Source organism: Mangifera indica, chromosome 1 (assembly GCF_011075055.1).
Source record: "Mangifera indica cultivar Alphonso chromosome 1, CATAS_Mindica_2.1, whole genome shotgun sequence".
Lineage (NCBI taxonomy): Eukaryota > Viridiplantae > Streptophyta > Magnoliopsida > Sapindales > Anacardiaceae > Mangifera > Mangifera indica.
This window is the reverse complement of record NC_058137.1, coordinates 10346576-10490754: the sequence shown is the minus strand read 5'-3', so window position 1 is coordinate 10490754 and position 144179 is coordinate 10346576. Positions and strand designations below refer to the sequence as shown.

The window sequence follows — 144179 nt, the reverse complement described above, 5'->3', positions numbered from 1 at the left end:
ATGTCCTCTTGTGAAACATAGGGCTTCGACAAATTTAAAACAAATTTGCTAAAAAAAAAAAAGAAAAAAGCTCTTGACTTTTAAGAAACCCTTTTAACTAATGGATAAACTCAACTAAATGGGCATTAACACACTTTGATATCTTGATCAATGATTAAAGTATAAATTTGAGATTATAATGGATCGTAATGTTCTTAGTTGAAATTAAATGTTGAATTTTATTTTGATTCTTTATTGGTCACTCAAAATACTGACTTGGTCATATTGTACAAAGACTATTCCTTGGGACTCATTCCCTTTTTCTATTGGCCAAAGGCCTTATTCCCACACAAAGTATATTGTTTTCCTAAGTTTTTGCCTCTTAATTTTAAAAATCTCATTGACCCATCTATGACTAGTTAAAGTTAACAAAACTCTAACCCCTTAAATTTATCTTCATTTTCTCCCATAAATCCTAAAAACTAATCATTTCACCCCTAGGCTAAATTTAAAAAAAAAACATTTCCCCCCATAGGGTTTAGTTTTGAAACTTTGGCATCATCGTCGACAACCTCTCCCTTCCAACTCTTCTTCTCCTTTTGACGATTTCTCTCCTCTCACCAAACATTCGGCTGACGTCGATTGAAGCAAAGAAGATGAAACTCTTCGTCTTCTTAGACAAAGATGAGATCTTTGTCTTCATCTAAGAAAATGAAGAACTTCATTTTTGTTTATGAAGATGAAGAGCTTTATCTTCTCAACTTCAATCAAAGCCGGTAGGACGTCCAAATGAGAGAAGAGAGATCGCCAAAGGAAGAGGAAGTTTCAGGAGGGAGAAGCCACCGGTAATGGCATCGAAATTTGAAAACTAAACCATAGGGGGGAATGTCTCTTTTTTTTTAAACTTGGTCTAAAGATAAATGGTTAGTTTTTAGGATTTAGGGGAGAAAGAAAATAAAATTTAAGTTTATTTTTAATATTACATATGAAATGATGATTTTACTCTTAAAACTAACAGACTTAACTGCTAATGGGTAGGTAAATAAGATTTTCAAAATTAAGGGATAAAAACTTGGAAAAACAACATAATTTGGGTGTGAATTAGTCCTTCGGCCTTTTCTACTTGTTAATCTTTTGTTTACTTGTTGGCCTTACTCCTTGTCAAATTTGAAGAATTATCACATGTTTAAAATAGGGTTTGGAAAGTAAAATAGGGAGATATTTGATATTTCAAAGCATAAAATAAATTGGAAAAAATTATTGTCAAAAAACTTATTCCCACCAAAGGTTTAATTCATTTTCAAACTCACATCCGTTGAGTTTTGAAAATTCAAATACTCACCTGTTAACTATTAAAGTTAACCAAATTTGTTAAATCTAAAGGTAAAAACATCATTTAATAATAATATTAAAAAAATAAAATTTTATCTCATTTCCTCTCTTATTTTAAAAAACTAATAATTTCTCCCCACCTAAAAGTTTGAAAAGTTACATTTTCCCTTACTAGGGTTTGCAATTTTTTCCCTTACTATCCTCTCTAAATCCAGTCGAATCGTGAGATGAAGGAGAAGATAATTCAATCATGATTTAGTCTGATTCAAAGATGGAAGTGTTGATTCGTCTTCTCATCATGCTTCCATCCCTCAATCCTATTGAATTGTAGCCAATCCGTTTGTCATTGGCCTTCATTGAAAAAGTTTTGCAATTCATCTGTGGATATCTTTTTGCGCTTCATTCATTGATTTGTGGATGTGTTCGGTTGTCCATCGATTCATCACCTTTTCGTTTATCTTTGATTAGGGTTATTGGTGGCAAATAAAGAAGATGGGTCGAAAAGAGTCTCGCTAGAAAAAGAAGAAAAAGATTAAAACCTTAAAGGGGGAAATTAACTTTTCAAACTTTTGGGTGAGAGAAAATTATTATCTTTATAAACTAATGAGAAAAATATTAAAAAAATTTATTTTTTAATATTATTGGTTAAATAACCTTTTTATCTTTAAATTTAATAGATTTTATTAATTTTAACAATTAATGAGTTGATATTTAGGTTTTTTAAATTTAGTGAGTAAGAGTAGAAATAAACTAAACCTTAGGTGGGAAAAAGTCCCTTGGCCAAAATTATAATAGGAAAAAAAAACTCAAATTATAATACAAATTACTTGATCAGCTATAAAGTCTTTTTAAACTATAATCACACAATAACTTAAAATCATAATAATAATAAAATAAAAACATTACAATTTCTCTTTAATTTCACAAAAGTCAAAAAAAAAAGTTTTGTTATTTATGTAATTTTCATTAGATAGACCTAAATATTATCTTTTATATAGAAACATCTTTTTCTTTAGATAATATGATGTTTCTTAGCACATTCAACAATTTGACAATTGAGCATGTTATGTTAGAGGTCATCAAATGTGACTCCTACTTGCATACTTTTCTAATAAACACTTCAAGAAAATTTCAAAAAGATTCATCATGTTAAATACATTTGATGTTTAAATTCATCGAAAGTTTATCTTTTTTAAACTAATATTAATAAATAAATAAATTCTTAAAATCGTAAAGGTTATACACTTATAAAATTCACTCCACTTAATTTTATTTTCTAATTTTTTATTTTATTTTGCATATTAACATTAAATTTACCGAATCCAATGAAACACAAGAAGTCCGTTAGTTATAGGTTTAAAGAAGGGACACGTGACAGGTTGTGGGACAAGACAAATCATGTTTGAAGAAGAACTCTAATTAAAGGCTTCCACAAGGTACATGTGGAAATTGTACACATTTTTAACAAATTGTCGACAGCTGGCACCTATTATGACATAACTTGTTTGGGATGCCAGCATACAAATAAATTGCATAATTTTGGATTAAATTTGAATATTAAATATCCAACTAATAACATTATGTATATATTATTATATTGAAATACGAATCAAATATATTGTTGGACCGAGAGATACCAATTTTTTCAAATTGCCTTTTTCTTTTTTCCTTTAAATGTGAATAATTGGATCTTGAATTTAAAAATTATATTAAACAATAGTATTATATGTCTAATATTATATCGAAATATGTTATAATATAATTAAATATTATTGTATCTCTATCAATTATATAATATTATATTTATATATGTTCATATATCTAAATATCACCAATTTATTTTATATTTTAATGGCGATGTAATAAGTATGACAATTTTTTATTAGACCCATTTCAGCCACATTCACTCAAGGTCAATTTAGAGTCCTTGTGCAATACTATTCTTATCTACTAAATAAAGCAACAAAAAATATCAAAAATTAATTATGTAACATATTCACATCAATAATTTAAGCATGCATTAGATTCAAAATAAGTGGTGAACATATAAGTGGAGCTTCATTATATTATTTAGGCTGAAAAAACTTTTTCCTACCCGAGTTTTTTTAAAATGACAGCTTCTTACTTTCTGAATTTTAAAAAACTAGATTTAAATTTAAACTAGTTTGAATTATATAAAAAAATAGGGAAATTAATTAAAATAGACACCAAATTTTCTGCCTAAACCTTTTTTGACAAGATTTCTCAAGTTTTACCTTTTTAAGCAAATGATATTTTTCATTCAAAAAATACCCTTTATCCTATTTCTTTTCGTTTATAGTAATTTTCACAGATTAAACTCTTATATTTCAAAGTATACAGATTAAGTTTAATTTTTCTGTAATAAATAAGATTTACAGATAAAAAATAGATTAATTTTCGATGTCATAATTGATATTTATATACCTTTATACCTTTACAAAATGATGAATATAACTAAAATAGTGCGAAAATAAGTGAAAGGAGGGGTGTTTTCTCGAAACGGTGCGTTTTTCTGAAACAGATGCGAAAATGTGCGAAATGTGGCAAGGGTGTGTGAAAGTTTAAAAGGGTGTGCGAAAATGTGAAGGGGTATGTCAAACTGAAAAGAGGTGTATGAAATCGTAAAAGGGTGCGTCAACTTTGAAGGGATGCGTAAAATTGTAAAAAGGTGCGTGAAATCTTAAAAGGGTGTGCCAACCTCTAAAGGGCCAATTCAATTGTTAAAACATTGACCTTGACACATAATTGATAAAATTCTATCATATTATTAGGATTACGCCATTGAATAATGATACAATCAACTCCTGGATCTTTATCAAAAAGTTCATAATTAAGGATACAACCAATAAATTGTGAGTTGACCATAATATTCCACGTGCCATGCATATCAAAGTTTTCAAAGTTAAAAAGAATAATGTAGCCAAACTTATGGCTGAAAAATAAATCAAATTAGAAAGCCAACAAGATAAGGTTACGCCGCACCCTTTCAAGCACGCCACACCTTTTCACTCACCCTTTAGCGTTGACGCACCCCTTCAAAAGTTGACGCACTTTTTAAGATTTCATGCACCCCTTCAGAGGTTGACGCACCCTTTTACAATTTCATGCACCCCTACACAGTTTGATGCACCTTCTCATAGTTTGACACACCCATTCATATTTTCATGTACCCCTTCAGACTTTCACACACCTTTTCACATTTTCATACACCCCTTCAGACTTTTACACTTCCTTTCACATTTTCACGCACCTCTTCATACTTTCATGCACCTTTTTACACTTTGACATACTCATTTGCACACTTTCACATATTTTCGTATTCGTTTGAAAAAATGCTCACCCTTTCACTCATTTTTGCATCGTTTCGAAAAGATGTGCACCCTTTCTCACCCGGCACAACCCACACATATGTCTCAGTTATGTTCATCATTTTGTAAAAGTATAAAGGTATATAAATATCAATTATTATATTAAAAATTAATCTATTTTTAATCTATAAATCTTATCCATTACAAAAAAATTAAGCTTAATTTGCAGTGAATAGAAAGAAATAGGATGAATGGGTATTTTTGGAATGAAAAATACTATTTGCTTAAAAAAGGTAAAACTTGATAAATTTTGCCAAAAAAGGTTTAGGTAGCAAATTCAGTGTCTATTTTAATTATTTTCCCAAAAAAATAAATTGAACTTATTATTTGATAATCAATAGAGATATTAAAAAAATCCTTGAAACAAACCTACAAGCTTGAATTGTGTGATTTGGTTCAAGTAAACTAAACCCAAATTAAACTGAAATGTGTAATATTATTCATGCTAGAAAGACTTAAATTAGTTGAGTTATTAAAATATGAATTCAATAATTAGTTCTAACGAATGAATATAAATGATTAAAAATAAACAAACAAATAAACAAAAAATTCAACATTTGAGTATTGCCACCACGCTAAAAAATCTTGCAAAAAAAAAAGTTAAAAATCTTTTCTTCATTCTCAATGAATTTAAGTGAACAATTGTAGCTCTTCTTCATTTGCTTGCAAGATCTACATTCTCATTTTTCCTTTCAGTTGTTGTTACTTGGTGAGCCGAATAAAAAGGGTTTATACTTCAATATTTGGCTACTCCCTCAAGCACCATTGCCAGCGATCTCTCTCTCCCGATAGTTTCTTTTCTTCCAATTATTTCCCTTAGAGGAAAGATGATCATCTTCTTAGAGAAAGACGATTATCTTTTTAGACAAAGACGAGATCAACGAAATCATCTTCTTAGAAGAAGACAAGTCATCTTCTTAGAAGAAGACAAGTCATCTTCTTCTTCCTAGATGACTCATCTTCTTCTGGGAAGACGATTGTCTTCCCAGACAAGCATTGCACGCTATCAGAGAGAGAAATGACACTAAAGGAGACCATAAGAGGAAGAGAAACTATTGGAAGAGAGAGATCATTAGGATGATGTTGGAAGGAGTGGTCAAATATTGAAGTATAGAACCTAAGGGAAAACATAATTTTTTAAAACTTGGCCTATAGGGAAATTATTTTTTCTTTAGGGTTTAGGAAGGAATAATATAAAATTTTAAAACTAAAGAATTTGGTTAATTTTAACTGTCTATGGGTGGATAAAAGAGTATTTTAAAGTTAATTAATAAAAACTTGAGAAAACAACAATTTTGGGGTAGGAATAAGTCCTTTGGCCTTTAATATGAAGTGTTGGTCTTTTGAGCCCATCCTGCCATCACTTCTTTCAATTTAAGTTGTTTACGTTGGGTTGGGTTTCCTTCCATGTGGAAGATGATCCAAAGTTCACTTATTAAAAGTGAAGCCCAAGCAAGGATTTTGTTTTTGTTTGCTCACTTGGAGGAAGGTTAAATTGGTAATCTTGACAACCAATTAATGAGATTAAAAACCCAAAAGTTTAGGGCAACAAACGGGTGGCAAAATTGGTTTTTACAATAACAAATAAAGAAAAAAAAAATGTAGATTTTTCTGGGTAAGAGTAATCTGCCTAGGTTTAATCAACAACCTTGATCAAGGTCAATTCATGGTCGGATTGTGCTAAAATTTTAAGAGTATATTCAAGACTCATTTATCTTTATTCTAAATGGTGGAGATCAGAATTGGAGTTCTGAAAAATTACCTTTTAGCCCATGAACGCACTTCTATTTTTGGTGAGAATTTTATGTATTTGTTGTGGAAACTTGTTTCATTTGCCAAGAAGATTTGTTTTGAAAAGTCATGGATTTTTGCCTTTAGTTTGAACTATGTAATATAAAAAACAATTTCCCACCCAAGTTTTGTTTTGAAAAAACTAGATTTAAATTTAAACTAATTTAAACTATGTAAAAAAATAAATTGAACTTATTAATTAGGATAGCAATGTCAAAAAATCCTTGAAACAAACCCACAAACTTTGAATTGTGCAATTTGGTTCAAGTAATCTGAACCCGAATAAAATTGAAATGCGTAGTAGTATTCATGCTATAAAGATTTAATTTAGCTGAGTTACTGAAGTGTAGATTCAATAATCAATTCTAACGATTAAAGCTGACTGGATTCTAGTTTTGAATTTAAATTATTAAAAACAAACAAACAAACAAGTGATTTAACATTTGACTATTGCCACTAGGCTGTAAAATACTCCAAAAAAAAAATATTTTCTTATTCTCAAAAAATTTAAGTGAACAGTTATAGCTCTTCTTCAATTGCTTGCAAGATCTACATTCTCATTTTTCCTTTCAATTGTTGTTACCTGTTGAGTTGAGTATTATCAGTTATTTAGTTTTAAGTTATTTATGTTTAGGTTATTTTTGTTTTATAATTTTGATGCAGGTTTAACTCATTTATTTAGTGTTATATGATTTTCATTACCTATTAATTTACACAATTCAAAGTCTTATGTAAAATATACTATAATACCAACAATTAAAATATGAGAAAACTTACTGTATATGAGAGGGTAAATTAAAATAAGTAAAAGAACAAATAAGACACAAGATATTTATGTGGTTTGACCCAATGATCAAACTACTTATATTCATAGTGTTGCCACTAATTTAAGGGTTAGGGATGGCAACGGGGAGGGTTAGGGAGCGGGTATCAATCTCAATCCCTATTCACGAGCCATCCCCATTACAAAGATAACAAATAATCTTTGTCCCCTCTCTGTGAAGGAAAATCCTCTATCCATCCCCTCCTTGTCTCTCCAGGGAAAAATTTCCTCCTCATCCTCTCCCCGTCCCCACTAAGAAAAATCCCTTCCCTCTCCCAATTCCCATATTTGCGGGGAAAAATCTCCTTTTTGTACTCACAAATATAAATTTCAATTCTTTCTTGTTTTTTAATAGATAAAATAAATCATATTTTTTCAAAATATTACTTACTATAACAGCTACAAAATATTCACTTGTTACCTAGTTCAAATACAAAGTTTTCTTTTAAAAAAAAAATCAATAGCATTCACAAAATCTAACAATATACAATAATCAATCCCTTCATTACTAGCTTGTCATGTTGATATCTTCATTAAATCTTCATGTTGATACAAAACAATATTTTAAAACTAATATGCAATAATCAGTTTCAAAAGCAAAATTAATTTATAAGCAGCATATATAAGAAATATCAGCGAATTTGTAATTAAAAATATAAAACTAATTGAAATATACTAAAAAATCAAAATCTACTTACATGCCAGACATTAAGGTTGGACAATAAAACTCAAGTTTGTATCATCAATTATCAACTACAACACATACAAAAATAGATAATGAATTTTTACAATATTTTAGAAACCAATGCTCTATATTCCATTTGAAAATAAAATTAATTATTTGATTTGATTAGAGAGATTAATGAAAATATTTATTGTTTTCTGAATCATTATCATCTTAGATTGTCGAACGAGATTCTTCATCTTTCAAAAAAATAAAAATATATAAAGACTAATAAAATTTAATAATTATTAACTTTATATTAAAGTAAATAAAAATTCATTTTATTATCTTTTAGGTTAGCCTATAACTAAATTTGAGAACACATCAATGCCTTCAATATACCTAAATAAAGTATATTGCAATGTGGACTTACTACCTTCTTAACAATGCTAAAAACATACTCAAAAGCAATAGTAGAGACTGGAATGACAAGAATATCTTGAGCAATCTTCTGCAAGGTTGGGTACCAATCTATATATCAAAGTCTAGACTCTTAGGTAAAAGTTGCTCATTTAAATAACATTCTAATTCTGACTTTCTCAGGATATTACTTGATTCTTGTTCAATAAACATATCAAAATTAGTTAGGTACTCCTTATCACGACAAAAATTTGATTGGGAAGAAGTTAAAGCAAACAAAGTTTAATTTGTACTACTTATATACTCAATTTGATATTCATAAAACAAATCAGGACAATACTATTGAATTTTGATTATTTTGCCTTTGTCATCATTTTCATATATTAAAGGAAAGAAATAATCTAACAATTTCATTTTGAATCTAGGGTCTAAAACAATAGCCACCCCTATAATATCATGAATCACATTCTAATACTTGTTAAATTTTTTAATAATTTGTCCAGCCTTATTCTTTATCATGACATTTTCACACATGAGCCATTTTGTCAAATGAATTTTGATTTGACAAATTTTCATTTGCAATTGAAAATTTAGTGCCAAAAAATAATAGAGTGGCATTGTAAAATATTTCCAATTCCGCATAAAAATCTTGTGCCAAGTCCCACTCTTTCTCCATTGACAGACATTTATGCTGTGGCTCACAAAGCTTTAACCGATAAAATTTTTTTTTGTAAATCAAAACAGTATTAAACATAAGATAAGTTGAGTTCTAACGAGTTTTATAATTAAGAGATAACTTCTTTGTACTTTGAATGCCCAATTGATTGACTATTTCATTAAAATTTTGCTCCCTTTTAGGTAATGCTTTCCAAAAAGCAACACTTTCTTGAATCTTTGCAATTTTATCACTAATTACTAATAAACCATCTTAAACAATTAAATTGAGAATGTAAGCACAACAACGCATATGAAACAATGAATCATAAAACATAAGTGATGAACGTGGTAATTCATCCAAGGTGTCATCAATAATTGTATCATTAGTGGAACAATTGTCCACAGTCAATATGAACAACTTTCTATCAATATTTCACTCATAAAAACAATCGACTAATACCTTATAAATTACATCTTTTATATGTGGGGTAAGAACATAAACAAACTTACAATTCAAATAGAAAATTGTTTATTACATAAATAAATAAATAAATAAATAAATAAATAAATAAATAATATATATATATATATATATATATATATATATATATATATATATATATATATATATATATATATATATATATTAACAATGATCACTTTCAAAAGATGATAATTTTTTAAAGGATTGAGAATTTTGAATGTTAACATCTTTAATGTTTTTTTTTTATTAACCAAAGAGGTTTTAGTAGACATTCCTATCAAATAGTCTAGAATTTAGAATACAAGTTAATATAAAACACAAATATTAAAATCCATAATACAAATCACAATCAATAAACTAATTTCATCATCCCAAAATAAAACATGAACCATTATAATCCGAAAATAATTATCTTTAATCAACTTTGATGATGTCAAAATAAAAAAAACCCAAAAGTGGTTGAAGAAGTCTACACAGTAAGAGCCCTCAAGAAGTTCACATTAACTGAAGAAAATTAAATAAAATTGTTCATCCTTGTAGCCATTTGTCTAGCATAACACATCTGAAATAGTTCCAAAATGACTATCTTTGCTAATCTTTTATGCAAATTACATCTTGTCTCTACTACTAGTATATATACTAACATTCATTCCTTATAATCAAGATTCAGTATCTTCTTTTCTCCATTATAACTCTATTTGCAATAATTCATCTTCAGATTTTTTTTCCTCATTGACAAAGACCTGTTTGAACTAACCAAAGATTTAGTATGCTAACATCCATTCTTTATAACCAAAGATTCAATATCTTTTTTGTTATTGGAGTTAGCCCTATAATTGGCCTTATTTTACCAGAGCTCAACAGTAGTAGGCAACATGGGAAGATCATGAGTTTTAGTTTCTCTGTTCATTGGGTATGTAGTGTTTAGTTTTAAGAATATGGTATATTGAAAGTTCTATATACATATTATCAGCTATGACTACCATTTTGTCAATTATTAACTTCTATTAAATTCTAATGAAAGTACAAAATATAGGTACATTACTACAACTAAAATATCTCACCCTAATATTTTCTCAAGTCTCTATGGTTAAACACATTCTTTATTTCATTATGTCTAAACAAGTAAAATATTAAAGTTACTTGAAGAAGAATGCTCTCTTGGAATGCACAATTGAAATCTTGAAGAAGAACCTATATTAGAAAAAATAAAATAATAATTTTTAGAAGGGAGAGAATTCATATTTTTATTATTAAAAACGTGTATACAATTCTAAAATTAAAAACTATTCTATTAAATTCAGGGGTGACATATATGCATAAATGGTTAATCAAGAAACTAAATTTTCAAGTTTTCTTCAAAAGCCTATCAGTTAATATGCTAATAATTAGAGCTAATCTAATACCACGCACTTTGTCAAATGGAAGTTGAAACAATTGTCAACACTCTTCACTTTTCAGTGTCACTGAAGACTGCAATAGACAAAAATATTAATACCATACTGAGCCCACAATTTTTATAGAAACATAACTTTTTTGCACAATTAATAAACAATACAACAACATCAATAACATGAACACAAAATCTTAAGTGTAAACATGTGAGGTGCAAGGTAATTGTATTGAGGTAGTCTTACGAAAGTAAGATCAACACTAGCCAACTCAAAATCAAGAAGACAGTGAAGCTACAATTGATTAGAGAGAATAGAAATAGATGATAGTTGGGTGTGCGACAGTAGAGTGAAATATGAAAGAAAAAAGAGATTTACATTTAGGGTTAAAATATAGGTGGCATTCTTGTAATAAAAATTATTAAAAGTATAGTTTTTAGTAAACATATATTTGATTTAGGGAAATTTTGATATAACCTTAAACTAATTATAATATATTAGATTTAGGGGGTGGGGAGGGGCAATGAGGTGGGGCTAGGCAAGGACATATGTATCCCCGTCATTGATTACAAGGTTTTTTTTTTTTTTTCCATATCCCTATATCTTTCTTCATTTTTATTGAAAAATCTCCTTTCTATTAGGGTTAGAGAGAATCAAAGTCTCTAAATTCGAATTGAAATTGTCATCTCTATCGAGGGTATTATAATAATAATATAAGAAGATATTGATTTCTCATATGTTGTCCCTTCTTTTTTTCTCATATGTTCTTTCTTAAAATTACTCTAATTTGATATCTCAATTCGTAATTTGATTTGAATGAAAGAGAGTTATGTCTATATCAACATCTTATTTATGGAAGAAGTTAACATCTTGCTTAATCTGTGGAATCCATATGACTAGCCATGTCTTTAAGAGAATCTTCCATTTTACAAGTTGAAGAGTTGGAATTATCTAGTTGTTAGTCATTTATCGGGATGTCTAAACTTTGGATCGAATTCACTCAATTGTGAGCTTTGGGGTGGAGAAGTGTTAAGTCATTGTATGTTGGTCATTGTAGGTGATGGCACTTTGAAAGTTAAAATCTGGGAGAATTTAGGCTCAAAATGAGTTCGAACCTAAGCCTGTCCTAAACAAACCCAAGCTTGGATTTCAAGTGAAAAACGATCATGAACCCAAACTTGAACATAGGCCTCGTAGGCCAAAACATGAGCTTACTTAAATGCAAAAGTTTTTTTAAGTTGGAAGAAACGACACTGTTTGTGGACTGCCTCTACTATTTATGTGTTTAACTTTTCCTCCATTCCATTTACATACAAAGAGTCAAAGATTTGAAACCTAAACTAAACTAAACCCTGTCGATTGAGAAAAATTGAAAAAATGAAAAACCTAAACTAAACCTAAAGAGAAAAGATTGAGAGTGTGTCTGTTCACTGAGAGCACAACTGAGAACATGCATAACCTTGTCGCCACACAATCCTTTTAAAAAATCATTAACCCTTCTCCATTTAGTTGCTGCAACTATGAAACCGTCTGTTGCTTTTCCATTTAGTATTTGACGACATTAACAAAGTATGCTATGATTGTTTCATGAACATTTAGACTTTGCTATTAAATTGTATTTTCTTAATGATTGTTCCCAATTCTTAGAAAAACTATAAACTTGTATGTCTTTCATGTTTTTTAATAACGTTGTTAAATTGTATTTTCTTATTTTATGCAGGGATTTGACTTGCAGCTACTGTTTAGAATCTAATCTTATGTTACCAATTCTACTAACGATATATATTTTGAGCATATCTATCATTTCCTCTTCACTTTTCACTTAAATGTCTGAGTAGCTAATTTTATCTGTCATTAATGAAGTCGGGTTCAAAGAATTTAGTATGCTCATAAGCTTTCCTAAAGCTCTCTGAGAGTCTAAGCATATAAGCATAGAAAAGTGTAAAATGGAAAGAATTTAGAAGAATTTTAGTTTTGTGACCTAGGATATGTTGGAACAATGAATTTTAGGGTTGTGAGTGCTAATTTTCAGAGTTATAGTTTAATTGGTTTGATGCAAGGTTTAAGCGAGCTTGAAGCTGAGCTATCTCATGAGAACCCGAGCAAGTACACACGAATTCGAGATAATGCAAGTTGATCCTGAACAATAAAATTATCAAATAAACCAAACACAAACACATGGTTGAGTGAGCTCGGTGATTCTAAATCCAAGCTCGAGCTTGAGCCTCAAACACCCTACAATAAGTCAGGCCTTGTTTAGGCTCAGCTCAACTCGTTTCCAACCCTATGCACAACATATAGAATTTAACTTTAAAATGAAATGTTTGGTCTTTTGAGCTTGTCCTACCACCACTTCTTTCAATTTAAGTCGTTCATATATGACAAAGAACAATTTAGTTTTTGTGTTACTCTTGTTTGTTCGATTTTGATGGAGGTTTAGTCCATTTATCTAAAAAATTAAGTTTAATGAGAAATTTTTTGCTATTCTATAGGTTGGTGTTCATGTTCCAATAGTTGAAAATCAAGGCCCTCTATATATGTTATTCAATTTTCAGAGTTCCTAACTATTTTTTGAGGAACTTTCTCAATTACAAGGTACATTTCTCTTTTAATTTATTTAATCTTATATTTGGCATTATTAGAATTTGAAGTTAAAAGGTTTGGGTATTTGGAGATACGATGCATGCTTGATTTTTATTTTGTAATTTTATCATGATGTCATTCATAGTTTAGTTTAATGTAATAGATTTCTAGTTTAAATAGTTTGACATGGAGAGTATAGGTGCACTTAATAGTGCTCCCTTTGTTTTTGACACTAGCAAAACCTTACCAAAAGCATTTTTTTCTGTTTATTTTTTAAGGATAGAAGTTGTTTTTAGGTCTTGAAAAAGTACTTTGAAGAAGTGCTTTTTTGGGAAGCCTTTTTAAAGGTGCTTAAGGTAGTTACATGATTGATTTGATTTTTTTCTTTTAGGATTTGAGATGTCACTTATTGTTTAATTTACTAGAATTCTATTTCAAATACTTTAGAACAGACAGAAGGTTGCTTTGGCGGGTTTCTTTTCTTTTTTGTTATTGAAGAAAGCTTGCCCAAAGCAGTTTTTGTAGTAGATAAAGGTAGTTCTTGGTTCTTGAAAAGTACATTTGAGGGTGCTTCTCTGGGAAGCACTATTAGATTCTTTCTCTTTTCTTTAAGTGCTTCTGATCAAAGCATTCTCAAACATTTTAGGGTGTTTTTGGAGGTATCAGAATTTACTTTTAGACTAGAATTAAATGAATGCTTTGGACATTACAATAGGATTGGAATTGAGCATGAACGAACTTGTGGGGCATGTTGGCATATATAATAAATCAAACTTACTAGTTAAGTTAGTTTAGAGAAGGAGATATAAAGAGTTGTGCTTGGTGAAGGGAAGCTTAAAGGCTAGAACATCTCGTAATTTCAAGGAATACTTTCACTATGTCGTGTGATTATGTAGCAAAATTGGGAATTATCCAAAGTGCAATTAAATTGTGTTTGATATGTTTTAGTGAACTAAAAATCTTCTAGACCCTAGTCCTCAAATTCTGTATAGTTGTTTATAATGTTCAACATTCGTTAAGCAATTCATTTACTTCCTTTCATCTGTTTTTGTAGAAGTCAACCTATTTTTTCTGAGCTCTTCTTTTGCCAAACAAAGTTTGGCATGCCATTAGTCTTTCTAGTGTTGTTCTTACCTTCATAGAAACCTTAAATTGAGTAAATTTATAAATTTTCCTATGTTTTGTACCATTTTGTATTTATATTTAATGTCAGTTGAATCTAAGGTAGATGAATCATTTAGCTTAAAAGTAGTGTCTATAATCTTGTTAGTAGTTGAAAAAGAAGAAACTAAGGTTGTTTTTAACCTTATTCTTGAAGAAACAAAGGTCTCAACAAGGCCATTGCTGCAAGAACCATTAATAAATCAAACCTCTTCATTGATTATCTTGTCTCAAGGCTCCATTCAATTCATAAATCTCAGTATCTAGTAAGTTTAATTACAACATTTTACTATTTCTTATGTTAGCTGTTTTATAGTATACCACTTCTTATAATGTTCCCAGTTTTAGTAAAATAACAACAATAGTAACATCAACATTTCAGCAGCAAACAACAGATAAGATATTCTTCATAAGCCACATATTAATCTTCTAGCATATTCTAAGACATAATTTTAGGATTTGCATTAATTATTGCCTCCCTAAAGAACTTGACTTAGACAAGTTTTGAGCAACATATGAAACAAAAAAATTTGGATGTAGACATTACAGTTGTGTTGCTTGCAACCATATAGAATTAAAGTTTAGACAATTCTTCAATTTTATTGAGAATTTACAATAGTTTTCTCGTTGTGTTATGGCAAATTGATGATCGAGAATTGATACAACTTTATCACAAGTGTTAGTGCTTTAAGGGACATGAATAATGGCATCATTGAAAGATCTTTTGGCAATATAGTTTCATCTATATTCCCAGTAAATTCTATCAAATCGAAAATATTAAAAATTGGATAAAACCATAATCTATAGGTGGGTCAATGACATAAGCATTCAAACCCAACTTTTTAAAAATTTTAAATGGACATGCTCTTCTGGCATACAATTTATTATAACTACTAGGAGCAAAACCCTTTGGTTGGAGACAAATAAATACATTATCCCCTTTTTCAAATTGCTTGTTAACCTATTGTGCATTGGCAGTGTTTACATAAGACTCTGTTCAAAGAACAATTTGATGTTGTACCTTATCGTGAATGTCTCACATGTAATTAACAAAATTTAATGTTACTTCACTTGGTCTATTAAGAATAGGTATGAGATTCAAGTCTAATAGAGTTCGAGGTCAAAAGCCTTAGACTACTTTAAAAAGAGTACGTCCTATTATATGATTGACAAAGTTGTTAAAGGCAAATTTTACTTGTGATAGCACTAAATCCCAGTTTGTTATATAATCCATAATAAGGTAACATAACAAATTTTAGAAACTCTAATTTGTCACCTTGATTTGGTCATTCATTTGAAGGTAGAAACCACTAGAAAATAAAAGATTTGTTCCTATTTTACCTTATAATATTTTTCAGAAATAACTTACGAATTTGACGTCTCTATAAAACACTATAGTAGTTGGTACACCATGTAACCAAACCACTTCTTGCATAAATAAACTAACAATTTTTGAAGCATCATAAACCTTGCGGCAAGGGATGAAGTGTGACATCTTGAAAAATCGATCCACAATAACCATAATAGAATCATGTTGTCTTTGAGTTTTAGGTAAATTCAAGAAAAAATTCATGCTTATATCTCGCCATTGTTTTTTTTTGGTATAGATAGTGGAGTATACAACCCTGTATTTTATTTTGTTCCTTTATTGACTTGACAAATTTTACAATGATCCGCCACTTTGTGAACATCTTTATACAACCTTAGCTAGTAAAATTGATCAATAATAAGGGCATGGGTTTGGTCATGTTTGATATGTCCTGCTAATCCACCACCATAGAGTTTTTCAATGACAAATTGATGAATAAAGCCTTGAGGGATACATATTCTTGTAGCATAGAATAAACAGCATCCCATAGTGAGTATTCACCAGTTGTTGCCACATGATTAGTAGATAAATTGGACCATGCAACACCAAAATCTTCATCTCTAGTATATTGTGATATATTATTATCAAATCTTATGAATTGGCCCAATGTAATTTGCAACAAATATCACCTTTTACTAAGTGCATCAACCACTTTATTTTTTGTTTCAAATTTGTGACATTACAAACTCAAATTGTTGTAAGAAATTTATCCGCTAGCTATGTTTTGCATTCAATTCATTATATGATTGTAACTGCTTCAATGAATCATGATCTTTATAAAGAATGAATTCATGATGAATTAAATAGGATTGCCAATATCGATTAAAAATTAAAATGTCATCAAAATAGACAACCACAAATTTACCTAAGAATGGTTTAAGTGTTTGTTTCATGACACACATAAAAGTGTTAGGTGTATTGGTTAAACCAACCATTTGTAGGGCCCATCTTTCATTTTAAATGTCATCTTCCACTCATTATTGGGATGGATGCAAATTTGGTGATAACCACTTTTAAGATCAATTTTTGTGAAGATACATGCTTCATTTAATAAATCCAACATTTCATCAAGGCAAATAATAGGAAAACGATAAATTGTTATCTTGTTAATTACCCTATGATCTACACACAAATGGAAACTACCATCTTTTCTTAGGTATATGCAGGGCTAAAACAATATAAGGACTAAGACTTTTGTGGATAAAACCTCGATCAAAAAATTGTTGAACCTATCAATTAATTCCTTTATGTTCAAAAGGACTCATACTGTAGTGTGATAAGTTAGGCAAAGCTGACTAAAAAATTAGATTGATTACATAGTGGATGTCATGCATTGGAAGAAGTTGCTTTGGTAATTCATCTGAAATAATATAAAAAAATTCTTATAAAATACTTGCAAGTTCTTGAGGAATATGTTTATCTTCTATTTTGGCTTTAGGACTTATTACTAAAATTACTATGCTCTCTTTATGTATGACACGATTAAATTGACACATAGTATGAGAAAGTCATTGTCTTGAATTCAAATTTAGATATCTGTAAAAGATTTAATATCAATTTTTTACAATTAAAAATAAAAGAATAAGTATTAGTGTATCCATTATAGGAAACTTGTTAATAATATAGCCAAAAACGTCCTAACAACATATGACAAATAGTCATAGGAATCATGTCATACCAAGCTTATTCACATACTTCTTTCTAATGAAAATTTCACTAGGCATTGCAACTTTATTGGAACTAAGTTCATCTTATTGAGCCAATTAATGTAATAAAAAGTGGGGTGCTTCTTAGTTTTCAATCTCAATCACTTAACCAAATATGCAGAGATAACATTCATGCCACTTCCATTGTCGATTATAGAATTAGGAGCTTGACCACCATGTTCCAATTGAGTGTGAAAAATACTAGTTTAATACCCCACTTATGACTTGAATCAATTTCTTTCTTTTGTCTTATCAACATTCGATGAATGACATGAATGGGTAAGTCTATGGCTTCTAAATGTTCCTTCTCCATATTTGTGTTTCTATATACTTCCTCCTCTTCAACATTTTCCATTGCTTCCAGCAACATTAAGTCCTTACAAATATATGCTAGCTTTTTATCTCGAGTTAGACATACCACTGCAAAATGCCTAAAACCTTTGCACTTGTAGCATTGTGGTTGTACATTTGTCACCTTCGTTTTTTCCTTTTGCTCGCTTGCTAAACTACTTTTTATTGGTTCATTCTTAATTAACGGTCTTTGAAATGATGAATTCGTAGAACCTTCTAATATAGGATTAGTAGACAATAACTTCCTTCCTTATACAATTTCAAATTACTTCTCATTTCGTAATGCTAATTGGTAAGCTTCTTTGACATTAATTAGTTGAGCAATTGTCATATACTTGTGAATGTCATTCTGTATGGTAGCATACTAAGGTTTATTGCTCTATCTCTAAAATTTTGCTACGAACGGTAAATTCATGAAATCGATTTGTATATTGGTCAATAGTCATTGAACCTTGCTTTATTTGTAGCATGTATTCGAACATTATTTCCTTACAATCAATTAGTAGGTATTTTTCTTTCATTTGCTCTTTCATTTCATATCAATACGTACGGTCAGTCATCAGGTATGTCATAATTGTTCCTCCATATTTTCCTACCAAGCTCATGTCTTTTAAGCCTTATGCTTACACATCAAACTTTTTGATCATCCAAGATAGTAAACCAATTAAAATAATCTTCAATGACAATAAGCCAATCTTCCAAGGCATTGAGATCTAGTTTGCCATAAAAGTCTAGAATATCCACCTTCATCCTTTTAATTAATTCATTAAGAGGTTGTTGATGTTATCCACCTGCTACCTCATCTTCTCCTTCATTTTCTTTAGGTACATTACGATTTGGGATGTGTTGTCCCCAATCACACGTTCTTGTCTTTTCTGATACACTTTGTTCGTCCACCATATCTAGTTGGCATGTAAGTTGCTTTAAGGATAAAGCTAGTTAAGTGATATGTTTTTGTAAGTTGGTTGATTCTTGGTTTGGATTTGATGACATGGTGTATAAATTTCCACTTCTAGTAATAGTCATAAGATGAGGCTTTAATACTAATATGATGTAAACACTTCACAACATACATTGAAAGACAATACAAAAAATTATAAAATATATATCTTCAAATGGAACCTCTTCATGTTGAATAATAAGAAAAAAAATTACAACTTTATTGTATTTAACATCACTTGATTATATATGGCCTTACAAACAATCAGACTTGAAACAAGCACAACTAAAGTTAGCTGATCAATCTAGGACTAAAATATGTGAAATGTTCAAAGCCAAAAACTAAGAAATAGACTTAAAACAATCAAATAGTGATGATGAGATAACTACAATTAAATAAGAAGTAACAACAACAACATTTTAGTAACAACAATAGCAAAATAACAACACTTCAACTGTAACAACAACAAAATAATAGTACCGTTTTAGTAGCAACATAAAAAAATAACAATAACATTTCAACAACAATATTATCAACATTTTAGTAGTAAAAAACAAGCAAGATATTCTTTATTAGCCACATATTAGTCTTCTAGCATATTCAAAGACATAATTTAAGAATCTAAATCATACCTAAATAAGATATTCCTATAATTCTCACAAAAAAACCTTAATTATATGAAGTTTATCTTTCTGAATATGGAGATAGAGATTCACCTTGTAGAGTCTGCGATTTCACATGAAGATAGAGATTTGTAGAGCAATTTTTTTTACTATCATCATGTACATAGAGTTATTTTATAGGAGTTGAGCAAATTCTTTCTTTCATATTGCTATTTTTTGAGTTTATTGCACGAATTAAGATGAGAAAAGGGTTTTGTCCATAATCATTTTTTCATAATCTCTGTTCTAGCATATAAAATAAAGGTAAAATCATATTTTCTTTACTGTGTATGGTCATGACTAAATTATGCATGCATGTAGTCTAAAAGACTATGCACAGGCTTACACTACTTGGAGTCGTCGTTATGCACCTCAGTTTCTGACTAATATCATCATAACCTTAACTAATGTCCACTAATCCTAAATTTAACCTTCACAATTGTATATCTCACCCCTTCATGATTGTGCATCCTTTTATAACATATATGGACATTCATACACGGGTTGATCATTGTCTTTCTATAACATGTACAATTATACATTCTTATATGTATGGTCATTCACCATTGTCTGATCCTACTATTTTAACAATTTTTGATGATAACAAATAGTCTTTTATGCCTTAAATGCTTTAGTAAGTCTTTACAATCCTACAAATCTTATTTCATGCATACAACATCATATATCAACAAATACTAATTCGATTCCCTTTCTAGTTCATCGCATGTTCTTTTAACCATTTTACCAACTTTTCACATATCATGAGCACATACTTATGTATAAGCAAACATATCAAAGGTTATATAACTCACTGAAATCATAACAAGTATTAAAATTCGTCTCTCACATCAAATTCGAACTCAATAGAAACAAATCACTGTACTTACTTGACTTCCAACAATAACACAAACTTCACATGACTGCTAGACATTCCGATGACACCAAAATCCTCTCTGACAATCTTTGGTCACTAAAATCTCTTTAGTGCTCTATTTACTTTGGAAATCATAAAGCAAATGTGCCTTAAACCAAAGAACATAACTCTTTTTATTTTATCCAATAGATAATGCCACGTACAATCATGCAATCACCATGCATGTCATATATGTCAAGGGCTTTGTGACAAAAACCACAATCCATAATAATTGAAAACGTCCTTATTTGAAACTCAAATGTGATGTACGACTGCATACTACCTTATGCACAAGCATACATCAGAACAACTGACACTATTCCTTATTTATAGAGTGTACAAGTGTGTACCTCCAACATGCACGACCATACATCTTTCTTTATTTAATTAATTCATGTGTCATGTGTGATATAACCTTTATGCCCTTCTTGATTCATGTATGGATTCTTGATGTGTATGATTGCGCATGGTCCGTTATACCTAATAAGAAAAATAATCAAAAAAGAAAAAAGACAAAAATACCTTTGAGCATATTTGTGGGTGTTACACCAATATAAATCTCATCCCCAAAATTTGACCTAAAGTCTGGGCCTTAACCTGTTTATGATATGACATTATTTGATCTCTCGAATATATGTGTTGGGTATCCATAGATATAGTTGGAAGTTGTCACGACCTTCCAAATTTATTACTTATGCATCGTTCATGGAGACATTTGATTGCCCATTTAGATTTTGTTGACTTATAAACTTCGTATTGGTATTTATTCTCTTTAGCGTGTCATTTGAATGCATCTTGCAAATAATCATTATCCATGAATATGTCATTTCCTTTAAAACACTATTCATCTTTGTTCACTACTTGAGCATTAGACATGGATAAATGGTCAAGGAAAAAAGGTAACCAATAAAATAAATCACCTAAAACATTCTCGACCTGAGGAGGAACATTAACATGCACTAGATTTGGACGCTAGAAACTACTCGTACATGTTGACTTATATCTAACATCGGTCTTCTCCTCAGACTCTTATTCCTCGATAAAAATATCATCCATTTCATCCTCATGATCAAAGGCACTGAAATTCAAAGCCTTTTCTTTATTGTCACATACCTATTCCTTTATAGTTTCCAATACATCAACATCATGTAAATATGCTAAGTCAATATCATTAGATTCTTGTTCGGGAAGTCAACATTTTGAACCCCTAGTAAACCATTATCTTCATCTTCTGCATAATTATGTGACTCCACCCATTGTAAATCATCATAGATTTATGAGTAATTTTCACAAAATCTAGAATGCATTCTCTCAAGTGAGAGAAATGCCACTAAGACAAATGACATTTTGATCACCTACGATGTTGATAGACATGTTGCTACTAATATTTTTTTGTTTCATGCTTAATAGAATACTTTTCGATTGATATGGAGAAATTTGTTTAACAATTAAATTAATCCTTTGAATGTCATGTTCACAGTGTTTTGAACCACTTCTTGTTGATTTCCAACATATTCCATTCTATGATCATCTCTTTATATCCATTCCCCGTCATATCAAACCAATGCATAACCTACGATTTCAATCATCCTACAATGAAAATATTCATAACTAAATTTACTAGAAAGTTTCAAAAAAATGTACAAATATAATGTTAAAAAATATCAATTTACCCTTTTCATGGCTAAAATATCAATTTAAGGGTTTAAGGTCTTATGGTTTAAAATGTTTTAGGGTTTTAGAGGTTTAAAGTTTAAGGTTTTTGAGATTTAGGGTTGTAGGGTTTCAAGGTTTTACATTTTAGGAATTTAGAGTTTTATAGTTTAAGGTTTTAAGATAAAGTTTTAGATGTTTAAGGTTTATAATATTGATTTGCACCTGATATAGTAATATATTAATTCATCCTAACATGGTAAATCATCAATTTACCCCGTGCATAGTCAATATCTATTGCCCCCATTTTGAAGATTTTTTATGTATTGTGACTTATAGTACAAAATATACACTTAAACAAATTCATTGCAAAATTTGAGAAATATCATTTTATCTCTCGTATGATAAAATATCAATTTTTCCCACTAGCAAACTTATTCTACTCCCTTTCTGAAGTTCTTCTATGTATTGTAACTAACAGTACAAAATATACTCATAAAAAATTTAATATGAAATTCAACAAATATTGTAAGGTAAAATATCAGTTTTACCTCTAACATGATAAAAATCCATTATTCCCATTTTGAAGTTCTCTTGTGTATTGTAACTAATAGCTAAAAAAACTTTATAACTAAAAGTATATAATAAACTCTAAAAAATTTCGATCCAACAAATGTCAATTTACCCTTATATAGTAAAATATCAATTTACCCTCATATGATAAATATAAGTTCACCCTTTGTGTAGTTAATTATCAAATAACCCACGCATGAATGGTAAACTATCAAATAATCCCCACATGTAAAATTAGTTTACCTTCATGTAAAATATCAAAAAACACCACAATTTTATAATTCTTTTTTTTGAAACACAATTAAAAATTAAATTCAACATACCACAAAATCAACAATTTTGAATTAATGTTTTTATAAATATCTTGACACAACAAACCTCTTTTTTTTTTAAATCGAAATCACGAAGTTGAAATTTGAGTAAGGGTGTAAAAATTTGAAATTTCATAGCTTGTAGGGTGTGATTGAGATGTTCGCTTGTTGATACAAGTTGTGGGTTTTTATAAAAGGGTTGAAGGGTAATTTTAATTGAATAAAGGGTTTGGGTTATTTCGGGTAAATACGCAAAAAGTTGTCCAGATAAATTGAATTAATTAATAATATAAAGTAGGAGAGGAAGGGGAAAAGAAAGAAAGAAGAAAAAAAAAAAAGTGACTGGGGAGAAGAGATATAGGAACTGGCTCCTAATCACATTGCAAATTTTCCTTAACTTGAGCCAAGAAAATTTGGGTTCTCGTTCATTTTGTCTTTATAACTCACACTTATCTATGAGTATTTTTCTGTGCTTTTTGTTTACAAGTTTTAATCTTGAATCTGAAACTAGGTTTTTGTTTTATGTTGTGGTTCAGGTTCCTGAAGATGGCAATGAAGACTCTTTCTGGAACCTGCTCTTCCGACCTCTTGTCTCTCTTCAGAGGAGTTTTCTGCATCATTAGGTATTTTTTAAGTTCTTTTTTTTTGCAAAAAAGCAATAGTATTTTCATTCTCGTCATGAAGGCCTTTTATTAAATTTTAGATTTGAAGTGGAAAGTTACAGCATATTAGCTTTCATTTTTAGGTGAAAAACATTCTCCTTGTTCTAAGTTGTGTGATTATCTGCTTAATTTGTGAATTTTCCTCGTTAAAATGTTAAGTTTCATTTTAGAAGACTAGTATAACAGAATGTCAAAATTTCGTATACATTTTCTGGTATAGATTTTATATTTTGTATTTTGTTGCTTATGTATTTGGGATAAGCATTGAATTGATTTCATTTTGTTCTTCCTCAGGCCTAGACTTGCTTCTCCTGGGAAAGTCTTCTTTTGCTGCAGAATCAGTTCATCTAGTTAAGTTTTGACCTTCTTATAAAAGCTAATTTACAGGCATTCTCATGTTTCTTTCCTCTTAGTAGTATTTACATGATGGTGTTTTTTTGTAATATAGCTGATGCTCCAGTGCATGAATTGTTCAACTTGAGTGTAGTACCTCCAACCCTGTTAGCATCTGAAAGAAAAGAAGCCAAGTCTGTGTTAACCTTGTTCTTGATGCAACAAGGTCTGAGCAAGGCAGTTGCTGCAAGAACCATTACTAAATCAAATCATTTTATTGAACACCTTGTCTCAAGGCTTTATTCTGCTCATAAATCTGGGTATCTTGTAGGTCCGGTTGCGGCATGTACTTTCTTTTTTAATCCTATTATCTTGGTGTCTTTAGTGCTGTGCTAATCAGTTTTACTTGTTATTGCAGGAAGAGAGCTCACAACTCCCGAGATTAGGGACACCCTTAATCCTTATCTTCAATCACTCGTTGAAGAGCATGGAAACTTTATGGTTGATTTTGTGAAGAACTTTCCTAGTGCACCTATCCAAAAAAAGCCAGCTTTGCCAGTTTGTCGATCCCATTCCAGCCTTTACTCCAAGAAGCCAGAAGCAGTTTCTTTTGTAAGTGCCCCAAGTCCAGCAGCGGATCTACGCCCTCAATTTCTCTACCTCTTAGAGCTTGGCATGGATCTTGAGAAGATCAAGTTATTAACACGCAGATATCCTAGTTTTTCCTACTACAGCTTAGAGGGGAAAATCAAACCACTAGTTGAGTTTCTTCTTGATCTTGGGGTACCTAAATCATGTATTCCTACTATTCTCAGTCGAAGACCTTCCTTGTGTGGACATAGTTTATCTAAAAAAATAATACCCAGCATGATATACTTGGAAGATTTGGGTGTGGACAAGAAACAGTGGGCAAAAGTTATATGCCGCAGCCCTGATCTCCTCTGTCACAGCAGGCAGAAGGTTCAGGCAATCGTTAATTTCCTACATGAGTCTGGCTTATCAGGTGATAGCATTGGTAACATCTTAACTAAGTTCCCAGCAATTGTAGGTTACAGTTTGGAAGATAATCTCCGGCCAACAGCCAAGTACTTCAAACAGTTGGGGGTTAATGCTGCCATCATTCTCTGCAGATCTCCAGTGACATTTGGTCATAGTATTGAGGGCCATCTCAAGCCAGTGACCAATTTTTTCTTGGAAAGGGAATTCAGTGTGGAAGAAGTTGGGACCATGGTTTCAAGATATACAGGTCTATATACATTGAGCCTGACAGAGAACTTGATTCCAAAATGGGAGTTCTTTCCGACCATGGGATATTCAAGACCTGAGCTGGTTAAGTTCCCTCAGTATTTTAGTTACAGTTTGGAACAAAGAATCAAACCACGTTTTGCACTAGTGAAGGGGTTAGGAATGAAAATGGTGCTTAGCAGCATGTTAGCACCATCCCAGTGTAACTTTGAGAAAGTTTTGATAAGGAACAGGAAGAACTTACTTGCTGACAAGGGTTCAAGTCATACAGAGGACAAGTAATGCTCTGTGGTCGGGAACTGGATTTTATGACTTCTGAGTGGAGTACCCATTTAAATGAAGCATCCCAATGGTACAATTGCCTAATCAAAACTGGGGATTTCTCTTCAATGTTTTGAAGAATAGTTAGCTGATTAAGAAACAGTTACATTTGAAGAACAAAAGCAAGCCAATTTTCAGGCTGACGTCAACAATTTTGTTAGGTATGATCAAATTAGTCTTCACAGAAGTTGTCATCAAAATTTTCTCTATAATCCCTATCTTTACAGAATTTTTCATCAAATTAGTATCCCGAAGATACATATGGAATTGTATTGTATCATTGTTGTTTAGAAAAGCTTCTCTTCCTTATGATGCAAATATGCAAATTTTTTGTTGCAATTGTTTTTGTACTTGAGCGTATGCCTTGAATGTAATGACTGTATCACTTGTTTCTTTTGAAGTTGGGGTTGGTAGTCTGAACATTTATCTGCCAAAATGGTGTTCTGGTACTTTTTATTAATCAAGTGAAATGTTTTATTTTTTAGTAATTAATTAAGTGAAAGCTTTTCTATTAAGTGTTGGACAATGGACAATGGACAATAGATAAAATAATGTTTATTTATTGATAAGTCTAACCAGACACACCTGAAAAGTTAGTTAAGTTTATAAAATCATGTCTGAAAAATTAGCCAAACTATATATATGGAATCATGTGTAATCAAGATAAGATCACTTAAATGTACAATGATAAATTTGATATCTTGTTAAATACTTGCTTTTAGTGATGAAAGGTTAAAAAAAATCATGTTACAAAGATTATGAATTACTAATTAGACAGTCTTGGCTTGGTACATTGATAGGAAGAGCCAAGAAACTGTCTTATTCAAGTGTTTTTTTTTTTTTTTTTTCTGAATAAGTGGGATGATTCAATTGTGTAACGATTACACAAATAGTGCATATTTGATATATGTTATTAAATAATTAAATGATTTTAAATTAAAAATAAAATAATATTTAATTATATAATGATATATTATGTATGTTATATGAGTATATAATAATACATCATCTATGTAATTAGTATTACTCTTTTTAATACAAAATGTCATCTCTCATGTGCACTTTTATGGTAAAATAGATATAATCTATAATTAAATTTTCTCATATGGAAGATAATAATTTTTGTCTTTTAGTATTAATTGTCTCTAAAATTTAAGTATAAAATAATAATAAAATTATGTGTATTTATTTTAGATATATAAATAAATATATATTTATATGTGTAATCATGTAATTGTATGATTTTAAATTAAAAATTAAAAAAAACCCAATCATGTGATAACATATATAACTATACATATTTGTGTACTCGAAATGAGTATATATAGTATTGCTCATAACATAAAGGCAATATAACTATATATACATACTTTTAATATACAGATGATATGTTATTATATGATTGAATGAGTTTGAATTAAAGATAAAACAATACTAATTATATGATGACCTATTATTTGTATATATAAATTTTGTATAAAAAATATATTCACATAATATTATTCAAATGGAAAAAAACAATACTTTAAGCTCTTTTTGAATTGGAATATGTCAATGACAAACAAGATATTCAAAATTGGTAATCAAACTGGTTTTTCAAATAATCACTTTCCTCAATTTCAATAATTATAACTAAATTTAAATCATGATAACGTTAATCAACCTACAAATTTTTACACTTCATTAGACAATTATATATGTAACAATGACCTCCACAAATATAAATTCCTAATAACGAAAAACTTAAAAAGAGACACTTTTAGTAGTATTCCCATCGGTTAGAAATTGTTGATTTTATTTTTAGTCATCAATTAGAAGTACACAAGTATGAAACCTACACAAAACAAACTATGATAATGACAATTAGAATTAAAAAATTAATTTTGTATCCATTATATGATTATAAAAGGTAATCATAGAAATAAGAAATATTTTTTAATATGACTTGATTCAGTTTTTGAGACTCTATATTTACAATTATATTATTTATCTTTGAAGAAATATTTCATCACAGTCATAAGAAAATATATCAAAGGACTGTTCACTCAGTTTTTTAGGGATTTCTAACGAGGATAGTTAGAACTTTATGGGGGAATTCTTGGCCTATCTTGGAATGATCTTCCCAATTTGCCCTGCATGATCAAGGTGAAGAGGATGTAATGTAATTTGATTGATTACAATTAAAACTGAAATCCAAAATTGATTTATTAATCTATTATTTTAGAGATATGCATGTGATAATGTTGAAATGTGATTTTAAAGATCGTCACCTTAGTAGGAGGAGTTTTACCTATATATTAGATTGTTGGCCATTATTCTTATAACTTGTCACTCCTTAAAAGTCATTCCATCAGTTTGATAAAAGGCCAAAGGACTATTTTCCACCCAAAGTATACTATTATCTCAAGTTTTCTTTCGTTAACTTTGAAAATTTTATTTACCCACATATAGACGATTAAACTTAACGGAATTCTAACCCTTTAAAACATTTTTTTTCCCCCTCAAACCCTGAAAGCTAACTATTTCCCCCCTAGGCCAAATTTTAAAAAATGGCATTCCCCCTTTAGGATTTAGTTTACAATCCTCGATGTCAAATCTAGCGTCATCACTGTCAACGAAACTTTCCCGACACATCACCATACTCTGACGGTCTCTCTTTCCTTCTCTAAAATGTCGATTGATAAGAATCTGATCTGGAAAGACGAAGAGCTTTATTGGGAGATGAAACTCTTCTTTTTTCCAAACGAAGACAAAGACCTCGTCTTCCTCTAGGAAGACAATGAAAAGATAATTGCCTTCCCAAACGAAGATGGAAAGCTTCAGAGATATTTGGGAAGATAAAGAGCTTTGTTGGACATTGATTGGACGTCCAATTGAGTAAAGAGAGACCGTTAGAGGGAGATGATGAAGGATCGAATGGCCTAAGGGGAGGTGAATTAGGCAATTTAATACAATTTTTACCAAATTAAAGAATTAAAACGAATTTATTCAAATAAATGAATGTTACCTATTTTTAATGCAATTTATGAGAATAATAAAAATATTTCAAATAATCAATACAATCAAAAGAGCATAACACAAAGTATAAGTTTAAGGGAAGAGAAAATCAAACACACGATATATAGTGGTTCGACACAACCTGACCTATGTCCACTCCTCCAAGCTATCTCCCTTGGAGTATTCCACTAATCCTTAGTTGACAAAAACTCATCCAAGCCTTTTATTCACAACAAAATAGCTTTCAAAGTGCTATTAACATTTACAAATGCTAGAACTCAATTTCTCTCACAAAAAATTTTCTAATCTCTCCAACAGTGAACCTCACTCTTTTATAGTATGAATTTTTTATATGACTTTGAAATATAATCTCTCTCAAAGAGTGTATATGAAAGTTTAAGCTTAGTACAACCTAATGCAAATGAAATTTCAAAGTGTATGAGCAAGGGTTTTGATTAGAGAAAAGAATTTGTAAGTGAATAACTTAAAACTAATTTGCTCTCAAATATATGAAAATTCTTAGTGGCAAAAGTCTTTTACAAATGAATTTGATTGAGTTTATATAGGGGAAAATGAGGAAAGTTACTATTGTACACAAAAATTGGTTGTTTTAATTTTTTAGAAAATGTAAAATTCAATCGATCAAATGTAATTCAGTCAATCGGATGTGACGTGGAACTCCTGTGGTGCCTACGTGGCATTAACCATTAGAAAATTCAAACCAAAATTCGGTCGATCGAATTTAATTCTATCAACCGAATTTTTGAAGACCAAAATGCATGGTTTTTGGATAATTCAGAAGCTGCCATCGAAGAATTTGACTGATCAAATTTGGTCAACCAAATTTTATTACTTTTAACCCTTGAATTTTTAAAAACTTGCCATTTTCCCCCTAAACCTTTGAAAAGTGATAATTTAACCCATATTTGAAAATTCTTTTAAAACCAACTTTGAGATATGAAAATATAGTTCAAAAAACTTCGTCATTTTAAAATAAGTTAATAAACTTTGGTGAAAAAATGTTTAACCCAATAAGTTTTAGAAAACAACATTTTAACCTAAAATGTGAAATATATGAGAATAAGTTTTCAAGTGAGCTCTCACATACAAATAAATATTCTAATCAAGATGAATGCTCCAAATTACAAACATATCTACCTAAACTAGAGTTTTTCTTTAAATTTTCAAGAATTCTTCACTTAAGTCTTGTCTTTCATTTCCATCTTGAAACTTCTTCAAGTGTATTAGATAAATTCTTGTAATCTAAACTTACACATAAGTAAAGTCATTAATCAATATGCTTAGGGACATATTAATTTGTTATCATTAAAATAAGAGCATAATGACTCCTTGAGTCAACAGAGAAAACTTCAGGAGAGAGAGGCCGCTGACAGTGACATCAGAGATGACTTTGGAGATCTGAAAACTAAACCCTAGGGAAAAACTGTCATTTTTTAAAACTTAGGTTAGAGAAAACTTTTAGTTTTTAAAATTTAGAGGAATAAAAGTAGATTATATTTTTGTTTATTTTTAATATTACATATAAAATAATGATTTTATCTCTAAAATGTTAACTTTAACCTATCATGAGTAGGTATTTCAAATTTTCAAAGTTAAAGGAGGAAAACTTCCAAAGAGAACATATTTGGGGGGGGGGGGGGGGGGGGGGGGGTGGGTGGTGGTGGTGGTTTGGGCCTTTGGCCTTTGATAAAAAATAACTCCTACGATACAATAAAAACATCGTTATCATCCAAACACATCTTAAAAGGAGGTCATAAATTTTTCATAATTATAGGGGGGTCACTAAAATTACTTCACTTCGACCATCTGTTTCAACCCTAAAAGTAAAAAACCATTATCGGCAAAAACATATGATGAAGTTCCGCACTCCTCACAAAGGGAGAGAAACTCAGAGAGTCAAGCGAAGAGCTACGCAGCTGAAGAATAACGCATTGCTCCATGCTAGTAAGATCTACATTCTTTATTTTTCCTTCAATTTTTTAATTTAAAATGTATATGCAAATTGGCTTGAAGTTGAGTTAAGCTAAATGTTTTCAGTCTTTTTTCGTTAATTTACATCGCTATTGCTGTTTGGTATCTAGGTTTGAGAATTGAGAATGGTAACATTTATGAGCAATGCAATGTATGTTACTGACATGATATTTGTGTAAAAAATTATTTGTTTTGTACATTTTAAAGCGGATTGATTCGGGTAACACTGTGATGATTTGTGTTGCGTGGTGAAGCTAATCTTGTTGTTAGATATGTTTGAGTGGTGGGAATTTTGGTGGATGCTATTGAATCTGGTTGATTAGTTATGAATGTTAGCGTTTACTTGAATATATGTTGAAATAGGAAATATAAGTTGTCATGTATTTGAACACCGGTCTTGTGATGATAAAAGTTTTCTGTTTACCTTGTTGAAGATGGAAATGAAAACTTGCTGTGCAAGCCGCCTGTCAGGTGTTTCATCTCTTCCTAGAGGAACATTTTGCATCACGAGGTAGAGGTTTTTTCTCTCTCTTGTTGTTTTAATTTCCAAATCTATCTGCAGTTTGAAGAAATTTTGCTAAATAAATGCAGAAATATCTATACTTCTTGTTGTTCTTTTGTTTATACGTTTTCTGGGTGAATAATAACATGTGCGCTGCTAAGTTAAAATTATATTTCAAGTCAGTTTCATTTACTTGCCAAGAGAAGGAGAAAGGAAAAAGGGACCACAATACTACTTAGCATATGTAGTGATAAATTAAACCACAAAGAAGCTTTCATTTAAGCCCTTGCTCAAGTTAGTTGGTCAAGAGGAAAATTGCTTATTCAGTACTATTGTAAGATGAAATGACCCATTTTTTTAATAGCCTGGTTTCTTAGCTTGAGCATTCATGCCATTTTATTTTTTTGTAGGACTCAACTAACTTTTCCTGTGAAACTCTTCTTTTGCCAAGCAACGCTTGGTAAGCATGTCATTCTTCTAGTAGTGTGACATTCATATGGAAGCAAAACTTATCCCTTTTTACAATCTTCTTGTACTCTTTAAAATATTAACACTGTGCTTTAATATAACAGCAGCCTTTTCTTCTGGAAATGGTTCATTTAACTCTACAGTAGTGCCTCCAATCTTGTTAGCAGCTGAGAAAGAAGAAGCGAAATCTGTGTTATCCTTATTCTTGAAGAAACAAGGTTTGAGCAAGGTAGTTGTTGCAAAAACCATTGCTAAATCAGATGTTTTCATCAACCACCTTGTCTCAAGGATCCACTCTGTTCATAAATCTCGGTATCTTGTAGGTTCGATGGCAGTGTGTACTGGTTGTAAGTGTTTTCATTTTCAGTTATGTTTTTTTCCTGCTAATCAAAATTTACTTGCCATTCAGGAAGAGAGCTCACAACTTTTGAGATCAGGGATACCCTTGTTCCATATATTGAATCTCTTCTCTTGGAGCACGGAAACAATCTTGTTAATGTAGTGGAGAGCTTTCCCAGTACACCTGTCAAAGAAAAGCCAGCTACGCCACTCTATCAACACCATTCCACACCCAACTCCAAGAAGCTAAAAAGGGTCTCTAATGCACCTGCCAAAGAAAAACCAGCTTTGTCTGTTTCTCGATCCCTTTCTGCTCCCCTCGACTCCAAAAAGCCAAAAGTGGTCTCTAGTGGACATGGTAAAGAAAAGCCTGCCATGTCAGTTTCTCAATCTGGTTCTGTCCTTGACTCCAAGAAACTAAAAACTATCTCTCAAATGATAGAGGATGGTGCAGTTGGAGATTTACCCCCTCAATTCCTCTACCTCTTAGAGCTTGGTATGGATCTTGAGCAGATCAAGGTAATTATACGCAGATATCCTGCTTTTGCTGCAGCTTGGAGAGGAAAATCAAACCACTAGTTGAGTTTCTTCTTGATCTTGGGGTAACTAAATCAAACATTCCCAAAATCCTCATCCAAAGGCCTTCATTGACCTCAGTTAGTCTAACCGAAAATCTAATACCCACCATGATGTTCTTAGAAGATTTGGGTGTGGACAAGGATCAGTGGGCAAAAGTTATCTACCGCTTCCCAGGACTCCTCGTTCATAGCAGGCAGAAGTTTCAGGCAATTGTTGATTTCCTCTATGAGTCAGGCCTATCATCTGAGAGTATTGGTAAAATCTTGACTCGATGGCCAAAGATCGTTGATTACAGTGTGGAGGAGAATCTACGACCAACAGTTGAGTACTTCCGTACATTAGGGGTTGATGTTGCCATGCTTCTCCGAAAATCCCCACTGACTCTTGGTCATAGTATTGAAGGCAATTTGAAGCCTGTGACTGAGTTCTTCTTGTCAAAGGGGTATAGCGTGGATGAAGTAAGAATCATGATTTCGAGATATGCGGCTTTATATACTTGTAGCTTGACAGAGAACTTGAAGCCGAAGTGGGAGTTCTTTTTGACCATGGGATATTCAAAATCTGAGCTGGTGAAGTTCCCTCAATATTTTAGTTACAGTTTGGAGCAGAGAATTAGGCCGAGAGATGTTCTTGTAAAGGAGTCAGGAGTTACAATGCTGCCCGCCCAGATGCTATCACTCTCAGATTGTGACTTTGACAAAGTTTTGAAGATGAAAGTGCTAAAAATGGTTAACAAAGCCTGATTACCTGGCACTGAAAAGTTTACATAAGACAATCTCACCATTTTATGGATGATCTCACCACATCACTAGACTGATGGGCAGAAACCAGAAAGTTAAAATTAGTCGCATAAATGCCCAATTGACTTGGAACATTCCAATGGTATAATGGTCATTGAACTAATGCCAAAAATATTAGAATATATGAAATTTGAAGGGTTGAGGGTTTGTGAAAGGACCCTTATTTCCTTTTGCTTTCAAATTCCAAGGATTTATTGTTGAATAACATTATCATATTAGTTGTTGTCAAATATATAACCCCATATCTTTTTCTTTTAAAACAATCCTTTTATTTTGTGTCACCACAAGTAATTATGAAATTAAAGAATATAAAGGAATTGAAAACATTCTGAAGTAGCAGCTAAATTTATCATTAACTTTTCTAAAGAAAATTTCATTGGAAAAACCCTAATTTCATTCTAACTATAAGAGAACTGAGAAACTGAAAGCTACGGAACGAGCAGTTAATCACTTTGCTAAAATTATCCTTACCTGAACCAACAAGAATTGGGTTTTGATTCTTTTTTCCTTTTATACTCATTCATCTATGAGTTCTTTTTGCGTGTGTGTGTGTGTTTTTTTTTTTGTTTACATGTTCTAATTTTGAATCTGAAACTAGGTTTTTGTTTTATGTTATGGTTTGGGTTCTTGAAGATGACAATGAAAACCCTTTCTGGAAGCTGCTTTTCCGACCTTCCATCTCTCTTAAGAGGAGCTTTCTGCATCATTTGGTATTTTTTTCTAATTTTGAAGCTGAAACTAGATTTTTGTTTTATGTATGGTTTGGGTTCTTCAAGATGACAATGAAAACCCTTTGTTATGATTACTTTTCATTAAATTTTTAGGAGATTCGGAGGGGAAAGTTACTGTACAATAGGTTTAATCTTCAGGAGAAAAAACATTCACCTGGTTCTAAGTTGTGTGACTATCTGATGAATTTGTGAATTCTCGTTAAAATTTTAAGTTTCGTCTCAAAAGATTAGTGGAGAAAATAAAAATATTTAAGGGGTGGAAAATTGTCTAAATGACAATTTGTTTATAGATAATGATGTTCAAATATATACATTTTACATAATATTAGGAAATAACAATTAATTACAAAATCAACACTAAAGAAATTATCCGAAGAACATATGTGCAATATACATAGTACCCTCATAACATAATCCCCGCCATGATTCCCTTTCACTGATTGAATCTCCCACAGCCACCGCCTATCTCTTACGTGCAAAAAATAGAAGAGGAAAAAATGAATTTTATGTCTTTACTCTTTCTCATTATACTTAGCTTTCTTTTTCTTTTGGCTCATATATCATTTCACATAACTCTTTTCATCTAGGATAATCACTAGTATCTCTAACTTTGATGACATGATATACAATACATGATAAAAATCATTTTAAAGCCTCCGAAAGGACTTATAAAACATTTTTTCACTGGCTATATTGATCAGATTATGTTGAGGCAATGATTTGACACTACAATCATATGTGTAACATAAGCTCTCATAGTCCCCCTTTCCATGCACCCAAAACATGAGTTGACTATTATGATACCCTGCCGTGGACATGTGCATCAAGAAGCTTATGAGTGTCTTCTCACAACAATCTTTATAAAAACGTATAATATACTCATAAGAAAAATGTATTTTCATGTATGTATAAAAGTTGTAAAACTCATGGGATCATGTCCCACACTCATGTCTACAGGAACAAATTCTTTTAAAAACTCAAACACTCTAAAAACTTTGGGACAACATGATAAAAAAACACAACCTACTCACCTCATTCTTCAAAACTAAATATGTTATCATGCACTATGTTGTTAAAGTGCCCTAAAATTAATTGTTAAATTTGTGTAATCATAATGAACAATTTTTTTATTAATAAAATTAACATTTTCTTCATTGTGATCCATTTTCTTTAAAAGTAGAAGAATGTGTTTAGGATGGTTGAATCATGACGAAAGGATCAGCGTATGTCAACTGATTGTGAAAATTTTATGTTTATATATAGTGACTATTCTAAAATCATTCATAGTCTTGATATTATCTTGACCAAAAACACATGTAATATGGTTAAAATTATCATAATGTCGAATGACTCATCAAGGGGCATTGGCAAATCTCATGTGTCAAAGTTATTTGTTGATAACTTGGTGTAACACATAAGTGTATATTGTCTAGATTTGTCCACCAGACTAAATATATCCTCTAACAAATTGTGGTATATATGATTATTTGACTTAAGGTCATTAGATTATCTTGTACAAAGAGGTGAAAGGTCATGCATATGTTAGGAAGACGATGATGTAGTCATGCATGGGGTCAACAATTATGACCCTGTATTATAAGAATGAATGAATGAATGAATGCGCATTATAGGGTGCACACTAGTACATAGAGAATTCAAATAGATGGTTGTGTGTGCAAGAGGTGCATGTAATAGGTATTATAAATTTAACGGATGTTAGGAAAAGGTTGGAAGACTGTTAGTTAACGTAATGATGCACAATCGTAACTTAAGAAGGTTAATCATCAAACTGTCTGTTGTATGTTGGAATAGGGAAAAAACTAAATAAGCCTTATTACAGATTAGAGAAGAAATAAGATGATTAGCGAATGAAATGTGTCTAACTATGCGGAAGATAATATAAACCCTGAACAAAGTAGACTCTGGTAGAATTAAGGAAAAATAATGAAATGCGAGAATAATTGAGTAAGAATTAATGGCCACTAACTATGTGCAATGTGGTGTATGATATGAGAAAACATTTAGGTTGTAGTTATGATATGCTTCATGCAAGCAACATCAAGACACATAACAACTCATTTTCATTTAGGGGTGCATGGAAAAGGAGAGCTGCATAATGGTTTTAATTAGCAGTTTCGTAGCTATGTGTGCATGAAAGTGAAGGGATTGCAATCATATTCTTTGTATGGCCAAGGTGTCAAAGCTTAGTCAACCATAAGGTCGGCCGACATTGTGCTATATGCACAATAGTAGTAGACAATTGGAAAGTCATTTCAGATATGCTTTTACAGGACATTCGATATGTTCAGAATCAGGATACATGTATCCGATTGATATCATAAGCGAAGTACTAGTCATCCAAGATGACAATATAATTTGAGGTAAGGCAATTGAAATGTTGTAGAATAGCTAGATAGACATTTGGGATGTTGAAAAATATTCATGAGTAAAATTCAGTTATATTAAAAACACAATATAGCCCTTAGACACTGTGATATAGGAAAATTTAGATAAACTCATTACAAGTATCATAAAATATTAGTTGTCTAGTAGATATTATTTAGCCGCCTCATTTTGCCGATGAAAAATATCATTTACCCATGTGGAATTTTGCCTAGTTTAATTTCATTATACCCTAAAAAATGCCTACAAAAAAATTTTCGCTTTATCCCTTTTATCAAAATCTCATTGATGGGCATATTGGGTATCTTTCTTAAATGACTTTTGTAATCAACATTTAACAAATTTTTAGACAAAAAAACATATCATTTATCAATTGAAATTCCTAAACCTAACCAACCATAAATGAAAGGCACAACCAAAAACCATATAAGAATAAAATTCTAATTAATGCTTTATACTAAATTTTGACCCATTTAAAGCAAGTTTAATTTTTCTGTGTTCATCCTATTCCCGCCTTGAGTATGCTTAAAACATGGGAAAAACTCTCAAATGTTAGGGCAATTTATCAAACCTATTCCTATTGGTGAGGAAACAAAAAAACAGTGAGCTACAGAACCAGCAGTTAATAACATTGGTAAAATTTATCCTTAACTTGAGCCAAAAAAATAAGGTTTTGATTCATTTTTTCTTTTTAACTCACATTCATCTATGAGTTCTATGTATGCCTTCTGTTTACAAGTTTTATTTTTTAAGCTGAAACAACTAGGTTTTTGCTTTATGTTATAGTTCGGCTTCTCGAAGATGGCAATGAAGACCCTTTCTGGAAGCTACTCTTCCGACCTGTCGTCTCTTTTTAGAAGAGCTTTCTGCATCACTAGGTATTTCTTTAATTAATTATTATTATTATTTTTTTGCTGGAAAGATGCCTTAATTTTTATTTTCATTCTATTTTAATGAAGGATTTTTATTAAAATTTCACTTTTTCTTGTATAGAATATAATTTTTTCTTTTTTTAGTTGTTTATGTGTTTGGGATAAAGGATTGATTAATTTTATTTTGTCCTTCCTCAGGGCTAGACTTGCTTCTCCTGGGGAGGTCTTCTCTTGCTGCGGAATCAGTTCTTCTGGTAGTGTTTGGACCTTCTTATGAAGACTAATTTACAGATATTCTCATGTTTCTTTCCTCTTTATGATGTTAACTTGATGGTGTTTTTATGTAAGAACAGCTGATTCTCCTGTGAATGATTCGTTCAACTCAAGAGTAGAACCTCCAACACTGTTAGCGGCTGAAAGAAAAGAAGCCATGTCTGTGTTAACCGTGTTCTTGATGCAACAAGGTCTGAGCAAGGCAGTTGCTGCAAGAACCATCAATAAATCAGATCATTTTATCAAACACCTTGTCTCAAGGCTTCATTCTACTCATAAAGGTCCGGCTGCAACATTTACCTTTTTTTTTTTTTTTTTTTGGTACTTCTATCTTGGTGTCTTTGTTGCTGTGCTGATCAGATTTACTTGTTATTGCAGGAAAAGAGTTCACAACTCCTGAGATTAGGGACACCCTTAATCCTTATCTTCAGTCACTCCTTGCAGAGCATGGAAACTTTATGGTTGATTTTGTGAAGAACTTTCCCGCTGCACCTGAAAAAAGCCATCTTTACCAGTTTGTTGATCCCATTCCAGACTTGACTCCAAGAAGCCAGAAGCAGTCTCTCATGTAAGCGCCTCAAGTCTAGCAGCAGATATATGCCCTCAACTTCGCTACCTCTTAGAGCTTAGCATGAATCTTGAGCAGACCAAGTTAGTTACATGCAAATGTCCTCATTTTTGCTCCTACGGCTTAGAGGGGAAAATTATACCATTAATTGTGTTTCTTCTTGTTATTGGGGCAGCTAAATCATGTATTCCTTCTATTCTCAGTTGAAGTCCTCTTTGTGTGGACAGTTTATCGAAACAAATAAAAATACCCAGCATGATATACTTTGAAAATTTGGGTGTGGACAAGAAACAGTGGGTTAAAATTATATGCCACAGCCCTGGTTTCTCTGTTATAACAGGCGAAAAGTTCAGGCATTCATAAATTTCCTACATGAGTTGGGCTTATCAGGTGATAGCATAGGTCTTGTCGTAACTCAGTGCCCTGAAATTGGAGTTTGCAGTGTTGAAGACAATCTAAGGCCTAAAGCCGAGTACTTCAAATGGTTAGGGGTTAATGTTGCCATCGTTCTCCAGAGATCTCCAACAATTCTTTCTGGTAGTATTGGGGGCCATCTCAAGCCGGTGACCAAGTTTTTCTTGGAAAGGGGATTCAGTGTTGAAGAAGTTGGGACCGTGATCTCGAGATATACAGCTCTATATTCATCGATTCTGACACAGAACTTGATTCCAAAATGGGAGTTCTTTTTTGACAGTGGGATATTCAAGATCTGAGCTGGTTAAGTTCCCTCAGTATTTTAGTTACAAGTTGGAACAGAGAATAAAAACCACGTTTTGCACGTAAAAAGGAGTTAGGAATGAAAATGGGGCTGAGCCGCATGTTGGCACTATCCCCTTGTAACTTTGAGAAAGCTTTGATAAGGAACAGGAAGAACATGCTTGCTGACAAGTGTTCAAGTCATACAGAGAACAAGTAATGTATCATCAGTCAGGTACTGGATTTTATGACTTCTGAGTGGAGTGCCCATTTAAATGGATTATCCCAATGGTACAATTGCCTGATCAAAATTTTATTTCTTCATTAGGACATTTCTCTGCACTGTTTTGAAGAACAAATGAAAACCAATTTTGAGGCTGAGTTTAACAAGTTTTTTAGGTATGATAATTACCGACCACCACATAATCAATCCTTTTCATCAATTTTTAATCCTTGTATCTAAGAAGTCTTCATCAAATTAATATCCCAAAGTTGCATATTGAATTGTATGCAGTTATTGTTGTTTAGAATAGTTCTTTTCCTCATCATGATTTTTTTTTTTTTTTGTTGCAAGTGTTTTTGTACTTCAATGGTGGCCTTGAATGTAATGGCTTTGTCCCTTGTTTCTTGTGAAGTTGGGGTTGGTAATCTTAACACTTATCTGCTAAAATGCTTCTCTGGCTGCTCAACAACCTAAATGACTAGCTCTCATTTTCAGGAGTTGTTTGAAGTTAAATAAGGGTATTGTCAGGAGACACTAGTTTCGTTCATATCAATAGACGATATCTTTTTATCAATAAAATGAAAACATATCTTGTTAAATGCTTACTTTTAGCAATGAAAAAAATAAAATAAATTATAATAAAATAGAATCACGTTACAAGAACACTAGTTGGATGGAATTGTCTTATTTAAGTTTTTCTGAATAGGTGGAATAAATCAATTGCACATCATGTTTATTTAGTATGTCATTTCTCATGCCAACTTTGATTGTATTAGGTGTCGACTCTGATCAAATTTTCTTGCAGCGAAGACAACAAGAATTTTATCATTTAGTAATTGTGGTCTCTCTTTTGACTTTGAGCATTTCAATGGCAAAGAGGTATAGAATATGTGAAATGTAAATCGTTTTATACTAAAAAATAATCACTTTTGCTCAAATTTGAAGGATTTTTTTTTTTTTGAATTAATTAGACATTACTCATGAAATTATTTAGTGCCTATTATTTACTCTTTTAACTGTTGGTGTATTATAAAACTTTCCTTTCTCTACACTATGTGAAGGAGTTATATTTGCCAACAATGATTCAAATAAGATTCAGTTTTTCAAAGAAACAATTCATCAAAATGCTTTTTATATATCCGACCAAACTTTAATATTATTCTATCGAAGGAATTGAACTTTCAAAATTTTTGATAAAAAGGATAAAATTTTCAATATATCCTATTAAAGGTCTTGAAAAACAATTAGGATTATTGTTTTTGGAAACAATGTAATTAGTTCAGTGCTTTCAATAAGTAGTGAAAATGTGATTAGTTAGATATATTCAATAAGTAGTAAAAATTTGATTGTTTTAATAGAAAAATTTAAGAGTGATAGTTTGAATTATTTAGGTGTTGTTGTCTCTATAGTGGTGTTAAAGCTTAAGTTTGAAATTGTTTAATAGATACTTTTTTTTTTTTCATTGAACGGACACATATAGTAAAAAGCATGAAAGTTGTAAGATAAATCTGAAAACATAAAGAGAGTCCATGACAACCTTCTATTTGCTCATAAGTGTATATTTGATTTAGGTAATATTTTATTATTAAAATTAAAAAATTATCTTAAAAATAAATTACTCAGAAAATTATTGCTCATAAGTGATCTTGCATGCTTTTAATGCATGACTGTTTATGACATTCCCTATTTATATGAACACGGTTCCAAAATTCAAAAGTGTTTTTTGCAAACCCTCGTTGTCATGCATGACTCCCAATTCACACACACTATTCACAAAGCTTTAGAAACCTCTAGTGAATAGTTCTAGCCTCGTGGGTTGAATAACAATCTCATAAAGCTATGTAAAGATTTAGAGGAGTTGTCCAACATAGGTATGGTATTCTTTAAACACCTTATGGATGTTTATTGCATGCTTATGAAATCATTCTCTAAAACCTGATTGTTGGTGGGATTTTCTTTGAATTTTTGTTATATATTCCGCTATCTTGCTAGTATCCAGTGACTCGAAAACCCAACACACAAGGCGTGACAATTACATACTTTAGAAGCTATGGCCACTATAATCTGGCACCATAAGAATAATAGGAAGGATTATTGTTTAAATTTTACTATGTTCCAAAAATTTTGCTTGTACTTCCTTGAGTTTCATCATTCCCAAACATCCTTGCCATGCCGAAATTTGTTGTCTTCGGTTACATGTCCTTGTCCAACAGGACATTACTAGTTTTGAGATCGCAATGTATAACTGTAAATCTAGAATCTTCATAGATATACAAAAGCCTAACTTGTGCAATTCCTCTTATAATTTTAAAACGCATGGACCAACCTGACTGTCCTTGTTTTTAAAGATTCGTTGTGAGGTGCGACATTGAAAATTGAAGTACTTATTTCATGAGGAAAAGAAAAATTTTCATATACCCAAAAGAAAGTAGTCAGGGCTTTTGTTGAGCACAAACTCATAAAGTATTTGTAAGACTTAAATGGACATGGGCTTAACAAAATTAATCAATTTGAACGATCATCACATATGACCTAAATTATTGAATTAAAAACTTTTAGGGTTATAGAATTATTTGTTATGTATGCATTTTGAATCCTCAATTTCTAGAAATTTTTCTATATTGAAGAGAAAAGTTTTCCTCCTTTAAAATATTTAATAGAAAAGTTGTTTTGTTAGAATTTCGGTTAGGGAAGTTAGCTAAATATATATTAGGGTATTGAACCACCTTATTAAAAGTTTAATAATTGTTAAACCAAATTACAATTTTAAGTATATTAAACTTATTAAATTATTTAATTATCTGATTTTATTACGATCAAAATTATAATTAATATAGAGCTCACATAAAATATATAACAGTATTTTGATCCTCTCCTTCTCCACAAACCCCAAATAATCTCACCAACTTTCTGTGTTGAAACATGGCTACCAACGCAATCTTATTCCTAAGTTCTTTTAGCCCTTGCCTGACAGTGATGCCTTGATGAGTTTTCGATGCAATAATTTCGCCAGTACTTTTGTTTGCCTAGAAGCGTTTTTAAAATTTCCCGGCGATGATCATTTTAATGTGGTGTAACTTCATCTGGTCAGATCCTCGGGATAAACTTGATTTGCGCATATCAATTTAAAGGGAAAAAAATAGGGAAAGTTAATTACCTTGAACACTCTGCCAAATTCTCTCTCATCCATCTTGTTTCCATCAGAGAAATCATGTGCTGCAACTTCAATTGTATGCAAATCTAATTGTAAAACATAACTGAAATTTATCATCAGCTGTAATATTACCGCCGAAATGATGAAATTTTTAGTTAATTCTAGTTAGAATATGGCAAAGCAAAAGCTTTTTAGTTGTATCCTTTATTTCCAACTTATGAGACAATAGCATGAACTGACTAAAAATATTATGAAGACAAGTGCTGTAGCAAGTTATCGTCGAGGGGACAATAAGTTAAAAACATAACACTTGGAGCCTCATTGGTCCGATGTACATGAACCCGATAACCCAAAAAATTCGCAAAATCCGATAATTTGGAAGGAGCCGTGTAGTGGCTGGTGGGGGCTACTAAACCCAATGGGAAAAACATTCCATTGATTAGTTTCCATGATTTAACAAAACAAGTAATTATTATTGATAACATTTAATTTAAAGTGAAAAGACAGAAATTTCTCGCATTAATTCATCGTCGGTGGTATAAATGATGCGATACCTTGACTGTAAGGGTGAATGGGTCCAGCTTTGAAAAAGTAGGAATTAAATCAAAATCAAAACTGAAATCAGTCAATTCTTAAGTTTTAAAAATATGCATCCGTACGAACAAATTCCTGCTCATACCCTCCTAAATCAATTTTAGTGTCGGATATCTGTAGCTGCAGAACATGTTTTGATAGCTCGGTAAGACTTTGTGGATGAACATATACAATGGACTAGGATAAGAGGATAATATTCGTACTCCTATGAGTAGTATGATGTGAGATTATTGTCTCATAAAAAATGAAAAAATTCCGTCAACCATATTCCTAAATATCATAATTTGGTAGGATTGATGAGATTTTTTTTATCATTAGTTAATATGCATGATTTAAAGTTTTATATAAAATAAATTTATTATAATAATAATGATTAGAGTATGAGAAACTCCGGATAAATTTCTTATAAGTATATGAAAATAAATATAAAGATTAATAAAAATGGATTAAAGCAAGAGATGGGATACTAAATTTATGTGTTTTGACCCAATAATAAGAATGTTTATATCTATAATATTTTCACTAATTTTTATATAATACAAAAACAATATAACAATCTTCAGTGTTTTGCCTATATTTTCACCTTTTTTACTCTTTGATTTCATTCTCTTTTTGGGCCTTAACGAATGATTTTGAATCAAAATTAATAGAGTTATGTCTATACGAAGAGCCCCCATGTGAATTTAAGCAAGTTTGAACATCACAAGGTTACGAGTATCCTAAGCTCTTATTATGAAATATGTAAGTCATCCCATAAAGAAAAGATCTGACTCAGGTGATAGAAACATAACAACCACAAAATAGCTAACATTTAAACCAAGAAATTTACCATATAAGAAGAAAATTAAGCAAACTATAATGCTTACTACTGTTTACTCTTAAATGTCAGTTTCTAACTTAAGCAGTGAACAACATTTTCAGTATTCTTAGCAAATAAGCGTATTATCTATATAATGTTGAAATGTAATGTCATCCTGATTCAGTATAACAGGTTTAGTTCTACATCAAGTTTTTCTTGAGAGAACAAAACAAAAAACTGAGTCAACTTCATACAAACACAGAATTTGTATTGGTAGTCGTCTTCGTAATTCACGTTTGCAATGTAGACACCAGAACATCACCAATGCAGAAAACAAATGCACCAAAAACAAACTCTAAACACATTAATTAAATAAAATGAAATCAAAACCGACACAAAAACCTCAAAATTTGAAATAAGGCAAACTTATTCAAAGAAATATGATGATTAACTGTGCGAGAAAAGAACAGCGAAAATAAGCGTATTGAGAGAGCTTTTGTCTTTGACCGACTTCCAGGGACTTTGAGAGTAGGAAAATCTGAGAGAAATAATCGTACTGAGAGAGTCTTTATTTTCACAATTATATGTTGATTCAAATTTCAATATTAAGTTAATAAAATTCAATTAAGTATTAATTCAATTTTAAATATTAAAATTTTAATTTGACTTATTGGGGATAAAATTATGATTTCGTCTCCAAAAGTAACATTCATGAACTAAATTAAATTTATCCTTAAAAATAAATTCTATGTTTTTTTTGGATGAAATTAAAATTTCGTCTTCTAAAATTATTATTCTGTAACAAAAATAAAATCATCTTTAAAATTATAATTTTTGGACTACTTTTAAAATTTCCCTAAAAATAAGTCTCAACTTATTGGGAACAAAAATAAGATTTCATCATTAAAAGTAATATTTAGGAACAAAATTAAAATCATTCATAAAAATAAATCGTATAATTTTTAGGACGATATTAAGATTTTGTTCCCTAAAATTATCATTCTGAAATAAAAATAAAATAGTCCCGAAAATTATCATTTTGAAATGCCCTTAAAAATAAATCTTAACTTATTGGGGATGAAATTATGGTTTTATCCCTAGAAGTAACATTTTAAGATGAAATTAAAATCGTCCATAAAAATAAATCTTACATTTTTGGGATAAAATTAAGATTTTGTTCTCTAAAATTATCATATTTGAACAAAACTAAAATTGTCTCTAAAATTATCATATTGGGATAACATTGAAAATGTCTTTAAAAATAAATCTTAACTTATTGGAAATGAAATTAAAATCACCCCTAAAAATAAATCCTACATTTTTTGGGATAAAATTAAGATTTCGTCATAAAAAATTATCATTTTAAGATGAAAATAAAATCATTCTTAAAATTATCTTTGACTTAAAAATGAATCTTATCTTATTGGGGACAAAATTTAATTTTGTCCTTAAAAGTAACATTTAAATCGTTTTTAAAAATAAATCTTATATTTTTAGAAATGAAATTAAAATTTCATCTTTTAAAATTATCATTCTAGGAAGAAAAGAAGATCATCCCTAAAAGTGACATTTTGGGACAACTAAAATTGTCCCTAAAAGTGACATTTTGGAACGAAATTAAAATTGTCCCCAAAAATAAATCTTACATTTTTTGAGACAAAATTAATATGTTGTCTCCTAAAATTATCATTTTAGGGCAAAAATAAAATCGTTCATAAAATTATCATTCTGGGACAATATTTAAAATGCCCTTAAAAATATATCTTATCTTATTGGGGACGAAATTAAGATTTTATCCCTGAAAATAATCATTTTGGGATGAAAGTAAGATTTTGTCTCTAAAAATAATATTCTGAGATGAAATCAAAATCATCCCTAAATTGTATATTTACTGTAGTGTCAATTGACTCTCTCACATCACAGTCTTCACAATCACCTGTCACTTATAAGACATAAAAATAGGAGAGTAAATAATAATCACTTAGTAGGTAGAAAGATTCTACTTAAAACTTTTACTAAATCCTCATTTTTGCTCTTGACTTGATCCATCGCAACTTGATCATAAGGAGTACAACCTTGGCTTCTCATTTGGATAACATGGATCTAATTACTTATTTACTTAACTCACAATCTCTTTCAGTCTAATAAAACTGCCGCAGAAAACTCAAAGGTCTTGTACGATCATTTCGGGGGGTTAATAAATTGAGTCAGTACGTGAAAGCTCCAACCAATTAAGTTGCAATGGCAAGCTTTCAAAAGAGTTCTCAAGTACATCAAAAGGACTTCTAGAAAATGGAGTTTAATTTACCAATATCAGCTCTAAAACTTGAAGCACAAATGTTGATTGGGATGGGAACTTGGGTATCAGAAGATTAACAAGTGGGTATTGTATCTATCTAGGTGGAAATATTATTCAATAGAGCTTCAAGAATCAAAAGGTTGTGGCACTTTTCTATACTGAGTCTGAATATCAAGCTCTCAGTCAAGTTTCTACTGAAATTGACTGGTTTCATAGTATGTTTAAAGAATTAAGGATAAGTTATGTTGAAAATAATGTCTTGTAGTGTCAGATGTGTTGTCGGTTTACTAGCTAATAATTCATTATTCCACAGTCATACCAAGCATATAGAAATCAATGTCCATTATGTACGAAAGCAGATAACAACTAAATCAATTTCAGTACAATATGTACCATACGAATTTGAAACAATAGATATAGTGATGAAGCCGCTATCAATCGTTAGGTTTGGTTTTTTAAGAAAAGCTTAAAGTTGTTGATTGGTTAATAACAAAGACAAGTTCTAGAGAAGAAAGAAATACATTTATTACAGAAGTGAAGAGTTCTCAAGAAAATGATTGCATTCAAATAGATTTAGTTTACGAAATGTTTTATGTCATGGATGAATTTATTGAAGAAGATTAGTAACACATTTTATTTCTAAAGAATCGGGGAGGAATTCCATGAAGTAGAAGATGTCTAATAAATGAGGCAATATTGATGTTGTTGTTTGTCTCACTTCTATTCTTCTAACAAGTCATTGGAAAATGCTTTAACTGGAGGGAGGATGTGAAAACCAGTAAACAGAAAAATAAGAAATAAGATTGAAGTTTGTTCTTGAAATATGAGAAAATGCTGAAAATATTGTTAAAAAAAAGTGTTGGTTAACTTTGTTAAAACGGAAGTATAAGAAGACTTTGGCAAGTGCTAACTGCATTTGAAGATCCATTAGTATGCTTAAATAAAACGCATCGTTTTTTGCAAAATGCAATGTTTTTGTTTCATCTAATGCTACAAAGAATTTTTCTTCTTCTTCGTCACCAAGGGTTTCCTTTGGTTTCTTTTGCTTAGTATTGACAAAGATACAACGAGGGAAATTGTAAGATTTTGGGTTTGTTTTGTTAAATTAAATGGTTTGGACTATAATTCACATAGATTGCCAAGCTAAAGTGTAGTTGATTATATATAAACAATATTGTTGTAATTTTTGATTAAGTAAAGTTTTTGATTAGATATAAAAAAATAGCATTAATGCTATGAAATCCCATGTAAACATAAAATAAAGATGATTTAATAAACGTGATAATGGAGTGTATTTTGTTGGTTAAGTTAGACAACAAATGCATAAGTAGAAGTTACAATCTTTTGTGTAACAAAACCACAATTTACTTTGTTACAAAGAACCAATGACTTTGCTACACAAAGATGTTAACGTTTTCCTTAAAAGACATTCTGATTCTGTGCCAACAAGAACTTGAAAATAAAACATAAGTAAATAATTAAATGTTCATGTCACAATATGAAAATAAACCATAATGACATTAATACAATTAAACATGGACAAAACATAAAAGTAAAAGCTAAGCATGGAAATTGTTTGAACTTCAAATTAACGTTCTAGTTAATACAAAAAATAAATCATGATAATCTATTCTACCAGATTGGTTGTCCTATGACTACGATGACCTTGTCCTCTACCATTACCTAATGCATTGGATGAGCCAACAATGGGCTCCGAAGCTAGACTCAGACAATTCAATCGATTATGCCTTGGTTGATGACATTGACCACAATTTGTGGTTGGATTTCCTCTCTTAATAATGGTCTCCTTGCATGGTTGGACTGATGTCTGGACTGTTTTCGTTGCATCTTAGGTAGATAAATTGTCAACATATTAGATGGTGCTCAAATTGATTGATCATCTACCAAATTAACATCTTCTCTATACACTGCTTGTAAATAATTTGTGGAGTTATATACACTGGCCTAACTAAAAAAATTCAAGAGGTTATTGAAGCACGCAACAGCCACAATGTGGGTACATAGAATCTGAGAAAGTTGAAATTTCCCATAGTTGCACATCCGGTGGAAAATATTCGCAAGAAACACTTGTTGACGCAAATCATGAACTTCGTATTTGTGGACATTGATTGGTTTGACCACTATATTTGTAGATTTATGCATATGTTCAGTAATTTTTTCCTCTGCCCACTATGGCAACGGTGAGATCTCTCACCTAATAAAAAAACTAATCAAACCTAATGTTATAAAGAATAAATAAATATACCAATTTTAAGCAAATACAACTACTAGGTTTCACCAATTGCAAAACCAATGTTCTATTATGCTTCTAAGAAACTCAACTAATATGGTGATAGACAATGCTCAAGTAATTTGTGTCAAAGCATTGAAGGACTCAACAATATTGGTTGTCATGATGTTATACCGTCATCCTTTAAAATGGGTGCGTGCTTAATTTTTATACCCAAGATTGGCCAAATAGGTTGTCACAGTGTATTTACTCGAATAATTTTACTCATGGTAGATTCAAAGTCCTTGATGCGATATGCCTTTGAAACTCTCCAAAATAATCTTTTAATATAATTGGTGTTTTTGAACTGCAAATTCATGTTACTATTTATATGGTAGTTACAAAAACCATGGCGGATATGAGGCATTATGTTTGCCATTGACACATTGATTGAATGATGCTGATAAAAAATAATAGCCAAGTTTGGGATGTACATACATAGGTACCTCAAGAACGAGGTCCACATATCCATTTCCTCCTTGTGCTTGATATTGAATCTAAGTGGATAAATTTGATTATTGTTATCTTTTGCAACAACAATGAAAAGAGACCTAAGGTATTTTTCCTTCAAATGTGAAGCATCAATGTAAATCATCGGGTGACAAACTTGTTAGAACCCCTGTAATACCCTCAGGTATATTCTAGGGGCAATTATGTCTTTTGACCCTGTTTTGATATTTTTCCCATTTTAAATATATATATGTATGGGTGTGTTTTTTAATATATATATATAAATACAAAAAGTCAAAAAGAGAAGGAGATAAGATAAAGGGAGAAAAACAAAAGACAAAACCAAGACTTTTCCATCATTTCCGTCCATATTCCAGCAGCCACCATTCTTCATACTTTTCTTTGTTTTCTTGAAGAAAAAAGGAAAGATTTGAAGGAGTTTGGAAGAGAAGAAAGAAAAGAAAAGAAAAGGAAGCACTTGGAAGCTTTGGTAACCAAAGATCTCCTTCCTTCTCCTTTTAGCTATGTTTATATGCATGTTATGTGAATATATTAGTGTGTTTTGGTATTGATTTAAAGTGATCTTGGTGATAAAGGAAGCAAAACAAAGAGAATAAAGCCAACTTACAAAGATTTGGCTTGAAATAAGGTAAGGGGAATTATCCTTGATATGTTGCATGTTTTAGGCTTTTGGTTCCTTGGATCTATGTTATAAATGATGATTTTGAAGTTGAGGAATGTTGTTTTTCCATTTGGGATGTCTATGTGTGTTATTTTGTTCATGGTAGAAAGTTGCATGATATTTACAGTTTTGCTACTGAGTTCGTCCCATGTTTTGGCTGTCTTATCTGATGAATTATGAGTGCTATTATATCTTTTCGGAAAGCTCTTTGAATCCTCTTTCCAATGATATATAGTTTGTATGAATTAGAGATCATGGGGACTGTTAAATATTGTGTGAACCAAAAGGACTATTTTACTAAATAAACAGAGGAGACAGTTTTGTCATTAAGTTTATCTCACATTTTGACTGCCTTATCTATGGAATTATGAGTGATATTATATCTCGTTGTAAAGCTATTTGAATTTTCTTTTCAGTGATATATATCTTGTATGAATTGGGGATCATTTGGATTGTTAAATATTGCATGAACCACAAGGACTGCTTTACCAAATAAACAGGGGAGGCATTTTTGCCACTGATTTTATCTCACGTTTTGACTGCCTTATCTATTGAATTATGAGTGCTATTATAGCTTGTTGTAAAGATCTTTGAATCCTCTTTTCAAAGATATATAGCTAGTATGAATTAGAAACCGTTTGGGCTGTTAAATTGTATGAAAAAAAAGGCTGCCCTACTAAATAACTGTTCTGTGAACAGTATTTCGTAGTTTTGGGCAGGAAAGAAAGAAAGAAAGGAAGAAGAAAGAAAAGAAAGGAAAGGAAAGGAAAAGAAAGAAATGAGAGAAAAAAAGAAAAAAGAAAAGAAAAAGAAAGAAAAGCAAGAAAAGGAATTTGGGGCTCAAGATTTAGGGGTCGTCCCAAGAGTAATGTCTGGTGAGTTATGAATAAATTTAAATTGAAGCAAAATTAGTAAGATATAAGACCCGCATGCATGCTATAAACTATGAGGGGGTACTTTACACTTCACTGCCCGCAGTAGGGCACGTCCACAGTAGGACACGTCCGTAGTAGGATATAGACCCCAGTAGGGTCCGTTTGCAGTAGAGCATGCTCGCAGTAGAGCTCAATTCAGATTCAGAAATAGTGTAGTGAAAGAAAGAGAGCTTGAGCTTAGAAAAGTGTCAAATCCCTATAGTTAGCTTTCAGAAAGTATCAAATAGACACCAGATGGGACAAAGTATGACCCAAATAGTAAAGAATAAACTAGATTACCCCCTCAATTTCTTATAGAGGTTAGAATGTGAGGTTGAGTCCCAAAAGTAAGTTAGAACAGGAAAAGAGATAGTTTACTTGATTCTTTCCCCTTACTGAGTGTTCTTATCAGTCACTCGCTTTTCTTTCCTGATTGCAGGTACAGGTGATCGAGGTAGCTGCGAGGCAGGGTCAGGTCAGCGTAGGTAGATCCAGCTGGAGCAGGTTATCTCTGGTTTATATTACATGCATATAGTGGCATGTTCGTGTCGACTTTTGACTTTTTGAGATTATGGTACAGTTGCATATGATTACTCCCTGTTTTCAGATGCTTTCAGATGAGTTTTCATATGAGTATATACATCTTTTGTTCGCTTCTAGGTTTTCAGTCTTCTTGGAATACTTTTTAAACACTTTTAATAATGCGTTTATTTTAAATTATTTTAAAAGAAAAAAATAGACGCTCCGAATATTAGTTCATAACATTTCTCCTTCGGTGGGTAGTACTTCTGGGGAGGGGTGTTACAACCCCCTTATCGAACAACCTAAAGCCATGAAAAAAAACTAGAACTTATTTTTTGTGTTGACATTAATATGTGTAACAATGTCTAGGATCTTTAGCTCCAAATTGTGAGAATACTCAAGTAAGATCATGAAAGATTCCTCAAGAGATTCTCGTAATGCATTTATAGCGTATTTCTTCACAAGCCACGTTTATGTGTTGAAATGTCAATCTTGTACCTATTTGTCATGTTAGAAATAATTTCTTTTGGTTGATAAATGTGATTAATCACAAACATTGATTTAATAATGGCCTCCAATGATCTGGCACCAACCTGTTTATGATGTGGCAATATTTTATCCCTTGGATAAGTGTGTGCATCATTTATACATTGGCTCGTGCCTACCAATTACATTAAGAATGTACACACCTAATCTTATAACATTTCGTATCAGAGTAAGCAACTTTCCATTGAATACCTATCTCTAATGTATATCTTTCAAATAAAGCTATCAATTTAGCTTTCAAATCATAAAAGCCCATTATAGTTAGACAGTTGTCTCTTTGTGTTTCCTAATTACTAATACTTGTGTTCTCAACATCCACGGTAAGCTCATGAACCCATTGAAATAAATTACAATATTAATGTGACTTTTATATGTTCCAATATCTATGAAGCCATGACGTCTCGTGTTAGACTCGGCCCTATCATTATAAGAATTGGTTTGACCTCTCCCAATGTCTTGGTTTCATACACATTATGTGTCATCACAATATAAAATCATAGAAATTCATCATCATCATTGTTATTACCCTCAAGATTATAATCCTTATCCATATCGTCATTACCATGATTCACACCATACTCTTGAAAATTTTGTGATTATGCCAAGTCATATGTTGGATAATCCTCTCTTTTTTCCTCATTAACCTCTTCGTTTTGTTGATTGTCTCTTTCTTCAAAAGGACTCTTAGTAACACAAAATTTTGTTGATTCTTGTAAACTTCTTGCTTCCATCATGACAAACTTAAGATCATCATTGTCTTGAATCTTAATAAGACCTATCAATGCCTCACCAGGAATAAATATGTGGATATTTGGCTGACTTCGATCGATTCTAAGATGATAACATATTTTCACCACAAATTCTTCAAAATCAACACTTATGTCAATATAGATTGGTCTCTCCTTCCTGTTGACACATTTCATTACATTATCATCACCTATAATCAATTGCCCTTTGAAACAAACCATAAATCCTACTTTTTCTATTTTTTCCCTTAAAACCTGCATTATCAAGCAAAACTTGAATAATTGCAAGTTCCCTTGTGAATAAGAGGGAAGCAACTTAGGCAATCTCTTCTACTTTTTTCTAGGGTAGGCAATCTAGTCTACCCATTTTTCCTACAATTTTCAGATTGTAGTTATGAAAATGAATGTTATATCAACTTGTTTTCGGTCAAGACCCAAGTCCCGATTGAACTATCAATCAGTACTCTAACTATTTTAACTTACAAATAAAAACATTCAACAATATATTAACATAAATTTATCTTAAATCATCTACTTTAGTATACAATCTTTGATTTTCAACTATTATACAAAAAAAAAGTCAGATAAAGGGTATGAATTAACAATGACTTGGATTAGAGTGAGTTATTTGCAAGATCTCTAAAACAATTATTTTGCTTTTTATTGTTGAAAATGATGCCTTTTCCTTGTGTTTATAAAGAAGAAGATAACGGTAGTTTAGGTATTTAACTAACTTTGTGGTATAAATATTTAATGAAAAAAAAGTGTGGTAGAATTGTATAGGTGGCTCTGGCATTTTTTTTAATATCCCTAAAGATAAAGTAGCACTAGTGTTATTATTTATCTCTAGAAACCCCCAAACAATTGCATAAAATATATAAGTACCAGAAACAAGGAATGCAAATCTTACACAAGAACAAGTTGATGAGTTGTTGGGTTGTGTAACTTTCTATTTCTCAGTTCGTCTCAAAATCAAAAGCACATTTTTGTTTGTTCTTTTAATTTTAGGTTATTTTTTTTATAATAACCACATTTTCAAGGATTTTTATAAAAATAACCCACATAAAAACAAATTGAAGTATGTAACCTTAATTTTAGTGGATGAACTACAATACCCTTTTGTAACGGTATATTCTATGAGATTATCCCATAAAACTTTTTCTCCATTAATAAATATATTATCGAGTACAACGAAATCAACTATAATTATAAGAAAGAAATCTTGCAAAACTCTCCATTTTATAAATAAAATCTATTTTTCTTTGAACAAGTGTTAACGAGCTTCTAGCTCAGTAATTGTAACCTCATTCAACGATATTTGAACGTAATTTTCATTGTGATCCGACAATGGTGATTTGGAATCATCCGTGTTAGGGTTCCATTGCCTAAAAAATGCAGGCTTCGAGGGAATTGGGAGAGATAGAGAGGAGCTAGTGAGCATAAGAACAACCAAATCCATTGTAGGTCTACTCAGTGCATTCTCTTGAACACAAAGTAACCCGATATGGATACATCTCAACATTTCACTACTAGAACCAACCCTCAAACTAGGATCTACCAGATTCAAAGCTGTCCCTTTAGTCCAATTTCTCCATGCCTAAAAAAATTGAGAAAGATTTCATGGCTATTAATTGTGAGATTAACCTAGAAGAAGAAATAAAAAATATTGATAATGACTTGTATTTACTCACATAGGCTAATAGATCTTGTGCTTGCTCTTCAATATAACTGTTTTTTTGGCCACTGATGATTTCCAAGACTAACACACCAAAGCTAAAAACATCAGACTTGACTGAGAATTTTCCGTGTGTCAAATACTCTGGTGCCATATATCCACTGAAAATCATTATTCATGGTTAGAATAGTAGAATTTTATTTACTTATACTTCTTTTATATATTTGTATACTTACAAGGTCCCAACGATTCTACTTGTATCACCTTGAGTTTGATCTATTTCAAACAACTTTGCCATTCCAAAATCTGAAATTTTTGGAACCAAATCAACATCTAAAAGAATATTACTAGCTTTAAGATCACGATGAATAACTCGAAGCCTTGATTCTTCATGGAGGTAAAGAAGTCCCCGTGCTATACCGCTAATGATTTTGTATCGAATCTCCCAATTCAATAGTAAACGCTTCATTGGATCTGAAAATTCACCAAACAATAGATTGTAGAAAGATTATACAATCTTCTGCCATGAACAAGTTACAAGATTGACAGAAATAGGCCAAAGGACTATTTTCCACCCAAGACATTTAAAAAACCCAAACACCCATTCATGAACTAACTTTTGTTAGAAACTTCTGTTAGAGGTAAGGGTAACATCGTCATTTTATCATTAAACCTTAAAACTCTATAAATTTATATCATTTCCCTCCTTAGTTTGGAAAACTAACAATTTTTCCCATGATTAAGTTTTAAAAAATTTGCTTTTTTTTCCATTTCTAGGTTTCATCTTTGGTGGCATAGGGAATCCAGTTGTCGATCTTCTTAGATAAAGGATAACCCTTCGTCATCTAGATCTAGAAAACACAATAAAGGACGACACTTTGTCCCTTCATTCAAACGACGAAGGACAACTCTTCGTCATGTTTTTTAGATATGGATGATGCTTCATTGTCTTTCATAGTGGTGGGTGATTGTCCTTCATGGCTAGATCTAGAAGATAGATAGAAAGCGTCAATAGTTGATTGGAATGGTAGTGGTCAGAGAAGGGAAACAAACTCTAAGGGTGAAATGTTAACTTTTTAAACTATGGGTGGAGGTGAAGTTGCTAGTTTTTAAGATATGGGCCCGGGGGGGAGAATGATATTAACTTTTAGGGTTTTTAACATTTAGTGATAAAATAACGATTTTACCCTTACCTATAACTAAAAATTTTAACACAAATTAGTCTATGGGTAGGTGTTTGGATTTTTGAAATATCGTGAGTATATTTTTGAGAATGGGCTAAAACTTGGATGGGAAATAGTTCTTTGGCCACAGAAATAAAAGCAAACGTGCTGTGAAACCTCACCAAATATAGATTTATCTAGACTTGAATTGGGCACAAGCTCATAGATGAGAAGCCTTTCATTTCCTTTAAAACAGAAACCAAGAAGTCTAACCAAATTCCTATGTTGAAGCTTGGCCACTAAGAGGACCTCATTTTTAAATTCCAGTTCTCCTTGGCTAGATTGTCTAGATAGTCTCTTCACAGCTATGTCTTGTCCATCTGAAAGCCTCCCCTGAAATTGTATAGCTTCGAACGTATTAAAAATTCTCAATTTAACCCATCTTAGTGGACAATTAATATGCATTTTTGGTCAATATTACCTTGTAAACAGCACCAAATCCACCTTGTCCTAGCTTATTATCAATTGTGAAGTCATTTGTTGCAGCTCTGATTGTGTTGAAGTCGAATTGCAAGAATTCCACGTTATCAATATCATCACCATCTTGACAATAGCAGTAACAAGTTAATTAGAACTCAGAAAAGAAATGAAGTCAAGTCGATTATAGGTAGTTGGTTTATACCTTCTGCCTCCTGCTTGCTTCTCATCTTTTGCTTTGTCTTCCTTCTTTGTAAAAGGACACACATGAAGGCAAAAACAAAAAGTGCTACAAAGATTACTACCACAGAAGAAACAATGATTATAACAGTTCTAGATGGAATGCCTCCTTTTCCTGCATACGCAAACCAAAAATAAATAAATAAATAAATAAAGTGTAAATAGATAGTATAGTATATATTAAGAAAGAATCTTAGAACATGAGCATACTGATGGACTAATATCAGGAAAGGATCTTAACGCAAACCTTTTGGGAAAAGTTGTGGCGGAGAAGGAAGAGATTCTGGTGTAGGTGTAGAATCAATAGTGGCGTTATAGAAAGGATTCAAATCCCAGATATACATACAGCTAGGTCTCATGATAATAGAACCGGGCTTTCCATAGTCGTGAGACTCATAGAAAGCTACAGATTGGCGCAGACAAGAGTCACAATCACTCTCTGAAATATCCGGAGTACACTGCATCAGTCCATACATCTTCACAAAGTCGGTCAAATTAGCTTCTCCAGTTGCAAACTTACTAGTATTATTATTAGAGCCAGCCGAAGCCTTTGTCAACAACCGATTCATCAAACTCTTCCAAACCAGACTAAACTGTGTCATGTTGATCGTCATATTATTCGCATAACTGCCACCAGCCATAGGATCTGCCTCCATTTTTCCAAATTTCGAGTGGTTTGAATAGCGTACAATGCATTGAGGACTACCTCCCCATGCAACTGCTTCTTTCTGATTCAAACACTGGTTCATAATACCTTTGACTGTATAACTTACACAACTAATACACTGTTCTGCGGAAGAATCTCCTCTACAATTCACAAGAGCATAAACTTTATCAGGGTCTTGGCCGATAGTCGCAGTATAAAAAAATCCTTCATGAAGAGTGACATTAGAAGCAAGAGATGAGAGAATCAGGTTCCTGTTCTTCTCGTAAGTGCTATTACTTGTGAAATTCCCTGTGTCATAACATATAGTTGCTCTAACAACACCAGTGTTTATCAGCATAACAGAGATGAAACAAAGCAAACATGTAAAACGAAAACCCATCTTTATTTTCAGAACTTTTAGGAAGATGAAACCATATATATAGTTTATAAATTGAAATATAAAATATTGCTGTGTTTTTCTCACTTCCTCGCAGAAATGTGAATGCAAATGCTGGTCAAGTTAATTTCCTATAATATTTAATCCAACCAAGGAAATTAATTATGATGATTTGACTTTTGGGGAGAAAGTTGACGAATGACGGGATTTGTCAAAAGGCCATAAGACTTATCCCACTCAACGTTTATTCTTTTTTGAAGTTTTAATCTATTAACTTTAAAATAATTAAATACTCATTTATTATTAATTTCAATTATTATTATCAAAAAGATAAAATTATTATTTTAAAATTTTATTTAAAAATAATTTATTTTCATTTTTTACTTTAATTTTAAAAATTAACAATTTTTTTCTAACTTAATTTTAAAAAGTTATTTTTTACCCTTACTATTTAGGATTTCTATATTTTAGAGTTAACAGTCATTCATCTCAAAGTTTAAAACATAACACACACTAGAGGGAATCATCAAGAGGAATGGCTGCTAGAAAAAGGGAAAAAATTTTGAGGTGTAAGTATAATATTTTGAATTTTAAGGGACGTGGTTGTCAACCCAAAAATATAGAAACTTTAAAAACCCTAAGTGTTGATGGTGAAAAACTAATTTTTTAAAATTAAGTTAGAAAAGAAATTATTAGTTTTCAAAATTAAAATAAGAAATAGGGATAAATTATTGTTTTAAATAAAATTTTAAAATAATAATTTTATTTTTGATTATAATAACTAAAATAGAAAAATATTTAAATTTTTTAAAATTAATGGATAAAAATATAAAAAAAAAGAGTGAACTTTAGGTAGGAATAAGTCCTTTGGAAAAAATAAATAAATAAATAAAAAGGGAGAAAGCCATTTCAATCTCATGTAAGCTAAATATACGAAAGCGATCACGCGTGAGTGCGACAAAAGACAACAAAAAGCAAAACGACACTTCCTAGAAATAATATAAATAGAGTCTGAAGGACAAAAATAAACTAAAAAAACATTCAGGATTTGTTAGCAGAGAAAAAGAAAACAGCTTTTGAAGGACGAGAGGGGTTTTTGTTGAATCTATTAATAAAAGCCTTTTACTCCTTGCTTTTATTTTTGTTGTTTTTATTATTTTTTTCGTACAACTTTCATTTCATGGTAGTACTGGATTTAAACCAAAAAAAAAATTAGTGGGTTTCCTATGAAAATAAGACCGTAAGCAAAATGAAAAGGAGTTGTTCTCTAGTGAAATTTTTTATTGCAAACTTCAATTGATATAATAGAAGTTTGTTCTTCAGTGAAATTTTCATCTTTTGTATTGATAAGGATTTTACACGTAAAATTGATATAATGTTTGAGCTGTGATTTGGTTTCCCTTGTCTTGTGTTTGTTTGATTAAGCTGAGAGATTTTGTGCAGAGATCCGATGTATTGTGTCAACCAATCAATATGGAGAGAGAGAGCTAGAAGTTAAATTTGCCCACAAATGTCAAGTTTAGTTGGCTCTTAGTATTCTTCTCAGAGGCAGCTTTTTGGAACCAATTCTAAAATATTTCTTAATTAACTCTTTTAAGATGGTTTATGAAAAACGTTCATCACCTTGTAAATGATATTCAAAAGCGTGTTAAGGAGGGTCACTGGGCCTTGACTTTTAAAAAAGGTCACAAATTTAAATAAAATTTATATTATATCCTTTTTATAAGTTTTAATTGATTTTTTTTTTCTATTTTTGAAAAATTAGTGTTCTATTCTCATTAGTTCCAGTGGTGACTCAAGTTTGATTCAAATAAAAAATTATTCAATTCAACTCAAATCAGTAGTTTGAATTTTTGACTCAAATCAATAATTCAAATTTGTGATTCTAGTTTATAACTCATTTACAACATAACATTATTTTTCCATTATTTAAGTAAAATAATGTTAATTTATCAATACGTCATGAACTCGAACTACAAATTCAAACAATAATTTGAATTTTGAATTCAAGCTAAACTTGAACCTCAAATCCAAACTATAGATTTGAGTTATCAATTCGAGTCAAACTCAAGTTGAGCACCCCTAGCTCGAGTTTAATTCGATTTAAAAAATAAGCCAAATCTTCCTATTAAAATTTTGTTTGAATTCTAATTAAATAAATTCAAGCTTATCTGAACTTAAGTCAAGCCAATTTATGAAACTAAACTAGATCAGTTTAGATCTAACCTTAATTATGTTTATTTTGATTTAAAATTTATTTGTATTATTCTAATTTTAACCATCCTAAATTTCATTTTTAGTTCCGCCAGGGCTATGATAATACATTGATACCAAAAAAGAGTTAGATATTTGTTAGTTCCCATGAGGTTTTCTTACAATTTCTTTTTAAAAAATATTTTGAATAGTAATTTGTTTGATTACTTCCGATCGTCTTAATCTGACATGCGATTTTAATATGTTTTGTATGGTTTGTTAATAAAGGACTTCTGCTTAGAATTATGTTAATTTTACTTTCCAAATCCAAGTTGTCATGCTTTTTAAACATTTTATTATATAAATAACTAATGTATTAATTACCTCAGTACATGTGAAAGCATCTTAGCCAAATCTATGCACTGTATGTTTACACACTTTCTGTTTTCTCATTAGACCTAATACAGTCTTGTAGTCAACCAACCAAGTAATAAGATGGACAAATTAAAGTCTGATGGTAAAGCTAATGAAAGTTCTTGGCAATAGCATATCTACATATTTAATGATTTGCATCGTAGAAATTTATTGAAATGGAATTTGTTTATGGCGACTTCTTGTGTTTACAAACCCATTTAATTCAAAAAACCTCCATAAAAAAAAAAGGAAAAAAGTGTGATTTGGTGGGTTGTCGTGTCCTATAAAATTAAACAATGCATTATTTTTTATTTGTTTTAATTGGTTGGTTTATGGATAGCTTGGATTCACCCATAATGGATCGATCGAATCCATATTATAATTAAACTATCCACAACAGTTGAAGGCGGTTAGTGAAAGTTAAGACAACAGTCAGACACATATTTAATATTCAAAAAACTACCGCATTCTTGCATAGTAATAGAAAGTTTATCCCTCCAAGAACACAAATATATGGTTTGAGTTTTTATAGAAACTCCTCCCAAAGCAAAATCTTCTTCTTTCGCATAATCCAAAATAAAAGTATAAAGGCAAATCTTGTTGTGAAAATACCTTCACGCTTCGGACCATATTGAACAAACAAATCAAATTTCAGGTATGTAATTTATTGTTTTTTGATTTATAAAATTGGCTAAATTTTCTAACATTGGTATTAGAAATTAAAAAGAAAAATCAAAACCTAAAATTTTTTAATAATCTAGATTCTTTGATTTTTGCCTTAAAATTCGTAAAAAAAAATTCAAATTTTGGGTTCGAATTAATTTATGCAAGATTGCATTAGATTGAGACTTAGAAACATTTTAGGATGATGTCTATATATGTGTTGCAAGGATTGATATTAAAAATGCACTAAAATATGGTTGAAATCGCCAAAAACATGACCTTATCTCCTTGAGTTTGTTGGTTTCCGATGACGTTGATGCCAAAAATTGGGTGCTGATCAAAAGTCTTATGCTTTCTTGCTTGAAAGATGATCAAAATCGGTGAATTAAATGACAATAGGAATTAGGGTTCTTCGACATTGTCAAGTTACAATCAAGGTTAGGAAAACTCAATTACATAACCTATTTGGTTAACAGGGCACCTGTTTGGTCAACCAAGCAACCTGAATTGATCAACACCCACCAGGTCAGTTGATCGGTCAATAGTCAATAGTCAAACTGTCAATGGTCTAATCTAATTGGGCAAATGGGTTAACTAGACCATATTCACACCCACTAACGTGGAGAGGCAAATGAGGTTCAGTTCTGGCACATGATTGGTGCATGGGACACCTTTCTAGGGCATGAAATCTTGTTCTAATGTGTGAGGTCACACGGGTTATTGTTTCAGCATGTAAGAGCACATGGTACCCTCCTACCGATACGTGATAGTGTGTTGGTGCTCAGATTGATGTGTGGACACAAATCTAGTGGGTTTTATGACACATAAAAGCATGTAAAACCTTATTCTAGCTCATGCACATAATAGTGTTTCAAAATCACAATGTTTGATAACATATTACCTTGTTATGGTATCGTTACAATGCATATGTAATTTATTTTTGTCCTTTTTTTTTTGTAAAGACAAACATATTAACTAAAAACCATTACATGAAGTATAACATGAGATCATCTAACAGTCTAATGGTGTATATTGGGGTTATATATCATAAATATTTAAATTTAAAAGAAAGTCACGTACTTTTAACTAAAAAATAGGTGATATAACTTACCAAAAAAAATGATATATGGTCTACTTATATCTATGGTTGACCATTGGACTCCCATGATACATGATCTTGTTTAGGGCAAGAATGTAAAAAAATTTGGGATTATGTAGATGGATTATAATTTCTTGAAGACAAACATATTGTATTGAATGTGAAAAAAGAATCCATTGTTTTATTGTTATTACCAAATCAATGAAGTGCATGACAGATAGGCTATCGCAAACAACATAGGAACTTTATCATGGATAAAGTTATGAGATGATGAATTGATCCGAGTCATAGTATAGATAAATTAATGTTATATATATAATTACATATTATAAATGTTAAATGTGAGAACTTTGAGATTGATAAAATTTAATGAAATTCTCATTTAGAATTAATATTGATGCAATTGGATTAAATTTTAAAATATCAAACATTTGAATGATAAAAAGATGGTTGGGAACATAATAAACTTTTGATTTTATATCTTATGTGAGATATTTTAAATTTTAATATACAATTGTAACAATTAATATGTATATAATTGTATTACTTAATGTTGTGTTTGATATGTCTTTATAGTCTACTTAATCATGACATCTAAGAATATTATAGTTTATTTAAATAAGGGCAAAAAACTTAATAGGGATAACTATAATATATAATATTTAAAGATGCATTATGTCTTAAATGAGCAAGAGACCTTAGAGGTCATAAATCAATTTATGGAAGAGCCTCAATTGGCCAAGCAATAAAACTTGAATAATGCACAACGCAAACGTGATATTGATGCATTTCATGCATAAAGAAAGAAAGAAAGAAAAATAATAATCTTCCAGACGGAATATGGAGAATCAATTATGCATTTTAAAATCATGCATTGATTTGAGTCCACCCTTAAATCAAGCATTTTAGTCAAATCCAGTCAAATCATGCATTTCATGAGCTAGGGGTGTGGTGGGGTAAGGGCGGCACAAAATCAAGTCTCTAGGTTTCTTAGCCCACCTTGTTTAAAGGCGTTCACATCCAATTGTCCACCCTTAAATTTTTTGCTATCTCATTTTGTGGAAAGAGAAAAAGAAAATAGCAGTTGAAGGACAAGAGGGGTTTTGGTTGAATCTATTAATAAAAGTCTTTTCCTTCTTGCAATTATTATTGTTGTTTTTATTCTGTTTCTTTGTACAACTTTCATTTCATGGTAGTACTGGGTTTGAACCAAAAAGAACTCTTAGTGGATTTTCCTATGTAAATAAGAACGTAAACAAAATGAAAAGGAGTTGTTCTCAGTGAAATTTTTATTATAAACTTCGATTAAATAATAGAAGTTTGTTCTTCAATGAAATTTTTATCTTTTTGTATTGAGAAGGTTTTAAACATAAAATTGATATAATGTTCGAGTTGTGATTTGGTTTCCATTGTCTTGTGATTGTTGATTAAGTTGAGAAATTCTGTGTAAAGATTCGATGTCTTGTATCAACCAATCCATTTGGAGAGAGAGAGTTAGAAGTTGAATGTGCCCACAAATGTTAAGTTTAGTTGGCACTTCATATATGCGCGCATTTGGGATCTATTCTTCTTGGAGGTGGCTTTTGGGAATCAATTCTAAAATATTTCTTAATTAACTCTTTAAGATGGTTTATGAAAAACGTTCTCCACCTTGTAAATGATGTCAAGGAGGGTTACTAGCCCTTGACTTTTAAAAAGGCCACAAATTTAGACAAAATTTATATTATACCCTTTGTATATGATTTAATTGATATGTTTTTCTTTTCAATTTAAAAAAATTAGTGTTCTAATCTCACTAGTTCAAGTAGTGGCTTTAGTTCGACTTAAATAAAAAAATATTCGATTCAACTCAAGTTCAATTTAAATTTATAACTTGAATCGATAGTTTGAATCTGTGATTTTAGTTCATGACTCATTTAAAAAACAACATCATTTTCTCATTATTTGAGTAAAACAATGTTAATTTATCAATGAATCATGAAAGTAAGTTATGAATTCAAACCAAATTTAAGCCACAAATCCGAACTACAAATTTGAGCTATTAATCTAGTCGTACTCAAATTGAACATCTCTAACTTAAGTTCAATTTGATTTAAAAATAAACTAAATCTTTCTATTTAAATTTGGTTTGAATTTAAATTAAATAAATTCAAGTTTATCTGAACTTAAGTCGAGTCAATTTATGAGACCAAGCTAGATCAGTTTATATATAACCTTAATTGCTTTTATTTTTATTTAAAATTTATTTGTATTATTTTAACTTTGAGCATTCTAAATTTCATTTTTAGATCCGCCAGGGCTAAGATAATACATTGATACCAAAAGAGAGTTAGATATTTGTTATTTCCCGTGAGGTTTTGTTACAATTTCTTTTTAAAAAATAATTTGAACAGTAATTTGTGCGATTACTTCCGATCGTCTTAATCTGACGTGCGATTTCAATATATTGTGTACGGTTTGTTAATAAAGGGCTTCTGCTTAGAATTATGTTGATTTTACTTTCCAAGTCCAAGCTGTCATGTTCTTCAAACATTTTATTATACAAATAACTAATGTATTAATTACCTCAGTACATGTGAAAGCATATTGGTCAAATCTATGCACTGTATGTTTACACACTTTTTGTTTTCTCATTAGACCTAATAAAGTCTTGTAGTCAAACAACCAACCAAGTAATAAGATGGACAAATTAAAGTTGGCCAAACGACTATGTCCCACCCAAGTTATGCTTCCTCTACTATTCCCCCCATTAACTTTGAAAAATTTATTTACTTACCCATAGGCTGTTAAAAAAAAAGCCAGGTTGACGGATTCAAAAGCAAAATCATCATTTTACCTGTAAAATTAAAAATAAACTTAAATTTAATTTCTTTTTTACCCCCATACTCTAACAACTAACAATTTTTCCCCAACTCAAGTTTTTAAAAACAACAGTTCCCCTATAAGGTTTCCAAACTTTCGGATTGAGTTTTTCGACAAAGATTGACGATCTCCAGGCAACGTCTCCTCTTTCCGACCGTGCGGTGTCTTCCCCTCCTAGGCTTTGTCATCGATGAAGACGATGCGTCTTTGTTAATGACGACACCGTACAGCGTCGGAAGTATACGACTGGAAGGAGGGGCCATCAGAGAGGGAGAGTAGGTGCTTGGAGATCACCAGTCGTCACTGAAAAAATTGGATCTGAAGGTTTGGAAACCCTAAGGGGGAAAATGCAGTTTTGAAAACTTGGGTTAGGGGAAAACTTTAGTTTTTAAAGTTTAGGAAAACAAAAAGGGATAAAATTTCAAGGGGTTAGGGTTCTGTTAATTTTAACTGTTCATAGGTGGATATTTGGTATTATCAAAATTAATAGGAGGAAACTTGAGAATGCAGCATACCTTGGGTGGGAAATAGTCCTTTGGCCAATTAAAGTTTGATGGTAAAACTAATGAAAGTGCTTGGCAATGGCATGTCTGCATTTTTTAAGACTTGCCTTGTATAAATTCATTGAGATGGGATTTGTTTGTGGTGACTTCTTGTGTTTACAAACCCATTTAATTTAAAAAACCCTCCACAAAAAAATGGGAAAAAAGTGTGATTAGGTGGGCCATGTCCTATGAAATTAAACAACACAGTATTTTTTATTTGTTTTAATTGATTGGTTTATATTGAGTTTAGATCCACCCATTACCAGTTGACCCAACTCATATTATAATTAAACAGCCCATGGTTGTTGAAGGTGGTTGGAGGAAGTTGAGACAACAGTTAAACACATATTTAATGTCTTAAAAACTACCGCATTCTTGCATAATAACAGAAATTACAAAACACAAGTTTATCCCTCCAAGAACACAAATACAAAGTTTGAGTTTTTATAGAAGCTCCTTTCAAAGCAAATTCTTCTTCTTTCACAAAATCTACAATCAAAGTACAAAGGCAAATCGTGTTGTGAAAATATCTTTATGTTTTGGATCATATCAAAGAAACGAATCAAATTTCGGGTATGTAATTTATAGTATTTTGACTTACAAAGTTGATTGAATTTTCTAACATTGGTATTAAGGCCCAGTTGATGATTTATAAATTATCCTTGCAATTCTATAATCAAGAAACTAAAAAGAAGAATCAAACCCTAGAATTTTTTAATAATCTAAATTCTTTGATTTTTGCCTTAAAATTCGTTAAAAATTTCAAATTTTGGGTTAGAATTAATTTATGCAAAATTGCATGAAATTGAGACTTAGAAACATTTTAGGATGATGTATGGATATGTGTTGCACGGATTGATATTAAAAACGCACTAAAATACAGTTAAAATCAGCAAAAATCATGACCTTATTACCTTGATTTTATTGGTTTCCAATGACATTACACCAAAAATTGCAATGGCTAGGATCGCCGATATAGGCTGATGAAAAGCCCTCCACAGATGCAAGTAGAAAGGTTTGAATTGAGAGTACAAGGACGGTAACTTGTTATGGACCTCATATCCTTCCCTTAAACCCCTATGACCTTATTTTAAGCAGTCAATGGCTTTCCACTTTAGCAGACATATTATAGAACTTTGAATAATTAAAGATGACTTTCACTAAGGGAGGATAGATATGTCTTAAGAGAACAAAGGGAAGAATGGGACTAACCATAATCAATAACCTACAATTACATAAGTTGTTAGTGAAAACTCAACAAGTAGCCCCTGTACAATGGTTATGGCCCTGTGAAGTAATAGAATTATATAGTTTGTAGGTTATAAAGGAATCAGTAGACAATTAATAGGGAGAACTCAACAAATTGTTGGAATAGTTTGTAGACATCTTTATGTAAGAGTAAGGCTTACCTCCACCAAAGGTTCAAGATCATTGAATCACTTTTAAATCGAGGTTCCAACCATTTAACCTTAGACTCTATAAATACAAAATTATGAAAAAATATGCAATTAGAAGGATGGTACATGTAACATCCGAATTCAGGTGTGTCAGTAAACTTCACTTCCAAAATTACCCCTAGAGTTGATTTTATAACTTATTGTTTAAAGAAATTGCAAAAAAATTATAGAAAATTACTAAATGAGCAATAATTTTCAAAGGGGGTAAAATGATCATTTTAGAAGGATTTAAAATGAAAATTGAATGGCATACTTGAAATTATATGGTGGTGCTAAGGGTTTTTGGTAATTGGCTAAGGATAAAATAGTCATTTATGGAAAAGGTGAAGGGCAAATTGGTCCAAAAGGTTTATAAAACTCATAACCTATTCATTTCCTTCTTCATTTCCCGAGAACCTCCATTATGTTGAACTAAAGCTTTCTTTCAATCAAAATTCATCCAAAAACCTAGTTAAACCACCTAATTTCTAGAGCCTCCAGTTATAAAAAGTGTAGATCTATCAATTCTGATCAGTTCTAAGGTAAGAAGTTTAATTTTTAAAAGATGTCAAATTTAGGGTTTTGATGGATGATTATATTTTTGGTTGATTAAGGTTGCTAGGAAGAAGAAAAGAAGGAGAATAAGCTTAAATCACCTAATTAGCAAAAAAAAGGTAAGAATTTCATACTTTACATATTTGAAGTAATTTGAGTTGGGTTATTTAAATAACCTTTACTTATATAAGTGTGTAAGGTATTAGAATTAAAGTGATTTATGCTTAAATGGATAAAAAAATTCATTAGGATTCATGATGTAATTTTTGGCCATAAGGGTATTTTAGACATTTCATATTCCTAGGGTTAGCTTTGTGGATTTTGTGTGTTGAATATATGAGAAATGATGAATTGATGAAAGAATTTGCATTAAGTAAATTTTTGCTTAATTATGTGCATGATATATGAAATAGCCCTTAGATTAAACCTATATTGTATATTTGAAATTAATTTGATGCATGAGATATATATATAAGTGCATGAGAAAATAATATGATCTTTGATAAGGAATGAAAAGAATTAGGGATCATTTGGATTGTTAAATATTGCATGAACCACAAGGACTGCTTAAGCAAATAAACAGAGGAGGCAATTTTTGCCACTGATTTTATCTCATGTTTTGACTATCTTATCTATTGAATTATAAGTGTTATTATAGCTTGTTGGAAAGAGCTTTGAATCCTCTTTTCAACGATATATAGCTTGTATGAATTAGAAATCGTTTGGGCTGTTAAATTGCATGAAAAAGAAGGCTGCCCTACCAAAGGACTGTTCTGTGAACAGTATTTCGTAGTTTTAGGCAGGAAAGAAAAAAAGAAAAGGAAGAGAAAAAGGAAAGGAAAGGAAAAGAAATAAAAACAAGAAAAAGAATTTGGGGCTCAAGATTTAGGGGTCATCCTAAGAGTAATGTCTGGTAAGTCATGAATAAATTTAGATGGAAGCAAAATTAGTAAGATATAAAACCCGCATGCATGCTATAAACTATGAGGGGGCACTTTATACTATACGTCCGTAGTAGGACACGTCCGTAGTAGGATATAGACCCCTAGTAGGGTCTGCTCGCAGTAGAGCTCAATTCAGATTCAGAAATAGTGTAGTGAAAGAAAGAAAGAGAGCTTGAACTTATAAAAGTGTAAAATCCCTATAGTTAGCTTCTAGAAAGTATCAAATAGATACTAGATAGGACAAAGTATGACCCAAATAGTAAAGAATGAACGAGATTACCCCCTCAATCTCTTATAGAGGTTATGATGGGAGGTTGAGTCCCGAGAGTGAGACAGAACAGGAAAAGAGATAGTTTATTTGATTCTTTCCTCTTAATGAGTATTCTTATCACTCACTTCCTTTTCTTTCATGATTGCAGGTACAGGTGATCGAGGTAGCTGCGAGGCAGGGTCAGGTCAGCGAAGATAGATCCGATTGGAGTAGGTTATCTTTAGTTTATATTACATGCATACAGTCGTATGTTATTGTTGCTTTTGAACCTTTTTGGGATGATTGTACAGTTGTATATGATTACTCCATGTTTTCAGATGCTTTCAGATGAGTTTTCATATGAGTATATACATTTTTTGTTCGCTTCTAGATTTTTTAGTTTTCTTAGAATAATTTCTAAACACTTTTAGTGATGTATTTATTTTAGAGTATTTTAAAAGAAAAAAAATATAGACGCTCCGGATATTAATTCGTAACATTTCTCCTTCAGTGGTTAGTATTTCTAGGGGGGATGTTACATTACAGGAGATGCTGGCAATTCTGATTGTCATAAAAAAATGGGAACCATATTTGATCAATAGGCCATTTGTGATGAAAACAAACCAAAAAAGCCTTAAATATTTGTTAGAGTAAAACCGAAATTTACTCCATCCTATCAAGCTTGAGTGGCCAAGCTTATGCAATATGAGTATGAAATTTAGTTTAAGTAGGGAAAAGAAAACATAGTAGGAAATGTCTTATCAAAGTTGTCAAGAATTTCAAAGAAAGAGATTAATTGCTTAACTACCATTTTGTTCTATCGAAGCTGTAAAAAAGGATTAATAATTCTTGGAAGACTGATGACTAACTTCAAGCCATCACAACAGACAAATAATTGAGTTTAGACAACTATGGAAAATCCTCATGAAACTAAGAGAAGCTAAAAAGGAAGGGAAGGTACATATTAGGCAAAAGCACCACCCTAAGGCAAGATATTATCTCCTTATTTCATGATACTTTCATTAGTGGACATTTGGGTGTAAATGCCACAAACAAAAGGTTAGTAACTTTAGTATATTAGAAAGACATTTGGAAGGATATTCAAAATTTTCTCAGAAGTTGTGAAGTCTGCCAAAGGTTTAAAACCAAAAATGTGGTCTTTCTTGGCCTACTCCAACTGCTATCGATGCCTATTAGGGGTATTCACAAACATCACCTTAGGATTTATCGAAGGCTTATCTAAATCACATGGGTAGTCGATGATTCTTGTGATAGTAGATTAGTTGACAATGTACAACCATTTCATAGGATTGACACACCTTTCTTAGTTGTGCAAGTGGTTTAAGTTTTCTTAGTCCATGTATCAAACCTTTCAAATGATTTCAAGATTGAGGTTATGGATAGACCTAACAAAATTTGACAAAACCTATTGATCCGATATAACACAACTTGAAAAAAATTAGGATAGGATTATGATTTTTGACATGAAAAATAGTTCAAATTGGGTTTGGATTAACCTAAAAAAAATTGAATTATGTTCAGGTTGACTCGAACTAACCTAAAATTTGGTAACACTTCTATTGAAAATTAATACCCGAAACCAACCCAATGTAGTTGAAATGTTTTTTCTTACTAAAGATTGGTTCTTTGGTCAAATTGATAACAATACTACTGAAGTATTATTATTATTATTGTTGTTGTTGTTTCAAATATGATTTAAACATTTATTTTTCATAATTTCCTTCCTATGTTGATTCATAAGATAATGATTTTAATTTGAATGAGTTTATAGAAGATATTACTAATATCAATACAAATAAATAAGATATTCAACAAAGATAATACTCTAACACTCATCTCTATTAGGGTTTTTCTGGTTAAAACTTAATTTTAGTTATTTTATTAGCTCAATTATGATAGTTACTTTAAATTAACTCTTAAATGGTTTTGCTCCTTAAAACATTGTACAATTAATTGGATGTCTACTTGGAAAAGCTAGTCTTATGCCTTTTGATGAAATTTAACATCTTCTACTAAAGAAATTCATTCTAATATAATAAATCTTTTTGGTAGACTTATAAAAACTATTAATAGTTTATTTATTTTTTTGTTGGAGTATTATAAGTACTGCTAATTTGAACATGTTTTATTTGGCGTATCATATTCATATACTTGTTAATAGTTTTAGTATTTATAACAATAACATTCATCATATAAATTAGAAATTAGATTTTTTAAATATTTGACAAATAGTTGTTAATCTTTTTTGTTATCGATTGTATTATTTTAAAATTGAAGTTTTGAACTTATTTGGGTTGTTGATTATGATATTCCTTTTTTCTTTTAATCCCTACAATATATTATATAAAGAAACAATAAGTAAACTATTAGTATTAACTTGAAATAGAACAATTTTATTTTGACAAAATGTCGTTTTGTGTGTTATTTGTAACAAATCATGTCATTTCATGACATTTGACAAAGTGTGTTGTTTCATAACAAATCATATCATTACATATTATGTTTTGACAAAACTTTGTCTATTACATAGTTTGAGTTAATTCAGGTCAGGTCAACTCAAAAATATTTTGATTTAATTTAGAGTTAAATATTTTGACACAATTCTATTTCAGATTAGGTTAAGGTTTAGAGTCTTCAACCTAAACTCGAACTAACATGATATGAACACGATCTGATAACATGAGCTATTAGGTTTAATTGTGGATACTTTTCTTTGCACCAAAGAAGACTCTTTGCAAATTCACAAGGCATAGGCTCACAACAAAATGGAAGTGTTAGTAGATAGAAAGAGGACAAGGCAAAGCTATCAAATTGAATAATAGGTCTATGTGACGCTACAACCTTATTGTCAACCTTTGATTCATTAGGGAAGACCAAAACTTCAAGCTCGTTATTTGGGTCCATTATAGATTCGAAACAAAGTCATAACAATGGCATTCAAACTATAGTTGTTGGCGAACGCAGAGATATACATCGTTATTCATGTCTTATCACTCAAATCGATGCATGCTCTAGTCCTAGTATTCGACACTTTGTCACACATGTTTCCATCTTAGACTGAGTTCCTCAAATGATACTTGATCGATACATGGTGAAAAAATAGAATGCAATGGAAGGCTTCCCTCCAACATTTACACAATGGAAATATGTTAAGAAAATGAGACGTTGACTTCTTCTATTTTACCTTGAGGAAGGGAGATTTGATACTAATTTGATCAATACAGACTAAACGACATATCACCAACCTAACCAACGTTGTGTTTCACTTAAAGCTCTTATAGTGTCGTTTTGTTATGTTTGTTAATTGAACAAAATGTTGCAAGAATTTGCTAATGTGGCAGTATTATTCAATTGAGTATAAAAGATTGTATAATAGAATTTGGAATTTAGGAATGAATATTATTAAGTTCACTTTTTTATTGGCTTCCTCATTGCAATGTTTTTCAAATTTCTCTTTCTAAACTCTCTCTTGTTGTTCAATCCTTCTTTTGATCTCTAGAATTCCAGTATTGCCATGTATCAAAATCTTTTTAAAGATATATATATACAAATTTTTTTTTTTTGAATTATGACTACTTAATTTAAAAACTTTTCATTAGATTGATTGTGAAGATGATAAAAAGAGAAATATATTTTGTAGTCATATATCATTCGGTACACAAGAAATTTTAAAAAAGCGAAAAGGACTATTTTCCACCCAAGTTTTAGTCCAATCTCAAACTCACACTTACGAGAGATGAAAAATCCAAACTCTCATCCATGGTTAAACTTCTATTAATTTTTTCTGTTAAAGGGAGGGATAAAATAGTTATTTTACTGTTTATATTAAAAAGTTATAAAGTTTATTATTTTTTCCCCCAGGTTTTAGAAATTAACATTTCACCCTTACCTAAAGTTTTTAAACTTTAAAAAGTAACATTTTCACCCCAAACCTAGGGTTTTTATATTTTTCAAACTTAGCTGCCCACCATAACTTTCAAAAATAGTAGTTTCACCCTCATTCTTCAACTTAATCTTTTGGTGTCGTCTCCAGCCTCTTCCTTCTCCTAGTGCAACTACAGTGGTGCAACAAAGAGATCTCTCTTCGTCTCTTCTTCCAAATTTGGACAATGCTTTGCTGTCCAAATCGGTGGAAAGCGTCGATCATTAGTGGTGGCCGGAGAAGGAAGCAAACTCTAGGGGTAAAATCTAAACTTTTCAAACTTTAAGGATAGGTTAAAACATTAGTTTTTAAAACCTAAAAGGGGTAAAATGATAAAAACTTAAAGTTTCAAAGTTTATAGGTAAAATGACAATTTTAACCCTGTCTCTAACTAAAAATTTGGACAGTTGTTTGGTCATAAGTGAAAGTTTGGGTTTTTCATCTTTTGTTGAAGTGAGTTTGAGATTAGGCTAAAACTTAGGTGAGAAATAGTCTTTTTCCCTTTAAAAATTGAAATTTTGATTATAGAAAAATTAAGTAGCTGAAATGAAGAAAATTAATCAAAAGTTGAAAGGATGTTATATATGTAGGCCAAATGAATATTTCCCACCAAATGTTTGGTACAAATCTAATTTTTCATCTGTTAACTATTAAAAACTCAAATTTTGTTAAATTTTACTATTATTATCAAAGGTAAAATCATCATTTTGAAATTTTATTTTAGAAAAATCCTATTCCCACCTTAATTATAAAAAAATAATAATTCCACCCTTACCCTCAAATTTTTCAAGGTTTAAAAACTGACTTTCCACCTCCCCCGCAGCCTAGGGTTTGCACAATTACATATTTTTCTCATTAACAGTTGCCCCCCAACCTTCTAAAAAATTTTAGTTTCACCCCCACTTCACCTTCAGTTTTCATATCACTACAAGTGACCTTCTCCCTCCATCTTTGACATCTCCACCACCGAGAATATGGTCTTCATTCAATGCAAAAACTTGATCGAAATCGAGCAAGAGATCTCACTCGATTTTGGCCTCCTTGGTGCCTCGCACAGACAAAAGGCACCAAGGAGGACAACGACGAAAGCAGAACAGAGTCGTCAAAGGACTTCTTGGTGCCTCTCGTCAGTGCAAGGTACCAAGGAGGTCGAAATCGAACAAGATATTTAAATGACAATTTTACCCTTAACAATAGCGGTGAAATTTAATAAATTGATGAGTATTTGAATTTTTTATAATTAACCGGTGGGAAGTTAGGTTTGCACTAAACCTTGAGTGAGAAATAAATAGTCATATATATATGTGTGTGTGTGTGTGTGTGCGTGTGTGTGTCTCAACTCCATGCTAATATGTGTAAAAATATTTTGGGACTAAAATGTGGAGAAATTTAAATGAGAATGTTAAGTTTACAAAGAAAAAAGGAAGAACTGGATTTGCTTTATTTTGTGCTTATTTGACACAATTTATAATTCTTACACTATCATTATAAGAATAATTGATTATATAATAATCAATTTTTACATGTTCAGTGTAATTTATGATTATTGAATTATTAATCATTAAAATTCAATTTTGTTTGTTTGACAAATAATCTTAAAATATATATGTGTTAAATTCTACTTTTGGATGAGAAATTAAAAAAAAAAATTATCAAATTCAATAATACAATAATTTAATAAAAGTTATGGCTTAAACAATCTAAAAATGTGATTATAATTTACAATTAAATTATCTATATAAGTTATAATTGATTGTTTGATCCAATGATTGAGATTAAATAAGATATATTAAAATAGGCACTTCATATCTTGGTTTATATTTTTAAACATATTAATTACATCTTGTAATCAGTTAAAGATATAAATTTTATTAAACAAGAGATGAGCATCAAAGAAACTGTGAAATTGGATGATTGATATTATTAAGAGGATCAGTAAGGGGAGAAAATAAAAAAGGAAAACTGTATAATTTATCAGAAAAAAAAAATTGAAAAAGTATATATTATTGGGTAACATTACCTTCTATACTTTAGAATTAAACTCTAATTATTGTCATAATTTATTTATAAAATATTAAAAAAATAATAAAGTCCTACTTTGACTTGACCAATTAACAACCGAGGCAAGAGGAAAAATTGTGTAATTTCAGAAATTTCACAATAATTAAATTTCAATTGAAAATTTATCCAAACCCATATATAAAAATCTTTTTTAGCAATAATTTTTTTTCTATATAAATAAAAATTAAATTAAATGTATAATATATAAAATATAAAAATCAATTTTAAATTTCATTCACATAATATTATACAAATCTACATATATCTCTCACACCTAAATCTGAAATTATCACATTCACACCCCTCGCCAATATTTTAAATCTATACATTAAAATGGAAAAAAAAAAAAAAAAAACCTCATATAATCACACTGGTTGCATCTGCATCATGAACAGTAACAATACTGGAGTTGACACTGGCAATAGCTTCACGGCTCTGATCATCATCATCTTGATCAGTGAACGCCTTCCTCTTAATGAACTCAATGCAGTCGGCGACGGCCTCGCTGTGGTGGGGATCCACTGGGTTGTAGTAATAGCACGACCGCGACGCCTGGGATATCGAGGAAGACGATAGCGAACACGTGGATGTTGTTGCTGTTGGATTGGTTTGTACTTTTGAGAGGGCGGAAAGCATGATGAAACGAAACACCGCTTCGCGGAAACGCTCTAGGAGGGTCATGGGAGTAAGTGGCTTGGAGGGTCGGGAGGCGGAGGAAGAAGTGGAGGAGTTGAATTTTTGGAGGCAGGGAAGGCAGAGATTGAGGTTTGTTTTCATCTTTCTGATGGGGCTGTTGCGGCCTCTGAGTCTATCCATGTTACTTTGATTAGGAAGATGATGATGATAATAATAATAATAAGAGGGATTGGAGTGTGAAGATTTATATGTGAGAATCCGTTAGTCTAAAGACAAAAAGTTTACTTGTTTGTGAATAATTATAAATATATAATATAAGCTTGGCTGGCTGCAACATGAAAGCTGCTTGTGAAGCTTTGAATGATAATTTAGTAATTAAATAAAGTAACCAAGGTTAGTTATTAGTTACAAGGAATTAATTAATTACTGGAGTCATAATTTAATGTGAAACTAAAATAACTTACATGAATTAATCTTATGGCTCATTTTGTAGATATTATAAAATCATTCAGCATGATAAGCAGAAACTTTCAAAAAATAATCTTATCACTTCATTATTTTGTATAGATGCTATAAAATCGTTTAACATGTGGTAAATACATTTTATTGTTATTTATCACATGTGGTAAATTAACATTATGTAATTATTTAATGTCTATCGAAGAACTAAATTAAACATTTTTATATAATATTGATATATTGTCATTACGTGTTAATGATATTTATGTATTGGTTAAATTTTATATTGATTATTATAATTTTTGAGAAAAATTCTCCTAATTTTATGGATTGGGACGAAGAATATTCCAGAGCAAATAAATTTAAAATCTCTCACATGGGTCCAAAAACCTGAAAATTTTATCATTGCTTCTCAGGAAATTTTGCTGGAATTACTGAAGAATTAATGAATTATTAAGGTCATTTAAGTCAACACCAAACACAATTATTCTCTCATTAAGAAACAAATTAGGTTTTAGGGTTTATTTTGTCTTCTAATGCCCATGGCCAACTCAATTATATATGCTAATTTTGTCTCAACTTGGTTGTTTGCTTGTTATGGGATTTGGAGTGAATTCGAAAGTCTTTTCTAGCAACATATTTGTTAATAAAGCATTTTTGTATAACATTATATAGAGAAATCCTAATTTATACATATTTCTTAAAAATCTATCATATTTTTATTCAATTAATCGCACATGATAATTTGTAATTTGTAATTCAATATGATCTTATGTTAACTAACCTTTTAACTTGCACATGCAGCACAATTGATACTCCCTCCTCAAGGATCAACCTTGCATAAGTCTATTATAAATTTAGAGTCACTAATTTCATTTTGTCTTGAATTTATAAAGAGAATAACTCAAATTTTTGATTAATTTGTATAGGGATGACTAGTCTTCCTTTAGTATCACCTCTTGGCTTTATTGTGCATGCCTAGTCTAGTGTGACTCCCCTACCAAAATCATATTCACGAAACCAATAATCATACACACTCACACTCTACATCCACGTGTCTAAGTCCCTACCACACTCACCAACATAGAGCAATGACAAACTCTCCCCCACTCAAAATGGTGTATGCCCTCTTGCAAACACCAACACCATAACATCCAAAGATTTTTCTTGAGCCATTTACACGTAATAGCTACCTATACAACTTAAAGAGAGGTCTAGCAAGAGTCAAGAACTTGTGCAACTAGCGCGTAATTGTCAATATCCCACATGACACTCCTAATGACTCCACCTTTCACCTTGCCACATAAGCTTTTCTTAAAAATGAGTACTCTCGTGAATATGCGGATGTGACTCAATAGTTGCCCTCGACTGCTCATACTCTTTGCCTACGCAACTTTCTGTCACCCCTTACAAGGTCCAATGTGCTCTTTAATTAATGGCACTCACTAAAAAAATTTCCTATTGGAGATTGCTTTGTAGCCATTGGCTTTGATACCATTATTGTCATAACTTGGCACAATAAAGCTAAATTTTTTACTTGTGATAGCACTAATCTCCTTTGTACTTAGAGTCAGCCCTCAAACCCCAAGGATCTCAACAACAACCAAGACAGCACAAAAGAGCACAAACACCAAGCTCACGAGAATTTTTGCAACCTTATATTTTCCACAATGTAAGGAACACAAAGTCTGCTACAAAGGAATAAACACTCTCAGCCCTCGACGCTCCAAAGCTCTCACTATTCCTATGCATTTTACGACATTACATGTGAAAAAAATCTCTCAATTAGCCTAGTCTTTCACAACTTAGCAATGTCTAGTTGACCTTTTGATCAAAATAAGGTGATCAATCTTAAAATGGTTAGATTCCATGGACAAACTTAGAAATTTACTTTGAAGATAACAAATTTGAAATGATAAAATATAAATTAATAAAAAAAAATTAATATTTGAGTCAAATACAAATTTATGAAGACAAATATATGGTGGTCACAAGAAGGAAAACAAAAAACAAAAAAACAATTGATGAAAAAATGTTGAACCAGGGCACTAGCGCCCACTCATTAGTATTTTGGTTTGTCCATGTATAGTCAAGGCAGAACCAACTCCTTTTAAGGTAGACCTAGGTCTCCTTTTAAATTTCCAAAAAAAAAAAAAATTAGCATAACTTAAAGTTCATCCATATCCCACAACCTGTGTGTTGCAGGCCATATTGGCTATTCATCATTCACTTTATTTAAATTTGTAATATTTCATCAAAGCTCATCCCCAAAAAGATTATCCCTATAATTTAGAATTTGACACTAGTGTAATATGTGAACAAAGGTATAATCTTTGTCGACCATTTGTGATTTTACCAAACCAACATTAGAGTCTTTAATTTGTCATGATATGGTTTTTACATTAATGATTATGTTTAAAAATTTTGTTTTTCTTTTGTGTATATATTATGTCGAAGGGATTATCGACCTTGTTAAAAGAATTGTTAAATTTAAGAAAGATGTTACATACAACAAAGTTTTCTTACTTATTAAATTAGTATTGGTTTTGCATCTGACTACTAGAATAGTTAAAAGGTATTATTTGTAGTGAATCTTGTGAAAACTAGTTTGTGCAATAAAATAGATGACGATTGGGTAATCAAATGCTTGGTTATTTATATTGAAAGGATTATTTTTTCTATAATTGACAATTAAGATATCATTGAACACTTTCAAGTTTTAATGAAACTAAAAGTTGTGTTATAAACAAGTATACTTCTAATTTATAACACTTTTATTGTTGAAGTTTAAGCACTTTTAGAACACCCCCTTCAAAATTACTACTTTCTAGAGAGAAGCATCATGACTCTTGACCTTTCTAACATGATTATAATTATAACTTGCAAAACTTAAATTTCAAATACAAAATTTCTAAATAACCTTTAGCATAAAATATTCATTAAGGGAGCGTGCAAAGGATGCCATAACATATATAATCTCCAAAAATGTCAATATGTGTAGAGCTTAAAACATAAATAAGAAAATAGTATGACTACATCATAAACATGAAAATGATTATAGTGCCCTCATGCTAGCTCCATGCTCATCGACCTCATACTTCAACCACGAACATTACTTGTTACCTAGCAAAACATGAAAGAAAAATGAGTGAGTGATAATTAACCTAGTAAGTAAGGGACCCTAATTATACATATTATTAACTTTGCCCTTATTTACTTATTTACTTATTCCACCTTGACTTTCCCATCAAGAGTACACCTTCAGACTTTGAACTCAAATGTTGTGGAACTTACATGACTTACTCATTTGTCTTGAGAACACCTTTAGTCATATTTAGTCATCTCAAGAAACACTTTTAGTCTATATGCTAAGATAACTCTCTATATGTAATCTATATAAAAAAAACTAGTGAAACCATTTTTAAAACATTTTGCTTTTTATAAAAACTTTTCCTTTGTCTCGAACAATTTGGGTTGAAGCACAGATTTAACACCTTGACCATATAAGTTATATACTGTGCAATCATTTTTCCTTACACACACTATTAGACTGTTATGTCATGACAATGCCCTACTATAGATGTGTGTAGAGAGAATCTCACAAGTATGTGCAATGTTAATATGACACTTGTATATTTAATGGCTGGCATAATTGCATTTAGTTTGGTGTTGTGACCTAATGTAACAATTATGATTTCTTGAAGTTATTGTTTTGAATTTCAATGGCAATTTTTTATCAAGTAAAATGTGGCTATGGTAGTAGTAAAATCATGTTTTCATGGGTGTTATATGTTGAAAACTATAATTAGGGAACTACATATTTGCAGATATAGTAGGCTCACATGTGTACTAGGAAATCAGGTTTGACACATGCTCTATAGATTGTTAGTTACCCATGTGTCTTATAGGATCAATTCCAACATTGGGTACACCCTAACTATGTGAAAACATGCATATAAAAGCTTGTCTCATGTGAAAAAATGAAATGGGATATGCTTTTATGAAGATAACATGCATGCACTCAAACTTATAATTGGTTTTCACCTTTAACTTAATCTTACTTTCATGCCCTAAATTGTATATGCACTTTTTTGTCATGACTTTATACTACTACATACTATATACATTCATACGATCCTTCAGGACATTGTCATGTAACTAATAAAACTCATCTCAAGTTAAAAAAACCTTGAATGTTTATTCATTCTATGTTCAAATATATGATCATATATCATGGGTTAATAGGCGTGCATCCCTTATGCACGAATTTCTCACTTAAAGGCATACTTAACTATGACTTAATACACAATCATGTATGTTTGACACACAGTTGTACATACTCATCTCATGCATGATTGCGTCATTCATGAGTACCTCAAGTCGTGACCTCATGAACAATCATGCATGTCCTATACACAGGTGTATATACTTGTGACATGAACAACTTCCTTCTTTTCCTTTATGATAATATGTGAACCTAAGGGTATTCTCATCTTTTCACTTGTGAATGATCGTATGCTCTTTTGCACAGTCATCCACCATAACCTACCTTATGTGTTGTAGATAATCACACATGTCCTTTGCATAATCTTTCGCTGGTCATTAGCATCCCTAACTTATCAAGCGTATGGGTGTGTATGTCTTTATACATGATTGTTTGAAATGTATGGATCAAGAAACTTCATGCATGTCATAGTCATTCATATATGTCTGTAATGCTATTTTCAAGCCAATTCTCCTTAGTTTTATGCATCTAAATCACATTCATTCAATCCTATTGTTTCAATTGATAATCCTAGGCCATAAATCATAATTAAACTTCACAAAACATACAAATTGAGAGGCATACATTACGTTCAAAATAACCCTCAAATAGGCATTTCAACGTACCAACTAAATACAGTTTTTCTCCTATCAATCAAACATGTTACGTGTTTCATCTTCTAGTTTACATACGAATCTGACAAAATAGAATAATAAAGCATTCCAAAATCGAACTTTCATTAAATCCACATACACTTTGTCCTTTAACATGTTCATATATCCCATGTAAAATCATATATCACCATTATATAATCTATACATAACATATCATAATAGGATATAACATACTCATCATTTGATTATTCAAACAAGAATCATAGCTAAAGTAACCACAATTATACTCCTACTTACTTGTTCTCCCAACTAGATGATTCGATGTCAATATTTCTCTCTTGATGCTTTGTTGAAAAAGCTCCCAAGTGCTGAAAAAAAAATCACACCATAGTCAAATATTGTCTCTCTCTTATAATATTGGATAAGTTCTAGTTGAAAAAAATATGGGATGTGTGCAAAATATACACAATAACATGTCTTATATAAACTAAATTTGTAATTGCACATATGGGCATGCTCTTGTCACACATGATCTCACATCCCTTTAAAATCTCATACATGATATGTTATCCATTTATCTAACATGGCTTTGGATGAACGGATATCCACTTATCTAACAAGTTAAAATTCCATTTTTCATACTTAACTCAATTCAAAACTTATGCCACATACAAAAATAACTCTAAAAACATAAAAAGAGATAAATGCCCTTATGATGTACATATGGGCATGACAACTTTATTTCAATAATGTGGCTAAGAGTTTGCTTTAGTTGAATTAAATTGGTAATTGGATGCTTTGTTGAGAAAAATTATCAATTTTGTATGTTTTTTAACTTATGAATAATCTATTGATGAAAATAAAGTTTGTATCATTTTTTCTTCTCTTTATATAGGTTCATATGGTGCTTTACACATAAGTTTGTAGTTACCAGTTTCATTTAATAGGGTTTTCTTAAGTTTTCACTTGTCATTAGCACTATGATGATTAGGACATAAAGAAATTATTTATATAGTAAGTAATTTGATTATCTCAATTCTGTATAATGATTAGAAAATTTTCATTTGTGGTATAGGAAAAGTTAATATTTGATTTTATTGGATCTGGTCCACCCATGATGGGTTGACCCAATCCATTAGGGTTGAAATGTCTAATTAACTCAAGCAAAAAAAATTACCTTTCTGCCCTTAACAATTATAGAAATTAATAACAGTTGGGATTTCAAAGTTTGAATTCCCAACTACTGCTTAATATTAAAAATAGTAGTTATGCAACTTCTTAGAATCACTTTCTGTAATGCTCTATGTTTCTTCTTCTTCTTCTTTGCAAATAACCAGTAACCTAAACTCATAGAATACAGAAAGAACAAAAGGGCAAACTATGTTGTGGCTTATTAATCAAGATGCTTGGATCATCAAACATTATTAGAGAACATACATATTGTAATTCGGGTACAAATTTTCTATGATCTTAGAACTATTTATTTTAGATTACATTGGTATCAGGGTTTTGTTGAATGATTCATTGTGATGTCAATGATGCAAGAATATGTTTCTAGAAAATTGACTAGGTTTAGAATGTTGTGAACAGCGTTTAACATTTTTCTGATACATACATACATACATACATACATACATACATACATATATATATATATATATATATATATATATATATATATATATATATATATATATATATATATATATATATATATTATGACCCATTTATGATTTTTGATGAATTTGATGTTATTAAGAATAATTGTTGCCTCGAATTTTGTTAGGTGGATTTCTAGATGTGACATGTATGATTTGTAATTACAAATTGCATAAAAAACGCATCAAATAGTCGAATTTCTTAAGCACATGTTCACCCAAAAAATGTGACATTCATAGTCCAAAATCACCTTATTCCAATGACATTGGCAATAGAAATTGCATACATTTGAATCGTTGTGTCGTGGGCTTCAAAAGCCCTATCATATCGTCGTTAATCTTTGGTCGAAAGATAACCAATGTCATTGACAAAATTCTAGGGTCATAAAGTGTCATGGGTTGCAATCGGCTTGGAAAAACATGATTGCCCGACCCGTTGGTTGACAGGTTTGTCAAAACCATCGATCAACAAATCAATTCACCTGGTCAATTGGGCAACCTAACTCGGGTCTCAACTCATGGGTTGGATGACTATCAATGGTGAAAAGTTTAACCGACATTGAAAAAGGCTAGCACTAATGTGAAGGTGGGTCTTAATGTGTGAGGACATTTCTCTAGCACGTAAGGACCTTTCTCCGATGCGTGACGACATATAATGTAGTTTTCTAGTGAGTACGAGCTTTCTATCGGCTTGCGTCAACCTATACAAACTCAAATCGATACGTTCATTTGGATCCAATAGGTCTCATATCAAGTAAAAGCTTGTGTAACCTGTTTTTGTATGAATCAAAAACTTATCAGTGTTTTTGGGATGTGTGATCAAATTATACATTGTTAAACATGTAAACATATATTGTTTGTATAGTTATGCTTGTGTAATTTATTGTTGTCTATTTGTCGTTCATATATAAGGTGAACTAAGGTCTACTAGTTGAACTATAAAATGATTCAAAGCATAACTTCTTCGCTCACATTTGGACCATAACTAAGAGAATATTAGAATTGAGAAATGAGAGCATATCCTTCACTCATAATAGAATGATACATGGACTTTTGATGTTGATACCTATTCATTGGGCTCTCATAGTTGCCAATCTTATCTAGAATAACAACAAAGTAATGATCTTTTGGGATTGTTTGTATGAGTTACAACTTACAAAAGAGTGAAACATTGTAATGGACATAAGAAAATCCACAGTTTTTTCTGTTTTCCCAAATCAACGAAATGTCAAGCATGTTAGTATTGCAAACAATGTAGGAACTTTATCATGGATAAATTCACTCCAATAATCATTGGAAAAACTAAAGAGGTCTTTTGTCCTTGGGACTAGTATAAAGTGGAAGAACGATTTTTAGTCAAAATGCCATGTTTCAATTATTAAAAGCCACGAATCAATGATGGTTTAGAATCTAGTTCTAGTTAGGAATGGTCCTAGTCATTAAAATGTTTGAATTTCATTTATATATTTTTCAATTTTAGTAATGTTATTGTATGGAACTTCATTTTGAATTATGAATATATTGAACAATTTGTTGATTTAATAATTGTCTTGACTATTAGTGGGAATTCTAAGATTAGAAGAATTTAATAATTCTTATCTAAAATATACATGAGTGCAATTTGATTAATTTTAAAATATTAAACATTTATATCATAGACGATTATTGGAAATATAGTAAACTTTTGATTTTATGTCTTATGTGAAATATCTTTAATTTTAATGTATAATTCAACAATAAAATATATATATATATATATATCTTATTTTGTTGGTGTTGTGTTGGCATATCTCTGTAGTTATACATATAATGGTTTTGAAAAATATTATTGCCAATTTGAATAAGGGAGAAAGACTAAATAGGGACAACTATAAGATCTGGAGAATGAGAATGTATTATATCCTAGGTGAACAGAAGACTTTGAAGGTTGTTAATCAGGTTATGGAAGAGCCCTAACTAGCTGAGGGGTAGAATACTAACAATGTCCAACATAAGCATGACTTGGACGCTTATAATACCTGGAAAAAGAAAGATTCAACAACTAAAGGAATCCTTATCAACTCAATGAAAGATGACACTTTTTATCAGTATGAGCAATTTAAAACTGCAAATGTCATGTGGGTGGCATTGATAGAAAAGTTTGGAGAAACTACTATCTCTAAGCTAAGACAATTAACCGTCAAGTTTGATACGTACAAGAAAGTTCTCAATAAGCTAATAAAGCAACATCTAAGGAAAATGTTGAATATAATAACTGAGCTGAAAAAGGCTAGGTATGACCTAACTGATGAACAATAAGTTTAGGTTGTTATACGATCTTTGTCTGATAGTTAGAAGCATATGAAAGTCAATATGACTTACAATGACAACATCACGACTTTGGATAGCATTGCTTGCCACTTTGAGCTAGAAGCTGAGCACTTAGAGGCTACTAGACTAGGTGCTCATGTATATGTTGTTAAGTCCAGTTCCAAGAAATTTTTTGGCTACAAGTGAAAATGACTACAAGTGAAAATGGCTAAAATCTAGAAAACAGAAAGAGATCGTCTAAGGACCTATGAATAAGAACAAGCAGTTTAAGCGCAAAAGAGGTAAACACACTAAGAAAAGAGATAAAACCAATATGACCTATTACAACCGTGGGAACAAGGGTCACTTCTCCCATGAATGCATATAGTCGAAAAAGGTATTGTCTTATCTTGTCTCGAATTGTGAGATTTATGTTTCTAGTATTGTTTTATAAACTGAATCCCATCCTATGTGGACTATAGACTTAGAAGCCATAGACCATGTAGCTCGTGATATAGAATTTTTCTTAAAATTTAGTCGAATACTGAAGGAAACACGATGGATTTATATGGGTAATAATACCAAAGTAAAAGTAAAAGTAAAAGAGATAGGCAAATGCAAATTGGTTTTGCGTGGTAGTTAAACTTTATACCTACATGAAGTCTTATACGCTTTAGAAATTTGACAAAATTTGGTCTTTGTGATTGTTTTGTTAAAGCTAGGATATAGTTCATTTTTCTCTCAAAACTTGCTTAAAATTTATTATGGTACTGTATTTTATAGATTTAGATTTTTGTTTGAAGGTTTATGGTGCTAGACACCTTATTATGTAATTATGATAATTTTGTTAGTTTTTCGTTATTTACAACTCTTAGTAGTCTAAATATGGATGCAAATATATGACATACTAGATTATAACACATTGGCCAATATAGAATGAATAGACTGACCTGTGAAGGTTTATTAGGACCTAACATAAAATTAGATCTGTCTCTTTATAAACATTGTTTAGCAGGAAAAATTACTAAAAAACCTTTTGATAAAGTTGATAGAGCTGAGCTTCCTTTGCAACTTGTACACTCAGATATTTATAGTACTATGAATGTCAGAGTTAGAAAATGTGCATTCTATTTCATCACTTTCATAGATGATTATTCACATTTTAGTCATATCTATTTGATCTCTCATAAGTTAGAAGCGATAGATTGTTTTAGACATTACATAAAAGACTTGGGAACTGATATTGGATTTGTTTACCGATGATGGGTTGACTCGATCTATTAGAGTTGAAATGCCTAATTAACCCTAGTACAAAAAATTACCTTTCTACCTTTGGTAGTTGTAAAAGTTAATAACAATTGGGATTTCAAAGTTTGAATTCCCAATTAATATTAAAAACAAAAGTTACGTAACTTCTTGGAATCACTCTTTATAACGCTCTTTGCTTCTTCTTCTTCTTTGCAAATAACTAGTAAACCAAACCCATAGAATACAGAACAAATAAATGGGCAAACTGTGTTGTGGATTATTAATCGGGACGCGTGAATCATCAAACATTGTCAAAGAATGTACGTCTTGTAATCTGAGTACGAATTTTCTGTCATCTTAGAATTATTTATTTTCGCTTATAGATTTAGTTTTATTTCGAGATCTCATGTGGATCAATCTTTCGATCAATATAAAGTGATTGATATTAAAGAGTATTAAAGAGTTGATCTCAAAAACAAGGACAAATTAACATTATTTTGATATTATACAACATTTTTATATATTTGACTATATGCATGCATTTGGTATAAAAGTATAAATTGTCATTGGATACTTTAATGTATTAAAACCTTTTGATTATCTATAGTAGATTATGTTTCAATAGCTAAATGTTTTTTTTAATGATCTTGAGTATATTCTTAATATGATCATGTTCATTTGGTATAACCAACTATATAATATATATGTATGAGTGTTTGTGCTCTATAAATCAACTTAATTTATTCTTTTTTTTTTTTTGGAATATTTAGTAGTTAAATATTTAATATGATATTATTGTATAAATCTATTTTCTAGATCCACACAATCAATTATTTACACATTAAATATAGCTCAATTTTTTATGAGAATGTTCACTATTGTTGAACTCTGACATTTTAAAATGCATTTTAATTTGAACTTGTGCGTGCAATTACAAAAACAAAGAAAAAGGGAAAAAAAAAAACATTCAATAAAATTAGCATAAATATACACTTAAATATATTGAGATACTAAAAATATATATATAACACAAAGATATAATACTTAAAATATTACTAGATATTAATTATTATTATATTTGATAAATTTGATATATAAAAATTGTTATTGTGTTTGATTGGTAGTTTTAAAATTATACCAAAACATTATTTTAATTAAATGTCCTTAAAATATTATTGAGTTAAATTAGTACCATGTTTAGTTAAATCAACATTTATAGTCCTATGTATGATTAAATGAACAGGTATTTATGTTAAAGTATTTGTTTTATGTATTTTCTACAATATTTAACATTTTTATAATATAAACTAATAATTAAATTATTTTTTCGAATTGTTATTTTATTATCAATATTTTTTGTAAAATATTATTCAAATTATATGTTATTTTAATTGAAAAAAATATTTTTATCTTAAAAATTAAATAAATAACTATAAAATTATAACAAATTAATATTATATTAATAATATTTTAATACCTAAATTAGTGGTGATAATTATATTATTCTTTGTATTATATGTCATGTGACATTGAAAATAAAAAAATATTAAAATCTTTTAATATTTAATAACCTAAACAAATCAATAGTAATAGCAAAATTTTATTATCGAAATAATCATATACTATCCCACACCAAATGTCTTGTATAAAATATTAACATAATAATTTGAACCATCAATAAAATTGACTGAACCACAGTGACATTATTTTGTTTTCTAGAATCACCTTCTTATTTTTACGTACACATAAAATAAATTGAAATGGATTTAAAAGCGATGGATAAAATTAAATGGCTATAGCTTAGTCAAAGTCATTACTTCTCGTTTCTTGAATATTTTAGGGTTTGTAAGTCTCTAATTTCACACTCAATAAGTTCAGAAATCTTGTTAAAAAATTCTAATTACCTGAAAAAAAAAAAACGAAATAGATAAATTAATTAGTATCATGTTAGCAACATTTTGTCTTTAACTAGTTCGGCTATGGTTCACATGGGTACATGTGCATGCATACATATGTTTTTTTGCCATTCGTTCATTACTACTCGTAGAAATTTATTTCATTCAAACTCAACCGTCTTACCACCTCTTAAGATTTGTTTAATTCCCTTTATTGTTTATTATATCTTAATAAGACATCAAATTAATGTCCTTAATTACATGTATACATGATTCTATTTCACACATAAAGGAACAAAGAGATGATGTGTGCGTTAGTAGCAACGTCATATTTATCTGGTCAAAGGCCTTACTCCCCCCGCCCCTATAAAGTATGTTGTTTTTTTCTTTTAATTTTAAAAATCTTAAATACCATTAATTAAAATTAGTGATAGTAAAAATAAAATTATTATTTTATCTATAATATTAAAAATAAATTAAATTTAGATTATTAATTAAATAACGATTTTATCTTTAAAATTAATTATTTTTATTAATTTTAATAATTGATAAATAAAAATTTAAATTTTTAACAATTAATAAATGAAAAATAGGTTTTCATTCAACCTTACAGGGGGAATACGTACTTTGGCCTCATCTAAAAACTCGTACATAAATTGCAATTGAAAATTGTGAAAATTTGTCATTTAGTATTTACAGCCACTGGCTGACGAGAGTAAAGGTATTAAATTTTAAGACGTTTGTTGTGCCTAATAATTTTATATATCACATTAGACCTGTCTACGGTTCATGAATCGATGGTTTTAGTTTGAAATCGTCAATTCACGGTTTAACAAAATAAGAATCCTAAATTAAAACTATTATAGGATGGTTCGTAATCGGTTTAAAATCAACGATTCTGGTTCATAACCTCGATTTGAAACCGACATTAAACTTTCGATTCTGATTCATGACCCCGATTTATTTTTTAATTAATAATTATAATAATTAAGAATAAAAAAATTTTTAAAAAAGCTTAGACTTAATTTTTCAATTAAGTTTTTTACATATTCTCTTGAGATTTGGAAGAATCAAAGTCTATGTAGTTCTATTTATTATTTTTTATAATTAATTTTATTTATCATCTATTATTTTTATTTTTTCTATTATCTTTCATAATTAATTATATAATTTATTTTATTTATTATCAAAAAATAGTAAATAGAACTATGTAGTCTTTGATTCTTCCAAATCTCAAGAGAAATAATTAATTATGAAATTGTATAATAAAAAAATAATAATAATTAAATTATAGAAATTAAAATTAGAATTGATAAAAATAAAGAGATAATTTAATTGAAGGATTGAGAGAGTATTAAAAATAGAGACAATGAGAAATGAGAGAGTTGAAAGATTGAATAATATTTAAAAGTAAAATTTTATATTAAAGATTTAAAAAAAAAATCCAAACAGTAGCTATTTTTAAAGATTTGTCCCCTGCAAATGTTTTTAAAGCAAATGCTTGCCGGTTCATGTAGATTTTTTTAAATTTAAAAAATAAAAAAACCAGTTTATAAATTTTTTGAACCATTGGTTCATGAACCGACGGTTCTACGATTCACAAATATTAAAACCGGAACCGAACTGTCAAAACCAGTTTTGATTCCGGTTCATACCGATTCCGATTTCGATTTTGAACGGGCTGGTTTTGATCCGGTTCACAAGCCAAACCGGCCTGTGGCCAGGACTATATCACACAATTTATTAAACATATAAGTATAGGTAGTGTAAATATTATATATGTTTATTTTGAATATATATATATATATATATATATATATATATATATATATATATATATATATATATATATATATGTATATATTTGATATATATTATTAAATAATTTATGAATTTAAATTTTGAATAAAGTAACACTCAATTATATAATTATATATAACAAATATGTATTTATTTATGTATTTAAAATAAATACATATAATATTACTCTTATTTAAGAGTTTTTTTAATTTTATAAATCATAAGATTTTCTAGTTTGATTGAATCTCTAGAGTTCTTCACTATGACTTTTGATTATGGTGAGCGATGGTGTGTCTCATTATCATCTTCAATGATAGATATCAAATATATGGTTTCTTATGTTAGGATATCTTTTACATACAAGATTATTTTGATTTTTGTGTTTTCATATGAAATTTAACATATATATAAATTCATATATAATTTAAACAGTTTAATATATAAGAAGAGTGATATTATATACATGAATACTGATTTAAGTATCAGGAGTGATTTGGTTATGTAAATGATGAGATCTGAAGTAGAAGAAAGAACGGGAAAAAAACAAAGCAAAAAGAATAAAAAAAGATTTTTTTTATATTTTATTTTTGCCAAATTATAATTAATATTTAACATTATAGATATAAAAAATTACTTCATTATCTTTTTGCAGTTAAAATTGATTGGAAAAAAAAAAAAAAACTAAAGGTGGGAAGTGCCCTTTTATTAGTTCAAGAGTGAAGAAGTGTCGTTCAAGTGAAAAACGGTTGGGACATAGTCATTCTCCCTATTTTTTGTTTTTACATCATTCCATTCCTCACCTTAATGTAAATTCTAGTGCATAATCACTTCATACAATTGATTAATTTTCCTAGGGTGCATTTGATTTAGGGGATAAGAGATTATTTTTGTAATTCATTTTTTATTATTGATATTATTTTATTTGATTTATATGTAATAAAATATTATAATTATATCTTATTACTAAAAGAGTAATGTTATATGAATTTATTTTTTATATATAATTTATGTACATAAATGATGTATTATCGTATAATTAAGTGATTTTAAATAATGAGTTATTATGTGATAAAACAATACCTAATCACATAATAATACGTCATCTATATATATGAATTATGTGTCAAAAATAGATACAGTTAGTTTTTTATATATAATTTATGTACATAGATAATGCATTATCGTATGATTGAGTGATTTTGAAATAATGTGTTATTATTTGATAAAATAATACCTAATCACATAATGATATGTCATCTATATATATGAATTATGTGTCAAAAGTGGATACAATTAGTTTTATAGTTACTAAAATGACATGATAAGTAAGATATTAAGTAATTTGATTTCTACGTTTCCGTAAATATTAAAGATTATTAAAGTGATTTGAATTTAAGAAAAGTTAATTAAACACCCCAAACTTAACCTCACTAAACAAAAATACTCATCTCTATTAACATAAAGCAAAAATACCCAACAAATGTGAATTGACCAAAATACCCTAACCATTTCATCACGAAATAACTATTGGCATTTTCAAAATTTCATGAACAAAACACGAGATGATAAAAGCCACATGCACCCAACTTTTCTAACGATGACGAAAATAGCAAAAGAGATTAGTCTATCATTTCTTGTTGTGTTTCAATCATTTTGATGTTGGGATTTAAGCGATTGGATGAAGTTTTTAGGCATGTTTTAGTTAAGGTTTCCAATTTTGAAAAATTGAATATATGGTGTCAATTCTTGTGTGTTAGAATAAGTGTAGATTTGTTTGTTGTTGAAATGGTAGTCAGAAAATGCAAGTTCGGTCGGAAAATGGACCTCATGCATTGGTAGTCATCTTGTGGGAAATCATTATGCCTCGTGACATCACGAGGTGGATTAAGTTATCATGAGGTGGGGAGGGATCATGAGGAGAGGGGCATAAGTCAGTTTTCAAATAATATCATCTCATGGTGACCATGTGGAAGGGGGGAATTATAAGTTTTTAAATAGTATCGATCTTAGGAAATCTTTAAGGGGGGAATTTAGATTTCAAATAGTATATCTCGAGGGATCTCATGGGAGAGGGAAATTTGTGAGTTTTTAAACATTTAAGGGGGAAAGTGAGTTCTTAAACATTTAGGGGGCAAAGTGATATATTTTATTATAGAGTTTTTCAACATGTGGTTTGCGAATTTAAGATCTGTTTTTTCCAATTATCATGAAGATTGATAGCTCTTAGATATTTTAGGGTTAGAAAAAAAAAATTCAATACAATTGCAATCTTTTTACCAATGCAATTGTTTTTGCATATGTACATTTCATATTAAGGTTTTTTGATATGTAGATTTCAAATTTTGTGTCCGTATTTTCGATATTATTATCAAATTTGTCGTGATAACAATTTTTTTATAGAAAAATTCATAAAAAAAAAAATGTAAGAACCTAAGGGGAAATTGAGATTCTCTGCAGTGGAGCAACATTTTCGGATATATGTGACATCACGCATACAACGAGATCCTATGTCCAAGATCAAATCCACATTAACAAAGGATTAATTAAGGTTGTTTGAGAGGCGTGTTTTGGGCACTTTCTACATTTTTTAGGCAGGAGATTTAATTGAGTGTTGATACACTCCTTTATATCAAGACAAGTGTTAAGGGGTGATGTGAGAGATCAATTATAGTTTCGGGTTAATAGGGTCGATGTGAGATTCAACCTATTTGAGTTTGCTCTTATTACCAGCCTTCACTTTAGTTAATTCACTAACATGAAGATATATCTTCCACAGGGTGCATACCATAGGATTTGGGACACTTATTTTCGAGAAAGTGAAAATGTGAAATAAAATGATGTGGAGTGAGTATTTTCAGTGAGGCCATGAGGGGATAATGATACCAACGTCGTTAAATTGGCCCTATGATATTGTCTTTATATTGTGTTACTAGGGAACACTAAACAAAAAAAGGTTTCTCAAGAGTTTCTCTATTTGGTTGATCATTTGGACAGATTTAATTCTTACTTGTGGGGTGTATGGGTATGAGAGATGGCACATCGATCCATCTACCAATCATTACCTGTGGGGTGTGTGTGTGTATACACACACACACATGGTGGTAATTGATGAAATTTAAACATTAATATTGATATTGCAGTTTGGATATACGAGGATTCCCTAGCCAGACCTCCTTAGATATAAAAGGTATCATTACCCATTCCATTGATTATGTTAATTAAGATTAATAATTTACTTAACATATTTTGGAATTTTGACAGATTCTACAAATCGCTCATGGTTGGGTTATTAAGAAGGACTTGTTAGTTCGTACCTTATACACAAACTCATTGAAACCAAAGGTCAAACGAGTGAGTCATAATGTTCCTATATCGTTTGCTGAACATGAAGAAGAATTCCAAAAATGGTACTAGGAAGCTCAAGGATCAAACATGAGTGAGGTGTATAGTATCAAATTGAAGTCCAAATCAGCGTTTTAGAGCATGGTTGTGGAGCTCTACCAATGGTTGATTGATGAGGTAAGTGGACTTTATATAGTGACTTTGTTTTAGTGTTTTATATATTAATGTAAACAAAATGATTGTTGCTTTTATGTCGATCACCAACATAGAGATTCATTCTTGACATTACTATGTCGACCCCAAAATGATCAGATGGACGTTGTTCCACAAAATTGGTCGCAAATTAAGTCGTTGCATCTTTCAATTATTTTTTATTAATAAATATGTCACCAATTTTTATAGAATTTCTCTCTCACATTGTTCTTAGACCACTAGATGTTGATGTTGAATGTTGCAAAAGAAAATCGAGTAACCACTTAAATGAATCAATGAGGATATCATCAAAAGATGGTCCAACATAATTGTCACCACCTTGAAGAGGATTTGTAAGTTGGAGACTACTTATATCATAGTTAACAAGTGACATCTCCTCGAAGTACGACTTATCAAGAAGAATATCAAACATCTGATTCCCATCAAAGTCACCCTAATCTGGAATCCTCTCTTTGTCTCTATGTACTCATTCTTTAGCAATATACAATGTATTATTATAAAAATCTTCAAAGTTTTCCTTGTTAGATTCCTGTTTTAGTTCACCATTATTATTGCCACGACTTTATTCTTCTCCTTATGCCTCGATAAGGGTAGTTGTAACAAAAATTGAAATATATTCCTCGAAGTATTTAGACATGTTAATAAGACCCTCAACATTTTTAATTTTTATGAGGTATTCTAAGTCGAGATGTTTTGGTTTCATCCATAACTAAATATTGTTCAGAGTCCGATCGATATGACACTTTTCACTCAACAATTGGACAAATTTCTGAAGTGTCATTTTCTCTAGAATTTTAACCACTTTTTTTTACCTCCAACGTATTTCATTATGTTCTGATCACTTTGAATCAATTCTCTTTTGTAATAAACAATAGCATTGTTTATCATTTTAATAATCAATCCTACAATGACCAGTATTAGTAAAAAAAATTTATCAAAAAAATATACATTAAACTATATCAATATAATCAACTGTATTTCATGAGTGGAAATTTTACATAATATATGTGGTTTAAGGAATTTAGAGTTTTGTGGTAGAGTATCTACTTGAAATTATAACATAGCATACTATGGTTAATTTGACACAAATTTTATTATTAATTTACCCCCAAAGCATAAAACATCGCATTACCTCCATATTGTTAAATATCAATATTTTGCTTCTTATTTCATGCATAACACCAAACTTGGGCAACTATCAATTCAGCCCTCCAAATTAAGAAAAAAATTCCATGTACACCATATATACTGGTAAATTTTATTTAACCCCACATTATAACTTATCTCTCCACCATACATGGTATAATATCTAATAGCACCCTTATGCATGTTTACTATCGAAATGCCCCCTATATTTTTTTAACATTCATTTATGACACAATTTTATGTAAATATTTAAAACACATGAATTTGAATTGACAGATAAATTAAGATTTAGGTTTAGATTCCTATACATAACTCGATATCACAAACTGATTTTCTTGGAATTGAACTCAGAAACATGAATTTTTTTCCTTCTGATCAAATCCATAGTGTCGGATATTGAGTGAAACTAAAAATCTGAATAATGCGAAGAAGACGGGTAAGGGTTTATATAGAAGGTATAGAGGGTATTTTTGATAGTTTAAAAAATATTTGGGCACTTTTGCTCAAGTAGTTTGACTTTTAGGTAATTCTGCTTTGGTAGTTCAAAATTAGGCATTTATTGCTTTGGGCATATTAAATTTGGACAATTAATTTAATTTTCCTTAATTTAATTACAACTTTGCTAAATTTAGTTTAACATGTTAAAGATAGTTGAATGAAATAATATTTCAGTATTTTTTTATTATTGTTAGTCAAATACAATAATAATTTATACATATAAATTTACTCAAACACAATATTAGTTTATATCTATTTATCTTTAACCAAATTTATTTTTATTGTAATATTCTATTTTTAATAATAAAAAATTATTAGAACTAAACATCCTCTAAATAATAATGTTATTTACTCTGTTTACTCACACCTGTTGTTGGGATGATAAAGTGGTAATAAAATAAATAAAGCAGTTTTGGGCTTAGGCTAGTTCCTTCGTAATTGAAATTTGGGCCCCGGTTAAGGTAATTGGAAGCCCTAAACATTTATTCCTGGTCCAAAATAATCTTTCATGGCGAATAACTTGACAAAATTAAAGTAAGCCCTTGAGTAGTCAAGCCCATGTTTTCTTTTGTTTACTTTACAGGAAGAGTTACAGGTGGTCATCTCTGATTTGCCTAATCATACACATGGTCGTTTTCAAAAATCATTCTTATCCTCCCCTCCACTTAGCCGACTGGCGACTGGGGAACTTTGGAAACTTCTCAAAATTTTGGGACTTTTACAATATTCAACACATCCCTATCTTTCAAACCAAGATAATCCGCGTTAAATTCACGTCGAAAATTAAAATCCCTATATAAACTACGTTCAAAATACTGACGTCCTTTTTCTCTCGCAAATTCAAATTCCTTTCACTCGGATCCAACTCCCAAATCCCATCTCTCTCGTATTTCTCTTTTTTAAACTCTCAGCTTCACAACAACGAAAATGAGGAAGGGTGCTAAGCGGAAGACCGCCGACGCCTCCAAAGCTTCCTCTTCTTCGCAGGACAACCACAAAGACCACCAGCAGCAGCAGCCGAAGCGGCAGACCAGCAAAGCTCCTCGAGCCAAGCGCGTCAAGCAGGAAGACAAACCGGAAGCCAAGACGGAGTACTTTGAAGATCAGCGGAGCTTGGTATACAAATGTTCTTCTTGTTTGTTAATTTCTGCATTTTTGTATTGAACACATTCTGATATTGATTCAGTTGAGCTCGTTGTTTGGCGGAGTACTGTGTGGTGCTGGACTGGTAATGTTACTAGATGTGGAAAAGGATAATGTGTTTTTGGTTGTGTTCAATTTGAAGACTTTTTGTTTTTCACGGCAATTTTAATGGTTTCTGTTTGATTGCTGAAATTTAAGTTGGTGGAAAGTCGTTTGAGGTTTTTGAACCTGTGTACTTTGGTGAAGGAATAGGCCTGTTTTGACGTTGAGTTGATTAGCGCTATTAGATGTGTTTTGTTGTTACAGAAATGATAGTTGCGAGCTGATGCTTTGCCGTTCAATACGCATTAAGATAGCGAAAAAGAATAGGAATTGTGAAATGTTTAGAAGCTTAGGTTTTAGGTATATAAAATCAAAGGGAAAAGTTATTTGTGCTTGCGAAGTATGATTTTATATTAGTTAAAATCAATATCCTTTATCACTAATTAGCGTTGGTGTTGCTAGTATGATGCTTTTTGTTGCAAGTGCGTGTTTGATGTTATGGAAAAGTATCCCTTTAACAATTTGGACCCAATAATTATGAACCTAAAATTAATAATTGAAAATGAGTAAATTTTTTACAATTCTTTATTAGCATATGTAGTTTGAGTGTTGCTTTGTCTGTATTAGGAGTGTACATACCTGTGCGATCTTGAATGTGTTCGTGGATAGGGTGATTATAGAAAGTGATTTTCAATTGTGCCTGTGTTCTGTTTTACCTGATATGAATTTGTCAACCTTGTGTTTTGTAGGAAGATTTGTGGAAGGCGGCTTTCCCTGTTGGAACTGAGGTTTGATTGAAAACTTAATTTTTTTTTTTTTTTTAAAACACTAGGGTGTTCTTCTCTCTATCTATTTAGTCAATTAAGTTCTCTTTCTTATGCATATTAATTTTCTCTTGACAGTGGGATCAGTTGGACTCACTCTACCAATTCAAGTGGGACTTCTCAAATCTGGAAGTGAGTTTCAGGAACATCTTTGCTTTTTATGTTTTCATTTTTGAATTTTCTGTTTCAGATGTTCTTAATTTTTCTTTAGTGTTGATTGGCTTAAAAGAATCAGCTAGAATGATAAGGGTAAATACACTGTTTAATTCTTGGTTAGGATGCATTTGAAGAAGGGGGAAAGCTCCATGGGGAGAAAGTTTATCTTTTTGGTTGTACAGAGCGTAAGTTTACATCTTGGACTTCATATGGCTTATCTGCTGGGGTTTTCTGTTTTCTGCTCTCAGGAACATGCTCTCAGAGATGAGAAGAGGAATTATTTTATGTTTTTTTTAATATTTGTGTACGTTAGGGTTATTGGAGTTAGGAAATTGTTTCACTTGTGTGAAATAAGTTCTTGTTTACATAAAAGAAGGCATTTTCACTTTGATTATACAAAACAGTTTCTCAAAAAGCCAAAAAAGAACAATAACTATTCCTAAAATTATAAGTGTTTCAAGAATGGTTTTTATGGATATTTTTTGGGGATACCAATTAGCCAAACAGCTTTTGTAGTTGAGAGAACAGAAAATTTATTTTGAGAAAACAAAACTCTTTTGAGAGCAACAAATGTGATGTTTATCCTTGATTGTCTTAGATTAAGCTTATAATTTTTGTTAATGTCGTCATATTAAGTTTCCTCTTCCTGCAGCTCAATTGGTCCCATACAATGGGGAAAACAAACTCATCTGCATTCCTGTAGTGGTGGCAGTAAGTTTATTAGCTTGTAGAATGTTAAATTATTTGCAAGAATCGATTTTCATCTCTGGGTTGTGAATTTTCTCCTTACATATATCTCTTATTTGTGCAGGTTGTGTCTCCTTTCCCACCTTCTGATAAGATAGGTGTTAACTCAGTTCAAAGGGAGGCTGAAGAGATTATTCCCATGAAGGAAATGAAAATGGACTGGGTTCCATATATACCTCTAGAAAAACGGTATCTACAAATGAACTTCTTTTACTCTTGCTATTAAATTGATTATATAGAACTATCTCTTTTTACACATTATTAAGATTATTTCACAATTTTTGATGTCTTTGGATAATTTAAATCCTGTACAGAGACATGCAAGTAGAGAGGCTGAAATCTCAAATATATATCTTGGGTTGCACGCAAAGAAGGTAAAGTTTTCTTTGCACTGTTTGCTCTTGTTTTATTCCATTAAATGATCCGATAAATTGTAGGTTGCTTGGTCTAGATTACATTGCTAGTTAGATGTGAAATAAGTTGTTTTACTGATGAATGTTGAATTGTTTTCTAAATGTTAAGGTGTGTTTTTGTTATGTTTACTTATGCATTTGAAATCCTTTTGCAGGAGTGCTTTGAGACATTTGAAGTTAGATCGCATTAAGAAATACGAATATTGCTTGCCTTGTGAGTTTTAGAGCTATTTATGTTAACTTTACTGCATTGTACCTAAATTTTATAGTGATATACAGCTTATCATAGTATAAAGGACAGAATTATTTTTGTTTCCTATCTAGCGAGTTGTAGAAAAGGGATAAAACATAATAAATGAAACAAAAAGGATCTCTTACATATTGGTGAAAATTATTTTTATGATCATTGATGCTTTGTACTTGGCAATTATCAGATTTTTTTACTTTTATTTGGCTATTGAGGAGTTAGACAACTATAGCATAGGGGATAGCCTAATTGATTTGATCTCTACTGATCAAATCCCTCTCAGATCAACCTCGGAAGAAGTGGGATGGGTGCATATTGAAAAGGAGGAAAAAAGACTGTTAGCTCAGATACTACATATTAGTGTTCCATCATATATTATTGCCGTTGCTTGGAGATCTAGAATATTTTTTTAACACCCATTTATTTTTTTTGACAGATTTCTACCAGCCATTCAAAGAAGATGAATTTGAACAAAGTACTGAGGTTCAAATTATGTACCCACTTGAACCACCAGTAAGCTTAGAGTTTTGACAAGAGTCATCTTTACTTGGTTTTTTGTTGACAAATTGTGTCGGTTAATTTAATTAGATGATTTGAGTAGACGTGCAAATTGTTTGGATTAACTTTTCTTTTTATTCCTGCAGGTTGTTTGTTCATTTGATTGGGAATTAGATGAACTTGAGGTATATAATTATCTTAAAAGTTTAAGTTCTAGTATAACATGGAATTTTTAATATTTTTTTAAAATTTTATTGAATTGAACAAATAAAAGTGTTTCTTACAAATTCCCAAGAGATTTGTTAGAATTTGATCCAAGTGAAGCTAATAATAATTCTATTATTAGCTTTAAAGTCTGTAAGTATTGGGATCTTGTTAACAATAGAAATTTCGTATTGAATGGGAATTGTTTATTTTGAAACAACTTTGTAGGACCCTAAATTGCAATAAACAAATAACAGGAAATTTTTATTGAGTAATAAGCCTAGATGCTTTACCTAGATCGGAACAGAGTTGCTCATACAACTAAAAAGTTCTGATACAGGACCCTAAATTGCAATAAACAAATAACAGGAAATTCCGTTTGAGTAATAAGCACATACAACTAAAAAGTAAATTATTATAAAATAATATAGCCTAGATGCTTTACCTAGATCGGAACAGAGTTGCTCTACTTACCGTATCAGAACTACTTTGTTAACAATGTTTGGACAATAATCGATGTCTTCCCCTACTAATAATGACTTGCTTAAATTGGTAACTCTTCCCTTATCCTATCCTAAATCCTATCTTAGTTTGAATAGGTAAGCTTATCTTTAAGATAACTCACTCTCTATTTATCTTTTAGCTTTTAATCTAATGAGTAAATCCTTGGTTACCCTGCTCTTTTATTGCGTCCTGATTTGAATGGGTGTATTTCTTCACCCACAAAGTCTTCTTGACCCTCACTTGTAAACATTTAATGTCTTGACTTTCCATTGCTTTTTATGGTAGGTTGCCACAAGCGGGGGCCTAACATACTTCTTTTTGTTGGGATTGCTGTTTGACCAGCTTTTTGTTATCTTCTTATTACATTTTATTAGCTTAAATATGAATTATTATAGGGAGAGACTTTTCAGTTTGTGTTGGAATTGATAAGCCCTCATGTAATTTTTTAATATTATTTTGATTCATTATTCTGTATGTTTTCCTCCTCTTTCTCAGAACAAAAAGAGAGCGAAAAGAGAACAAAAACTAGTTATTGTAATAAATTTATCTATAAATTTGTAGGAGTTCACTGATGATTTGGTAAATGAAGAGGCATTGACTGAAGATCAAAAGGATGCCTTTAAGGTGAAGTACAATGAAAGATGTGAAAGTAATTTATGGCACTTCAATATTCTAGAGAATAATGGTTTTTCTTTTCCTTATCGTCCTCAGGAATTTGTAAAAGAAAAAGTTCGGGAAGCAAAGAAAGCCAATCGAGAGGTATTTTTTTTTTTTTCAGATATTAGTAGTTGTACATATGCTCCAGTAATCATACTAATTTCTTTTCTTTTAGGCAAGGGAAGCCAGAAAAAAGGCCATTGAGGAAATGAGTGAGGAGACTAAAGCAGCATTCCAGAAAATGAGGTTTTACAAGTTCTATCCTGTCCAAAAACCGGATACACCAGATATATCAAATGTAAAGGTAAAATTTGGAGACAACTGCTTTTTATTTATCCAATGCAAAGGGCCTTTGAGTTTCTATTATGCCATTCCATCATCAAAAGCAGCACTGATGCTACTTGCTAGACCTTGATTTTAGGCTAATAATTGTTGAGACATGCTAATCATTTCCTAGAACTGAGACATTTCTACTAGTATACTGACACACACTGCCTTAGTATTTCTTGCTTTCAGAGTTTGCTCTGGTGCGATTTAAGTAGTCGAGTGAAAGCTAAAAATAAACTATCAACATAGAGTCATATCAGTTTGTGTGAGACATGGTCTTTCCGCTAACTGTTATTCTGCATTCTGATTTTTTTGTGCAGGTTCCATTCATAAATAGATATTACCGAAAGGCTCATGAGGTTCTATAATCAAGCTCATTTCACAGTTGTATTCCATAGATGTTCGAAATCTGATATTACTGCCGAAGGGGGCAAATCGCTCAATCAATGATTTTGATCATCATATGCACTCAAATGAGGGGGCATGCTCTTCATGTCCTGACACAGATTCTGCATCAGTCTAGGTGTTGCAGGCAAATCCGTGTAAACTTATAGTATCAGCGTTTCCAGATAATTGATTTAGTTATTCATGTCAGTGTAGAGGAACATCTGTAAGATAGTATGTTGAGACGAAGTATCTGAAATTTTTTATTGGAGTTCTCAAGGTTCCTGTGAGGAGATTCCCTGTCACTCAAGTTTGTTGGGAGTTTCATGTTTGGGAACTTTTGTGTACGAGTGGGAGCTGGATTATCAAACATAATTAAATTAGGACCAATTAATAGTTTTATGTAATAAAAAACATTCTATTTTATTTTTGACATCATAATTCTTTTTCTATTGAATAAATTAGAGTTGATAATTTTTAATATAATCTGTTAACTTAATATAATACGGTGTGAAAAATATTAGGTTAGAGATGAGTTTTTTATATTAAATTTATTTTGGATCAATTCGATATGATTCAAAATTAAATTCGATATGATTCAAAATTAAATCGGATAGTGTTAATGATAATATAAAAGTAATAGATTTGATTTGAATAGATACGAAGTTCAATAAATTGTATATAGTTGTATCTTTATATAATTATAATTAATCATATTATTGTTTATTTTTTTTTAAATATTTTATTTTATTATTAAATAGTAAGAATTTGATTTAACGGGAAATTATAAAAAATTGCCAAAATTTAGGGGGTCTAAAAAATTGCCCAAAATATTCAGGTTTAAGTAAAAATGCCCAGGTTTTGTGAAATGACGAAACTGCCCCCATATATAAACACAGCAAATTTCTTTACTTCCCACGGTCGACCAGATTTTCGCCAATTTTCTTGCTTTCCGGCAACCGCAAATGGCAAAGAAGGTTAGTATATCTCCCGTAATCTTGTTTAAATCAAGTTATTGCTCATATTATTGAGATTTTGAGGTTTAAAATTTTAGGGTTTCTATTTGAACAATGTTTAAAATGTTTTGATTCTTGGTTGTTTTCGTTGAATTGATTGAGGGGTTTTGTGTTATACAACGTGTAGATTTGATTTATGAAAAAATCGGAGGCCAAAACAACCAAATTTTGGTCGAAAATGGTTGCCGAAGGATCGATAGTCCGACCGTGGGAACAGTATTTCCCACGGTCAAACGATTTCTCCCACGGTCAGTAGACATTGACCGTGGGTTAGGGGGGTAAAATAGCTTTGTTAAAATATTGGGGAGTCGGGGGAGATTCCTTAGAACACAGCGGGTTTTTATGAAATTTGTCATATAACAGTTGACTTGTTTTAAAAAAGAATTTTCATAAGGGGGTAAATTGGGAATTTTGTTATCTAGGGTTTCTGATCGTGTAGTTTTCGAATTTTATATTCGTTTTTTCTGTTTTAGGGTTTTTCCATATGCAATTTTCAAATTTGAGATTCGATTTTTTAAATTTTGGAGCTTTTTGGTACAATTTACGATGTAATGACGTAATTTCAACTCAATATTTTAATTTTTTCGTTTATAGGATATATTAATTCGTGTTTTTGAATTTCAGTTCCGTTTTTTGAATTTTACCGTTTTACGATAGATCGACTCGTATTTTTCAGATTTTCGAAGAATTTTTCGATTATTGCCATTCTAGGGTTTTGAACTTTTAGAATTCGAATTTCAGTTTCGTTTTTTCGAATTTCACGATTTTACGATAGATCGACTTGTATTTTTCAGATTTTTGAAGAATTTTTCGATTGTTGCCATTCTAAGGTTTTTCAACTTTTAGAATTCAAATTTAAGTTCCGTTTTTTTGAATTTCATTGTTTTACGATATATCAACTCGTATTTTTCAGATTTCTAAAGAATTTTTTGATTGTTACCATTCTAGGGTTTTTCAACTTTTAGAATTCGAATTTCAGTTTCGTTTTTTCAAATTTTACTATTTTACGATATATCGACTCGTATTTTTCAGATTTCTGAAGAATTTTTCGATTGTTGTCATTCTAGGGTTTTTCAACTTTTAGAATTCGAATTTCAGTTCCGTTTTTTTGAATTTCATCGTTTTACGATATATCAACTCGTATTTTTTAGATTTTTGAAGAATTTTTCGATTGTTGTCATTCTAGGGTTTTTCAACTTTTAGAATTTGAATTTCACCATTTTACGATATATCGACTCATATTTTTCAGATTTCTGAAGAATTTTTTGATTGTTGTCATTCTAGGGTTTTTCAACTTTTAGAATTCAAATTTCAGTTCTGTTTTTTTGAATTTCACCATTTTACGATATATCGACCCGTATTTTTTAGATTTTCGAAGAATTTTTCGATTGTTGCCATTCTAGGGTATTTCAACTTTTAGAATTCAAATTTCAGTTCTATTTTTTCGAATTTCACCGTTTCAGGATATATCAACTCATATTTTCTTATTTTCGGTCGATTTTTCGATTGTTAACATTCTATGGTATTTCAACTTATAGAAATCACATTTCATTACGGTTTTTCCATATTTCATCATTTTTGGCTATATCGACTCGTATTTTCTAGATTTCGATCAATTTTTTGATTATTGACATTTTAAGGTATTTCAATGTCTAGAATTCAAACAATCTTATTTGTTAAGTTTTGTCATTTCCTTTTTTATTATTTCGTATTTTTTTCTTTTTATGTTTTTTCCACGAATACATTTGTTTACATATTTGTTTTTTTGAATGTCTAACGAATTTTTAAAATTTGTGCAGGATAATTCTCGTAAAAGAAGGTAAAATAAATCGATTAATGTTAATTGTAATGTAGAATGAAATAATGAATTAATAGTTTTTTGTATCATGCAGCTGGTTTGTACAGCACGTGGTCGGATCGTCTGGAAGGGTCCGCTGGTTCACACCCCATATACAAATCCACTCAGAGGGAGGGCGAAACGGTAACTCCTGACCATTCCATCCTCTGCGTCAGAGCGTGAGAAATCTTTTCTCACATGGTATATCAGAGTTGCGACTTCTGACACACATGATGTCTACTTCATCGGATCGAAGTCGAAGGATAGCTTTTGGCGGCTTATTGTAGAGTTGTGCGAGTGGCTGACCGACGATGTAAGTTGTCTATACTATATAATTTGGTAAAAAGTTTGATATATTTATCAATAACTAACACGTGAACTTGTTTATACCATTTTAGCATGTGGATTCTTTTTTAGCTTTATTACGTTGGCACTAGAGATGACAATTTGGACCCGATTTTAGGGGCCCCGACCCTCCCCGACCCTAACGGGGAGGGGATTCCCCGATAAAAACGGGGAAAGGGGCGGGGATGGGGATGAAAAAAATCCCCGTAGTCGGGGACGGGGATACATATTTCCCCGGCCCGCCCCACCCCACCCCTTCCCGCCCCTTAAATATAATATATTAATATAATAATTTCTAAACTATTAAGTTCTAGAAATTTTTACATTATGATTTATTAAAACTATAACTTTAATTTTACTAATTTTTGAATTATCAGTTATCAGCTTTTACTAATTTCTGAACTATTAATCTAATATATTAAAAAGACCCCAGAATCTCATTATCATATAATGCAAATGCACCAAATTAATTTTATTTCAACTTCAAAACTTAGTTAGTCAATCCACCAGGTTTTACAAAAAAAAAAAAAAACAAAATTATAAACTTGATAAAATCAATTGAAGTGAATGAAAAGTGTTAAATTTAATGTTATTATAAAATTACCCTAAATCACATACATGAAGAGCTACTAATGAAGAGATTGATTATTGCATATTGTTAGATTTTATGAAAACTTTGTATTTGAACTAAAATAATAATGAATATTTTGTAGCTCTTGTAGCAAGTGATATTTTGGGAGAATATGATTTATTTTATTTATTGAAATACATAAAGGAATTAAAATTTATATTTACGGGTATTGGGAGGGGATTTTTCACCGCGGGGACGGGGAGGGGATTTTTCCCCGTGGGGACGGGGAGGGGATGGGGAGGGGATTTTTCTTCGCGGGGAGGGGACGGGGATTATTTTTTATCCCCGTAACGGGGACGGGGCGGGGGCGGGGACGGGGACGGGGATTGATATCCCCTCCCCGCCCCTCCCCATTGCCATCCCTAGTTGGCACCAGGACGAGTACCGTGCGATTGTTTCCCAGCATTGGATGATTGCCCACACATTCTTCGGAGGCCATATTGAGATGGCTTGGAAGAGTTGGCAGACCACACCAATTGACGAGTTTGAGTTTTCGGGGCTTTTCACAAGGATGGTTGAGGCAGCGTACACCCCGAGATTATTGTACAAACCATGGGGGATGGTCGATCAGGTATAGTGTATATATATTTCTATTACATTGAATTGGTTGAAGACAACGATAATTAACTAAAATTTGTCACTGTTTATAGGTTTACATCCCTATAAACTTCGACAACGTACATTGGGTCGCTGGAGTTATAGATTTCTGTGAGTGGTCAATTACGGTATACAATTCAGAGGTATCATATTCGGGGAATATGGGGTCTCTTGAGCAGCGCATGCGACTGTATATGACATTCATTCCCACGTTATTAGACACGATGAGTTTTTGGATAGCTTCTGGGAAGACTCCACGACGTGATTCTCTTGCTTTGTATAGAGCGACAGATGTCCCTCAGCAGGGATTGGGCTCCGATGACTGTGGCGTGTTTATGTTACCTTTTTTTAAGTGTTTGGTGTTGTCACGGAGCTACGATTTTCCTCGAGAGTCGTCTACCTCTATGCGTCGACGTTTAGCATCACAGTTGTATTTTCACTGTATCGAGTAGCTCACAGATGTATATTTAGTTACCTCGTTGTTTGTTTATCGTTCTTCATATATTTGTATGTATATATTTATTGTATGTGCGTATGTGTACGATGTACTTTATCTGTCATTATATATAGATATGTATTTGATTTCATTCTATCTGTGATTTGAGTGATGTATTGTAAAACGATGAAATTCGAATTCTAAAAGTTGAAATACACTAGAATGACAATATCGAAAAATTCTTTAGAAATATAAAAAATACGAGTTGATATATCGTAAAACGATGAAATTCAAAAAAACAGAACTGAAATTTGAATTCTAAAAGTTGAAATACCGTAAAATGACAACAATCAAAAAATTCGTTAGAAATCTGAAAAATACGAGTCGATCTATTGTAAAACGGTGAAATTCGAAAAAACGGAACTGAAATTCGAATTCTAAAAGTTGAAAAACCTTAGAATGACAACAATCAAAAAATCTTCGAAAATCTAAAAAATACGAGTCGATCTATCGTAAAACGGTGAAATTCAAAAAAACGGAATTGAAATTCGAATTCTAAAAGTTGAAATACTCTAGAATGGCAACAATCGAAAAATTCTTCAGAAATTTGAAAAATACGAGTCAATATATTGTAAAATGGTGAAATTCGAAAAAACAGAACTGAAATTCGAATTCTAAAAGTTGAAATACCCTAGAATGGTAACAATCGAAAAATTCTTTGGAAATCTGAAAAATACGAGTCGATCTATCGTAAAACAGTGAAATTCGAAAAAACAGAACTGAAATTCGAATTCTAAAAGTTGAAATACCCTAGAATGACAAAAATCAAAAAATTCTTCGAAATTGTGAAAAATACGAGTCAATCTATCATAAAACGGTGAAATTCGAAAAAACGGAACTGAAATTCGAATTCTAAAAGTTGAAATACCTTAGAATGGCAACAATCGAAAAATTCTTTAGAAATCTGAAAAATACGAGTCGATCTATCGTAAAACGGTGAAATTCGAAAAAACAGAATTAAAATTCGAATTCTAAAAGTTAAAAAACCCTAGAATGACAATAATAAAAAAATTCTTCGAAAATCTGAAAAATACGAGTCGATATCTCGTAAAACGGTGAAATTTGAAAAAACGGAACTGAAATTCGAATTCTAAAAGTTAAAAAATCCTAGAATGACAACAATCGAAAAATTTTTCGAAAATCTGAAAAATACGAGTCAATATATCAAAATGCCCCCCAAATTTTAATAAGATTTTGTTTGACCCCTCAATTATCTATTCCTAAAATTTCATTGAGAAATTTATAATGCTCTTATAATGTTTAATATCACAATACCCCCTAATTTTAATAAAATTTTATTTAATCTCTTCTAGTGAGTGAGGAGGTTTATATAAATGAAGAGAAAGGTAATTTTGATATTTTAGAAAAAGTCATGGGCATTTTTGCTTAGGAATAGTGAATTTGGGCATTTTTGCTTGAAAATAGTGACTTTGGACATTTTTGCTTAGTGAGAGGGTATTTTGGCCATTTTTGATAATTTCCCTTGATTTAATTAGTCTAATTATAGATGTGTTTTTTAAAAGTCTTACTTATGTTATAATTATATATTGTATCTTTATAATAATAATTTAAAATCTTTACATAGTACATATAATTGTATCTTTGTTTAATTATAAGTATTAATATTATTTTTTATTTTTATTTAAATATTTTATTTTATTATTAAATAGTAAAAATTTGATTTGGTTAGTTGCATCATTGACGTATTTTAAAAGTTTTTAATATATAAATATTTAGAGCATTTGTCAATAAGACAAAATGTTATATTATGTGTTTTATCAATAATAGATTGAAATAATTTAGTGAAAAAATTAAAATAATAAAAATACTTTAAAGAGAAAATTATAAATAATTTCATATCTAATTGAGTCAGATTGGATTAATTCGAATATTATAAAATTGGGTTAAAGTTAAAAATTTTGGTATAATTTTAATTCAAATCGAATTAAAGTTAAAAGTCTCTGATACAAAATTTAAATTGATATTATACGAATCCAATCTAATGACATGAATTATCAAAGTCTAGAATAAATCAAAATTTATTTTATTTTTAATTATAGAAACTAAATATAGTTATTATAAAAAAAATAAAATCCAAACTTTCTTAGAAAATCCCTACCATAAAACAACACAACAAATTAATTTTTAATTTGATTTTGTTTATTTTTGGTTATTTTTTATTGATTTATGGGATTTTTTTGAAAGTAAATTTAGGAAAAGAATAAAATTTTTGGTTTTGTGGGTTATAAGTAACCACATCAATATTTTTAATAAAAAAATTATCATATCATTCATTTTTAATATCATGGGATGTTAAATGATAGTTTGGCATCTTAAAAAAAATAATGATAATTTGGTTCATTCAATAAAAATATAAAACTTTAAAACAAAATTTAATCCCTTTCATGAAATAAAAGTTTGTGATGTTTTTATCTCAACCATTTTATAAACAACTTTTATTGCAATTTGAGATCTTAATAGATCATTGAAAAAGTTGCCTTTATACATTAAGTGTCTCGAATTTTAGATTTTTTCTTTTAACCTTTATTACATTTAATAGTTAGTAGATATTTTACGTGTATGATATACTATTAACTATCTCTTTTTCTCTTTAAATGAGTTTTTAAATGTTAAGATATGCTCATCATATATCCACTTTCTCTCATTGTAATATTTAGAGTGGATCATGTTGATTTGTCCACAGACACAACAAACAAAATTTGGGCATGGCCAAAAGACTTATTTCCACCCAAGGTTTTGTGCAATCTAAAACTTTTATCTGTGAAGTTTTAAAAACTCAAATACCTACTTGTCATTTAACTTTTATTAAAATTTTCTGTTAGAATTAAACATTTAAATATTATTTAACCAATAATATTAAAAAATATAAAAATTTATATTATTTTCCCCTTAGTTTGGAAAATAGCATGCAACACTCACAGAAAAGTCCAAAAATATTTGTCTTTTTTTCTTATTTTAAATTGAGTTAATTAATGTTTTCCAAAAGAATATACAACTATGTATGGAGGTACATACGACCATGTATCGTCAACAAATTTGAATTTAGTAAATAAGATCATGATAGCGGTAAGATCGAGTGTTGCTTTAGTTGTGCGACATGATACACGCTAATGTATAGCCCATACACGCTTATGTATTGTGTCTAGCAGAAAAAATAAAAACGCGTTTAACCTAAATTTTTTTATTCTCTTCACACCCAACCGCACCCTAAAGAGAGAGGAGAGAAAATAGAGAGGTTTTTGGTTATTGGTCATTGGAAATTGTAGCCACATGAAAATTTGAGCACCCTTCGAAAGTCAAGTCTGTTGGTCTCTCTCTCTCAATGAATCTAGTATGTTTTAGTATGAGTTTCTAGATTTTAATCTAAATTACAGTTCCTAAGTGTTGTTATGATGCTATTTAGATTATCAATTGGTTATATGTGTTTCTTATGTTGCAATAGGGTGTAGTTTCATAATCATCTTGTTTGTGTGATAATTTGATGTTGTGGAGAATCCAACCATGATCTATGATGTTAGATTATTTTCTACATAAGTTTTATTTGATGAAAGGATGTCTAATATGCTTAGAAATACCCTATGAATGTTGTGATGTGTCTAAATTACTGGAACAAATCAAAATTGCTTAGGATCAGTAGCATTGCCATATCTAGATCGTGACACACAATTGTGTATGGTCTTATACATGCTCGTGTGTCCTTAGTTTAAAATAAGAAAGTTCGCAATTTTTGTGCATTCGTTTTAAAGGGACACACACATGGTTGTGTGGTATGGGATACATGCTTGTGTGTGACTTTCTAAAAGTGAACGCAATGCTTAAAATAGGCACACGGAGGTGCATCTTAAGTACTCTCCCATATAGTCAGTAAAAAGACTATTTTACCCCTAATTCAAGAGCAATAAAGGGGAGCCAAAGAAATTGGAAAGAATATGAGACTTTGGTAAAGAAAACAAGATAGATAAATTAGAAAGACTACTCGACTATGTGGAAGACCACATAAGACCCTGATCGAGTCAGATCTGGATTGAAAAACAGAAAAGTTAAGAAAAATGATTCACATCTAGATAGCCACTAGTTGTGTGCATAAGTGACAAGATACGTGAAAGTGATAGGGTTGGATACCCATGAGATGCATAATACACTCAGAGCTAAGGCATATAGCCACTTAGTTTATTCAAGTGTGCATGGCAAGGATTATGATATTTCAAATATTTTCTCATGTGATCAGTAGGATGAGCCACATGTGTACTCACAGTAGAGGCCATTCTAGAATGGTTTAGACAATAGTTTTAATCAACTTATGTGGTAAAGAAGGGACTACTACCAGATTATTTTCTTGTGTGACAAGAGTGTCCTAGATAGCTAGCTTAATAAGTCATATGACATGTGTGCAAGACACAATAGAAAGTGGTATGCAAGGTGTTTTATGCTATAGTTAGGGCATTACATATGCAATTTCAACTTAGGCCTTAGTGATTTTGGTAGATGACCTATGCCAGGGCACCAAAGTACTGAGTTATGACCACATCTAGATTCGTAAATGGAACGCTAGGTTTGCCAATTTTATGAGTATTCAAGGTCTCAAAAGATCACCAACTTACTAAGTGATTTTAGTAACACATTCTTTTTTGGTTGTTTTACAGGTTGAGGTGAGTAGTGGGACATGCAAGGGAGCTAACAATCCAACAAGTAGTTACACAAAGGTGAGGGCATAATGGTCATTTTGAGATTATTTATCTATTTGTGTATTTTGAATATTTTAGTTACGTTTTTTAAATTTATTTATGCACAAAAACTTCTAATTAAGTTATCAGATTTTTCACACATTGATGAATTTTCAATAAATAATGTATTTTAGTAATTATTCACATTGCACCTTTTTGCACGCTTAAAATATTTATGATCATACATTAAATGATGAGAATGTAAGTTGTGCATGTCTCTACAAGTCATATGCTAGATAAGGTTATGTGTCTAGAGGGAGGTATTACATTGATGGTATCAGAGCATGATCTTAGTACCTAAAAAAGTGTTAAGTTCATAAGTGTCTAAAAGTGCATAATAGAGTTAAGTAGAGAAAATAGCCCTTCATGTAGCACTGACCACTTTTGCACGCCTATTGCTATAAGTATGATAAACTTACATTGAATTAAAGTATTTTATATGCTTTAATCAGGATTTTATTTCAGGATGAGGAGATCCAAGAGATTGATCAAGGTTATCCCAAAGGTCCCCAACTAGGAGATGAGACAAGTTGAGGCTTAGGGACAGGCATTTGACTCATTAGTTATGCCATCAATAGATAGTGAGGCTATTTAACGGATAGTGGAGGATATTTTGAGGCAAAATAGAAAGGCGTCTAAAAGTGCTAGACACCTAGTTCATAACTCACAGATGCCTAAACAACCTCCAATTGTAGAGATTCCACTCCATTAGGATAGAGTGAAGGCAATGGGTGGTAGAAGAGGTTAGGCCGACCCTATCTATAATTTGGTAGGCAAACACAAGCCTCCTGACTTCAGAAACCATGCAATGTTGATAGGTTACTAGTTGATGAGTGGTTAGAAGTAGTTGAGGATGTCATGAGGATTTACACCATAACAGATACAAATAAGATATAGTATGTCAACCTTTTGCTTAAGGATGATGCAAAAGTATGATAGCAAACATTATGTAAGATCCACCGAGTATTAGAGATGACTTGGGCTGACTTTAGATGGGCCTTTGAAAGAAATTACATGTCTATAGATGTTATGTATATGAAGGCTCAAAAGTTCATTCACTTGAGGTAGGGTAATATGTTAATCAGAGAGTTTTCCACTAAGCTGAACTCATTATCCAAGTATGCTCCAAGAGTAGCCAACTCAGAAAGAGGCAAGCTAGAGGTATTCCTTGGTGGACTCATATAAGATATTGCCAAGGATGTTATGATAGGTGATAATCCCTTAAGATCATTATCAAAGGCCCTTGGTAGAGTATTAAGGTTAGAGGCCATGAGGCATAAGATGGCTTGAGATAAGGGGATACTAGACTAACCAGTGTCAGTAGTCTCAGTTCAGAGACAAAGATAAAGTTAGTTGGTTATAGACTTATAAGCAAAAGACCTTTCTAGTTGAGTAACAAGAAGAACTAAAAGGGTAAGAAATAGAGGAGACAGGATCAGTTAAGGCAAGAGGATCCTCTTACTTGTTTTAGGTATGGATAAAATAATGTAAAAAGATGGCTTATCGGTTAGAAAGTATGTTACAAGTGTAAACAACCTAACTATTTTACTATACATTGTACAACCCCATCAACACCAGCCCCAGTAGAGTAAATATTTAGGCAAGGATAGGCTTGAGTGTATGCAACTAGTCAGACTTAGGGCGAGGCCAACCTGACAGTAGTGATGGGTTAGTTAATATTTCACTTATGTCTTTTATATGCTTTGATTGATTTTGGTGCTACAAATTGCTTTATTGTTAGAGGCATAGGAGAAAGATTAGGACTAGTGCTCGTAGCTGTTTCATAGATTCGCAATAGCCATATATTGATTAGAGAAATGGTTTTTTTGGGAAGACAAGAGATGGTCATGGACCTAATAGTTATAGACATGCCTAATTTTGATGTGATTTTCGATATGGATTTCTTAAATAAATATAGGGCAGAAATTGAATGCAAAAAGAAAAGGTGTAGTTTAGTTTAGATAGTAGATAATAGTTCATTTTTGGAGAGGGTCAAGTTTTTGACATGATGATCAACACTGTCAAGGCAAGAAAAATGTTGAGTAAAAGGTGTCGTGCATATTTGGTGCACATAGTAAAGAAATCAAATAAGATAGTCTTGGGGGTGAAAGATACTCTAGTGATGCAAAAATTTCCAAATATTTTTCTTGAGAGCCTTCTAAGGTTAGTGCTAGAGAAACATGGAGTTTAGTATTAAGCTTGCTCCAGGTACAACACCAATTTCTAAGGCACTATACATAATGAGCCTAACAAAATTGTAAGAGTTAAAGAAACAGTTGTAAGAATAATTAGATAATGGTTTCATTAGACCTAGTCAATCACCATGGGGTGCATTAATCCTATTTGTAAATAAAAAAGATGGATCGATGAGGATGTTCATCGATTACAGAGAGTTGAACAAAGCAACAATGAAGAATAAGTATCCATTCCTAAGAGTAGATGATTTATTTGATCAGTGGTACGTGTTGTCGTTGACACCCAAATTAAATCCTAAATTCCTGCAACAAAAATGTAGTAAAGGAAAGTAGAGATCGTTCCCTCGAAGAGCTTTGATTAGTATATCGTCACAAATAAATCGAAACAAATAAATAAAAGGGGGGTTTTGAAGTGAATGCAAATTATAATGAAAAACAAGAAAAATTCAGTAAAATAGTCTAAAAGAAATAAATCAATTTAACAAACCTTGGTCTTCGGTCACATCCACCATTGGAATTACGATTGATCATCGAAACCAAAAATATCAAATTAATTATTCAAATATTCGTTGTGGTATTAAATTTACCTATCTTTCCTTACGAGTAGTTAACCAAAAACATGTATTCCAATTAACCCTTGTTGATTAATAATTCGGATACGATCTCGAATTTAATTAAACAATAGCATTATGAATTAGAAAGACCAACGAAGCAAGATAACACAAACGTACGACGTTGCATTTAATCTAGTTGATTATTTTCCTAGGATTTATAGTTTCTGACGTAGCAAACGATAAACCTAGTTGCCACTTCGATTAGATGGATTGAACAATTACGGATTCAGCACCTAAACTAGCCATAGATTATATTAATTGATAAACTAATTGCGCACCTTAGAAATCAATCAACACAATCATGAAAAATAATTCAGAAATATAATCAATACTCAAATAAATAAAAAGATGCATTAAAGAACAAAAATAAATCTCACAATCATTGTAGTTCCATGGTTTCAGATCCCTTCAACCAAGATAAATTATTCAGCCACTGTAGACCATGTTTTTCTCTCTAATTCTCTAAGTACAGTGGTTGATAATTCTCAAATAAAAATAAGAGTATATATATTGTCTTTCTACTAAAAATCTGGAAATTGAAAGTCAATCCTAATCTCCTAATCCAACCAAGCAAAGTGATACATATCTTCCCAAAAAGAAAGGAAAAGATATGTATTTTTAATGTATATCCTTCCTCCAAAAATATCCTTCCTTATCTATCTGAATTAATCCTCCTTTCCAGCTGGCAATTATCATTTTTCTAGGAAGCAAATCTTGATATTTAGTGGACCTTTGCAACAGTTCTGGACGTCCAGATTTTATTTTCGCATTCTGTTTTCGTCTTTCACGTGCCCACGCCTAGTCAGCATCACGAAATTTCCAGTTTAATAGATCTGCTCCAGAATTTCATCTTTTTGGCCCAACTTATTCCAAAAATGCTCAAAGCTTTCTAAATGCAAAAAGATAAGTAATTCCATTAGATTGAATCAAATTTCCACACAACACAAGGGAATTATAAATCAAAATAGTAACAATTAATGGCCTTATCAATCAGCTTAAGGGAGCTTCAATATTCTCCAAGATTAACTTGAGGTTATGTTATCATTAGGTAAGGGTTATCGATTAGGATATACTCAAGACAATATTCAGAACCAAATACAAGCATTATAAGTTTGTGGTTATACAATTTGGATTGACCAATACCCTAACAATATTTATGAACGTAATGAACAAAGCGTTTCAAAATTGCCTAGGCAAGTTCTTGGTAGTGTTCATAGATGACATTCTTATGTACTATAGGACTCGAGATGAGCATGTGCAATATTTGAGATTTGTACTACAGAGGTTGAGAAAGAGATAATTGTTTGTCAAGTTTTCTAAGTGCGAGTTATAGTTAGACAAAATGGCTTTTTCTAGGATACATGATCTCAACAAATGACATTTCAGTTGACCCCAATAAAATTAAGGTTGTATTAGAATGGTAAAGGCCTAAGATAGCAAAAGAGATTAGGAGCTTCCTTAGGTTGGCAGGCTATTATAGGTGATTTTTTGAGAAATTTGCCAAGTTAGCCTAACCATTTATAGAGTTGACTCGTAATGATATTCTTTTCAAATGATTAGATGCCTACAAGTAGAGTTTCCAAGAATTAAAAAAGAGATTGTTATCACCTCCCATTTTAGCTTTGCCGACAAAACGCAAAAAATATGATTTGCACATAAATCTCTCATATCAAGGTTTGGGAGCAGTTTTGATACAAAATGGTAAAATGATAGCATATGCCTTTCATGACCTTAAGTTGGTAGTTGTCACATTTACCCTTAAGCTATAATGACATTATTTATATTAGGTCAAAAGTAATATATTAATGGATCACAAGAGCCTCAAATATTTCTTTACCTAAAATGAGCTCAATATGAGACAGAGATAGTGGTTGGAGTTGGTTAAAGATTATGAGTGTGAGATGAGATACCACTCAGGCAAGGCCAACATAATTATAGATGCTCACCAAGAGTTATTACTGGAGTTAATAAGAGAGCAAATAGAGGTAACCACAAGGTAATTATTAGGCTTACAAATTAGGTCAACCTTTTTAGATGATATCAGTATGGCCTAATTATTAGATTAATGGTATGTTAAGATCAAATAGAGAGTCATCAAGGGTATCGAATAGGATTTCATTATTGTAGAGGGCATTTTGAGATTCAAGGGTTGAGTATGCATTCCTCGAGATTACAGTTTAAAAGATAAAATTCTCACCAAGGCATATAGGTTCATTTACAGTAATGCTGGAAGTGTAAATATGTATTAGAATCTGAGAAGATCTTTTTGGTGGTCAGGTATGAAGAAAGATATAGTAGAGTTTGTGGTTAAGTACCTAATGTGTTAACAAGCTAAGGCTGAACACGAGAAACCATCAAGACTACTGCAACTTCTTAATATTCTAGAGTAGAAATGGGAACACATTTCAATGGACTTCATGGTTAGATTGTCGAGGGTGAGAGGAGGATTTAATACTTTATAGTTATAGTTGACAAACTGATCAAGTTGGTACACTTTATTGTAGTTAAAGATACCACGAGTATAGATCAACTAGGTCAAATATATATCAAAGAGATAATCAGACTTCATAAGATACTTAGGACGATAGTTTTAGATCAAGATACCAAGTTTGTCTCAACTTTTTGATAGAGCATATAGAGGTCCTTGGGTACAAGGTTAGTATTAAGTATAACTTATCATCCCCAAATAGATAGTTAGACTGAAAGAGCCGACCAAGTGATCAAGGATATGTTAAAGGCTTATTACTAAAATAGAGGAGCGAGTTAGATAAAGGTGTTGTCATTAATGGAGTTTGTGTATAATAACAACTACTAGACAACTATCAAGATGGTTCTATATAAGGCTTTATATGAAAAGAGATATATATCACCATTGCATTAGGATGAGATAGGAGAGAAAAATGCCCGACTCAGGCTTTAAGACCAAAGATAACCTAAAGGATGACTGAGGATGTCAGACTGATTAGGGAAAAGATGAAGTAAGCTCAAGACCATTAGAAGAGTTATTCAGACTAGAAGAGATGAGAACTTGAGTTTAGTATGGGTGATAATGTGTTTATTATAGTAACCCCCTACAACCATGTTATGAGATTTGATATAAAAGGCAAGTTAGCGCCAAGGTTCATTAGACCATTTGAGGTGTTAGAGCAAGTAGGTAAGGTTGTCTACTAGCTTATGTTACCACCGAGCATGGACTATATTCATAATGTATTCCATATATTATTGTTGCATAAGTATATCAGTGACTCGACCCATATGCTTAGCATTGAGGATATTAAGCTCGAAGATAATTTGGCATATGAGGAACACCCAATTTAGATCCTAGACAAGTGAGTTAAAAAGCTTAGAAGTAGATCGATTCCCTTGGTCGAGGTTTTATAGAGGAATCACTAGGTTTAAAAGGCCACATAGGAGGTCAAGCAGGATATGAGGCATCGATTCCCATAGCTTTTTGAATGAATTTTAAAGACAAAATTCATATAAAAAGAGAGGATTGTAACACATACAGGTAAGCTTAAGGGCATTTTAATCTTTTTTCTTATTTTAAATTGAGTTGATTAATGTTTTCTAAAGGGATACACGCTTATGTATAGAGGTACACACAATCGTGCGTCATCAACAAATTTGAATTTAGTAGACAAAATCATGATCGTGGCAAGATTAGGTGTTGCCTTAGTTGTGTGATACAACACACTAGTGTATAGTGTCTAGCAGACAAAAATAAAATTGCATTTAACCTAAATTCTTTTATTCTTTTCACATCCAACCATACCCTAAAAAGAGAGAGAAAAGTGTAGAGAGGTTTTTGGTCACTAGTCATCGAAAATCATAGCCACGTAAAGACATAAACACCCTTCGAAAGTCAAGTAAGTTGGTTTTTTTCTCTCTCAGTGAATCTAGTATGTTTTTGTATGAATTTCTAGATTTTAATTTAAATTATGGTTCTTGGGTGTCGTTATGATGTTATTTAGATTATTAATTGGTTATATGTGTTTCTAATGCTACAATAGGGTGTAGTTTCATAACCATCTTGTTTGTGTGATAATTTGATGTTGAGGAGAATCCAACCATGATTTATAATGTTAGATTATTTTCTACATAAGTTTTATTTGATGAAAGGATACCTAGTATGCTTAGAAATACCTTATGAATGTTGTGATGTGTTTAAATTATCAAAACAAATCAAAATTGCTTAAGATTACCTATATTGTGACATCCAGATCATGACACACAGCCGTGTCTAGCCTTATACACGCCTATATGTTCTTAGTTTAAAATAGGGAAATCTGTAATATTAGTGAGCTCGTTCTAAGGGGAGGCATACAATGGTTGTATGGTATGAGACACATGCCCTTGCTTAAAATAGGCATATGAGGGTGCATCTTAAGTACACACCCATGTAGTAAGTAAAAAGACTATTTTACCCCTAATTTAAGACAATGAAGGGAAGCATAAGAAATAGGAAAGAATATGAGACTTTAGTAAAGAAAATAAGCTAGATAAAATTAGGATTAGTGCATGACTCTGTGGAAGATGGCACGAAAACCGGATCGAGTTAGATTCAAGTCAAAAATAGAAAAAAATAAAGGAAAGTGGTTCACATCTAGATAGTCATCAGTTATGTGCATAAGTGGCAAGATACGTGAAAGTGATAGGGTTAGATACCCATGAGATACATTATACACTCAATGCAAAGGTGCATAACCACTCAGTTTATTTAGGTGTGCATGGTAAGGATTATGACATTTTAAATATCCCTCACGTGGTTAGCGAGATGTATCACATATGTACCCATGGTAGGGGCCATTTCAGGATGGTTTAGATAGTAGTTTCGATAAGCTTATATAGTAAAGGAAATGACTACTACCAGACTACTTCCCTATGTGACCAGGGTGTCCCAGATAATTAGCCTAACAAGTCGTATGGCATGTGCACAAGGTATGACAGATAGTGACATGTAAGATGTTTTATGCTTTCGCTAGAGTATCAAATATGTCAATTCTAGCTTAAGCCTTAGTAATCTTGGTAGATGACCTATGTCAAGGCACAAAAGTGTCGAGTTGTGACCATCTCCAAATTTACAAATGGAACGTTAGATTTACTAGTTTTATGAGTATTTAGGGTGTTAAGAGGTCACCAACTTACTAAATGATTTCACTAATGCGTTAATTTTTATTGTTTTTACAGGTAAATGTGAGTAACAAGGCATGCGAAAAAGCTAGTAGTCCAACGAGCAACTACATAAGGGCAAAAGCATAATTGTCATTTTGAGATTATCTTTCTATTCATGTATTTTGAATATTTCAGTTACGTTTTTCAAATTTATTTATGCACAACAACTTCAAATTAAGTTATTAGACTTTTCATGCATTGATGAATTTTTAATAAATAATCTATTTCAGTAATTATTCACATTGCATCTTTTTACATGCTTAAAATATTTATGATCATATATTTCAGGTACGAGTATATGTTTGGATAAGTGTGTTCCACAACCATTTCCTCTTGGATTAAGTTTTAAAAAGTTATATTTCCCCCCCTAGGGTTTCAAATTCCTCTTTCAATTCTGTAGCGATTAGCTATAACTGAGCCATCTTCTTTCTCCTTCATTGGCGACAATGAAAGATAACACCATTCTTTGTCCTTCTAGTGACAAAGGCTGTCTTTGTTAATGTATGCCCTAGAAACCATTCGTGTTGTTGATTTCAGAGCATTTTATCTTATATGTACACTTATAATAATTTATTAATAAAAGGAAATAGTTCTTTTGTTCATATACATAAATTGTTTCCTTGATTTGTGTTAATATAAAGTATGTATGTGAATTGTTCAGATAACTCACTTAATATATAAACTAAATCATCAAATTGTTTTCTATGGACATGATGTAAGTTGGGAATAATATCATATAATAGACATACTAAATACCTATGTTGAATATCATAAGATGATATTAGTGTGGATGACAATGATGGTCATGTAATTAGGGCATTAGTATGAATTAATAATTAAAAAACCATTTTTCAAATATGACCAATAACGATAAGTCAGATGATTATTAAATCATAGTTAATAACTTACCATATGATTGTATTAGTGTATGAAGTAATCTTTTGACTTAAGAGATCAAGGGTCAGATCTGATGTAAATGTGCATGATTCATATGGTATATAAATACAAGGCTAATCGCATTCTGTATGAGAAGCCATATTGGTAATGTGTTATTAATATGTAGAGACAAATGATGATCATGATGGGATTCATTGGCTCATGAAGAATTAGGTTCTGAATATCTATTGATTTGATTTAAATCTAAGTTTTAAAGGAAACGTTGATAAATATTGAAAATCAAATCTCTGACTAAAGTATAATAAAAGTCATATAAAAGATATTTGTGATGACATGTTCCAAATACATCAATCGATGATTCATATAGAATCAAAATTAGGGCCTTAATGATCTACAAGCACAAAATTGATCTGAATTGGATAACGAAAGAATATCACCTACATAGAACGTACAATTGAGGATATTAGGTTTGATGGAGGATTTTATTCATCATGGTTTAAAGATATGACATATTATTAGATGTTTATCATAGTTATTGAGTTTTTAGATGTATTTTCAGATTGTCTGAAAAGGGACTCACAACTATACCATGGTTAATCTAAAGGGTCACACCAATAAACCAAACTTTTGAAAATAAAGATTAATTATCCAAGGTTGGGTTGCACCTTCTAAAAGGACAAAAAAATGTATATAAAATTTTATGTGTCCAAAAATAACAAATTAAAAGTTAATATATTGTTGAGATGAAATTAGGATGACTAAGGTATATAATTAATATACACGCATGACAATTACTTAAATTAAGAATTTAATGGGCCAAAAAAGAATTTTAAAATTACATGTTAGCCACCATTATAAAAGGAGAAGTTTAGTTCATTCTGAAAACAACTAACTTCATTTTAAGCTTTTAGTTCTCCCACTAAACAAAATCCCCTCTCCCTTCTCACTAAACCTTTTGGCCAAAGGGAAAAATTTGCTTGGTGGTGGACTTTCTTTGGAGGCTTGCTCACTTGAGAGCCTTTATCTATCATCCTATACCAATATAGGAAGTAAAAGAGTAGATATAACGTCTAAACCATCTTATGTTTGTTTACCTTGCCTTGATTCTTGTTGTTTTGTACATGCATGAGGTTTTTCGCATCTTTCTCCTTCACCTCATCCTTCAAATGGTATCAGAGCTTGCATAACTTCTTGCATGTTGATTTTAAAGCTAAATATATGATTTTTGTGCATAATAGTATGTATATGTATCATATGAGTACATGCATGTTATGAATTCACCATAAAATCAATTTTTCAAGCATATTTTCTTGTTGAAGCACTCAGCTGAACCTTCTTAGCTGGATTTCATTTTCTTTTCAATCTTCTAATGATTTTAAAATGAAGAACATGTGATTTGGTACATGGACATGGGATGCATGTAAATGTGCTTGATTTGGACATGCATGTGCATTTTGGCTTATATAATGAATTTTTGAGTCATGGAACATGGATCTATGTCACGGGAATGACATAGATATTGATATAGATTATGTTTTTGTGTTTATTTATGTATGGAACATGAAATACATGAATTAGGACAATGCATGTAAGGTATGTCATGTGTTTTTTGGCTTAAACTTGAAATTTGAATCTTGATGCTTGATGCTTGATGATACATGTCTCAACCATAATGTGTATTTGATATACATTATAATTTTTTTTTATGTTATTTTATGTATTGTACATGGAATACATGATTTAGAGGCATGCATGTATGGTATATGCATAAAAGACATTAATATATGATGATGTGTTAATGTATGTGCATATATATATTGAATGGTTCATATTAAAAATTCTAGATTTTTCAAGCATTGATTTGAACATGCTAAATGATAGTTTTAATGTTGATTAAGGCTTCTAGGTGAAGATTATGTTATATGAGATTAATGTAATTCCGTATAAACTAAAAAATTATGATGCATGGTAAAAAAAATGCATGATATGTTGAGTGGTAATGGATATATGTGTCTCATGAATTGTTAATGTATTATTTAGTTTAATTTGATTAAATGTTAAATTTTGCATATACGTCAATTTGCATTTAATGTGATTAAGTGTTATATGTGATCAAAGTTAACATGAAAATCGAAATTATTCATATTTTATAAATGGTGGCATACAAAATGTTGCATGTACCCCTATATAATCATAATGCAATTAAATATATGATTTAAAATTGACATGATATTAAATATATTCATAAAATAAAGATTTGGAATGTAAAATGTTGCATGTGCCCTTGAATCATTGTATAATGTTAATTTTATATTTGACTACATCATATATAGTAGATTAATGTTTAATTGATTGTGAATGAGTTCATAATTATGTTAAATGTTAATTTAGATGACGGATGTATGATTTAGGTATGATCATGGGTGTCATTTGTGATTTTTTAAAGTTTAAATAATCAGGTTATTATATTCTTTTAATTAAGGAGTTTTATTAAATAACCTTATCTCATTTGTTTAATTTTATTTGGTCTACATGTCTAAGTTTTGGATGTAATTAGAGCAGTTGGACGAGTACCCAAAAGCAATTCGAATGAAGAGATAGACTTAGGTGAATACTTTGTCATTAGGTTATAATTTTGAAAACCTAATGATCATCCCACCAAGTTTCATATTATGCATATATGAGATGTATGTATGCCATGTTTAAATAGACTTAATTAAACATAAATTAAATCTAAATCATTGTTTTCCACTATGGGATAACTAAATTTCATAACATAAATTTTAATATCTCAATATTTTTATTATGTGAGAGATATGAAAATGTCATTTCAAGAAAACGTGATGGTTCAAATTTAACTAACTAAGAATACTAAGATTTTTATTATGTGAGATATCCAAAGCAAATGACATGGAAAATGAATTGAATCTTTTATAAGGATATAAATGGAAAGGGTTTCCTATTTATTAACTTTTATTAACCAAAATTTCTATTATATGAGGTTAATAAGGTTTAATAAGAATTCAATTCCTCGCTAGAAATTTAATCTAATGGAATTTCCAAATCCTGTCTAAAAGAGTGCGAGATTCAGATAAAATGGTAGGAGTTAATAATATTATACAATAAAAAGGGTTTAAATTCATATATATGAGACACTAATAAAACTAATTTTTCTGTGCAATATTTCTTGAATATTTGTGATAAGACAACAATATTTTGATTGGATCGAATTTTAAAGTTTGGTTAAGAAATCTACAAATAGCTCTAGATTTTGAAAAAATTGTCTACATCTTGGAAGCACCTATCCCCATCAACATAGCTCCAGATGATTCCGACGAGGAACATAAGACATTCAAAGCATTAGTTGAAGATAATCGAAGAGCTTGAGGCTACATGTTAGCCACAATGAATAAAGAGTTCCAGACCAAACACGAAAATGTTTCAAGTGCATATGACATCCTCATAGCACTACAAGAGTTAAATAGAGAAAACTCGAGAGTAGTAGAGTACGAGCTATGCACTTTGCTTTTCAACATGAGACTTAGGGAAGGAATGCCCCGTGATGATCATGTCATAAAAATCATTGATGGAATTAGGCAACTATGTCAAAGTGAATTTGATTATGCAATTTCTCCCCTTGAGTTATAAACCATTTATAACTAATTACAATCTCAACTAAACAGAGTGAACACTTCTCGAGTTATTCAAAGAGCTTCAAGAATTTTACAAGTAAGGGAAGGACTTTAGACATGGGGATGTCTACATAGCTTCTACTAGTAAGGCAAATAAAAGGCCCAAAAAGTAATAGAAAAATAGTCCAAATGTTAGAACCAAAGAGGGGAATTTTAAGACAGGTACCACTAAGGCAGAAAAGGTGAAGGCTAAAATGAAGTGTTTTCATTGTCAGTAAGATGGACATTAGAAAATGAACTATCCTTTGTACCTAGATAGTCTTAAGTAGAATAAAGCAGGTATAATCCATTGTCAAGTTATTGAAATCAAATTAAGTTTAGATTCAGATAATCATTCGTGGAGTATAGATTCAATAGCTATATCTCATGTATGTGTTTCTATGCGATACTTCAGAATAGTTCTGTTTTGTCACATGACAAGATTGTTTTGAAGATGCCAAATAAGGCAAGAGTTGTAGCAAAGGCTATAGGGACTTGCCATATCAGACTACTATCATGGCATATTTTGAGACTATATAAAGTTTTATATTTTGTAAAAGCCACTAGAAACATCATTTCTATTTTTACATTATGCAGACTTGGTTACAATATCTGGTTTAATGGAAATGAATGTTTGATATTTTCTGAAAATGTTTTAGTGGATAAAGTTGTAAATACAAATGGTTTGTATATATTGGAACTAAATGATTATCATATAATAAATTATGTTACTAATAAAAGAATTTGAAGTGAAACAAACCTTAATGTTCTATGACATAATATATTATGTCACATTGAAGAAAAAAAATTGATTCAACTTGGAGAAAGTAGGCTTCTAAGTTCATTAGGCTCTAAACTCTATCCTACATATGAATCATGGCTCCAAGGAAAGATGACCAAATCTTTCTTTAAGAGTAAAAGGGAACGTGCCAAAGAATTACTAGAATTGATAGATACAGATATATGTGAACCATTTAATAATATGGTCAGGTGAGGATTTCACTACTTCATTATCTTTATCGAAGATTATTCTCAGTATGGGTATTTGTATTTAATGAAATGAAATCAAAATCCTTTGAAAAGTTCAAAGAGTTAAAGAATGAAGTAGAGAAACAAACTGGTAAGCATATTAAAGTTCTACAATTAGATCGTGAAAGAGAATATTTGAGTACAAAATTTCAAAAATTCTTAAAAGATAATGGAATAATTTTCAATGAATTTTCCATAAACACCTCAGCATAATGGTGTATTGTGATACCCTCAGGTATGTTTTAGGGGCATTTATGTCTTTTGACCTTATTTTGGGATATTTCTAATTTTAAATATAGATATATATTCTCACACGTGTGTGTGTGTGTGTTTTTATATATGTATCTATATAAATATATGAATATGCATAAAGAAATAAAAAAAAAAGAAAAAAGAAAGAAAAGGAGATAAAGATTATATAAAGAGAAAGGAAGAAGACAAAACCAAAAGAAACTTCAAGACTTTTCCCTCTTCTCCGCCTCTTCTAGCAGCAGCCCTCTTCATGTCATTTTCTTTTGTTTTGTGAAGATAAATGAATGAATTTAAGGAGTTTTGGAAGACAAAATAAGAAAAGAAAACAAAGAAGCACTTTGGAAGCCTTCGTAACCAAAAGATCTCCTTCCTTTCCCTTTATCTATGTTTATATGCATGTTATGTGAATATGTTAGTGTGTTTTGGTGTTGATTTAAAGTAGTTTTGGTGATAAAGGAAGTAAAACAAAGAGGAGGAAGCCAACTTGCAAAGTTTAGCTTGAAACAAGGTAAGAGGGTATCAACCTTGATATGTTGCATGTTTTAGGCTTTTGGTTCCTTGGATCTATGTTATAAATGATGATTTTGAAGTTGAGAAATGTTGATTTGCCATTTGGGATGTCTATGTGTGTGATTTTGTTCATGGCAGAAAGTTTCATAATATTTACAGTTTTGCCACTAAATTCGTCCCACGTTTTGGCTGCCTTAACTGATGAATCATGAGTGCTGTTATAGCTTGTTGAAAATCTTTTTGAATTCTCTTTTCAATGATATATAGCTTGTATAAATTGGGGATCATTTGGACTATTAAATATTGTATGAACCACAAGAATTGTTTTACCAAATAAACAGAGGAGACAGTTTTTGCCATTGAATTCATCTCACGTTTTGACTGACTTATCTAATGATTTATGAGTGCTATTATATCTTGTTGGAAAGCTCTTTGAATTTTATTTTCAGTGATATATATCTTGTATAAATTGGGGATCATTTAGACTGTTAAATATTGTATGAACCACAAAGACTGCTTTACCAAATAAACAGAGGAGTCAGGTTTTTGCCATTGGATTCATCTCACGTTTTCACTACCTTATCTAATGAATTATGAGTACTATTATAGCTTGTTGGAAAGCTCTTTGAATTCTCTTTTCACTGATATATAGTTTGTATAAATTGGGGATCATTTGGACTATTAAATATTGTATGAACCACAAGACCTGTTTTACCAAATAAATAGAAGAGACAGTTTTTGCCACTAAATGCATCTCACGTTTTGACTGACTTATCTAATGATTTATGAGTGCTATTATATCTTGTTGGAAAGCTCTTTGAATTTTATTTTCAGTGATATATAGCTTGTATAAATTGGGGATCATTTGGACTGTTAAATATTGTATGAACCATAAGGACTGCTTTACCAAATAAACAGAAGAGTCAGTTTTTTGCCATTGGATTCAACTCACGTTTTGACTACCTTATCTAATGAATTATGAGTGCTATTATAGCTTGTTGGAAAGCTCTTTGAATCCTTTTTTCAACGATATATAGCTTGTATGAATTAGAAACCATTTGGATTGTGAAATTATATGAAACAAAAGGTTGCCCTGTCCAATAAACAGAGCTATGAACAGTATTTCACAGTTTTGGAAAGGAAAAGAAAGAAAAGAAAGGAAAGGAAAGGAAAGGAAAGAAAGGAGAGAAAAAGAAAAGAAGAAGAAAAGAAACAAAAGTAAGAAAAGGAATTTGGGAGTTAAGATTCAGGGGTCGTCCCAAGAATATGGTCTGGTGAGTTATGAATAAATTTAGATGGAAGCAAAATTAGTAAGATATAAGGCTTGCATGTATGCTATAAACTATGAAGGGGCACTTTACACTATACCACCCGCATTAGGGCACGTCCGTAGTAGGACATAGACCTATGGTAGGGTCTGCTCGTAGTAGAGCATGCTCGTAGTAGAGCACAATTCAGATTAAAAAATGGTGCAATGAGAGAAAAGAAAAGAGTTCGAGCTTAGAAAAGTGTCAAATCCTTATAGTCAGCTTTCAAAAAGTATCAAATAGACACCAGATGGGACAAAGTATGACCCAAATAGTGAAACATGAACTAGATTATCCCCTCGATTTCTTATAGGGGTTATGAGTGAGGTTGAGTCGCGAGAGTGAGTTAAAACAGGAAAGGAAATAGTTTACTTAATTCTTTCCCCTTACTGAGTGTTCTTTTCACTCACTTTCTTTTCTTTCATGATTGCAGGTACAGGTGATCGAGGTAGCTGCGAGGTAGGGTCAGGTCAGCGTAGGTAAATCTGGTTGGAGCAGGTTATCTCTGGTTTATATTACATGCATACAATGACATGTTCTTATTGAATTTTGACCTTTTTGAGATGATGGTATAACTGTATATGATTACTCCACGTATTTAGATGCTTTCAGATGAGTTTTCATATGAGTATATACATCTTTTATTTGTTTCCAGATTTTCAGTTTTCTTAAAATAATTTCTAAACATTTTTAGTGATGCATTTATTTTAAAGTATTTTAAAAGAAAAAAAAATATAGACACTCAGGATATTAATTCGTAACATTTCTCCTTCGGTGGGTAGTATTTCTAGGGAGGGATGTTATATGTATCTAAAAGAAAGAATTGTACTTTATTAGATATGATGCGATCAATGGTAAGTTTTACGGACTTGTCAATGTCCTTGTAGGGATACGCCCTCCAAACTTCTGTGCATATCCTAAATCAGGTACCATCAAAATTATCCAACAAATACCATATGAGTTATGGTATTCCAAACTCCATAACCTTAATTATATAAAAATTTGGAGATGTCCAACTTATGTTAAAGTAAATAAAACAAATAAACTGGATGTTAAATTAAAGAATAGTCGGTTCAAAGGATATCCTAAAAATAGTCTAAGGTATTACTTTTACTTCCCAACAGATCAAAGAATAATAATAAGTAGGAATACATACTTTCTTAAGAAAGAGTTTTTGGAAGAGGGTGGTGTAAGAAGAAACATTGAGCTCAAAGAAGAGTTTAGAAAGCCTCAAACTGACATTATTGAAATTGGACCATTTACTCAACTATCCTTAGTATTAGATACAACAGTTCTAACAAGAAAATCTTCTAGGGTATCTAAACCTCCGAAAAGACACAGATTTCTTCATGAGTAGAATTTTGAATACTACTTAATGGGAGAAATAGATCATAGCAATGAATCTAGAAGTTATGAGGAAACTATACTAGATACTGATTCAGGTATATAGCTAAAAACAGTGAATTCTGAAATAGAATACATGCATGTTAATCAAGTATGGACACTTGTTCATCCACCAAAAGAAATTGTTCCTATAGGTTGTAAATAGGGTTTTAAGAGAAAGATTGGTAAGAATGGACAGGTAAAAACCTATAAAGCTCAACTAGTAGCAAAAGGTTATACTGAAAAACAAAGGCTAAATTATAAGGAAACCTTTTCATATGTAATAGGGGCGTAGTTAATTGGAAGAGTTTCAAACAATCAATCACAACTAACTCCACTACAGAAGTTAAATATGTCAAAAAAAGCCATATGGATATGCAGTTCATATTTGAACTAGTGTGGTTCCAAACATGATTTATCTGATAACTATGTTCTGTAATGATACCGGTTCTATTGCACAGGCAAAGGAACCAATGGTACACCAAAAATCCAAACATATTCAACAAAAATATCATATTTTGAAAGAATTCATTGAAATTGGAGAGATAATAATACAAAAGACATCGTTAATAGAGAATGTAACTAACCCACTAAGGCAATGTCACTGAAGTAGTTGGACCATCATCTTGAGAAGATAGGTATGTCATAGAATATCAAATGAATCTAATGCAAGTGAAAGTATTGTTAGTGTGTGCCTTAGGAACTATTTGTATTGTCGATTTTAAGACATTTTATCTTGTATGTACATTTGTAATAATTTATTAATAAAAGGAAATAGTTTTTTGTTCATATACATAAACTATTTCATTTATTTGCATTAATATAAAGTATGTATGTGAACTGTCTAAATGACTCACTTAATATATAAATTGAATCATTGAATTTTCCTTATAGACATGATGTAAGTTGGGCAATAATATCACATAGTAGGCATACTGAATTCCTCTATTGAATATCATGATATCATATTAGTGTGAATGATAATGATAGTTATGTCATTAAGACATTAGTATAGATTAACAGTTAGAGAACTGTTTTTCGAATTTGATCAATAATGATAAGTCACATGATCATTAAATCGTAGTCAATGACTTATCATATGATTATGCTAGTATACGAAGTAATATTTTGACCTGAGATGTCTGGGTTAGATCCGATACAATGTGTGTGATTTTTATGATATATAAATACGAGGCTAACCACATTCAATACAAGAAGTCATATTGGTCATGTGTTATTCAAATATAGAGACAAATGATAATCAAGATGGGATTCGTTGACTCATAAAACACTAAGTTATGAATATCTATTGATTCAATTCAAATTTGAGTTTTAGAGAGAATATCGATAAATATTAAAAATCAAATCTCTGGCTAAAGTATAATAAAAGTCATACGAAGGATGTTCGTGATGACGTGTTTTGAATATATTAATTAATAGTTTGTATTGAATCAAAATTATGGCTTGGACAATCCATAACCCCAAGATCGATATGAATTGAACAATTAAAGGATATCACTTACGTGGAACTTAAGATTGGGGATATTAGGTTTGATGGAGTTTTTCTTCATCATGGTTTAGGGGCTATAATACATTGCTAGATATTTACCATAGTTGTTGAGTTTTTGGTTGTATTTTCAATTCTTCTAAAAAGGGATTCATGGCTACATTACAGTAAACCTAAAGGGTCACATCAATAAATCAAGCTTTTGAGAATAAGGATTAATTATCCGGGGTTGGCTAGCACTTTCTAAAGGATAATGAAATTCATATTAAATATTATATGAGTGCAAAAATAATATATTACAAGTTAATATGTTAGTGAGATGAAATTATAGTGAGTAAAGTATATAATTGATATATGTGCATGACAATAACTTAAAGTAAGAATTTAGTGGGTCGAAAGAGAATTTTAAAATTACACTTTGGCCACCATTATAAAAGGAGAAGTTTAGTTCATTTTGAAAAAAAAGAAAACCTTATTTTAAGCTTTTAATTCTCTCACTAAGCAAAGTTCTCTCTCCCTTCTCACTAAACCTCTTAGCCAAAGGGAAGAATTTGCTTGGTGGTGGACTTTCTTTGGAGGCTTGCCCACTTGAGAGGCTTTATCCATCATTCTATACCAATAGGAAGCAAAGGAGTAGGTATAACATTGAAACCATCTCATGCTTGTTTACCATGCCTTGATTCTTGTTGTATTGTACATACATGCAGTTTTTTGCATCTCTCTTCTTCACCTCATCTTTCACTTTCTCTGACGAAGGCTTTGTATGCACGAAAAGGATTCGTTGTCATCCAGACGAAGACAAAGATGATTGATCTTCGTCTGGATGACAAATCCTTTGTTGTCTAGACAAAGGATGGTTAGCCTTTCCTTCTCCATTCGACGACGATAACAACCCAGAGATGATAGAGACTGAGAATAAAAGGCAACAAGAGATGGATTGCATTAGTCAAGCGTAAAGAAGGCAACCAAATGGAGATGGAAGGTCACTAAAAAATGGATAAAAAATTTTGAAACTTTAGGGGGAAAATTAATTTTTTTTAAAACTTAATCATGGAGAAATTATTAGTTTTATAAATTAATAGGAAAAATTTGATATAAACTTTTATATTTTTTAATATTACTGATTAAATGATATTTTTAAGTGTTTAAAATTTCATGGATAAAAGTTTTTAAATATACTAAACCTTAGGTGATAATAAGTCTTTTGGCCTTTGGGCATCATCTAAGCTCGGCAATCCCCACAAATAAAATGGGTTGTGTGAGAACCTCGTAAGAATGACTTGTGAACCGATATAAATAAAAATATTTATATTTTTATCAATTGCCTGCGAAAAGCTCCAGATTGAATTTGTCATACCGTAAGCCTTTAGATTTGGTGGTTTGGCCAACCTTATTAATGCCCACATTTTTGCGGGTTTTGACAAGGTATGACCTGTGACACGCCAGACCTTGCCATTTTGGCTTCAAATGACACGGCCCTGCTATTAAATAAAACAAAAATCCCTGATACCCCATCTAATTACAATTTAATCTGATAAATTGAGTACCAAAACACTGACAAAATATTACCGAGAAGAGGTAAATTGTTATTTCAAACACTCGAAAAATAACTTATAGTATATAAATGTGATATTTAGCGATAGCTTGCAGTAAAGCTCTCATGATAATGAAACAAGAGCCAATGTTTGCTTTTACAAACTATATAGCGTAACATTGTCACTACAAAAATTCTTCCTTACATTGCAATAAACATCAAACCGTGACTAAAATTCCACTCTTTTCTGGGTAAAAGAAAGAAATTGTTAACATTACCGCCAGGCTCGTTTCAGTTGAGATACCAAAAATAACTGATACAAAAGATAAATAAAGCAAGCTGCACCCACAGGAGCATAATTCAAGGCAAATACAAGACTGGAGCAGCTTGGACATACAGCACAATTTACACCAATAGTCAATAACATTACCTCGACGGCACAAGAAATTTGTGATTAACACAACACTCAAACTGTAGCATTAATTGTCAATTGATGATGATTGAGAACCTAGGATTAGTACTGAGAAGTGATCCCTCCATTCATACAAGGTTGCGAAAGGCATGAGGCCGCAGATTAATGGTAGGAACAGAAGGAGAGTGGTGTAGAACATTGATCTTCTAGCCCAGTATGGAACTACAGTCTTGCCTTCCTTCCCTTGAGAAATGTTGACAGGGCCATGAAGCATAACAAACAATGGTGATGTGCAGACGTTAGCAAAGAAATGCAGCAAGCATAGAATCTCCCAATATATGAGCCATGAATACCCACTTCCGCCCAGAGTGTCTACACAAAGCTTGCCGGCAAAACCACAGGCAAATCCAAAGAGCAAGAAGATGAAGGTGATTGGCATTGTCAGTCCTGAAGAGGCCGAACGCTGGAAAAGCAAGTAAGCTATAGCAAGAATCATTAGAAAACCAAATATCATTCGGCTCATAACCTGAACTTGGCACTTAACGGTATGCAGCCCCGAATGAAAAGATGACACTGTATTTGGCATCCACCAAGGCTTGGATTCCTGAAACAAATAAAAGCATCATATATTATGTTGAAGAACACAAAAATTTTCGGGTTTTGTATGATAATTATTGAGGCCATAAATAAGCACGATAGTTACCTTTTGTAAAGGCAAGCAGGCTGCTGTTGCTTCAGAAATTTTTTTGTATGAGAAAACATAAGCAGCATATGAAAGGGATGCTGACATGAGGACTATACCGGCTACAAGACAGTCGATGCACTTTTGAAGAAACTCACCATATCTCATGTCTTCTAATTGAGTTTTGAATTTTTCAGCTTTAAAAGATGCCTTGGATATACCCATAGCCAATTTTGACCTCTCCAAATGATTTGAATCATAGTTGAGAGCAAACTGCGCCTCTTTCAACTTCAATCTTTTCATTGCAAGACCAAGCTCCAATGCCTTGAGGTCATTTGAACGGACTTGTTCTACAACAGATTTCTCCATTGTGCTAAGCACATTATTATTGATTGCAGAATCTACTGACCCTGAAGAGGCACAAACTAGTTGGTTGTTTTGATCATGCAGTACAAGTTCCTTATAAATTAAACTTGCTGACGTTTGTTCTGTTTCTCCTTCAGTGGTAGTCAATATATCTCGAGTTGCAATAGTAGGCAAATCTGTTTCTGAGTGACAATCATGAAGCTCGGAATTGCTTGAGCAACCCTCTTCATTATAAGGCACATATGAATTGGATACATGGTGATCTTTTAGGAGGTATCCCTCCGTGGTGGATGATTCATTAATCAATCTAAGAGTCCTCAATGTGCTCCCAAATGATTTCTCAAAGTTCCTCGCGAAATAATCAAAATTTCTCCCAAAAACCTGTTGACACAAAGGCAGTCAAAACAATGGACAAACAAATATTACTTTAGAATCTTGATCTTCTGTGATCTAGATAGAACACAAGGGAAGTTAACATGTAAAAATCAAGGCATGAGTCAGCAATTAAACTCTTGCTTACATTGGTTAAAGATTCTCTGACAGCTGAAGCACAGATCTGCGATTGAGTTAAAAATTTATGCTACTTTTAGTTACTGCCTATAATTAAAATCAACAAAAAGAAAATAAATTGAACAAAAAGCTTAAAGAACAAATAGATAGGTCAAAGTCCATTAGAACATCAAAATTGAGTTGGCAAGTAAATACATGGTTTTGAGATACAATAATAAAATGATTCAAAACAGATTTTAATTACTCTTATTTAAGGATGGAATTTATACCCTTGAAAGATGGTCAATGGACATCCTATCACCTGCAGCATCTTTCCTTTCCAGGACCTAAAACCAACAAGCAACATGTTGACAAGAGCAATCAACAAATAATCATGTGAACTCAAGATAAGTGAAGAAACACAATAATTTTCTGCATGAGAACAGTGGAAAGATATATATTCTATTCTGAAGCAGCACATGAGAACCATAAATAACAAACTTTTGACTGTAAAACTCAGACCTTGAGGTTTGCCCAGAGCAAGATTCAAGGAGAAAGGCTAGAACCAAGGCCATCCGTGGTAAATAAAGAAAGACTGATGCAGCGTGAGGAACATTGGGATCACAAATCTCAAACTCCACTACTTTCCTTACATTGAGGAGTAGATAAAATTGATGAGCATCAAATCAGTACTGACTAAAAGTAGCACAACCAGAGGCTATCCACTTTTTTATACATATAAAAGAAGAGAAAACCCTAAAAGAAATAAAGATATGCAATCTTAGACAACCATTAACAAGAAAAAGGGAAAACACACATTACAATCATTGTAGCCAGGAAGTAAAAAAAGAAAGAATTCGTATTAAACATCAGCAAGGATTTAAATTCGATAAGTAATTTCACCAAAGATATGTGATGTAATCCAGATTCAATATATAACTATTACTTCCAACCTAACAAGCTTCTGTTGTCTTTATGATGCACCAAAGCATAATTACAAACAAAAAAAAAAATGATATTTCTAAAAGTATACTCAAGCCTCTCAACACCATCCACCCCCACTCCATAAAAGGTTCTTAGTCTCTATTTTCCAAAACACCAAATGTAAGGTAACAAACTTCAAACAGGCATATCCCTTAATGTTTACTATTTCAGAATAATTTCCTTATATACTTTCAAGAGCAATATACCGCTCACCACGTATTTCCCAATTACTTTCCCCTCTTTTCTCAGGGCCGAACAAATAACAAGAAGAAAACAAACTAAGGAACTAAAACACAAAAGCACCAGAACTGGATCAGGATGAGCCTGGCCATGTGAAACCAGAGAAACCATTGATCAGCAACCACCTAGACCATAGTGAGCTTGACAATAGCTTCTCTGAAACATGGTAAATTTGGAAGATCAAATGCTTCAGCAGATCTTTGACCATCTTTAATAACTACCATTTCATCACATGGAATTGAAGATCAGAAGTTCGAAGCACTCTTGTTGTAGGTTGATTTAAGCATCACCTCAAAGATGAAGGTGTTCTCGTCCTTCTTTCTTTCAGCTAAAATTAGAATTACTGTCACTCCCACAACTGCACCCCCACAATCTCTTGCAAATCAAACACCATAAGCTATCTTTCTACCACATGTGGCATCAACATTTAATTTCTTCTATGCTTCTTACATTCAAAACTTCATAAACTAATTTTCAAAGAAGCTTAAAAAGAAAAAGCACTCTAACCACATTCTTGAAGTTGCATTGTAAAATATAAGCTCTATTGCAACAAGAATCATATTCTAAAGGCCTATAAAGTTTAAAAAGGAGCCCAACAATCAAATAATAAAAAGAAAAATTTCTCAAACGTTACCAAATACAATTCACTGAAATTGCAAGACCAATTCAATCAACATGCAAGAACGAAAACCCTATCGATAACTAATCATCAAGATCAAAACTTTCCTAAAACAGTCAAAAGAATACAAATGCACCCACTGTTAACCATTAAAATCATAAATAAAATCCCATAAACCCTAAAACGACACAAAGATTCAACGTTTAACACCAGAAGCAAACAAAGCACATAACTATTAATAAAAACTCAAACTTTCACACCTCATAAAGCACTGAAACAACCACCGAATTCCCTAAAAAACTAAAAATTTAATTAACCTTAGCAACAACTGCAGCGAACGACATTCCCAGAGGAAGAGCGATGGCCTCCATCTCAGTCCCCTCGGTGGGCCTTCGAACCTGACCCAACCGGACCTTAACGTTGCGTCTTTTTAACGCCAATGCCTTGCCTCTGTTTGTGGAACAAGAAGAGGATGATTGTACATCTTCGATAAGTCTTTTCTTCTTGTATTTTCGGGAATTGGGAGGCTTTGAAAACGATGCGAAGTTGCAGAACGTCGGATTGGGGTCGGAGGGAAGTGGGTTCGGCGGGGTTTCGGCGGAGACAGGGGCAGTATACTGGTGGAGCTCTGGAAAAGGACAGGGGGAAGAAGACGCGGGGATTTCCATGAATAAAAAAATTAAGTGGGCTGAATTTGAAAATAATTCCTTGAATATATAAAAAATAATAAGAAGTTGAAATAAATAAATAAATTTGAATTTGATCGAACTATACAATTTACAAATCAGAGGCTCTCTAGTTATTATATATATTTAATTTCAATACAAAGGCATATTATAAAATTGATTTAATCAAATTCTCTTTAGTTATTATACAAAGCATATTATAGTATTTTATCTTTGAAAATAAAATTAATAAATTTATTTATGAAATGAGATTGGTTAAAATATTTTCTAAAAGGCTAAAGACTTATTCACATCCAAGGTTTAGCTCATTTTTAAACTCACACCTATAGAATTTTAAATACTAAAATATATATTTATCATTCAATTTCTATTAAAATTTTTTGACTTAGATCATTTTATCAATAATATTAAAAAAATAAAAATTTATATCATTTTTTTCCTTAATTTGTAAAAGTAACATTTAACCCCAGGATTAAGATTTTAAAAATTACATTTCCCCCCTTAGGGTTTCAAATCTTCCTTCTATTTTTTGGCGACCGACTCTAACCAAACCATCTTCTTTCTCCGCCATTGATGATGGACGATAACACCTCTCTTTTTCTCTCTAACGACGAAGGCTTTTTGGATGACAAAGACAAAGGATTCATGCTCATGACAACTCTTCATTGTCAATTCTTGTGGGATCTTGTTAGCCCTCGTCAATTCACATTGGCTCACAATGACAGATCGAAAACGAAGAGTCGTCTTACACGAAGACAAATCAACTCTTTGTCTTCATGCACGACAAAGCTACACTGGGGAGATTCTGATAGGAGAGAGAATACATAGGTGAGAGAGTATGATGGCTGAAGAGGGCGGCTGGAAGCGATTCTAATGGTCAAAAAAGTTGGGTTTGAAAAATAAATCCTAAGGAGGAAAATATAACTTTTTAAAACTTAGGATAAAGGGAAATTGTAAGTTTTTAAAACTATAATAGAAAAATGAGATAATTTTTTTTATTTTAATATTACTAATAAAATAATAATTTTATTCTTATAATTAATTAAAATTTAAAAAAATTAATTAACAGATAGATATTTAGATTTTTAAAACTCTACAAATGTGACTTTAAAATAGGCCAAACTACTATTTCCCACCCAAGGTTTGATGTTTTCTCAAATATCCACCCTTTAACTATGGAAACACCAAACACCCACCCATGGTCGGTTAAATTTAACAGAACCCTAACACCTGAAAATTTTATCTCTTTTTTCCCCCTTAAACTTTAAAAACTAAAATTTTCCTCCAGCCTAAGTTTTAAAAAATGGCAGTTTCACCCTAGAGTTTTGTTTTGAAATCTCCGGCTCCATTGTCGACAGCCTCTCTCTTCCGAGACATCCTCTCCTTCCAGTGATCTATTTCCTCCTATTTGGACTTTCGATCAGCGTCGGAGAAACCTTGGGAGAAGAAGAACTTCGTCGAGGAAGACGAAGTTCTTCGTCTTACTAGACGAAGACAAAGTCGTCGTCTTCGTCTGGGAAGACGGTCGTCTTCCCAAAGGTCTTCTTCTAAGAAGAAGATCGTCTTCCCAGACGAAGACGACGACTTCATCTTCGTCTGGGAAGACGGTCGTCTTCCCAAAGGTCTTCTTCTAAGAAGAAGATCGTCTTCCCAGACGAAGACGACGGCTTCATCTTCGTCTGGGAAGATGAAGAATTTCATCTTTTCTGACGAAGTTCTTTGTCTCCCAAGGCATCTCCGATACCGATCGGGCCTCCAAATAGGAGGAAAGAGATCGTCGAAAGGAGAGGATACTTCGTGAGGGAGAGGTCTTCAGCAATAGAGCCGAAGATGTCGTTAGAGATTTCAGAACGAAACCCTAGGGTGAAACTGCCATTTTTTAAAACTTAGGCTGGGGGAAAATTTTAGTTTTCAAAGTTTAGGGGGGCAAAAATAACTTATATTTTAGTTTATTTTTTAATATTATAGAGAAAATGATGATTTTACCTTTACCATCGTTAATTTTATCTGCTCATAGGTGGGTGTTTAGTGTTTCCATAGTTAAAGGATGGATATTTGAGAAAACATTAAACCATGGGTGGGAAATAGTCGTTTGGCCCTTTAAAATAAATGAAACCTTGGAAAAGAATAAGTTTGTGAGCCTGTTTAAAAGAATTTATTCTGGAAAACTGAGTGTACTATCGAAGAAAAATAATAATTTAATAATTATAGGATTTTCACCATACATTTAATTGAAATATTATATTATATGAAATGTGCAATCATATACATATATATATATATATATATATATATATATATATATATATATTTTTTGAATATATAAAATAAATACACAGATAATATTTATAATTTAAAATCACTTAATCATATGATAATATATATGTATATATATTTTTTAATACATAAAATAGATAGATGGATAATATTTATAATTTAAAATCACTCAATTACATAATAATATGTCAATTATATATCTATTTTGTATACTCAAAATATGTATACATAGTTTTATTATAGGTCAAAGGACTTATTCCCCCTTCTCCCCCAAAGTATGTTAATTTCCTAAGTTTTCTCCTGTTAAGTTTGAAAATTTCATTTACTCATCCATAAACGGTTAAAATTAACTGAGTTCGTTAGTTATATCATTTTCCTCTTAAACCTTAAAATCTAACAATTTTTTCCTAACCCAAGTTTTCAAAAATAACATTTACCCCCTAGGGTTTCCAAACTTTTAAATTGAATTTTTCTACGACAATCGATGATCTTCAAGTAGCGTCTCTTCTTCTTTAGCGTCTCCTCTTTCTGGTTGTATGGCATCTTCTCCTCCTTGAAGTTGTTGTTGACGAATACGACATCTTCGTCGAAGAAGAGTCTTCATCGACGATGACACCAAGGAAGAGGAGGCATCGCATGGCCGAAGAGGAAAATACATCGTCTGGAGATAGTCGGTCATCACCGAAAAATTCAATCTAAAAGTTTGGAAACCCTAGGGGGAAAATGTTGTTTTTAAAAACTTGGCTTAGGAAAATTATTGATTTTTAGGGTTTGAGGGAAAAATCAAATCAAATTTAAGTTTATTTTTAATATTACAGATAAAATAATAATTTTATCCTTGAAACTATTAAATTTAACTGTCTGTGAATAGGTAAATGATATTTTTAAATTTAACGGAGAAAAATTTAAGAAATCGGCATACTTTGGGTGGGAAATAGTCCTTTGGCCTTTATTATATATGAAAAATGTTTTTTTAAATAATAACTTTATTGAAATAAAATTCAAATTTTAAATTAAATCTTCATTTTTTTCAAAATATGTTTCAAACTACTTGTTTTGGTTTTAAAATATTTAATGATGGTAACATATGAGAGTGAAAGTATAAAAAATATGAAACAGTTCTAAATTTGAAGTTAAATTTTAGTTTCAAAATTTATTTTTAGATCATTAATTAAAAATAAAAATAATCAAACTGGTTTTTTATTTCCTGTTGGAACGTGGAATTTTATTTCTTAATTATTTTTTAAATGATAATAAAACATTATAATTTAATCATCAAATAATAAAAAATAATATTAATCATATTGTCCATATGGAATGTATATTTATCTTATACTTAAAAAATTTTAAAAAAAAATTCATTCAGTGGTTGGAACATTTCTAGCTCTTTAAATTTGAACTCGACATCCAGTTCCTTAATGAATTCAATTTGTTTTCCCAAAAATGATACTATGCTATTTTTATTAAAAATAAATAATCATCATGTATATTTAATACAAATTTTAAATATTAATATATATTTATTAATTTAAAAAATCACTTAATCCCATAAAAAATTCAATATCTTCCTCAAACTGCCAAACGACCAGCCCATTTTATACCATCTCATCTACATCAACTACCATCATTGAACTCTCACAAAATCTCGCCACCACCACCATGGTCCGCCTGAAGTCAATTACATAGGGAAAAAAAAAAAGTACACACAACATGAACAACTCCATATCAGACCTTGCCAGCATTAAACCTCATCATATTTCACCCTACTTTGCCTCTGCCATCATAACAATCCAAGTTACGAAATAAGGATTTTTGTCGTCAACGACCTTAAAACTGTTTGCCTCTATCACCTATGAGATTTGAATGGGATTTCATTGATTATGGTCATCTCAAGTTGCCTTGATCTACCAATGCTTAAATCGAATTGTGATTTTGTCATTGTTGTTATTTGCTCCCAATGCTTCCATTTGTCAATGACCAAAGGCCCTTGCTTACGCGTTTCAAATCAAGCAAAGAAGCCGTAGGGGTGTCATTTTGCTTTCGTTTTTGACCTCTCCACCTTTGTCGTTTGATGGGCACTTCTCATTGTTGTAACTTGCATGGACACTCATTCACAATGTCACGCCAAACTTCACTCGGTGATGCCATTTGTGTTTCTATTGTGCCCTCACCTCTCTGTTTATGGAAGAGAGAAATGAGAAAGGAGAAAGGAGAACAAGTGAGAAAGGAGAAGAAATCTATGGAAAGGAAGATAGGAGAAGAAAGGAAAAATATAAAATGCTCAGGAGGAAATGGAATTTGTTTTTATTATTAGGAATGTAAGTGATAGTAATCATATTATTTATGATACAAAATGATAAAAATATTTTTTAACTATTAAAACTAACAAGAAAATAAATTTTTTAAATTTAAAAGGTAATAAATTATTGTTTTATCAAAATTCAGGAGGGATAGCATATGGCAACAAACCACAATTGATAACAAATTTGGTATTTATTAAAATGTGTATAAATATATATATAAATAAAATTAAAGAACTATTTAGATGGAAAGAGATCCTCACTTAAAATATAGATTTTACAATTCAACAATATCATTAACTTTCTCATATCTTATCTTTCTCCCCTTTCTCTTCCATGAATTTTCTATAAAAACAAATTTCTTTTTTTGGTAATGAGAAACTCTATCCGAGTCGAATAGTCTCATTAAGGTGGAACTAACAATACCAAACAAGTTAAATCTTAAATCCAGTGATCAATCTCACAATCCGAATAAGTCAGGAGTTACTTGATTTAGTAGTTGTAGGAATAGTTATTAAACTTAGAGTTTGACCTACTCAATACAACTAGTTTTGCCCTAATAGGATGGTTTGGCTCAGTGGGGCTCTTCATTACCAAAAAAATATATATCTATTATAGAATACCCTTTCAAGAAGTACAACCCTTTGAAGGAAAGTTCTTAGACACTCAACATTTCTAGCATGATTAAACTTAATCTTTGCATAAACTTAATTCTCATACACAAAATTACTTACGTACCCTTTAGCATAAAATATTTATTATGGAAGTGTAAAAATATTTATTGGGGTTTTAATATGTGTAGTAATATATCTATTATAAAAAACCCTTTCAAGAAGCACAACTACAGTGCTAGGTCAACGACATGATGGTATTACTAACCTTTTCTTTATGTTATATTTTGTTTGAGATGTTTATGTTTTTGTTATGTTACTACACATATTATGTAATTAGAGTTTTATTTATATTACTAGACATATTATATAAATAGAGTTTTATTAGCATAAAAGATTTATTATGAAAGTGCATAAATAAAACTCCAATTACATAATATGTGTAGTAATATAACAAAAACATAAATTGTCTAATAAACATCTCAAACAAAATATAACATAAAGAAAAGGTTAATGATACCCTTATGTCAGCATCATGCCATTGACCTGGCACTGTAGTTGACATCCTCATTGGTTACTTACAAAACATTATAGAAGAATAAGTGATGATTCACCCAGTAAGTAGGAGAATTTAGTCCTACACCTTAATAACTAGTCCCCTTACACTTAAACACTTATTCCACTTTAACTTTGTAATTGGGAGTATACCTTTAGACTCCTAACTTGGATGGCGACAAATTCACATGTCATAACTTACACCCTTAAGAACTCTTTCAATCTCGTTCATTCATCTTAGGAAACATCTTTGATCTCATAACTACAATGACTTAGCCTCTGTTATCTAGGATACACATTTGATCTTATACTACGATGACTTTCTATTTGAAATTATTATATTAGGATCCACCATTGACGAATCAACAAAACCCCGTTTGCATTAACTACCTTAGTAGTAGTTGGAGGAAGCTATTGGTTGTTGGGTAGATATTAAAACCTCAACTACCATAGCAAATATAATAACGTGTATATTCTTGGCTTTTCTTTCTCCTTTCCAAAGACACATACAAATACAAAACCATAAAAAGCAAAAGTCTCCTTCATCGCAAATGCCAAAAAACAGTATGAAGGCAATATGTTTTATGGAGAATATTAATTATCAAACCTTGGATCGCATTTGGATTGCATTCGCCATCAATATGAACATATTTGAATTTGAGTACATGATTTGCAACATTTTATGATTTACAGAATTTGACATTTTATTTTCCAACATTAATATTAGAGCCTAGGGTTGATGAACTGCTGCTATTTTGTAAATGTTTAATTTGGACTTTTTGAGTTTTGCATGAGAATTGCTTAAAATTTGAATTTTGGGTTTGAATCAAATTCGGCCAAATTGCATGAAATTGAGACATAGAAACATGTTAAGATAATGCTTGGAAATGTTTTGCATGATTCATATTGAAAATCGCATAGAATATAACCCTGAATTGTCGAAATCAGATGCCAAAATCATGTTTATAGTAGTGTCTTCCTTACCTCAATTTCCCTAGATTTTGATGATGTTGACACCAGAAGTTGGAACAAGGAGAACTACTAGTGTCGGCTCTTTCAAAGCTCTAAACTTTCATCGTTGATCATCAACTAGAATCATCAAATTAACAACGATTAAGAATTAAGGTTCTTAGTGATTTTGAGGTTGCAATTGAGTTAGAAAACCTGATTACCTGACCTGTTTAGTCAATGGGTTGCCCAAACCTGTTGGTCAATGATCAACCTGTTAAACCAGTTGAGCCAAATCGAACCAATTAATGCTCATCAAGTCTATTGATAAATCTATGGTCAATGTTTGATCGATCATCAATTGACCGATCAATGACAATGACCAACGGTCAGTCAACAATAGGTCCAATGACACATGAAGGCATGTGGAAGTGCATGTGGGCGTATTAAAGATGCGTGGTGATGCTTGCAAGTGCATGCAAATGAGTTTCAGCACATAGTGACACATGTAACCTTATTCTAACATATGGGACCTTATTTTTTATGTGTGAGAATGCGTGAAAGCTCTCTTCCAATGCATGATAATTATTTAATACTCAAATTAATGTGTGGAACTAATCCAATCGATCTTACAATGCGTAAATGCATTTAATACCTAATTTCGGCTCATACAAACATGTAACAGTGTTTCAAAACACATGTTTATTAATCATGCAGATTTGTTGATTAAGAACCATCATATATAATATAAGATATAATCATTTGATAGTCTAATAGTGTATGTTAGGACCATACACATATAATAAAGATTTAAACTTAAAAATAAGTCTCATACTCTTAGTTGGAAAAGAGATGATAGATAGTTTACTCGTTTTCATGTCTGACTGTTGGACTCTTGTAATAAATTATCTTGCTTGGGACAAAAATGTGAAAAACTTTAAGGATTATATAGATACATTATAGCTTGCTAAGAGTAACGCATAGTAATAAATGTAAGAAAATCCATCATTTTATTGTTATTCTCAAATCAATGAAATGTGAGACATTTGGCCTATCACAAATAACATAGACACTTTTATCATGAATAAAATGGTTCGAAGAATTGTACGAGATAATGAAATAGTCCTAGTCATAGTTATGATATATTTGTTGTATCACATATTATAAATGTTAAATATGAGAATTCTGAGATTGGTAAGATTTAATGAAATTCTCATTCAAAATTAATATTGACGTAATCGGATTGAATTTTAAAATACCAAACATTTTATCCATAGATGATGATTGAAAACATAATGAACTTTCAATCCTATATATTATGTGAGATATTTTAAATTTTAATGTACAATTGCAATAATTGATATGCATTTAATTGCATTAGTTAATATTGTATATAATATGTCTTTATAATATAATTAATCATGACATCGAAGATAATATTAGCTGATTTGAATAAGGGCGAGAAACTAAATAGGGATTTTTATAACATATGACATTTAAAAATGCAGTATATCCTAGATAAGCAAGAGGCCTTAAAGGCCATAAATCAAGTTATGATAAAGTCACAATTAGCTGAAAGGTAGAACTCAGGAAATGTCCAACACAAATATGATATGGACACATATCACACATGTAAGAAGAAGGACTCCATTGCATATGGAATCTTGACTAGCTTTATGAATGATGATTTGATATATGAGTACTAGTAATACCTAACTGTACATGTCATAAAATGGTTTTGAAAGAAAAGTTTAGAAGAACTATAGTCCCCAAACTGAGACAGTTGACCATCAAACTTGATAAACATAAGAAGATTTCTAACAAGTCGAAGAAACAACATATATTGGACATGCCAAATATGATTATAGAACAAAAGTCAATTAGGCACAACCTGACAGATGAATAATAGGTTCATGTAGTAATACAATCTCTTTTAGATAGTTAGAAATATGACCCACAGTGAGAATATGAAGACTTTCACTAAAGGATGAGCACCTTGACGTAGTTAGACTAGATGCTAATGCATATGTTATAGAGTCGAGTTCTAAGAATTTTTTTGGCTTCAAAAACAAATGGCACAAGTCCAAGAAGGGGAAAGAGATTGTACAAGACTCTAATAATAAGAACAAGTAATTCAAACCAAAGAAACATAAACGTGATAGAAAGAAAGACAAAAGTAAGATGGCTAGTTATCATTGTGGCACGTAAGGTCATTTCGCTGCGAATGGCATAGCTAAAAAGGATATTATCTCATTCAACCTTAAGTGATGAAACTTTTGTTTCCATTCATATGTAATTAACTGAATCTTATCTTATGTGGATTGTGGACTCAGAAGCCTTAAACCACGTAGTTTATGACAAAGAAGTTTTTATGGAAATTTGTCAAATTTCGTAAAAGACGAGATGAATTTATGTTAGTAACAACACTAGAGTTAAAGTAAGAGGGATAGACATGTGCAAATTAGTTTTGCAAGTTGGTTCATGAAGTCCTATATGCTCTAGACATTCGAAAAATTTTGGTCTTAATATTATTCTACTTAAACTAGGATATAATTTAAAATTCTCTGGTAACTCCATCAAAATATATAATAATAGTGATTTCTTTGAATTTGGTTTATTGTTGAATGGTTTTATGGTACTGATCACCTTTTATTATGATAATGATAATATTAGTCTTTTATTAATTGTTACTCATAATGAATAGTATAGATGTAAATACAAATACATGACAAGCTAAATCAAGCCACCTAGGCCAAGATAGAATGTATAAATTGACCTCTAAGAGTTTATTAGGAACTTTCACATAACTTAAACTGTCTATATGTGAGCATTATCTAATTAAAAAAACTAATAGAAAACTATTTGGCAAGGCTGTAAGAGCTAAACATCCTTCATAATTTATATACTTAGACATATGAGGTTCTATGAATGTTAAGGCAAAACATAGTGCCTCATATTTCATTACTTTTATTGATGATTATACTTGATGTAGTCATATCTATTTGATCTCTTATAAGTCAGAAACAATAAACTATTTTAGACACTATATAAATAAGGTTAAAAATCAATTAGACAAAAAAATAAAATCTTTAAAAACTTATCAAAGTCATGTGTATATGTCTAAAAAGTTCAAAGATGTATGTAATGAAAAAGAATAGTAAGTCAACCAATAGTTCCAATAACTTTGTAACAGAATAATGTATTGAAAAAGAGAAATTGAATTTCATTGGAAGTTGTTAGGTTAATGCTGGCACCAGCACATCTTCCATTATAATTTTTAGGGTGATGTATTGTTAATTGCTATCTATACACCTAATCAAGTGTTTACTAAATTAATTACTTCCAGTTC

The 144179-nt window shown here is 31.1% G+C and overlaps 5 protein-coding genes and 1 pseudogene across 7 annotated transcripts; 4 read left to right on the top strand and 2 right to left on the bottom strand.

Annotated features, from left to right (window-relative positions):
* Positions 1 to 23465: 23465 nt before the first annotated feature.
* LOC123200732 (transcription termination factor MTERF5, chloroplastic-like) lies at positions 23466 to 26113 on the top strand. Of its 3 annotated transcripts, XM_044616204.1 has the most exons (5): positions 23466 to 23569; positions 23689 to 23775; positions 24109 to 24164; positions 24263 to 24478; positions 24566 to 26113. In XM_044616204.1, the coding sequence occupies exons 2-5, from the start codon at positions 23699 to 23701 to the stop codon at positions 25672 to 25674; spliced, it is 1458 nt and encodes a 485-aa protein (XP_044472139.1). In that variant the 5' UTR covers positions 23466 to 23569; positions 23689 to 23698; the 3' UTR covers positions 25675 to 26113. The 3 variants fall into 3 exon arrangements, with proteins under 3 accessions (XP_044472139.1, XP_044472192.1, XP_044472062.1); XM_044616127.1 differs by lacking the exon at positions 23466 to 23569 and having other exon boundaries at positions 23579 to 23775; XM_044616257.1 differs by lacking the exons at positions 23466 to 23569; positions 24263 to 24478 and having other exon boundaries at positions 23578 to 23775.
* A 4416-nt stretch (positions 26114 to 30529) lies between these two features.
* LOC123214238 lies at positions 30530 to 33571 on the top strand (annotated as a pseudogene).
* Positions 33572 to 37086: 3515 nt separating this feature from the next.
* Positions 37087 to 39216, top strand: LOC123216403 (transcription termination factor MTERF5, chloroplastic-like). The gene is made up of 5 exons (XM_044636823.1): positions 37087 to 37158; positions 37311 to 37402; positions 37595 to 37650; positions 37750 to 37950; positions 38048 to 39216. The coding sequence occupies exons 2-5, from the start codon at positions 37326 to 37328 to the stop codon at positions 38239 to 38241; spliced, it is 528 nt and encodes a 175-aa protein (XP_044492758.1). The 5' UTR covers positions 37087 to 37158; positions 37311 to 37325; the 3' UTR covers positions 38242 to 39216.
* Positions 39217 to 53274: 14058 nt separating this feature from the next.
* On the bottom strand, positions 53275 to 56828 carry LOC123230065 (putative receptor-like protein kinase At4g00960). The gene is made up of 7 exons (XM_044656169.1): positions 55955 to 56828; positions 55673 to 55822; positions 55472 to 55593; positions 55173 to 55383; positions 54064 to 54301; positions 53844 to 53988; positions 53275 to 53749 (listed from the first exon to the last, which is right to left on the bottom strand). The coding sequence occupies exons 1-7, from the start codon at positions 56751 to 56753 to the stop codon at positions 53426 to 53428; spliced, it is 1989 nt and encodes a 662-aa protein (XP_044512104.1). The 5' UTR covers positions 56754 to 56828; the 3' UTR covers positions 53275 to 53425.
* Positions 56829 to 94497: 37669 nt separating this feature from the next.
* On the top strand, positions 94498 to 100358 carry LOC123210631 (protein HEAT INTOLERANT 4-like). The gene is made up of 14 exons (XM_044629107.1): positions 94498 to 94893; positions 95712 to 95750; positions 95865 to 95918; positions 96064 to 96127; positions 96595 to 96653; positions 96754 to 96878; positions 97004 to 97063; positions 97258 to 97316; positions 97786 to 97862; positions 97994 to 98032; positions 99117 to 99179; positions 99267 to 99314; positions 99388 to 99516; positions 99860 to 100358. Exons 1-14 carry the CDS (start codon positions 94705 to 94707, stop codon positions 99905 to 99907), a joined length of 1053 nt encoding a protein of 350 aa, XP_044485042.1. The 5' UTR covers positions 94498 to 94704; the 3' UTR covers positions 99908 to 100358.
* Positions 100359 to 129794: 29436 nt separating this feature from the next.
* On the bottom strand, positions 129795 to 134176 carry LOC123209448 (protein CPR-5-like). Its single transcript, XM_044627517.1, has 5 exons — positions 133771 to 134176; positions 131901 to 131957; positions 131642 to 131677; positions 130777 to 131502; positions 129795 to 130677 (listed from the first exon to the last, which is right to left on the bottom strand). The coding sequence occupies exons 1-5, from the start codon at positions 134119 to 134121 to the stop codon at positions 130141 to 130143; spliced, it is 1707 nt and encodes a 568-aa protein (XP_044483452.1). The 5' UTR covers positions 134122 to 134176; the 3' UTR covers positions 129795 to 130140.
* Positions 134177 to 144179: the final 10003 nt, after the last annotated feature.

Excerpts from the sequence above, each read along its gene's own strand:
- LOC123200732 (XM_044616127.1), top strand. The coding sequence starts at position 23,675 with ATGTTGTGGTTCAGGTTCCTGAAGATGGCAATGAAGACTCTTTCTGGA. Across the intron at positions 23,776-24,108 it reads GGAGTTTTCTGCATCATTAG|GCCTAGACTTGCTTCTCCTG; the intron begins GTATTTTTTAAG and ends GTTCTTCCTCAG. Across the intron at positions 24,165-24,262 it reads CTGCAGAATCAGTTCATCTA|CTGATGCTCCAGTGCATGAA; the intron begins GTTAAGTTTTGA and ends TTTGTAATATAG.
- LOC123216403 (XM_044636823.1), top strand. The coding sequence starts at position 37,326 with ATGGCAATGAAGACCCTTTCTGGAAGCTACTCTTCCGACCTGTCGTCT. Across the intron at positions 37,403-37,594 it reads AGAGCTTTCTGCATCACTAG|GGCTAGACTTGCTTCTCCTG; the intron begins GTATTTCTTTAA and ends GTCCTTCCTCAG. Across the intron at positions 37,951-38,047 it reads GCTTCATTCTACTCATAAAG|GAAAAGAGTTCACAACTCCT; the intron begins GTCCGGCTGCAA and ends TTGTTATTGCAG.
- LOC123230065 (XM_044656169.1), bottom strand. The coding sequence starts at position 56,753 with ATGGGTTTTCGTTTTACATGTTTGCTTTGTTTCATCTCTGTTATGCTG. Across the intron at positions 55,594-55,672 it reads AAGCAAGCAGGAGGCAGAAG|ATGGTGATGATATTGATAAC; the intron begins GTATAAACCAAC and ends GCTATTGTCAAG. Across the intron at positions 53,750-53,843 it reads CACAAGATCTATTAGCCTAT|GCATGGAGAAATTGGACTAA; the intron begins GTGAGTAAATAC and ends CAATTTTTTTAG.
- LOC123210631 (XM_044629107.1), top strand. The coding sequence starts at position 94,705 with ATGAGGAAGGGTGCTAAGCGGAAGACCGCCGACGCCTCCAAAGCTTCC. Across the intron at positions 94,894-95,711 it reads TTGAAGATCAGCGGAGCTTG|GAAGATTTGTGGAAGGCGGC; the intron begins GTATACAAATGT and ends TGTGTTTTGTAG. Across the intron at positions 99,517-99,859 it reads CAGATATATCAAATGTAAAG|GTTCCATTCATAAATAGATA; the intron begins GTAAAATTTGGA and ends TTTTTTGTGCAG.
- LOC123209448 (XM_044627517.1), bottom strand. The coding sequence starts at position 134,121 with ATGGAAATCCCCGCGTCTTCTTCCCCCTGTCCTTTTCCAGAGCTCCAC. Across the intron at positions 131,958-133,770 it reads TCGCTGCAGTTGTTGCTAAG|GTCCTGGAAAGGAAAGATGC; the intron begins GTTAATTAAATT and ends TGTTGGTTTTAG. Across the intron at positions 131,678-131,900 it reads CCATTGACCATCTTTCAAGG|ATCTGTGCTTCAGCTGTCAG; the intron begins GTATAAATTCCA and ends ACTCAATCGCAG.